This window comes from Carya illinoinensis, chromosome 15 (genome assembly GCF_018687715.1).
Source record: "Carya illinoinensis cultivar Pawnee chromosome 15, C.illinoinensisPawnee_v1, whole genome shotgun sequence".
Lineage (NCBI taxonomy): Eukaryota > Viridiplantae > Streptophyta > Magnoliopsida > Fagales > Juglandaceae > Carya > Carya illinoinensis.
Window position 1 is genome coordinate 5958223 of NC_056766.1, and position 108882 is coordinate 6067104.

General features: G+C 35.6%; 3 protein-coding genes, 3 long non-coding RNA genes and 2 pseudogenes across 11 annotated transcripts; 6 read left to right on the forward strand and 2 right to left on the reverse strand.

The window, feature by feature from the left end:
* Window positions 1-8951: 8951 nt before the first annotated feature.
* LOC122296591 (amino acid permease 3-like) lies at window positions 8952-11243 on the reverse strand. The gene is made up of 5 exons (XM_043106395.1): window positions 10955-11243; window positions 10732-10837; window positions 10421-10638; window positions 9722-9867; window positions 8952-9602 (listed from the first exon to the last, which is right to left on the reverse strand). The coding sequence occupies exons 1-5, from the start codon at window positions 11241-11243 to the stop codon at window positions 8952-8954; spliced, it is 1410 nt and encodes a 469-aa protein (XP_042962329.1).
* A 7193-nt stretch (window positions 11244-18436) lies between these two features.
* On the forward strand, window positions 18437-20193 carry LOC122296592 (annotated as a pseudogene).
* An 8194-nt stretch (window positions 20194-28387) lies between these two features.
* On the forward strand, window positions 28388-29725 carry LOC122295921. Its single transcript, XR_006238325.1, has 2 exons — window positions 28388-29293; window positions 29375-29725. It is a non-coding gene; the product is annotated as an uncharacterized LOC122295921 (long non-coding RNA).
* Window positions 29726-33702: 3977 nt separating this feature from the next.
* Window positions 33703-34242, forward strand: LOC122296593. The gene has a single exon (XM_043106396.1). It carries the CDS (start codon window positions 33703-33705, stop codon window positions 34240-34242), a length of 540 nt encoding a protein of 179 aa, XP_042962330.1.
* An 8542-nt stretch (window positions 34243-42784) lies between these two features.
* LOC122295918 (aminopeptidase M1-like) lies at window positions 42785-62994 on the forward strand. 5 transcript variants are annotated; one of them, XM_043105193.1, is made up of 20 exons: window positions 42785-42936; window positions 47470-47685; window positions 47902-48047; window positions 56183-56285; window positions 56599-56785; window positions 56868-56961; window positions 57103-57256; window positions 57356-57460; window positions 57547-57663; window positions 58759-58872; window positions 59080-59262; window positions 59414-59696; window positions 59777-59898; window positions 59977-60074; window positions 60777-60954; window positions 61033-61147; window positions 61231-61298; window positions 61412-61486; window positions 62419-62496; window positions 62669-62994. In XM_043105193.1, the coding sequence occupies exons 2-20, from the start codon at window positions 47476-47478 to the stop codon at window positions 62849-62851; spliced, it is 2613 nt and encodes an 870-aa protein (XP_042961127.1). In that variant the 5' UTR covers window positions 42785-42936; window positions 47470-47475; the 3' UTR covers window positions 62852-62994. The 5 variants fall into 5 exon arrangements, with proteins under 5 accessions (XP_042961127.1, XP_042961128.1, XP_042961126.1 ...); XM_043105194.1 differs by lacking the exon at window positions 42785-42936 and adding an exon at window positions 46159-46313 and having other exon boundaries at window positions 59516-59696; XM_043105192.1 differs by lacking the exon at window positions 42785-42936 and adding an exon at window positions 46164-46313.
* Window positions 62995-65446: 2452 nt separating this feature from the next.
* LOC122295920 lies at window positions 65447-71478 on the forward strand (annotated as a pseudogene).
* A 15323-nt stretch (window positions 71479-86801) lies between these two features.
* LOC122297434 lies at window positions 86802-88053 on the forward strand. The gene is made up of 2 exons (XR_006238779.1): window positions 86802-86935; window positions 87725-88053. It is a non-coding gene; the product is annotated as an uncharacterized LOC122297434 (long non-coding RNA).
* Window positions 88054-89631: 1578 nt separating this feature from the next.
* LOC122297433 lies at window positions 89632-91572 on the reverse strand. 2 transcript variants are annotated; one of them, XR_006238778.1, is made up of 4 exons: window positions 90898-91569; window positions 90567-90731; window positions 90409-90465; window positions 89632-90049 (listed from the first exon to the last, which is right to left on the reverse strand). It is a non-coding gene; the product is annotated as an uncharacterized LOC122297433 (long non-coding RNA). The 2 variants fall into 2 exon arrangements; XR_006238777.1 differs by having other exon boundaries at window positions 90567-91572.
* Window positions 91573-108882: the final 17310 nt, after the last annotated feature.

A 108882-nucleotide genomic window follows, 5' to 3' on the forward strand; every position in this document is an offset into this window, starting at 1 on the left:
CAAATATTGGAGCAACTTGGATAATATGAATATGTTGTTGTTTGTTGGAATTCTTCTTGATCCTCGGTACAAGATGCGATATCTTGACTTTGAGTTGGAAGTGATGTATGCCCATGATCCCACAAAAGCAGTTGATTTGAGTTGTTCAGTGAAGAATACTTTAACCCGCATGTATGAGGCATACCTTGCAAATGATGAGTATAGCAACTCTTTACAACAACAACAGCAGTCTAGAAGTTTATCACGTGAAGATGTAAATCTTATTGGTGAAGATGGCGCAAGTACAGACGTGGATGTTCGTGCACAGAGAATGACCATATTTAAGCAACGGTTGCAGTCGGAGGACTCTCTTGAAAGTAAGTCAGAGGTTGATAGATATCTAGATGAAAAGTGTGAGACAGACAGTGCAAGTTTTGACATTCTAGTTTGGTGGAAGGTTAACTCATTTAGATATCGTGTGCTTTCAAAAATTATACGCGATGTACTTGCAATACCAGTCTCTACAGTTGCCTCTGAATCTTACTTTAGCACAGCGGGTCGTGTTCTTAATCCTTTCCGAAGTAGTTTATCTCCAATGATGGCTGAGGGTCTCATTTGTACACAAAATTGGCTTCGTTCTTCATCTACTCCAATAAGCCTTAGGACTATAATGGATGATGTGGAAGATTTTGAGAGGCAGTTGGATATGTGTATGTTTATTATTTACTTCATTTTATAACTTTTATGATTTATATATGTAGTGAAAATTTATATAAATTGTTTTTTTTTCCTTTATTGTATAGCACTTGCTCAGGAGGGTGAAAATTCTATGGAGGCGTCAAATACAATGTCTACATCTAATGCAAATTCATGAGGTGAGAACTTAAATTGTTTTCTTTAAAATTTCAGATTATTTTCTTCAATTGTGACTTGTCCAATTTAGTTTTACTTTTGTATTGTCTCTAATTGAATTTTTGTGTCCTATTTGGTAGCATTTCGTTTGCTGGTAAAAGCTTTGACGGGATCAAGTGTTTGCCGTTTAGAGATCATATCTTAGTTATTTGTTATTTGTATTAGTTATTATTTAGTCACTTGTAATTCGTAATATCACTTTATTAGTTATTATGGCTAGAAGCCTAGATGCATGGATTGTAAATTGTAATATTTTTTATGTCCTTTGCTTAACTTTTTTTGGTTTCTTATTTTTTTTTCCGAAGTAGTTTATTTGGACTTTTGGATGTTTAGTTGGCATGTTTAGTTAGATGTTTAGTTAAGAATTAGATGTACTTTTCAATTTTTTTCCTTTTCTTTTGAAATATGGATGTTTAGTTGGCATAGAATTAGATGTATTAAATTTCATTTGATATAAGATATTGCTTGTATGTGAGGATTTGACATGAATTTTTGGATTTTTTATTTTTGGATGTAAAAGTGGTGCTCTTTAAGTTTTAATGAAATCATAGGTCCTTTGCAAATCATTAATTTAGACATTAAGTCATGGATTTTTTGTAATTTATGGGTCTTTTTCAATTTTCTTTATTTTTTTTTCCTTGTAAAATCATTTATTCAAATTTATTGTATATAGATAATTTTCTTTTTATGCTTAATTTTATTTTGCATTCAAATCTTTTATTTTTAGGTATTTTTTGACATAAAATTAGATAAAAAATTAATGTGATTTCACTGTTGGGCCGATTGGGCCCATGGGCCACATGGTCCATATTTGGACAGACGGACCGACCGGACCGGACCCCCCCGAAAGGGACCGACCGGACCGGTCCTTAGTGCATTTCGGTCTGGTTCAGGGTGGGAAAATCCTGGACCGAATTGGTCCGGTCCGGTCCGCAAATCCCCCTGCGGACCGACCGGACCGGACTGAATTCACCCCTAGTGAAGATGTCAGCAACTTGGAGATGAGAGGGCACATATTGCGTGTGGAGTTTGCCAGCGACAACAAGTTCTCGAAGGAAATGGTAGTCTAGTTCAACATGTTTGGCCCATTTGTGCGAAACAGGGTTGGAGCTCAAGAAGATAGCACTTTTATTGTCGCATAAGAGAAGGGGCCGCTGAGGAAGAGGAACCTGGAGGTCATGAAGAAGATGTGTAAGCCAAAGAAGTTCAGCAGCAGTGTGTGCAAGGGCACGATACTCAGATTCGCAGCTGGAGCGAGAGACAGTAGGTTGCTTCTTAGCACTCCAAGAGACCAGATTGTCACCAAGATAAATAGAGTAGCCAGAGGTAGAATAACGAGTGTCAGGAAAACCTGCCCAATCAGCATCAGAGTAAGCAACTAGAGTACCAGGAGTAGCAGAGGAGCGAAAAGTAAGTCCAAAATGAAGAGTGCCTTTAATATAGCGAAGGATACGCTTAACAGCAAGAAAATGATCTTCAGTGGGAGCATGCAGAAATTGGCTAACAGAGTTGACAGCATGAGCAATATCAGGGCGCGTGATGGTCAAATAATGGAGAGCACCAACAAGAGACCGATAAAGCGTGGGGTCCGAAAACAGGAGACCATTAGCAGACAGATGCTGAGAAACAACCATGGGAGTGTGGACGGGTTTGCTATCAAGTAACTGAGCTCGAGTAAGAATGTCTCGGGCATATTTCAGCTGACTGATAAAAAGACCATCTGCAGTTGATGAAGCTTCAAGACCAAGAAAGTAACTGAGAGAACTCAAATCTTTTGTGGCATACTCAGAATTGAGTTTACAAGTAAAGCTGGTAAGAAGAGATGAGTTGTTGCCAGTAACAATAATATCATCAACATAAAGAAGCAAACAGATAATGTCAGAGTGCTTATGAAAGACAAAAAGTGAAGGGTCAGCATGACTGCACGAGAAACCAATCTGTATGAGAAAAGTGCTGAAACGCTGGAACCAAGCACGAGGAGCTTGCTTGAGGCTATAGAGGGCTTTCTTCAACTGACAAACATGATTAGGAAAACGTGGATCAATGTACCCAGGAGGTTGTTCCATATAAATGTTTTCAGTGATAGTGCCGTTAAGAAAAGCATTCTTAACATCAAGTTGACGAAGAGGCCATTTGTTGGTCACAGCAATGGAAAGTACAACACGAACAGTGGTAGCCTTGATAACAGGACTAAAAGTATCAGTATAGTCAAGACCAGGTACCTATGTATAGCCCTTAGCAACAAGGCGAGCTTTGAGACGCTCAATGGAACCATCAGGTAGATATTTAATCCGAAACACCCATTTGGAGCCCACAATGTTGGTGTTGGCGGGACGAGGAACCAAAATCCAGGTATGATTAGTTTGCAAGGCTTGGACTTCTTCATCCATGGCAGCAAGCCAGGCAGGATTCTTGGCGGCAGATTTAAATCTTTTAGGCTCAGTAGAAACAAGAAGAGCAGAAAGAAGTCCAGAGGATGCCAAGACACCAAGGTTTGCCGGATGGCGGGTCTTAAAAATACCAGCTTTAGCTCGTGTGAGCATTGGATGAGAGCCCAACGGAAAAGCAGGAGCAGGAACATCTTGTGGAACAGGAGATGGCGAGCGAGAAACCGGGTGTGGCGAAGAAGGACCTGCAAAAGAATCAGTGACCTGCAAAGACTCATCCACAGGATCAGTACAAATAGCACACGGGGTGGATCCGGAAAAAATAATGTGTGGAGAATGGTGATCAAGGGAAGAGGGAGGGAGGTCTATCTGGAGAAGACTAGGTTCCAAGAAATTAGAAAATTGGAGAGAGGAAAGGGGTTGAGCCTGGGAGGTGGTAATGAAGGGGAAATAATTTTCATCAAATTGGGCATGTCGAGTGATATATAGCCTAGAAGTGATGGGGTCAAGGCAACGAAACCCTTTATGAGAGGGATGGTAACCCAAAAAAATACAAGGAATACTGCGAGGAGAAAGTTTGTTAGGCATATAATCACGTAGACAAGGATAAACACGACAGCCAAAGGGATGAAAATTTTCATAATTGGGAGAGGAGCCATATAAGAGTTCAAACGGGGACTTACCTCCAAGAAGTGGTGTGGGCAAACGGTTGATGCTGTAAGCTGCAGTGCTGAAGGCGTCAACCCAGAAACGAGGTGAAAGATGAGAGTGAAAAAGGAGGGCCAAGCCGGTCTCAATGACATGGCGGTGTTTGCGTTCTGCGCGGCCATTTTGGGCTGGTGTATATGGGCAAGAAATTTGATGATGAATGCCAGAATTACGTAGATAAGCTTTGAAGCAAGTGCTAGTAAATTCACCTCCACCATCACTTTGAAAAACTTTGATATGAGTAGAATATTGATTTTCAACAAATTTTTGAAATTGGGTGAAAATCTCGTAAAAATCAGATTTGAATTTCAAAGGATAAAGCCAAGTGAAACGCGAATAATCATCAATAAAGAGAACGTAATAGGTAAATCCCGAATTTGATTTTACGGGGGAAGGACCCCATATATCACAATGAATAAGACCGAGTACATGAGACGATCTATGTTCGTTACGGGAATAAGGCGAATGATGACTTTTTGCAAGTTGACAGGTACTACACAAAGTGGGAGAGGGCAATAAAGAAGTGAGATAAAGATGCCCTCGTTTATTCAAAAAAGAAATGATAGAGTGATTTACATGTCCTAGGCGAGCATGCCATAAATCATAGGAAGCATGTAAAGATTTATTTTTAAGGATAGAAATAAAAGCAGAGTTGCTACGTTCCAACACATATAAGCCGCCATCTTTCTTACCGGTTGCCACCACCCTTCCTGTTTGACGATTCTGAATAGTGAAAAAATTATTAGTAAATGTAACGGACAAAGGAAAATCAGACGTTAATTTACTAATGGAAAGAAGATTTTTAGTGAGATAAGGAACAGCCAAAACATCTAATAAATGAAGATTTTGGGCGGGAGAGAGAGTACCGGTATGGGTAATAGGTAATGAGGCACCATTTCCCACAATTACTGAGTCCTTACCCGTGTACTGAGTGGGCTGATTCAAAAGGGCTGGATCATTGGTCATGTGGGCCGAAGCCCCTGTGTCCAAGAACCAATCAGAGGCATCGGTTCCATTAACAGAGCAGGCGTTGAAAGCTTCGGCCAAATGAGCATGGGAATTGCTGGGTTCACTCCGGGTGTAGTGCTGATGACAACGATCAGCGTAGTGTCCATCTCGGCGGCAAATTTGACAGTGAGGAGGACGCCGGCCTGGGCCAGAGGTGGATCGGCCACGGTTTCCAGAGTTGCGTCCATGGCCACTGGTTCGGCCATGGGAATTTCGGGAAGAGGAATGCTGGGTGTTCCGATCGGGGCCACGATTTGCAGCAAGGAAAGCTGCAGTTGGAGGTGCAGGAGACTCCAGTGACTTCTGGAAGAGCTCAAAGCTCTCAGCTTTGGAAACTAAATCTGCAAAACAGGGGAGAGGAGTGAGAGCCATTTGTGCGGTGAAGAAACTCGAGAAGTCGGCTCCAAGACCACAAAGGAACCAGTGCACCTTATCGGTACTATCAACCGGCCGACCAATTGCATGAAGTTGGTCACAGATGGCCTTGAAGGCTCGGGCGTAGAGAGTAACAGATCGGGTGCCACGTTTCATCAGTTGGAGATCGTCTTTGAGGCGAATTTCACGTGCTTTCGATCGATGACTGAAAGTGTTTTCCAAGGCCAACCAGACCTCACGGGCAGTGGAGAGACCAACAACCTCAGACATGGCCTCCTCGGTGAGAGAAGAAAGAAGGAGACTAAGTAGACGTTGGTCAGCAGCTTTCCATGCCAAGTGTTTGTCATTTGGTGTATGAGAATCGGCAGGATCAAATTTGGGTAGGGAAAGAATGGTGCCATCAACGTAACCTATCAATTCTTGGCTTTCAAGAAGGGGAAGAAGTTGATTTTTCCATAGCAGATAGTTGGTGGAAGAGAGTTTGATGGTGACCATGTGAATTAAGGTGTTGAAAGGGAGGAGGGTGGGGAAGGTTTCGGAAGCCATGAAACAAGAATGCTGGATAGAGGATGTTAATCCGGTTTGGCTCGTGATACCATGAGAAGGTTTAGTAAAACCACCACACTTTGTGTTGGTGAGTCTATGGTATTATATAGTTGCATTTACATGAGTATATATGGAAATTACATATAGAGATTGATTACAAATAAATGAGAGAAAATCAAGTAAATAAAGAAAAGAATAAGGCTACATTAATCATAAGTCAATAAAGACTATAAAAGAAAAGTCTTGTATTAGAGCAGAGATCTTCATCCTCAACAAAAAGCAGAGTTTAATAAGCGACATAAATGAATGCAAATTGCAAAGACAGACCGACACATAAATTTCAGTTCAGAGATCTCTCGGATGCATGCACAAATAGGACACCTTTTGAGATTTTCTATTAGTTTTGAGGGGCTCTAGGTTGGCTGTGACACTTCGTATCCCCCACCATTATTCCCCTCAAAAGGATAGGTATCCACCACGCATAAAAAATGTGGGTATCAACCACAAATAAAGTCCCACCAGCCATTCCTCCTTAATTAAGTTTTTATATTTGTAAAAATTTTATGTACAAATATTTTTATGAATTTTTTTATATATTTTAATAATATAATTAATTTAATTGTATATTAAAAAAATTAATTCAGTCAATTATATTAATAAAATATATAAAAAATATATAAAGATGACTGTATATTATATTTTCATATGTTTGTTTTTCCAAATACATGCCATCTTGAAGAGTAAGTAAAACTTCTCTTATAATTCAGAGAAGATGTTTCTCACACTTCAAAAATTATGTAAAATAACAAAGAGTGTGTAGGTGTGAAAGAGAGTCTTCCCAACCTACCTGCATGCATGCGGGTGATCTTGGTCATTCCACAGACCTACAGGTTTGCGGCAGAGCTGATTTGTTAGCTTGTTAAACAATGAAATATTGATAATTAAAAGTCATAAAAATTTTCTTGAATGAGCCAAATTTTCTAACGTAAGATACATCAAAATTTAAAACTCATAAAACACACACACACATATATATATTTATATATATATATATATATATATATAATTAAATCTTGATAATTTACAATTTATACGTATAAATAAAATTCTAAAAATACAACATCTTCATATATGTTTCGGAATTTTGATGATAATGTTTCATGAAATAATATTAATCTATTATTATATTTATAATGAAATATTTATAATTTATTTGCTTCATATAACCTAACAAGTGATATTTGAAAATATCATCTTTTATTCTAGTATATAAGCTAGTTTATTAATTTTCATGTAAATTTTATATATTTTCGTATCAGATTAAGCATATAGTACAATAATACAGAATTTAAATAAGTTTTTTCTGACTTAATGAAGTCTAGAGGATAAAAATTTTCAACTATTTTTCATATAAATTATCAACCTTAAATAGTTTTTATTGTATTTTTACTTTAGATTCTATATTAAGAAGCTTAATATTATATAATAAAAAATTTTGGGATCAATATTAATAAGTTTATTATTTCTCATAAACTTATTTTTTATTTAATTTTATTGAAACCACTCTCTTGAAAATAAATAATATATGAAAATTATATAAAATTTTGAGATTATAGGAAAAAGATTAGAGATATATTTTTAAGTATATTGAAATTTTATAAAATTTTGTAGAACATCTAGAAATTATGAATTTTTTTGTGGGCCATTTTTAATAAGTATAAAATTAGAATTAAAAATTAAGATATATTTTAATTTTTCAAAAACTTTTGGCCCAGAGAGGGGAGTTGTCGCGGGGGGGAGAGAGAGAGAGAGAGAGAGAGAGAGAGAGAGAGAGAGAGAGAGAGAGAGAGAGAGAGGGCCCACGGATAAGTTTAGGAATTAGGGAGAATATAGAAACATGGGCCACCGGATAAAAAGATAAAAAGTAGAGAAAGAAAAGAAAAAAGGCCCAAAAAAAAAAGACGAAAGAAGTGACCGTTGTGGGACATTTTAAACCTCTTTCACCGTGTGGAGCCTGTTCGTGCTCTTTTACAAAAGTCATGATGAACTCAGTCAAAGCATTTGTGCGTGCTTAATCTCTGGACAGAAATCTCCAACCTTTTTCTCCTCCAAGACCTCGATATGAACAGCGACCATCATCTGCGCAATTTCTTCTATACATTTATTTATACCATTATGGAACGATGGATTTGTTGAAAATGACATGGTTCCAAGAGAGCAGGGAAAAGAGAGTTAGAGGGAAGAAGAAAAAGCTGGGGATCGTCGTTTCGTTCCATAGAAACGGGAGCGGAGACAAAGGGTCTGCACATACAGTTTTTAAGTAGTGAAGACTGCAAATAGAATTTTCTTAATTTATTTTTTTCAAATTTTTTTCTTAACTGACTATTATATATTATATTGATTTTTTTAATTTTTTAAAAACATTTAAAAATGCTAAAAAATATAGAAAAGAATGATTTGGACGTTACTTTTAAGTTTTCAACAACTAATTAGGGGGAAAGAAGAAAATGAATATTGATTTTATAAATAAACAATTAACTTCTTTGTATTAGAAAATCATCTTCTGCGTTCGTCAATGCCCATTTTTGTTTTCCTCTATACTGGTTTTAACGCGTAATTGCTTGAAGGGAAAAGGAATTAAATCATGCATTTTTTTATTCCAAAAAAAAAAAAAAAACATTTGTTGTGTTAGGTGACTAAAGAGAATGCATGATTCTTAATTAGCTTCTTAATTCTATATATGCATGTAGTAAGTATTCTATTACCACATGCGAGATGCATGCATTCCACAATAATGCTCATAAGATGGAGAAGAGAGAAAGACTTTAATAACTACCTATTTGTCTTGTTTAATTGTAACTTAATACAAAGCATTGATTCCTTGAATATATAGGAAAATTACAGTGAAGATAAACATCTTAATTGATTATATAAGGAAAATCATCAAAACTAAGTTGATTTAACCTGCGCTCATAGTGTTTGATTTATAGCTAGAATCGTACACCCATAGATGAAATGAAGTTGATGATCTGCGGCCTAGAAATACTTTGGCTTGAAGGGATCATAATAATTAGACCCAGTACTAAAAATATCAACACTAGAGGCAGCAGCTGTGGCTATGGAAACAATCAGCCACCCGACACTGAGAATTTGAAGGCAAATCCATCTTTTGCTCCACTTTGGTATCTTCTTTTGCACCATATACATCTCCACTGGGAAGTAAACTGCGATAGGCCAAAAGGCCAAAATCTGAAAGAGTTTAAGTAGGTCGACGTAGATTGTTAGAAACATTGATAACACAGTGGTTGTGATAACGAAAAGTGTCCTCCAAACCAGTCGAAAGAGGTTGAGTTTGCAGCCGGTCGGGATTTTAATGTCTTTGGTGATGAATTCATTATCTGGGAATCTCTCTGCTAGGGTTTCCTCAACCATGGCCAAAATGGGTAGCAAATAGATCTGGTATCCTCCAGAAAGTTGGATTACAATGGCAGCACTTGCTATCATGTCAAGCTGCCAATATGGTTTATAGAAGCCATGAAGGAGGAATACACGAGGAGGTACGTTATTTCCAAAAGCAGCAAAAAGCAAGAAGCCATGAAGCATGGAGACAAAGGTTGTGAGTATAAGGCTACGTCGAGTGGCCTTTTTCATTGTCTCGGCTTCTGATGGTGGGGATTTAACTGTGTCCTGTTTTACATGATTTGGTTAATTAGTTGATCAAGATATCAATCATGGATGTAAGAAAACAAAAAAAAAACAAAGCGATGAATTCAATATATACTTTGGACATGAGATATATATTATACCATGATTTCAATAAGGACGGCTGATAAATCGTATGCATGAGCTATATCCCCGACTGCTCGGATGATCTTCAATATTTTTTGGGCTGGAGTCGTAGTGTTATTACCATCCGTCAATGGAAGGTCAGTATAATATATCCCATGCACACCTGACAAGAAGATCTAGCCATTTTAGTAAAATATGGCAGGATCAGAATGATCAATTTAAATGTACATATTAATATGGGTACATAGCTAATTAAGAAATCATTTATGGATATTAAAACTTATAAATTCTAAGAAAATGATATTAGCACAAAGATTGTGGTTATAAAATGAAAACTTTGAGGTGAAATGTTGTGCTAGACAGGTTCTTTGGGAGATCTTTATGCAAGCTTTGGCCAGGTGTGAGACATGTACAAGTTGTCCAGTAAAATCTTCTGTTACTTCGATTTTTTATCCAATTTTAGATCAAACTCAACCCAAACCGGCCAATAACATATCAGTTCGACTAAATTTTATTATAATTTGAATGTGTGAATGCATTATTTTTACACTAACACCATGCAAAGTTCATTTTTCCAGTCAGATTCCGATCGAAGTTTCGGCCATTTCCTTGTAATATAATTGAGCAAAACGTACAAAACTTGCACGTACGTACCTGCAAATTCATCAGAAGTTTAGATTAAAAGTAGAAAAAATAATTTACTTGTACGTATGTACCTGCAACTTTAGCGATAGCAAGGCCAAGACCAATTCCTGAATAAAGTACGAACATTATAAGACACAGAATGGAGAAACTCATGCGCAGCTGAGGAAACTTGGGAATTTGAAAGAGAATTATTTGAGCAACGGCAAAAGCCATGAAATATGGCATGGGATTAACATAACATGCATGATCAGCTGCGTTGCGACATTTAGAGAGCCAGTACTTGATATCCCTGTTTGATAACAACCACCGAAATGTCCCATAATTAATTAGGCACTAAATTAAAGGATTAATTAAGATATCGCATGTACACATGATTTCAAACCTAGCTACGTGCATCATCATTAGGGCTGCAAATACAGTGTACTCGCTGGCTGCCGCAAGAAGGTTCAGGTACTGAATCACCAAGCATATCTTGACTTTTGCCCCATCTAGAAAGTAGTAAATTAAAACCATGAAAAGAAAAGAAAAAATACTTCAAGATCAAAGCTGCAACCAACAATGCATTGATCATTAACTTTGTTAATTTGTTTGGAAAAAAAACTTACCCAAGTTGGATCGAATGGCATCCATGTAAGTATGGTTTCTCTTGGTAGTGACAGGTGAACGATAGCAGGCGCAGAGCAAAGCGGAGGTGTGGAAAGTCACGAGGGAGAAGAAGATGATCACGGCTGGACCAGCAACCCATCCAAGTTGTGCAACGTTCCCAGGCAAGGACAGAAACAGAGGGCTAGCCACAATAGCCGTTGTTAAGAAAACACATGCACTCCAAACCGTCCCTGCACCGTCGAAAAGTGATATATTATATATATAAGGAAGAACAAACACATTCGGCATGGACCAGTTTGAACCACGTACAAACCAACCCATGACAGAAAATATCATTTCGAACACCGGCCTGTCTTAATTACCAGCTCGCTTTGGGAGGAGGCCATCGTCGTCCACGGACTCAGAGTCGCTGCAGCGTCGTGGGAGCAGACCTTGGTCGGAAAGCTGGTTTTTTGTGGCAGTGTTTTGGATCTGATGCATCTTTATGGACTAGTGGTGACAGTACTGGCCGGTGGAAGTTATACTTTGGCTTTGAGAATCCAAGGGATAACATATACATACATATATATATATATATATATAAAAGCTAGAAGCTGGGATTATAACAATCATAGGCGGATTTTGGGGCTCATGTATATATGGGAGAGAGCAAGATCAATTGGAGGGTTTTGTACACACTATCTATCACGTGGAAACTTAACCCACTGTTTGTCGGGGAATTTCCCTGTTTACACTATCTATCTGATGCGGATGGTGCTACAGCTACCGTTGGTGGCTCCCACCGCAAATTTTTTTTTTATTTTTTTGTTTTTTTTTTCAAATCAATTTTTAATAGTTTTAAACATTTAAAAAATATATAAAAAAATTATAATAATATTAAAAAAAATTTCTTAATCATTAAGAAAAAAAATTAAAAAATATTAAAAATTAAGCCAGCGGTGACCCTAACTAGTGGGCCCTAACTAGTGGGAGCCACCAGCAGTGACCTTAGTGTTTCCCATCTGATGAAAGGGACATCACCTTCTAAAGGTATGGCAATGGCCATTTAAATGATTATGTAAATTGCAGAACCAGCAATTTTTTGCGGGGTCAAATTTGTTAATGCCCGACACATTAAAATTTAAATTTTATAAAAATATATATATATATATATAATTAAATCTCGATAATTTTCAATTTATATGTAGAAATAAAATTCTAAAAATACATCTTAATATATGTTTCAGATTTTTGACGATAATATCTCATGAAATAATATTCATCTATTATGATTTATATAATGAAATATTTAGAATTTATGTACTTCATATAAACTATCAAGTGATGTTTGAGAATATCATCTTTCATTCTAGAATATAAGCCAATTTAGTAAGTTTTATGTAAATTTTAAATATTTTTGTGTCACATTAAACATATAGTACTATAATACAGACTTTAAATAAGTTTTTTCTTACTCAATGAAGTCTAGAAAATAAAATATCTTAACTATTTTTCATATAGATTACCAATCTTAAATGATTTTTGTTATATTCTTACTTTGGGTTCTATATTAAGAAGGCTTATATTATATAATAAAAAACTTTGTGATTTGTATTAATAAGTTAATTATTTCTCTTAAATTTAGTTTTGATTTAACTTTGTGGAGATCACGCTTTTGAAAATAAATAATATATAGAAATTATACCAAATTCTGAGATTATAGGAAAAAAATTTGAGAGACATTTTTTAGTATATTGAAAATTTGAAAAATTTTGTAAAACATATGAAGATTATAAATTTTTTTCGGGGACCATTTTTTATATTTATAAAATTAGGGTATATTTTGATGTTTTTTAAAATTTTGTTACACGTAGGTCCGCCACTTAACCAGCTTTACACATTACATGATGGTTACTAAATTCTTAACCAGCTTTACATGCACATTACATGATGGTTACTAAATTTTATTAATGTACCCTTTTACTTTTAGGTTGGAAACTAAAAGTGGTCAATCACGATTTCTAATTATCATGCTTTTACATCCTTTTGTCGTCTTCTGGGCTGGCATCTCATGCTTTGTCAACAAACTCAAATAATAAAATTTAGTAATCATGCTTGCATCCTTTTAAAATTAGCTATATATATGAGTTAAGAGCATTTAGCTGAATTATCATTGGATTAATTTATAAATTTACTTTGATCCAATGCCAACCCATTCTTCAAAAGAACCAATTAAGGTTTCATCTCTTGTCTATCTGTATTAATGTATTTCGAATTATTTATGCTGAATTCTTGAATTGTAATCGGAAAAGAATTGCTTAAGTATGGTATTAATGCTTCTAGAAATAAGCATATGGCAACAAGGTGTACGTCCATACTTCATTGATGACTTTTTAATGACAAATTAACTTTGCAAGGTGTTCATATTTAGGGGCAAGGCAATTCATCATGATCATGGCCCATTAATGAGTACTTTTTATGAACATGGTGGAAGGGATCAGACACTGACTTCAAGTTTATAAAAGACCTTGTGGTGGGAAAGACACCATTGTCAAGAATTAAAATCCTAAAGAAGCATTACTAGCAACTATTTATAACACAATTAACAGTAGCAATTTCCTGGACAAGACTACAATCTATATAGCTAACCTCCAAATTAACCTGTATAATGATTTACAAGTTCACTACACAAGAAGCAAGTACCGGTTCGATCAAAATTTATCCTGCAAAGTACAATATATATATATATATATATAGCAGGTGCCCATCCTTCTAGCAAATGGATTTTACGTATTAAAGTACTTTATCTCAAATAAATTAAAAAGTGCATTTGATTTTGTTGCTTTTCCTCAAATTTCATTTTCCAAATAATGCTGAGTGCAATTCTAATTTTAAAAAGATGTCAATGAGCAAAAATATTCATATATATAACTTCAAGATAATTACAACTTTTGAATTTTTAAAAATATAATCGTATTCTTTAAAAATCAAATAATTTTTTTATGTCATTTCTATATCAAAATTAATTATATTGTTAAAATTATTTCCAACCAAATATAACATGTAATCTAAGAGTATTTTAAACATATAGTTATCAAATAATAAATAAATTTTTAATAATAGAACTTATTTTATAAACTATAAACTATAAATATTAAAATTATAAGCTATATTTCCGGTCACTCTCAAATACTCACTTTATTTACGCGTAAATCAAGCCATACATAATCAGAACAATTGTGAGAAAAGTGGTTTTTTATTTGTGGCGTCAGCCGCCAAGTTTGATCACTAGGCAAACAGTTACTAGGAAAAATAAATTAACGGGAAGGGCTAATTAAGTAGCTTTGGCTTCTGGTTTTTTATTTCTTTTTGAATAAGAAAAGTGCAACCATCCATTCTCCACCATTATTAAACCACAAACTAAGCTGGTATAGATATTTGGAGCCTCGAACAAGAAGGCCCATGTACTAAAGGGTCCAAATCTAAGGTGGCAGGGGCTGAGCTAATAGACCTTTGAATTGGTCTTATTGATATACATTATAGATAATAAGAATAGATAATGCTTTCCACTGATTAGAAAGACGATTACTCCAATTTATAATATGAAGAGTCTTCAAGATAGACTTCAGAGGTTAGCCGTTATCACCATCATCACGCTCCTATAAATAACACCTAAATGTATCATATCTACACATTCATTCATATATGTATATTGAGATCACTTCTCCCTAACTTAGGTATCAAAGTTCTACTAGGCATTCCATGCCGCTCTCTCATTTCATTGCAGGTTATCCGTACTGTTGGTGATGTTAAACACATCCTTAACACAACCCATGACAGAAAATATTATTTTGAACACCTGCTTGCCTTAATTACCTGCTTGCTTTGGGATGCAAGGATCATCGTTGACAGACTCAAAGTCATTGCAGTCTCATTACAGCAAATCTTCATCGAAAAGATGGTGATTTGTGTCAGTGCTCTAAATCTGATGCATCTTTATGGACTGCATATATGGTATTAAAAATGCATCATGAACATAAACAAGAATGAGTTTATATAACATCTATGATGGATTTTTATGTATCATATATAAAAACTTATATGAAATCATGACCAAAGTGATTGGAAAGAGCTCAATACAGAACTCCAGCGATTTTGGGAATTCCAGAACATCCACTGTGTGAGTGTTCATGGGCATAGAGAGAGAGAGAGAGAGAGAGAGAGAGAGAGAGAGAGAGAGAGAGAGAGAGAGAGAGAGAGAGAAACTTTAGCACCATCACATGAGTTCTGATCATGACTGGGAGCTTGAGTTCCCATGGTTGTGTTTGCTACAGATAATTGCATAAACCTGACATGTATAAATGTTGAAGGAAATTGTGCGGATACAGTAATATAAAAAAATAAATGCGACTTTGATGTGTGTAGAATATTATCTTTAAGGTGATAATTGCCCTCACTCGAACGAGTTTGTAATCGGGTTATAAGCAATTCATATTTAGGATACAACAAATTCACCAATTGCACCCCTTGGACTATTCGGGTTTGGCCCATGCACCCCTTGGACTATTCTGTAGCCTTGTCAAAATTAAAGCAACAAAGTATAGCCATGGGTTCAAATAAATGCGACTTTGATGTGTGTAGAATATTATCTTTAAGGTGATAATTGCCCTCACTCGAACGAGTTTGTAATCGGGTTATAAGCAATTCATATTTAGGATACAACAAATTCACCAATTGCACCCCTTGGACTATTCGGGTTTGGCTCATGCACCCCTTGGCTATAGAATTCACCAATTGCACCCCTTGGACTATTCGGGTTTGGCCCATGCACCCCTTGGACTATTCTGTAGCCTTGTTAAAATTAAAGCAACAAAGTATAGCCATGTGGTTTGAACCCATACCCTCTCCTTTAAAAGGACACATACTAACCACTAAACCAATGTATCTCTTTAAGATAATTGTTTATGAAAATAAATAATAACCCATAATAAATTTACATATTTAATATTACAATCTATAATAAATATAACAAGCCTCCACTTAGATTGTGATATTAAATCTTCAGTCAAATACTAATGTCCTCATGCATATAAGAAGATATCTCTTGACTTAAACCTTCAATTAGTGTAAGCATTTCAAATTTTTAACAAAGTCAATGGTGGCCTATGCTTAAACTAAGACTCTATACATTAAGAGTGGAAATACCACATGCATGATTCCATCCAATTTTAGCGAGATAACTCACTAATTATTTGCAACGAGCTCCATCTTGGCATTCATGAACATTTACAAAAGTAAACTTTAAACTTTTACTGGAAGTTATACCCACATCTTATGTTCACATAGGTAAAATTCCTTTTATGTCTGTATTATTTCAGACACTAATTCAACTATTGAATTTTATTAAGAGTATAATACTCATTCTACATTTAGCGTAACAGCCAGCATTGACCATCCTAGATGGTTTTCTCATATTAAATTAAATTTCAGTGCTATCTCAGCCACTTAATTATAACTTGTTATTACCCATGAAACTTTAGACTATTTATTAATTGTATAAGGTTGTGTTCCTATTATAAGTGACTTTTAAAAGAATAAAAATGCTTCAAACCCATTCCACTATATGTACTATTCGCAAAATCTCTCGAGAGTCCCTTTGTGAAAGGATCCGTATTATTCCAAAATATGCTTTTTAGGGATAAAATTCAAATTTCGTTCCAAAAAATTGAAGTATGTTGTTAAAGGTTTGAACAAAATATATTGGGACGAAAATATTTGTCCATAATAAATTTTGGTTAGAGAGAGGTGCGTAAGACTATTAATGAGCTTATGTATAATGCATTGCAGAAATATAAGCCCATATGTCATAAGTATTACAATAAGTTCGAGAACAAGGACGACGCACGTCAAAATCTTTTTCAGGATGTCCGACCTTCAATTGAGAGAAACTTTGTGATATGTTTGAGAATTTTTTTTTTTAAATAATGCTTATCCCACAGCCAAAAAGTCACCAATAGTGACTACCATTTTTTTTTTTTTACTTAGTGATTAAGAAAGTATTTTTAAATATTAATATTGTGAATTTAAAAAAAAAACAATTTAACAATATAAAAAAGATGAAAAAAATCAATATATATATATATATATATATATATATGAACAACCTATTTGGTGGCCACCATTGGTAGCTTTTGTCTTTGGCTGTAATAGGATATTTTTTATTTTTTATTTTTAAGAATGTTGATGGTGGGCTGCCCAGCGTCTACCGCTGGGCGTATAACTAATACAAATCTATATTTTTTTGGACGGTGCTACTCTGCCGCCCAGAGTGCACCGCTCCATTTGACCGCACGGTCAAAATTTTTTTTTTTTTTTTTTTCATTTTTCGTTTCAGATTTTTTTAATATATTTAAACATTTTTAAAAAATATAAAAAAAATATCAATACACTTAAAATCACTTCCTTAATCACTAAGTAAAAAAAAAAAAATTAAAAAAAAAATTTTTTGTGACCAGCGGTCACTTTGAGGGGGCACGGGGAGGCGGCACACAAGCATTTTCCTATTTTTTTTTCCTTTCATTTTTTTTGAAGTATTTTTTAACATTCTTTGTTATTAAGAAAAAAATAAAAAAATATATAATTTCATTAATAATCACTTTATTTATCATTAAGTAAAAAAATAAAATTAAAAAAATTAAAATACTCGAACGACTTTAAGGGATTAAGTTTCATTTTCCTTTTTTTCAATTCTTACCCACCCATAAGTAATATATTTATACAAAATAATACAACACATATCATCACCTAATCATGAGTCCAATTTAGTTTTGGTCTAAATTTGGTCCAATCGAATTTCAATATTATATATAGATATTTATGAATTAGAATCATTTATTGCGGTACTTGTTAATTTTTTTTTTTTAAATATCTGCCCAAATCTCTTACTTATCTTGTTATTTTGTTTTTACTTAGGCATCTTGCAATCTTTTATTTCTAACAAATGGTAACCTATGATATTGCTAATTAAGGAACCTTATTTTGGCATGTTTATCATCCCAATGCTTTGAATAAGGTTATGTCATGCTTGTTTAGTTTTTTAATTATAAGATTAATAGGTAGAAGCCTTTTTTATTATGTCATACTTGATGTGATTCATCACATTATAAAGTTATTTTTATTATAAAATAAATTTAATAAATTTTATTAAACTATATCAGTTTATAAATTTATTTTATATAATATTTTTGTATCTGTATCAATTATTTATAAAAAATGAGTTATTTACAAAAAAAAAAACATCTAGCTGATAGTACCTATAATCAACAATCTAGTACTTCGTCCCTGGGCACCCTAGGAAAGCTTCCTCTGAACTGCTACAATCCACTACAGTCGGAAATAAATCATAGAAAGTAAAACAAAAAATGCAAAATGCAGAAAAGGCTGGCCAACAAAACAGGAGTGCATGTAGCACTCAAGAATTTTTATATCAATTTTGCATAAAAATGAAAATATTTGTGCATGTTTTTGTACCACACGACATAAAACCACATTTCCAGTTAATAACAACGCCTCATGAGACTCTTACATTCTCATCTATCAAGACTGACGAGCCAAAGGCTCAACATTATGAACTACCAAAATCCTTCGAGTTGGTCGTTGGAAAGTATATTAAATATAGGTAATTTTCTGGGCACCTCAGTTTTCAATCTTGTTTGGTTCATGTATGTAGCTGAATATCAAAGGTTATGGTTGTTGTTTTCAATACTGTTTTGTGCAGTTGTTGCTACTTTTCTGACAAGTCAAAGCCCGATGCTGAAGAAGCAATGCTGGAACTCTAATGTGAGAGGTCACAGTTAAAAGACGGTCATGCTGTTCTTGATGTTGGAGGTGGCTGGGGATCACTCTCATTATACATCGCAAATAAGTATAGAAACTGCAAGGTTACAGGGATTTGTAATTTAACAACCCAGAAAGCATTTATTGAGAAGCAGTGTGGGAATGCCACTCTAACCATCCATATGCCTTGTGACCACACACTCAGATGCATACCTTAGATTCTTTTGGATTTAAATCAGGTTGAATTCTATATTTTGCTTAAGCAATTACCTAAGGTCCTAAACCATTAAAACTGTTTTCTGTAGGGATCGTCAGCTGCAAAATTTGGAGATCATTGTTGCAGATATTAGCACATTTGAAATGGAAACATCCTATGACCGAGTATTTTCCATTGAGATGTTTGAGGTAACTTCTTTCTTAAACCATGTGCAAATGCCATTGTAACAATGTTTTTGTTCAGAAATGATTCGAGAACTAGTTTTTCCCATTGACACAGCATATGAAGAATTATAAGGATCTTCTGAAGAAGATATCCAAGTGGATGAAACAGGACAGCCTTCTGTTTGTTCACAATTTTTGCCACAAAGCATTTGCCTACCACTTTGAGGTACATTGATTTTACTCTGTTTAAAACTTTAGACAGCCATTGGTGTACATTGCCACTTCTGGTTTTGGCTTTGCTTAAGATGTAGAGGTAATGATACTGCTAGACCACTTTTTTGAGTAGACATAAATGAAGATGAGTGGATTACTAGATACTTCTTTACTGGAGGAAGAATGCCTCCAGTAAATCTGCTTCTTTATTGAGATTCGTTTACATTGCCCTCTCAAACTAGTGATAGTTGTTCCTCTGATATTATTGCAATGTCTTAAAAAATGGCCATAAACTGTACTCAGTCTGTGAGACAATGAATCCAGGCTTATTACATGTAAGAAGTCAAGAATTCTGTTATGTGATCATATTCAAACCAAGGAGGTAATTTAGAGTTGGTTTCACTCATCAATGGCTTCGTGGCAATGGTTTACATGCAGGACGATGTGTCCGTTGTTGATCATTGGCTTGTGAATGGGAAGCACTATGCACAGACAAGGTAAGGTTGTTTCAGTTTATGGTCTATATATTTTCTATCCCAGACCTTTAGTAGAAAAACAAATTAAGATCTCTCTTTTTTTAATCTTTGCAGTGAAGAGTGGCTTAAAAGAATGGACAAGAACTCGACTTCCATAAAGCCAATAATGGAATCTACATACGGCAAGGATACAGCTGTCAAGTGGACCGTCCACTGGAGAACATTCTTCATTGCTGTCGCAGAACTCTTTGGGTACAATAATGGAGAAGAATGGATGATTGCACTTTTCTTATTCAAAAAGAAATAAAAAACCAGAAGCCAAAGCTCCTCAGTCCTTCCAGTAAATTTACTTCTCCTAGTAACTGTTTGCCTAGTGCTCAAACTTGGCGGCTGATGCCCAAAAAAAAAAAAAGGCACTTTTCTCACAATTGAGTGTTTTTATTGCTTATAGCTTATAGTTTAAATAATAATTTCTATTATTAAAAATTTATTTATTGTTTTGTAACCATATAATTAAAACACTCTTAAACATGTTATATTTGGTTGGAAACAATAGTAAAAATGTACTTTTTACGGTAAAAATGACATAAAAAACTCATTTGATTTTTAAAGAATATGACCATATTCTTGAAAATTTTAAAGTTGTAATTATTTTCAAGTTGTATGAATATTTTCACTCATTGACGTTGTTTTTAAAATTGGAACTACATTCCACATTATTTGGAAAATAAAATTTGAGGAAAAGCATCAAAATTAAATGTACTTTTTAATTTATTTGAGATGAAATACTTCAATACGTAACATTCATATGCTAGAAGGCTGGGCACTGCTATATATTGTACTTTGCAGGATAAATTTTGATGGAACCACATGCATGCTTGTTGTGTCATGAATTTGTAAATCATTATACAGGTTTGGTTGGATTGTGGTTGCTAGTAATGCTCCTTTAGGATTTTAATTCTTCATGTGAGCTCAATGGTGTATTTCCCACCACAAGGTCTTTATAAACTTGAATTCTGGCCTGATTGGAGCTCTCTGTCTGGCATTCCATTGTGACAAGCCCTAAGGTTGTCTTGCAAAATTTGTGCATAAAAAGTCATTGGGCCATGATCATGAATCGAATTGCCTTCGCCCCTTTAAATGAAGTATGAACACCAGCTTGTTGTCATTCTTATTTCTAGAAGCCTTACCATACTTGAGCAATTTTTTCCATATTATAATTCAAGAATTCAGAATAAATAATTCACAATACATTAATGATAGTCAATTAGTAATCAACGTGATGCCTTTTTGGTCCAGGCAAATGAAAAAGCTTATGGTTATTGTAGAGATGAAAGATCAAGAGATGAAATCTTGGTTCTTTTGAAGGTAGGGTTGGTATTGGATCAAAGTAAATTTATAAATTAATCTGCGGATAAGATTTTCTCAAGTCGGATTTGGGTCATAATCAAAAGCCCAAAATCTTACAATAGTGATATCTAAGACAGATGAACTTTTGATTTGAAAAGTTTCACCAATCTAAGCAAATATAAGTGGGACTGGTTTTGGTTGAGGATACATAGTAATATTGTTTATGTAGGAGATCAAATAAAGTTTGATTTACTTATATAACTATAATGTATCATGGTTGGTTAATTATGTAAAAGATAAGCTTTAATTTTAATAAATCAATAAGGATAATTCTATTCGAAAGTTTTTATACCACATGTCAATCATACATCATCTACATTCTAAGTAATATAATTTGATTTGGAATATAAATTTTAAAATTATATTTTACAAATTAAATTATAAAATATAAATAGTGTGTGGTATAAAAACATTTAAATAATACCATTAATAAATAAATTGGGAATCAGAACTTTGAACAAATGCACTTGATTTTATTATTTTTTATTTTTTATTCTTGGAAAATAGTATAAATGCTCTTTTTGACTTTTCCTTGGATAGGACTATGAACAATTATTCAATAAATATTATTAATACCCTTCTTTAATTCCCTGTTGCCAAGAAAAAATCGTGGTGTGGCATTGGGATGATAATACACTTACTATCCATTCATATTTAAAGTTTTTATTTATTTTTATTATTATTTTTAAGTATTTTTTAACATTCTTAATTATTAAGAAAAATTAAAAATATATATATATAATTTTACTAATAGTTACTTTCTTAACAATTAAATGAACAAAAAAATTAAAAAAAATTAAAAGAGTAATAAAAGAGTGATAGGAGGATAGTAAATTTATCATTATTCGTAGCATTGACCGTTATGACCAAGGAAGAATGTCGAACCTTCTTTCTCTATACGAGCATACTCTAGTGGGGGCATCTGGACTTAAAGGACTATGATATTTCAGAGAGAAGAAGTGGACCACGGCAAATTGTTTTGAGTTTTTCCTCAACACCTCCAATCCATCTTCCCCCATTCCTTAGTGAAAAATATTCTATCCTCCTTAGTTGTCAGAGATTTTGGACGTAGGATAACAACATATTCCATCTTCCCCTTCCTTCGTCACCCCATTTTCGGCTCCCGTGTTGTGGATCGCTCATCTCTCTCATTTCTTCATGGAAGCTTAGTGGCACTAGACATTAGCACACCTAGGCCAAGTCATGGCCTCCCATTTTCAACAAACGACGTGAACTCTGTTAGCGGTGTCTCTGGTTGGTAAGCTTAATTGTGCACCCCATAATGCTTTCATTATTTAGAGTTTTTGGTTCCCTTTCTTTTGTTGATTATAACACAGGTGCAGCTGTCTCTTGATCTCTAGATCCACGACGAAGAGGAATGAAAGATAGGACTTATGCCTTTGCCTCTTGATCCCGCTGCTCCCTTCAACGAACTCTATCGGCATTGGTAAGCTTCTGCCTTTACCTCTCGATCCTGCTTGTTTCTATTCATGTTTTCCATGTTACATGAGTTGGTAACATGTTTGTTGGACCTTGAATGGCTAGCCATTAAGGGCATTCTTCTTCTTCTTCATTTTTTTTACGTTATTATTTGTAGGAGTTTATAAGAATGTTTGAAATTGGTCAATTCAGACGATCGAGATGAAATGTAATGGTCAAAATGTAATTGATATTGATTCAAATATTTGGAAATACTTAGGGTCCAAATTCAATATCTTCCTGACAAGATCTTTTGTGAAGTCAATGTGGCCCCGTAAAATTGCATTGAATACACCTTGTTCTGCCTCTGTTAAACCAAAATTATTTCTCCTAGTTATAAATTAATATGAAGAAATAAGACCCAAGAAAGAAAGAAAAGAAATAGAGAACCAAATATAGAAAGAGATTCACCAGCCCAAAAGGAAGGAACACCACATAGAAAGATTCACCAGCTCGATTGGTGTACACATTGCAAGCTCAAGCCATGTTGAAGAAGTTTAAGAGGCCACACTTGAGTCCAAGGAGGTAGGAACTTTATCTCCCTCTGATCGTAATACTGGTGAATTCGAATCCAATAATGTCGATGACTCCGGGACACAAAATAGAATGCATATTGATGGGGGTTGTAGCATTGAAGAGTCCAAGTTGGGGATGGTTTTTAAATCTGAAGAAGATTTTGTTTCATATTATAAGAGTTATGGGAAACAATGTGGTTTTGGGGTAATAACGGAGATGAGTAAGTGGGAAGTGGATGGGAGTCTCAATTATGTTATATTGGGTTGCTCTAGTGGTGAGAAGGCACGAAACCAGACATCAAATGTCGCGAGGCCAAGTCCAACATGAAGATAGATTGTAAAGCAAAGATAAATGTTACATTTATTGATGGGGTGCTTAAAGTGTTAACGGTTTACAATTCCCACAATCACGGCCTCAGTCCACAAAAATCAAGGTTCTGTCGTTGCAATAGAAAAGTGAGCAAGTATGTAAAGAGAGTGTTAGATACAAATGATTAGGCTGGCATTTGGATGAATAAGAGTTTCGCCGCTCTTGTGCAAGAAGTGGGTGGGTTTAAGAATTTTCCATTCTCAGAAAAAGAATGTTGTAATTACATTGACAAGACACGCCACCTATGACTTGGGAAATATGGTATTTACAAAAAGGATAGAGCCACATTATGGGATATTTACATGGTTATTTTAGACTTGGTTAACATGTATGGATGGTATGACTCCTAAAGCTATTATCATAAACTCAGATAGAGCCATGAAAAATACGATTGCACTTGTATTTCCTAATAACCAGCACCAAGATTTTCCCTGTATCTTTGTTAGAAGGTATTGCATTCTGCAAGTGGATAAAAATGTGGTAAAAAGAGACACATCCTTAAATATTTTCAGACCTACAAACCAATACACTTTAAATGCAATTTTACAAAAAATAGAAAAAGATAATATGCAAAAAACTAAAATTCCTAAAATACAACAAGCTGAGCAATCCCAAGGGGGGAAACCGTCATAATCAAACAGTAAAATATATAAGATGCAGCAAATTGCATATGCCACAATTTCCAACTCCATTGCAAACAAAAGCTATTATTTGGTTTTCGAAAAAATTTTGCCAGTATAAAGGGGTGTCTGATAATTCACTTCAATCAGTCATTCAAATATTTTATCAAGATCAATCAACAATCCCAAATTCGCTCAACAAAGACTTATGCCCTCCTTCTCAAGTAAGAGCTATTGTGTCCCCATCTTAGCTGTGGCAATGCTTTCTATAAATTACTTTTTAACGGTAATCCAGTTTCTTTTCAGTGTGGCCTTACTAGAGAAAATTCTTTTCAGAACATGCTCATTTTTACATGTTTCTCCATTCTCCTACTCGATGGCTAAATTAATGACATGCATTGCAATTTTATTAACAAAAATCTGTAATTAAAAGTACGAGATATATATATATATACACATTTCAAGACCGGTTTAATATGTGTTAGGGCCTAAGGCTATGAGGCTTTTTTACAATATATATATATTTTTTTACATTACATTTTTATTTAAAAATAACACTTATAGTTTTGCAAAGTAAAATTACTGATTAAGATTTTACATCACATTTGCAACTGATAACTAACTTTATTAGAAAATTTTTTATTTAGAGATGATTTTATCAAGTCTATAGTTTTACAATACGTGCTTTAGACCCTTAGGGCCCGTTAGGGAACACAACTCTTCTTAGGTATTCTCAATTATTTTCAAATTCAACTTTTTCTCTCTTATTTTATAAAATTCAATAAAATATTTTAACTCAAACTATTTTATTACTATTCACAGATATTTTGAGATATTCTTAGTATTCAAACAAGCCATAAAAATAATTATAATCAATATTGTCAATAAAGTTCTATAAACAACTTATACATTTATGAAAAAGTGGGGCCATTGCCTCTTCAAAGGATTATACAAAAAATTTTATGAACATTCAAAACTTAGATTTTACTATTTATAATTTTTACATTATATATTAAATAACTAATGATAAAAGAGAAATGTATTCTTAGAATGAGAATATCTGAAATAATTATTATATGAGATACTTTTAAAACTAATAATGATATAATATCTATTTAATATTTTTTATGTTTTCTCATTGAGTTAATTATTTTTTTTATTAGGTATTTTTTTAAAAAAATTATATTTAAATTATTTTTTTGGGGCTTTCTTCTACTAATGGCCTTAGGCAATTATCTAACTTTCCTAATGGAAGAGCCGCCCGGACACATTTAAATAATGGTAAAAGAAAGGAATAAAGGGAATTAAGCGGAAGAAATATTACTTCATTCTTCCAAGAGCAACCGAATTGATCGTGCAAAGCGCAATTGTAATCAACAGTACGATGATGTCCGGTCTATATTTATATGCTTCCAGCTTGCTCCATCCCACCCCCCTTTTTCTTCTGTTCATGCTCTCATCACTCTCCCATGCATTCTGCATTAAAACCAATTCCATCCAGTTTGAGCCAAAAGATAAGATATCTTTGCAACTCATGATGATGATCATACAAAACCCTTATTTTTTTAACCCTTTTCGATTAGCCGCTCTCTCTCAAATCTGTAGAGAATCAAGATGCTTTTCTACGTACGTCACTATGATTATTGCCTTCACCTTCGGCCTAGTGTTTATCATCGCCTTCAATCTTTACTGCTATTTCCGACGCAAGCCTCGTTTCAAAGTACGTATTACTATCAAACTCTCATTAATTTTTTTTGTTATCCATTTAGCCATAATTAATCTTGAAGAAAAATCTTTTTGCAAATTGTCATTATAAGTTGGTGTTCTAACGTCTGTCCTTATAGTGAGACTTTTAAAAAATTATTTTAGAAAATAAGATGAAAATTACTGACCTAAAACTTTTTCACTTTCCTTCCCAAGATATGAAAATTTCTTTATTTAAAATAAAAGCTTATTCTAATTTTTTCAGCGGAATAATGCATTAAATTAAAATAAAATTCATAAAATATGAATTTTACAAAACTTCACTCGTATACGTTTTAATGAAAACCCGTCTAGACTCATGTTGTCGCTCTTCCCTTAGAAACATGTTTGTCCTGATGCTTCTTTCTCACTTTATCCTTGGGTGAGGCATACATAAAAATTAAAATAAGTCAAATACTCGTAAACATTACTTCATACAGTAAAAATATAATCACATAAGTTTTCAGTCATACATTAACATTCATATACATACTTTACATAAGCATACATTTCATTTGAAAACTTTACAAAGTTGGGTTTTTTTCTTTTCAAAAGATTTTCCTTTCATAAAAGATTTCTCATACCTCATATATTCATTTTCAAAGAACCAAATGATTCCATAACATTCATTTAACTGTTATCACTTTTCTTTAGATGTACACACTGTTACACCCCTTGTGTTGAGGTTAGCCGTCTTTTAGACCCGACTCCTCCCGTAGCCGCAGCTTAGGAATCCATTCCGTCAAAATGGCACCATTGTGTGCACTGCCAATGGGAACGATCCAGTATTGCAATCTACCCATTTCCTTTGGTACCCTTTCATTCAGTCATTGATCATTACGTAGTTTCATACATTAAAACATTAATTTATTTTTAGTCATTTCATTTCTCTTTCATTCATCCTTCCATTCATTTCCTTTCATTTATCAATTCATTCATTTCATAAAAATCATTTAAAACATTAAGCATAAACCTCAACATTTCTTTTCATGAAAATAAAAACAATAGATATTTTCTTTTCATTCTTTTCATTTATAAATCCATTCATTTCATAAAATAGCATTTCATAGCATAAATCATAGACATCGTCGTTTTATTTAACATAACATAAATACAATAACTTCTACATATATCATCCATTTACATGCATACAACTTAATACTCTGGGTACATAGATAGGGGCTACCAAGGAATGTCATACATATATATACTTTTGAATATCAATACTTAGCATATTTTCATAAAACATTATTTTATTTCCTTTATCGCATAAGAGAATATTTTTCATAAAAAGGTTTTTATTTTCATTTTATACCGTTTAGAAAACTTCAGAAGAATATGAATATAATACTTATCTGGATTCTATACAATCCATTCAAGTGCATGTCAAATGACAACCTATATATATATATATGAAAAATTCTATTTGCAGTTCTCAAGTGTGCAGGCCTTTTATTAAAAGAGCAAAAATATCATTTTAAGATAGATATATATATGTTCACGTTATTCTTTTTCTAAGTGCATAACTTGAACCATCCTAGTTACACATCTCAGTGTTACGTCATCCTTGAGGCTTAACATCGCGAAATCATGCTTATAAAAATAATGGATGAAACATTCGATTCATGAAACAGACTTGATAATATCTAATATAAAATTCTTGTAACTATTATTATAGTTTAATCATGATTTAGTACTTAATAACATATTTTAAACCACTTAATTACTTTCTGTAATAAATCTTATTTATAATAACAGTGAAAAATCATTTCATACGATTAAACTTACTCAATTAAAAGCATTCAAAATAAAGTGCTGAAACCTACAGGCACTTGCCGAACTAGCAGCTACGTGAAACGGATTTCCCATTCAAACATATTCGCGGTTAACACTTTCAAAATAAAGGGCATCTATGTAATTATTGTGTAATTATTTCTTACAGTGGTTCTATATACAGTCGCCGGATGTAATCGGGATGCAGTCGGTTACGCCACGTCAGCCTCTATTTAAAAAAAAAAAAAAAAAAAAAACGAAAAATGAAATACGAAATATGAATGAAAACCAAAACTGGTGCAGATTGAAAGCATTTCCGAAAAGAGTGATTTCCCGCTTCTTCCATTCGCGAGCCCCCCAGAACTGAAAGGAGGAAGACTACCTCGTCCTGGGTGCAGAGAGCTGTTGCCGTTGGGTGGGTTGATTTCGGGCTAGTCCGGTCTGTGTTGGAGTGGGTCAAAGGCCGACCGTTGTTGTTGGTTTCAGTTGAGATTGGGTCAGATCCGCGGGCCACATTGTCTGGATCTTTGTGTTTCTTCTTCTTCCTGCTCGTTTGATCTGGTTCATTGATACCCACATTGTTCTGGTTCGTCGTGCAGGCACCATGGGTCGTCATTTTCGTGGGTTTTTCGTGTGGGTCTTCTTCGTCAACAGCTTCATTAGGTGTAAGATCCAGTTTTTTCTTTTCTCAATCTACATTCCTTCAACCGTTTCTTCCTGTATTGGAGTGTCCTTGCGTGATTGCTACGTTTATGGCTTTTCATATTCGGCTTGAAATTGCCCCTTGGAAGTTCAAAACCACTCTGAGAAAAAAGAGGTCGAGGTAAAGCACATTATTTTCCTTTGCAACTTGATCTTTTCTGTCATTCTCGCTCTTTCATTTTTCTCCATCACACGCCTACATTTTTTGTTTCAGGTATTGATGAACCCTTTAGGTGACTGGTTTTTTTTTTTGGGATTATTGTTATACTACATTATGAATTTGTTAGCTCTGTCTTGCTCGAAACAGTTTAAATTGCTTAAAATAGATAAGGTTTTGGTCTCTGAATTGGGCAATATGTAAAATACAATGCTTTCTTTCCCTGTTCTATTGTCTTTGTTCTCTCTTTTCGGTACCCTCACAGGTTTTGTTGCCATCGTTTTTTGCACATTTCCTTCAAAATTAAAAGGAATTTTGTTTCTTGATTAGAGGAAGGTGTTAGGGACCCTTCTCTATATACCTTGCTTGTCTTCACAAGCTTGTAGGTCACAAATTAATTGACTACAAATACTGAGGTTATATTGGAGTAAGGGTAAGCTTCTTTTTATCATTTTGGTCATTGATTTATGCTTGCAAAAAAATAAAAGATCAATTAAGATGATGGATACATTGTTATTGACTAATATTATGTGCTCTAAGAACAGAAGGATCTAATGCCTCATATTTTCAACCTCAAAATCTACTTGTTTTATTGTCAACTCTTACTTCTCCCATTAAAGCATTGAAGCTTTTAATAGTAGTGGAACCCTCCAATCGCATCCCATGATTGGTAGTCAAGACAGTGTAAGATTTTTAAACTTTACAAATAACGTTGGTTATACATCAAAAGGTTATGATTTATATTTTCCATTTTTCAATTATCAGATAAATTTTGACTGGATGGCGCACAACCGGAGCTCTTTGGGTGGAGATGGGTCACAACAGTGGCAAAATCATGGTTATTGATTATTGCACCATTTTTAAAGGCTTTTTGTGAAGTAATATTTTGACGATTTTGATGAAAAACGCATTGTAATTATTGGTTCATTGAAGAGATTTTATGTGTGTCAATCATGTAATTATGTATTTATGGGTGAAGGAGGAGGTATATTTCTTTAATTTTGTAAAATTGGTGGTATTTTGTGTATAATGTGTAATTATGAAAGTGGAGTGAAGGACTCGGTTATAGCAAAATTCCTTGGACAGAAAATCAATTTACTTGTTATTGAGGATAAACAGGTTATGGCATTTGGAGATTTAAGAAAATTGTTGAGGTTATATTTTATTCCCTTTATGATTTTTTGAAGAAATGCTAATATTTATGATGAATAATCCAGTTATGGAAAGGATAATGGAGTAATTGATGGTATGGGATGCATGGTTAGTTATTGATGATTGATATTTGTAATTTGTTATGGAGAAGGTGCCAATTCGTATTCACCAGGAAAGCAGAATTCAATGGACTTATGGTTTTGATGTACACAGATGCTGCTGCATGGAAAGTGAAACCTGTGCTCATGTACGTAATTGGATGGAATGTGCAAGCTGTACGGGTCTGCCAAGGGGTGCTACCCGCCCTCGCCCCCCGCCCCTCGCATGGACGGGGCGGGGGGCATGCGAGGGGCGGGGGGGCTTCTTTATGTACTTATTACACAAATTTATATGTAATTGCTACCAGAGGCTAAATACTTGATGAAAAGAGGAGATACGGATTTTATTACAGCTTGCATAAGCAACAGGGGCCAATTCCTAACTACAATAATTGGCATATATTTAAACAAAATCAGATAATGTTCATACATCAAACCAAACTACATCAAGCCTTAGCTTTGCCAAAAAAGTCTTGCTGTAAATACATCAAGTAATGAAATTGTTCTTGCAGTTACAATTCACAAGTTCCAGCCCTCAGCAACTAAACCAACATTCTGAAATCCATGACTACAAATCCTCCTTAGCTATGCCGAAATGCCCAACCTGTTAATACAATGATCCGGCCCTCAATCCTCAGGTCTCGCTGCTCAAAAAGCCAAATTTGAATGCGCGCTTTCTGAACCAATTCCAATCCCCCCCCCCCCCCCCCCCCGAAAAAAAAAAGAGCTAAAATTAGCCAACACTCGAACCATCCATTATGAAAAAACCCATAAGACAAAAATCACTCGAAAAAAGAACAAAAATTAGGGCTTACACTCTGAAGGAACCTGAAAATCAGGTTCTAGCGCCGCAAGAACGCCGGAAACCAACAGGAAAACCAATTAAAAAAAGATAACAGTCATTAAAAATAGAAAGCGTAAGCAAGCCCTAGAAAAATATTACGAAGGGAACGTGAGCGGATAAATATATGCATGCCGGTGTCGGAAACCGAGAGCGAGAGGCGTCGGTCTGGACGTTCCACGGTGAGCAAAGGTGCAGAGGAGAGAAAGAGAATCGCAGGGGGGAAAACAGAGGCTTTGTCTGGCAGAGCCTTGTGGCGCACACCGATGCAGCGGATCTTCACGGTTTCGACGGTCGGAGCTGTAGAGAGCAACACAGCACGAACCAAGACGAATGGAGTGGAGCCAGGGCAACAGATCTGATTTGGGTTAGGGTTTTGCAAATGGTTAGGTTTTGGGTTAGATCTAGAGCTGTTTAGGGTTAGGGAATGGCCTCTGAGGGACTGAATGAGACCATTTCTTCGGAGGGACTGGGTTTTGGGTTAGGGTACTGCATCGAGGCATGGAATGAGAGAAGAAGAGAGGGAGAGGGAGAGGGAGATGAGGTCTGAGGGACTAAGTCGAGGTGGGAGGACTGAATGGAGAGAGGAGGGAAATGACGTCTGGGCTTCTGAGGGACTCCACGACTGTGAAAATCAAAATTATCAAAACGGAGCGTTTTCGTTTTATCCACGTCAGCGAAGCCGTTTGCAAGCCGACTGCTCAAAACGACTGCATCTAGACTTTTTCTATTTCTTATACCCCACTAGACTTTTTTTTTTAAATAGAGGCTGACGTGGCGTAACCGACTGCATCCCGATTACATCCGGCGACTGTATATAGAACCACTGGAGTTACAGATGTTTAAGACATCTCTTCCTTTTAATAAGATAGAAACCGATACGAGAGAGAGAGAGAGAGAGAGAGAGAGAGAGAGAGAGAGAGAGAGAGAGAGAGAGAGGCTGGCGGCAGCTTACCCGACGCAGAGGCATACAGCCTTATCCCAGTAAAACCAGAGACAGCAACATCGTGGGAAAGAAGAGAGGCAATACGTTAAGCTGGGTTGGTTCATCGGTTACATTTTCAGTTCATGGTGGCGCACAGCGTTGAGAGGAGGACGGCGTAGAGCTCATGGTGGGGATAGTTTCTCTGTTTTGGTGAGCAGAAACAGAGGTGTTCTCTGTGCATGCGACCGATGGTTTGCATGGTCTTGAAGAGGCGTGGATGGTGGTTCACGGCTGGGCTAGCTCTGGCTCACGGCACCTTGGTCTGGACGGTGAAGAGCTGACGACGTGGAGGAAGGACCCGTGCGTACGAGCTGCTTCCATGGAGGTTTACGTTGGAGGGAGAAGCTGTGCATGGCAGCGGTCTTGGTGGATCTGGTGTGGATGGAAGAGGCACGGTGAAAACTGGTCTGAGTGGTGACTTCGGTGGCAGTTCAGGGGATTGCATGTTGATCCGTGGAGGAGGTAGAAGTTGAGCTTGGTGGCAGCGTGAGTTGGAGGAAGGAAATGGTGATGGTGGCCTTGGGTGAGCTGAGAGGGAAAGACAGCGTAGAGATGGAGGGAAAACTCACGGTGTGGAGGCTGGAAGACTGGGTTGCATCTCAATGGTGCTGCGTCTGGGAAGAAATCTGGGAGAGCCGTTGGATGACTGGAAATATTAGGTGAAAGGCTTGTCGGGCAAAAGAACAAAATATGAAGAAAAGCTCTGTGGAAAAAACTCGGCAAAGATGAGACAGAAAACACGGGTGAGAGAGACCTGAGGAATGATAAGATACTGTCGGGAAATTATTTACAAATCAGAGATTGGAGACAGAAAAGTGAGGGGCGTAGGAAAGGAAAATAAAGGAAGTAAAAATTTATATGTAAATATAATTGTTGATTAATTTATGTATTAATTTAATGTGATTAGTTAAAATATAGATTTTATTAAAATAGTGTTAATTTAAATTTTAAATATAAAAAAATTAAAATTAATATATAGATTAGTACACGATTTTATTTATAAGTAGTAAAACTCATAAAGGAAAGAGAGATATATTATCCATTTAGCTACGATAAGACGAGAAAATAAATAAAATAATAAAATGAAAGATCACGGGTGTTATATGTGTAGATAACACATTATCTATAGAGTTTTGCTACATACAAGCGCAGTTGCGCACTAATCTGTGTACCAACACTGATTTATTCATACTTAAAATTTAAATTAACACTGTTATTAATAAAATCTACTTTTTGATCAATCACATCATATTGGTGCACAGATTAGTACACAATTGTACTTGCAACTATATTTTTCCTTATCTATATCATTACAAAAATGCTGAATGCAACCGATAGTTGTTGTGTAATCGCCACGTCATTTTAATGAAACACATCGTTTCAGAGACAAAAATTGAAAGACCAAATGGGTTCCTCTGCCACTTCTCCCTAACCCTAATACCATCCACGTCCCTCTCCTTCCTGAAGCCAGTGACTTACTTTAATTCACCATGCCCCAATCTTAATCTCACAGACCAACAAACATGCAAATTCCTAGGTGGGTGGCTTTGAACATTCTATTATTAATTTATTATTTGTCTGCTTGAACCAGAAGAATGTGTGCTGTTTATAAATGCTGGAGGTGAGGCTGCAAACGAGGTAGATTCTAGTACAAAATTTGTCGGTGACACATTATGAAGGGGGAAATGTTTTCCGAACTAATGACTCAATAACTAGGGCGGGGATTTTCCATTCATCTATTACTGCACGATTGGGATATTTTTCTTATCATTTCAGTGATCTTCCTCCTGGAGAATATTTTGTTGACCTTCGTTTCGCAGAGATAATAAACACAAACGGACCTAAAGGAATGAGGGTATTCAATATATATGTCCAGGAAGAAAATGCAAGAGAAAACCAACGATAGAGTGGTAGAGGTTTCCTGCTTTGTCATTTTGACAAAGCTTCTGTCTCTTGAACGGAAGTTCATAGAGTTGTGATCTGTGTTTTTGCGAATTTTCTTTCTCGATTTTGTCTAATGGCCGATGAGCTAGCGTCGAAATGGAACTCTTTGAAACTAACAGAAGAGGAGCAACAAGAACTGGTCCTGCTAGAGGAGGCTATCCAGTCCACAAAACTGAGAGGAAGTCACTACATCTTTGCCCTCAACCTGAATGATAGAAGTGTTAACCAAGAGGCGTTCAAGTCCACAATGGCAAAGGTGTGGAACTTGGAAGGTTGGATCACTTTCAAGGAAATAGGCTTCAACAAATATCTCATAGAATACCAACTGCTTACAGATAAGAGGAAGGTGTTACAAGGTAGACCATGGTCCTTTGACCGGCACCTTATATGCATGAAGGACTTTGAAGGAGACCTGTCCCCAAACGAGATAATCTTCAAGACAGAACCATTCTGGGTGCAATTACACAATGTACCATTCGCAGTTATGAATGCAGAACAAGGAGAAAAACTTGGCTCAGTGATTGGAAAGGTTCACAAAGTGGAAACAGGGCTGTGGGTGGGGAAGGCACCTCAGAATAAGGGTGGATATCGCCATAAACAAACCTCTCCCTAGAGGAAATATGATCAAAGTGAGGGGTAAACAGTGCTGGATTTACTTCAAGTACGAACGCCTCCCAAATTTTTGTTTCAAATGTAGGCAACTTATGCACATGGAAGGGAAATGCTCAAGTCAAAACACATCCAAGCAATCCCAGGATCAGTATGGTCAATGGATGCGAGCCTCTCATGTTCCTTCCCAGATTTTCTCAACAAAGAGGTATGGTGGATCATCGGAACAGTCTTCACAAGACAACTCCTCTCCGGTGCAACCAGAGGTAGCAGAGGCCCAGAAGGACAACTCAGGTTGGTCCAACATAGGTGTAGAGGGGGAAGCTACCAGTCAAAACACTACAGTTGGAGTTCAGAAGCATGGAAGAGGCCTTACCCCGACATGTCAGGCTGACCAGACAGGGAACAGTTCAGAAGATAAAGCCAGCTATCCAGCCAATGTTCACGAGGAGGGTCCCTCCCAGCATGAAAACATAGAAACCAAAGGAAAAGAGATCCCCCATCTCTCCTCAAGACCTCTGACACAAGTAAGTAACACTGGCCAAGACTTACCTTTCCACTTACATGATAGTGATATGTGTGTAGAGCTTAGTCCACCACCAAACACCACTAGTACCTACAAACCAAAAAACTCTGACCTATTCCAGGAAAATGTAACACGGGAGAATGCAAGTGGTAATAGAGAGGGTACAAAGTGGAAAAGAAAAGCTAGGGAACAAGTTCCCATCCTAGCTGACATAACCAACCACCATCTCATTCCCACCCTTTCCCTTAATCTCAAAAGGTCAGCATCTGGTACTGAGACTAGATCCAGAAACAGATTATCAAAGAAACAAAAATTCGAAAAAGAAACTGCTTTGAGACCAAACAATGAACCAGAGGTGGTGGCTGTGCAACAGCCCCACCTATCCAAATGATTTGCTTAAGTTGGAATTGCCGGGGGCTTGGGAACCCCCGGACAATTCATGAGCTTCTCCAATTGGTGAAGACTAAGTCCCCACACTTGGTTTTTCTTATTGAAACCAAGTGCTCAAGTGAAAAGATGGAAACAATCCGAGTTAAAATGGGTTTTGACAACTGTTTTGCTGTTAAGAGTGTGGGAAGAAGTGGTGGTTTAGCCCTCTTGTGGAATTCAAGTATAGAGGTGAAGGTGGATACCTTTACTAACTGGCACATTTCAGTTGATGTAAAATTGCCAAATACGGATAAGTCATGGCTTCTAACGGGTTTCTATGGTCATCCTAATACTGCAAAGAGGTCTAAAACTTGGCAAATTCTTAAAGCTATAAAACCAGCACCTCAAGTCTCGTGGATGTGCTTTGATGATTTTAATGAAATAACTTGCTTAAGTGAAAAATATGGGGCAGCTATAAGACCATATAAGCAAGTTAGGGACTTCAAACAAACCCTAGCACAATGTGAGCTTAATGACTTGGGTTTTCAGGGGGATAAGTATACCTGGGCAAATAATAGAGAGGGAAGCAATTTCACCAAGGAGAGACTTGATAGAGTACTTGGGAACTCCTCCTGGATTGACATGTTCGAAGACCATTCAGTGCAGCACCTAGCTACTTACTCATCAGACCACAAGCCTCTATTGATAACCTTGCAAACAAAGAACAGCAGGCCAAGGAAAAAAAGGATTTTCAGATATGAAGACAAATGGAGAGCAAAGGAAGGTTGTGAAGCACTAATCAAAAGATCTTGGGAGTACATCCGAGGGTCCATGGACAACATTGGCAGTACATTGCAAAGCTTGAGGAACTGCAAAACCTGCTTGAAGTAGTGGAGCAAAGACCAGAACAAGAAAGACCAAGATGCCCTACAGTCAAAGGTTAAGCTACTCAACCACCTCAAAGACCAGAATGTAGGCCAGCATTATGATGAAATCAGAGCTATTCAGAAGGCAGTGGACCAGTTACTAGACGAGAAAAATACAATGTGGAAGCAAAGAGCAAAACAGAATTGGCTTAGGAAAGGTGATAGAAATACTTCTTTTTTTCACAAGTGTGCAAATCAGAGGAGAAAGTACAATTCCATCACCAAGATTCAAAATGGAGCAGGGCAGGAGGTAACTAGTAAGGAAGGTATTAGTGGTGAGATCCAAAATCATTTCAAAACCATCTTCACCTCTTCCAAACCAAATAGCATACAAGCTTGCCTGGAATCACTACCTTGCAAAATCTCTACTGGAATGGCAGAAGTGCTAGGACAGGATTTTACAGAAGTGGAGGTTAGGGAGGCTATATTCAGTATGAACTCTTTGGGTTCCCCTGGGCCAGATGGGTTTCCAGCAGTTTTTTTCCAAGATCATTGGTCGATAGTGGGTCCAAGAATTACACCAGCAGCTCTCTCTGCCCTGAATGAAAGCAAGTGGTCTAATGGGGTGAATGAAACTTGTATTGCCCTTATCCCCAAGAAAGCAAACCCCCTGCAGGTGGCAGATTTTAGGCCTATTAGTCTCTGCAATGTTTTCTACAAAATCATTGCAAAGACCATAGCCAATTGACTAAAGGCTGTGTTACCAGACCTTATTTCCCTTACACAGACAGCCTTTGTTCCAAACAGACAGATCATAGACAACATTATAGTGTTGTATGAGGCTCTACACACAATGAAATCCAGATTAAAGGGAAAAGATGGTTACATGGCACTTAAGCTTGACATGAGTAAGACATATGATACGATAGAGTGGCCTTTTCTAAGGGAAGTCCTGAAAAAGATGGGTTTTGATCAGCATTGGGTCAACCTACTAATGACTTGTGTAGAAACAGTCTCATATTCAATTCTCATTAATGGGGAAGCTCAAGAAATGTTTGTTCCATCAAGGGGATTAAGATAAGGGGACCCTTTATCCCCTTATTTATTCATAATGTGTGCTGAAGTTTTAAGTTGTATGCTGAACCAAGTTGAGAGAACCAGGATCATTATAGGCCTATCAATCAGAAAATCTAAGCTATCCATTAACCACCTGTTTTTTGCAGACGACAGCATCCTTTTTTGCAAAGCCAATTCCATTGAATGGAGCAACCTCTATCATTTGTTGGAAAAGTATGAAAATGCATCTGGCCAAAAGTTAAACAAAGAAAAAACTTCCATATTTTTTAGTTCAAACACCCGAGAGGAAACCAAGGAAATTATTATCAGCATAGCAGGGATAAGGGGCACCAATGTGTATGAAAAATATCTCGGGTTACCAGCTTTAGTTGGAAGGTCCAGGAGACAATCATTTAAGGGTTTGATAGACAAAGTGCAAGCCAAAATATCCAACTGGAAGAATAAATTTATGTCCCAAGATGGAAAAGAGGTACTTATTAAAGCAGTCATCCAAGCCATACCAGTATACAGCATAGGCATTTTCAGGCTCCCTAAGAATTTAGTGCAAGAACCCAGCAAGCTGGTCAGAAATTACTGGTGGGGGCAACAGAACCAAGAATCCAAAATAAATTGGGTGAGCTGGAACCAGATGAAGAAGGGAAAGAGCAAAAGGGGTCTCGGGTTCAGAAATTTCTCAAATTTCAACTTAGCTGTACTAGCCAAGCAAGGCTGGAAACTAGTCTCTAATCCATGTTCCTTAGCAGCACAAGTGCTGAAGGAGAAGTATTATCCAAGTGGCAAGTTCCTCACGGCAAAAAAGGGACACAATACTTCTTTTGTGTGACAAAGTTTCATGGCTGCTAGACCGTTACTGTGGGAAGGGATGATATGTAGAATTGAGAATGACAAATCAACTGAGATATGGAACGACAAGTGGCTTCCTATCCCTACTACTTATAAGCCTCAAGAGTCAGTTAGATTCATGCATGAGAGCACCAAAGTTTCTATGCTGATTGATGAATGTACTTCTTAGTGGAAGAGAGACCTGGTCACCACTATCTTTTCCAAAAAGGAGGCTGAGGCCATTCTGAAAATCCCCATCAGCCCATTGTCAAAGCCAGACAGTTTGTATTGGAGGTGTACATCTTCAGGCAATTTTACAGTAAAATCAGCATACCACTTAAAGAATGAACTGGAAGATCGAGCTAAGGGTCAGACATCAAAATCTAGTACACATCAAGCCCAGTGGTCTAGTCTATGGAGTTTAAACATTCCCAATGCCACTAAAGTTTTCCTGTGGAGAGCTTGTCTAAATGCACTTCCTACCCGTGCTAATCTATAGGTAAGAAAGGTGGTGGAAGACTCAGCTTGCCCCATCTGTTTCCAACCATCCGAGACCATTGAACATACATTGTGGGAATGCCCCTCAGCAAGGGATATATGGTCTTTGAGCAGTAGGAAATTCCAAAAGGCTAGCATAATTTCCTCTTCATTTGCAGAGAAACTAGAGAGTTTAATGGAATCTAAGGAGACAGAAGAACTACTACTTTTTGCTGTAACTGCTTGGAACATTTGGAAAAGAAGAAATGAAGTAGTCTTCCAGGGGCACCTCACTCATCCTTTTTCAGTAGTCAGCCATTCAAAACAACTGGTAGAAGACTTGCATAAGCTGTCGGTGAACAAGAAGGCAAAGGAACTGAAACAACAAACCAGCCAACCATGGGAGGCTCCCTCTCAAGGAAAAATTAAAGTAAACTGGGATGCTTCAGTTGATAAAGCTTCATGTAAGGTGGGAGTGGGGGTTGTACTGCGTGACTGGAATAGCAAAGTGCTAGCAACACTGCGTATGGAGCAGGAATTGTTCCCTGATCCCCACTTGGCAGAAGCCTTTGCAGCCCTCCAGGCTGTTATGTTATGCAAATCACTTGGTCATCAGGATGTAGTCCTGGAGGGGGACTCTTTGCTGGTGGTAGAAGGCCTAAAATCACAGTCAAATGCTCTCAACTATGTAGGCCAGATTGTAGCAGACACCAAAGAAGTTCTCAGCACGTTTAGTTCGTGGTCAGTAAGGCATGTTGTAAGGGCAACCAATGTAGTTGCTCATGCCTTGAGTAGGGATGCTCTTAGAGTCAGTGGTCGTACCACTTCTTTTGTACGCATCCCACCTTGTATTCAAACTATGGTTACATAGATATTAATACAAGTTTCTTTTCAAAAAAAAAAGGAAGAAAATGCAAGTAAATTTAAGCAAAGGTCTCAATGCGTAAATGTTTATATATCTATACTTATATATAAAGTGCGAATCTGTTATCTACACTATTTTCGTCTAATATTTTTTTTTCAATTTTACCCCTGATTGTATTCCTAAATTACGTTCGGTTGCTTTTTATTCTTCGTTTGCCGACTATCGTGAGGGGAAGGGGTAGATCGATAGCAACGAAGAGGTGAAGCTTCGGTGGAGGGCTGGGACCACTTGTGGTGGCAGTCACGACAAGAACCAAAAACAAGCAAACCACAAAATAAATCACGAAAATACTAAAGGAAAACAAGAGAGGAAACCGAGCTTGGAGGCTCACAGCTGGGGGAGGAAACAAGGCATGACAAAGGGCAAAAAAAAAACCAAGCAGACCCCCATGGATTTGGGGAAAGAAAAGTGGATATCCAAAGAGAGTTTCACAAGTTTAGATTCAAAACAATGAGAACACCAAGAGACGACAGAAGAGAGGAGATCCAAGCATGGAACTTCATGGCATGGACCTACAATGGAGAAAAAACAGAGGAAAGAAAATAAAAGCAAAAGAAAGAAGAAGAACCACGGTCCAATAGTAGAATAAGAGAAGAAAAGAACCACAAAAGAAAATGAAAACAATTATCATAAGAAGAGAAGCAACTGGCACAAGAGAATGAAGAGAAAAGAAAAACCAAAGAAGAACAAGAAGGAAGCAGCAGCGCAGCAAGGGGGAAGAAAAGAAAGAAGAAACTGAAAAAAATGGAGGAGAAGAAGTTGTCGTGTGGCAGGAGAGAAGAAAAGGAAACAAACGAAGAAGAAGAAGAAATAAGTTAGGAGGCGTGCAACTGGAGGAAGAAGAAAAGAAAGAATCAAAGCCCTAAGGGCTGATGGCCAATATGATATTGTTTAGGGGAAAATAGAGGGCTGGGCTAATGCAATGGGCTGGGCCCAAAAATGAAATAAAACACACTCAAAACAAACCCAGTTCGAAAATAAAGGTCCAACAACGAAAAAGACACAATAAAAATAAATAAAAGTTAAATAAAAACATTATAACTAAATATTAATAAAATAAAATTAGAGTCCAACAATAAAATAATTTAAACTAGAGTGTAATTTAAATGAAAAATAATGATTAATATCAAGAAAATACATTATTTAAATTACACAACTTAGAAATCATAAAACAATATAACGAGAAACACGTTGAATTTTAAAACAAGAGAGCTACTAATTATATTAAATAAAATCATCATTCAATAAAAATAAACGTAAATACAAGATATGAGCCCATCACGGAAAAAATATTGCACATTAGAAACCATATATTTGATTACATTAAAATAAAGTAATTTCCTATGTTTTAAATTATTACAACTTTAATACCAAAACCTTTATGTTGTATTGTAAGGAATTCATTTTTTTTTATTTATCATTTTGTGTTAATTTAGCAGTCAAGGTTGTACGTCAGGCTTTCGACCACAGTCCATGTTTTTAGGTGCCACAATCTATTATTGTTGTAGGAGACAACAATTTCTCAGATATATAATTATTTTAATACAATTATTGTGTTTATTTTTTATACTATTATTTACTTTCGTAAGAAAATTTTACATTAATATTTTGCCTCCACTAGACAAACGTCCATTGGACATTTTTTTTCTACTAGTTATTAGGAAAGCGCTAAAGGTACACTCACCATGCCCCACGGAGACACCCACACGAAGATGATGACAAAGAGCTCTTCAAGACCCGAAGAAGACAACGATGGCAGTAATCTCTTCTTTCTTTCAGACCCAAAATCACAGAGTTTTTCTTCCCCCCAAACGCAATCTAGCTTTTGAAATCTGAATTTTCCCTCTTCCCATTTTCTATCTTATGTTTTCGCATCTTCATTTTCTTCTTCTTTTTTTCTTTTTTCTCTTTTTTTAAAAATAAAAAATCAAAATTCTTGGCTGACATCAGCCAATTCCCCCACGATTTGAATTAATTTTCTCTTAATCAATTAATTGGCAATTTTAATTCTAGCTCTTAAATATATTTATTTATTTCCTCATTAAATCACAGCTCCCGGTTAATAATTTCATTCACACTAATAAAATAAAGAAAAATTAATAGAGAATAAATAAATAAATTTCCTACTTAATTTAATGCATGATAATGGTTATAAAAAAAAAAAAAAAAAACTGTCTACATAATGAACACATTTTTTTTTATTTTTTATTTTATCATAGAATAATATTATTGTAAAGACAAAAATTAACTAGAATTAGATGATTATATGATAAGGCTTATCTTATCATTATATTTGAAATTGTTGAATAAATATAAAATAATTATTGATTTATCTCTAGAACTCTTAGAGGTTATTTATATAAATCATTAAGGTAAAAATCGAATCTAGGAATATTTATATTTATCCAGAATGAAAGCTGAATAGAGATAAGTCAATGTTAAAGAAAATTATCACGAAATGTCAACAAATCGTTAGGACACGTCTTTGCGACTGTTGCTAACCGTTAGCAGAATCCTATTTTGATTATAACTCTTTCTAGACTTTATATTTAGAGGAATTCAGTTTTATAACTTATTAAGGAGTTTGAGCCACAAATTCTAGATAGTATATTCTGAGTGCTTGTGAGAGAAAATTCATTTAAAATTTTTCACTTTATTTTTCATCTCTTCTTAAGTGTGAAAGATTATTTATTGAATTTCAACCACTGGAATTCTAGGAAGGAAGTCAACATTTAAAAATGACCAAAGTTCTAACTGCTACTGCGGTAGAAAACAAATGAGTTGTTTGTCTAGACAAATATGAGAATCAAATTGAAAAAATTTTATAATTGATAAATATTTATAATTAATTTTTAAATAATAAAATTAACTTTCCTAATTTGGCTATCCGTTGAATTTTTACCTTTAAAAACTTCTTTAAAGGTTTTCATTTGTAAACAATCATTATGTTATACAAATTTACTTATTTTCTTTAAATATTTGATTTGTTTAAATAATCATAATATTAAAATCTAACCAATTTGTTCAATAAAATTAACAAATAATTTCGTAAAACCTAACCAATTTGTTTAATAAAATTAACAAATAATTATGTGGTTTTACAGAAATATGTTAGAAATTTCAATTATCTTTTACTTATTTGACACCGTATAATGGAATTTGTTATGGACCAACTGAAAAATAGCCAGATTAATGAATTATGATATTTATAAGTAGATAATTATAAACGCGAATCCGTAGAGTATATTAGTCTAATTTTTTTTTTTCCATTTTGTCCCTTAGTTTTATTTGGAAATTGCGATCCTTTTAGTTAACTTTTTTTTGCCGACTTTTAGATAAACAATTAGGTCTTTTGTCACTGTTTTATTTCCAATTTTGCCCCTTAGTTCTATCCTTTCCTTCGTTATGCTTGCTGTCTCTTTGCTTCTCCGCCTAAATATTATTGCCTTTTTACACTTAGATCTTATCACTTCGTCTGACTCACATTTAAAACTTAATATCTGCACTCCGTTCATTTGTGCGCTGTGTATTCTCACTTTCTTAAAAAAATAAAAAAATTGTCCGTGTCTTTCGAATTGGTGCTAATCGCGAATCTCGGCAGGAATTGGTGCTAATCGCGAATCTCGGCAGTTGTAGGTATGCTTTTCATTCTTTCTTCTGTCAGTATTGGATAATTGAATTTGTTACAGTATATAATTACATCGTATGCATGTGCATATGCATGCAGCATCACAGCCAAAAAAAAAAAAGGAAAAAAAAATCAAAACAAAATAAAAACCATATTTGCATATTCGGATGTGATCACGTGGATGAGTAGTTTATAGAGAATATCCAAAACAACACAATCGCAAGAAAATACAATTTTTTTCTACAGATATGAAAAATAAGAAAGTGAATATACATGAAACGAAAGGAAAAAACAATTCTGCAGATCTGAAAAGTAGATCAACTTAGACGCAAGAAAACAAAATAAACTAGATCAGCTCAAACGCAAGAAAAAAAATTTTCTGCAGATTAAACGTGTAGAAAGCGAATATACATGAAACGCAAGAAAAAAAAAAACTTTATACAGATCTGAAAAATATATCAAGTCATATACAAGAAAAAAAAAAAGATTTTTTCTATATGAGGTATACAAAGTGAATATACATGGAACACGAGGGAAAAATAAATTTCTGCAGATCTGAAATCTAGACAAACTCAGCCGCAAGAAAAAAAAATTGTAAAGATTTGAAAACTAGATCAAGTCAGACGCAAGGAAAAAAAATTCTACGAATGAAAAGCACAAAGCCAATATATATGAAACGCAAAAAAAAAAAAATAAATAAAAAAAAATTATGCAGATATGAAAACGGCAACCTCGGTGGTGTTGTTCATAGTAACTCGACAGGAGAACAACGGTGGTGGAGAACCTGTGAGGGAGAGGGCTCGTGGGCGGCAACGAGCGGATGTCGGTGGCGGATCTGAGGGAGGGAAGAATAAATATCAACCGCAAAATAGAAAAAAAAATTTACTACAAGAAGACTCATACGCCCTACAAAAAGAAAATTACTACAACTATTAGAAAACTGCAAAAAATTTACTACCAAAATTAGGAAAAGGAAAACAAAAAATAAACGTTAATCGAAAATAGAAAAACCGTAGGAACACAGACGTCTAAAAACAGATGAAAGAAATAAAAAATGGAAAATGCTAGATCCCCCGCTGGGGGATCCCGCTGGGAGCTACCGCTGCCAGTTTTTTTTTTTTTTACAAAGCCAATAAAAAATTTTCCTGCAGATCTGAAAAATAGAACCTCATATTTGTAAGGTTTCAAAAATATATATGCGAGGAACTAATAAGCACAGACAAAAGATCTGTTCGGATCTATAGGGAAATAGAAAACAATATAAATAAAAAATGCAGGTCAACTCAGATGTGTAGAAACAGATCAAACGAAGCAAAAATACAAAGCCAATATACATGAAACGGAAGGAAAAAAAAATTCTATAGATCTGAAAAAAGGAACCTCAGATTTGTAAGCTTTACGAAAGTGATTTTTTTCATTCAGCTACACCGGAAAAAAACAAGACTACTCACATCTACGAAAAATCAAGAACGTGGCAGGAAAATTACTGAAAGGAAGAGAAAATAAAAATTTACCGAAAAATTGAAAAAAAAAAAACTTCCAGAAAATATTAAGATTTACTGTTTGCTGTACATGAAAAAAAAAAAAAAAAAAAAAAAACAAGTATTAGAAAACTTATATGCCCAACAATAGAATTAGTAAAAGAAAAAACATAAAATAAACATGAATCGAAAAGATAAAAACGCCAAGAATGCATAGAAGCTCAGATTTGGTGAATGTTGTTTTTCTTTGTTGAGGACAAGATGGGAGAAGAGAGATAGTGCAGACAGGAAGGGAAAAGATCTCGAATGAGAAGAAGAAAGGTGAGAGAGAGAGAGAGAGAGAGAATCTGAAAAGTGGAAGAAGGCGTAATGAGGGGAGAGAGTCGTTTAAGGATGCATTTATATGGCCAGGCGTAAGTTAGCCTTTTGTTTGGTGAAAACAGCGCCGTAAGTAAGGGGAGTATCCGAGAGTAAAAAGCAGTCAAAGGAATAAATAAATTAATAGCAGTTTAGAGTAGACTGGTTCGATTTAAAGGAAGCTCATTGTGTGGTTCAGGTCATCTTATTGCTAATTGGACGGCCAAGGAGCACTCATGCATGCATATGTTTACATATAATTATGCATTAATTTTTTTTATTTGCGTTACAGCTTTGTATTGTTGAAAAAATTAATTTTTTATATAAATTTTATATTTATTCTTTTTATTTTAAAAAATATGTGATATTTATGCATTAACTAGGGGTGTACAAGAAACCGAGGAACCGCCCGTGACCGACTCAGACCGGCCGCCGGAGACCAGAACCGACCGAAACCGCCAAGGAACCGGTCGGCGGGCGGCAACGATTTAGCAAAACCGACGTTCGTCGGTTCGGTCGCGGTTTGAGGCCGGCTCAAACCGCTAAACTGGCCGACAACATAAACATATATATTTTTTAATTTATACCTAAATAAAACGACGTCATTCCACTAAGTAGAACGGCGTCGTTTGATGCTGTTATGATTAAACACATGTAAACGACGTCGTTTGTATTAAAGCAAACGGCGCCGTTTTATCTATAATAACGAAAAAAAAATAAGTAGAGCGACGCCGTTGGATTTAAAACCAAACGGCGTCGTTTTGATCTCCTTCTTCCCCCGATTCACCTGGGTTTCACAGCTTCTCTCTCTCTCCTCTGTAACTCTTTCTCTCTCTACTCTCTCCGAGCACCAGCGCCGCTAGAGGAATCGAGAACCGACCGAGAACCGCCGGAGTAGATACGGACGGTTTTCCTCTCTCTCATCGACCGGTTACGGTCGGTTGCTCCGGCGAATCTCACCTCATCGGTCGGCGTCGGTTTTATCCAAAAACCGTGCCGATGAGGTCGGTTTTCACCCCTAGCATTAACTACAAACAATAGTATTAAAATGGGTGAAAATAGCTCAACCACAGACATTGAAAACTAATCCAAAAGTAAGTAATTAAAATGAAGGGGGTTGGGGTAACTTTGCCGAAGTCTCTAATTGGTAAAATACCATGGGTCCGTTCCTCATCATTTTATAAGAAGCTTTTAAAGAGGGTGGGCATGTGGGTGTTTTCTGTAGCAAAATCATCTAATTTTTTCACTTAGTATATGAATTGTGCATGGAACCTAATAACACAAGGAAATATAGTTTATTGATAATTCAAATTGATTCATATATGTATTACAAAGTAAATAATATGTTCCAATTTATTGTATTTATTATTATCCCTAATATGTTCATATAGTTAAGCTTAATAAATATAATTATATTTTTTTATTACATTCTGTTTTTCATATTTTTTTAAACATATTTCTTGATTATATCTTTATTTCAGTTGTGTCCATTGCGGTCGTTGGAATCCTTCATTTTCACTTGTCTTTTATTGGTCCCTTACTTTTCGGTATTTCTTGATCTCTTTTAATTTAAAAAAATCTGGTGTTTATATTTTGTAATAATTATTTTACTTATTCACCTGGTTGTTGATAATATTCTCCGACATATTTATCTTAAATTTTAGCTGTGGTTTAGTATAAATGTTTTCGTATTATTTCTCTTGAATTAATATTTCTGATCATGTATTCAATTTTTTGGTTGCATGTAGTAGTTCGATGTAAAAAAAGTAATGCCATGAATTATTTTTAGATTATTTGATTGCATGCCGTTGTTGCTTCTTTCATTTTACATTCTGTATTTGCCTTAGGATAAATTAAGAAGAAAAATGAGCAAACTAACACACCTGCCTTTTTCATTTTTTATTTTATTTTTATAATATGTTTATTCATGTTTTTTTGGAAGGAAAACCTCTATGACTTTTTTTATATTATCAACAATTTAATATTGATGATCCTCAAGATTTATTGATAATAAATTTTGTGACAAAAATTTAATTATAAGACGTTTGTATATATATGTATATAATTTGGCTATATATATAGTACATATTGCCCTAAGCATCTATATTTATATAATATAATTACCATATAAATTATATATATATATATACATAATTACCATATAAATTATGCTCCCACTAGGCAAACGTGCAAAGGACGTTTCTTCTACTGGTTAAAGAATAAATCCGTGAGATCAATCTATTTATTTATCACAATCAAGCAATTTCATCTATCTCCTTACCCAAGAGATCGACGTGCCCATTACTTTTAGAGCAATGATATTTTAGTTATGAGTGTGTAATTGTTATGTAATTATTTTTTAAAAAATAAATAAATATATGATTTATATAAAAAAAATTAATTTTTTAATAATAAATTTTAATTTTTTTTAAAATAATTATATGACATTTACACATTTAATATACATAGCTACTTTTTTTAATGATACATCTTTCTTATTTTTTTAATCACTCTGTGTGCTAAAATTTATGCCAACTTTAAAAGACGCTTTTTATTTAAGTGATGAATAATTGTCCGAAAGTTGTACGTTGATAAATCCAGCTTTCTACAATTTTTTTCTTTATTTTATTTTTTAAAATTTTCTCGTGATTTAACAATTTGTCTATAAATATAACCTCTCCATGCTCTGTTTTGGCTCATCAGACAAAAATGCATCAGTTCAAAGGCCAACCTCGGCTCCCGAAATTCGCAGTCCCGAGACGCTACGACATACGCCTCAAACCGGACCTCGACGCCTGCAAGTTCGCCGGCTCCGTCGCTATTGACCTCGATATCGTCGACGACACAAAGTACATCGTCCTCAATGCCGTCGAACTCTCTGTCGACTCCGTAATGTTCACCAACCGAGACGTTTCTGAGGTATCTTGTTAACTCTAGTACTAGTACTGCTTGATTTCGATTCTGCACCTGCACATGAAGTTTCTTGGGAAAAAAAAAAAGAATGAACAAAGAAAATACAGTTACTATTTATCAATTCGCAACCATTGATTAGTAATTCGAGACTACAGAGGCAATTCAAAGCAAATGTTCTGTCGTCAATGCTAATCCTGAATGAATGAACGGACTTTCCTGCAGGTGTTCGAGCCTTTGAAAATTGATCCGGTTGAAGGCGATGAGATTTTGGTTTTGGAGTTCGCCGAGACACTTCCGATTGGGCCCGGAGTTCTGAGTATCGGGTTTGACGGAACCTTGAAGGACAAAATGAAAGGCTTCTATAGAAGGTAGTAATAATACTTAAAAAACTTTTCACCTTGTTTTACATGAATTTTAATTATTAATGTTTTTTTTGAAAGAAAGACACACTATATCATTGATTAACTTTGAGGTATACAAGATACATCATTTAAAATAGAAGTTATGACCACCTCGGGTCCATCTTCTAGCCAAACTGTTTCTTCAAACTCCTTGATAGCCACTTTAACTGCTGTGTGGGCTGTATTGTTTGTAGATCTATAGACAAAAGATAGCCTCCAAGTCGGGTGAAGTTCCATTAATTGCTGTATGTCTTCTATCTCCTGGCCGAGCCAAGAATTGTCTTCACATTTGGAGTTAATAGCATCTATAACCACTTTGACATCCCCCTCGAAGATCACTTGATTCATTCCCAACTCTACACATAACTCCAATGCTCTATGAAGAATTGCTCGTTCTGCTTGAAATACTGAGAAAATCTGCTCCCTTGGTGCTGGTAAGCAAGCTTGTAGTCCTCCCTCACTGTCTCTCACGATAATCCCCATTCCCATTCTGTTTGAATCTTTGTCATAAGCTGCATCAAAGTTTACCTTAATGAAAGGCCACGTAGGTGGTTGCCACTGTTGGTTTGAGCTTGCTGAATTAGGACCCCCATCTGGCCTGATGCTGTTCTTTTGTTTGATCTCCTTGAGTATAGAAAGGTCAGCCTGAGCCATAACTATAATTGTGGTAGGATTTATAAACTGGTCTTGAAAGACAAAAGCGTTTCTTCTACCCCAAATATGATAGCAGAATAATGCAGCCAATTTTAAAATCCCAACCATCTCCTCCCATAAATGTTGAAAGTCAGAAAAGGAAGAGTTCCACTTCCTGAACTTGCTGTTTTCACACCCCCCCCCTGGCGCCCCCCATACGTATGCTGCTGCTGGACAAGTCCAAAGGATATGCAATGTAGTTTCTGTCTCTCTTAAACAAATGGGACATAAGTTACTATCAACAATTTTCTTTCTAAAGAGGTTATCCTTTGTGGGAAGAATATTGGTGAGACTTTTTCAGATCAACATTTTAACCTTGTCTGAAACATCTAACTGCCATAGAGCCCTCCACATACCCTCATTCCCCCTCCCTGATGAAGAGTCACCTAGATTTCTGAGTAATAGCTTTGTTTCCATGAAATAGGCACTCTTGACAAAAAAATTGCCTTTTGAAGATCCAGCCCAGATCCTTTTATCATTTGCTCCTGTTTTGCTGAAAGAAATTGAGACTATGATCTTTGCTTCTTCTTCATTAAAAACTGCCTGCACCAAATCTACCCTCCATGCTCGACTTTCTTCATCAATCAAAGCTTCCACCAAGCATTCTGAATCCAGGGTATTAGTATAGGTCTGAACCTGAAAAGTTTTTGGCTTGGGCAGCCACTTATCCTTCCAAATTCTAATGTTTTTCCTATTTCCCACCCTCCAGACCATCCCTTCCTTCAATAAGCCTAAACTGGACCAGAGACTCCTCCACACAAAAGAAGGAGACCTTTTCAATTCTACCTCCATTACATGAATTTTAATTATTAAATTAAGAGTAGTAGATACATTTTTAGAATGTTCAAATTATGTGTACCCGTGACCCTATTTAAAAAAATGGGTTCATTATTATTATTATTTTTTTCACGTGGATAATTTTTTAATAGTAGACTCCACTTTTTTCAAATAGAATATGGGGGGCGTGCATATTCAAAATTGTAAATATTATTCCTCTTAAATTAATATAAAATTACGGATAAAATAATTTTAAAGATAAGAAATTAATCGCGATACTTTAGTGTGAAAATTAAACCCTATGATATTTGAGGCACAAAATGATGAAGGAAAATGTGATATTTGGGAATTGGATTGCATCACCTACAAAGTAATTACATAAAAGTAATTTTATAAACTGATGTAATTTCATGTAATCTATCAGATCTGTTTTAGAATAAAATTAACTTTATAATATGACAAATCACATCAAGTCATATCAGTTTATAAGATTATTATTATGTAATCACTTTGTGACTAGATTATTTCTCATTTAAAAAAAAAAAAATCTACTTTAATGTAATTTCTTTTGTTGGTGCGTAGACTAACTAAAGGGAATAATCTATTCTTTAACCTTTATTGTATATTTTATACCCTAAATCATCAAAATAGATATATTAATGCATTTTCAAATTATCAAAACATTATACTATGTGTCATCAATTAAGATTTGATGATCAAGATTGTTCAGATTGCTTATTTTTCATCAAATATCAATGGCCCTAATTAGACATGGACTTACTTCTTAGTTTTTGATAATTAGAATCAACCAAGTGTGTGAGAATTATAAGGAGCAGCAAATCTCTTTTTTAAAGCCATATTTATGTTGCAAGTAATTAACCCAAGTCATAATCCTGATAAAAAATGATGTTTCAAGCCTGAACAGACAAGACAATTACCTAGAGAACTCTGGGCACAAATGTTAGAATTTCACCTTGAGAGAACAGAGAATGAGAAAGGGAATGAGAGAGAATCGAGAGAGCAGCTGAGGCCAAAATGCTTGACACTTTTCATTCAATTACTGTCTGCATTACATACTGTTCCTTTTATATTATACAAGCCATATGGACACAAAGGATAAAGAAAGAGAAAAGACAATTAAGTTTCTATTTCTAGTATACAATTAGCTTCAGCAGCACGATCATCTTTGGCACCAAAGGCATGCTGCAGGTCCCTCATGCTCTCTCATGGTGGCTGCTGGTCCAGCTTTTGCAGTATAGTGGCTGCACATCCCTCTGTTGCAGTGTTGACAGAGTAGCTTTTTGTAGCAGCAGCAGGGTTGCATTCCTTCTTCATGGACCTTAGGACAGTCGAGCTTTGTGACTCCCCCTCAAGATGGACATAGATATTTAAGATGCCCATCTTGGACAACAGAAACTGGAAACTTGCAGTGTTAAGTGCCTTAGTGAAAATGTCTGCAAGTTGAAACCTTGAAGCAATATGTAATGGAGTGATCACCTTGGCCAACACTTTTTCTCTAACAAAATGACAATCTAACTCGATATGTTTAGTCATTTCATGGAAAACTGGGTTCTTGGTTATGTGCAAAGCAGATTGATTATCACAATATAGGGTGGCAGGTTTGGTATGCATAATGTTAAAATCTTTCAACAAGGAAATTAACCAAACTAGTTCATGGCTTGTATGGGCTAGAGCTTGATATTCTGCCTCTGCAGAAGAGCGTGAGACGGTGGCTTGTTTATTTGATTTCCAGCTAACCAAGGAATTACCAATGAAGACACAAAAACCTGTTATGGATCTCCTTGTTTCTGGGCAAGCTGCCCAGTCTGAATCACTAAAAGCTTTGAGGTGTAGATCAGATTGAGGAGAGAAGAGTATACCTTGCCCTATTGACCCTTTCACATACCTCAAAATTTGATGGGCAGCTTGCATGTGCACCTCACTTGGTCTGTCTATAAATTGACTGAGTATGCCTATTGCATAAGTGATGTCAGGCTTGTTATGGTGAGGTAAATCAGTCTTCCCACAAGTCTTCTGTAGCTTGTGGGATCATTCAGTGAGTCTGAGGCTCAGTGAGAGAGTTTGTGATTTGTTTCAATGGGTGTGCTTGCTGGTTTGCACCCAAGGAGCCATGCATCCTCTAAAATCTCTAGGCAATATTTCCTTTGGCACAAGTGTATCCCAGTAGCTGACCTTGCAATTTCTAATTCCAAGAAAAATTTAAGGATGCCAAGGTCTTTAATTTTGAGTTGAGAGTGTAGGTGAGCCTTAACTTTATCAATTTCCTTGATGTTGGAGCTGCCTATGACTATGTCATCAACATAGACAAGCAAGGCTATGAAACCATCCTCATTGTTTCTAGTGAAGAGAGAGTAATCTGATTTTGAGGATTGGAACCCAATGGAGGCAAGAGATTTAGAAAATCTGGAGTGCCATTGCCTAGAAGCTTGCTTGAATCCTTAGAGTGATTTGTGGAGTTTGCAAACCAGTTTTTCCTTGGTGGTGGACTCCCCCTTACTGTGATAACCAGGAGGCAATTCCATATATATTTCCTCATCCAATCTGCCATGAAGGAAGGCATTGTGTACATCTAATTGATAAATGTGTCAATTGAGAGTAGTAGCTAAGGCAAGAAACACATGGATAGTAGTGAGTTTTGCAACTGGACTGAAAGTTTCTTGGTAGTCGAATCCTTCCCTTTGAGTATAGCCTTTTGCTACTAATCTAGCCTTAGGCCTCTCTACTGTACCATTTGACTTGAGTTTAATCTTGTAGACATATTTGCATCCCACTGTCCTTTTTCCTTCAGGTAACATAGTGACTATCCAAGTGTCATTATCCTCTAATGCTTTGAGTTCAGCATTCATGGCATCTTGCCAATGCTTAGACTTAACAGCCTCTTGGTAGGTTTGAGGTTCTTTAAGGAGGGAGAGTGAGAGAGCAAAGGAATGGTGATGAGGGGAAAGGTTTTTATAGGAGAGGTAATGATGACAAGGATGAGCAGTAGAGATGTAGTGAAGGTGAAGATGGGTTGGTATGAGCTGTCGAGCAGTGATAATCATGGAGATAAGCAGATGGGTGTCGAGTTCTATCAAACCTCCTAAGGGTGATAGGTGTTGTGTTGATTTGTGGAGAAGAAGGTGATTGTGTGTAAGGTAAGGAGAATGGAGGCAAGTGGTGTTCATCATTTTTGTGAGATAAATTCAGTGGTGCTATTTTCAGTAGGGGTTGAGGGAGTGGAAGGTTGGGATGTGAATGGAGAGGAGGTGGATTCTTGTATTGGTATTGGAAGGACCAAGTTGTGAGCTGGTGGGGTGGTATCAAAAGTTTGGTGTTGGAAAGGGAGAAATGATTCATAAAAGATCACATCCCTGTAGACAAAACAAGAGTGATCTTCAAGATCATAGACTTTGTATCCTTTAATTCCAGTGGGGTAACCTATGAAAACACATTTTCTTGCTTGAGGATCCAGTTTACTTCTATGGTTCTTGATGGTGGATGCAAAGCATAGACATCTAAAGACCTTTAGGTGAGAATAAGAGGGAATAGATGAGAAGAGGGTTTCGTAAGGGGACTTATTGTTGAGGATAGGTGTAGGAATTCTGTTGATGAGGTGTGCTGCAGTCAACACAGCATCTCCCCAAAATTTGAGTGGAAGGGAAGCTTGAAAAAGAAGAGCTCTGGCAGTGGAGAGATGTTGATGCTTCCTCTCCACTACCCCATTTTGTTGAGGGGTGTAGATGCAAGTTTCTTGGTGTAAAATGCCTTGTAAATTATAGAAGTTTTTCATTTGAAATTCTAAACCATTATCAGACCTCACTTGCTTAATGTTGGCATCAAATTGATTCTTAATCAAGTGAATGAAATTCTGTAGGATATTTCTAGTTTCAGATTTGAACTTCATTAAGTAGAGCCAAGTGACTCGAGTTTTGTCATCCACAATGGTTAGAAAGTATTGATGGCCTTGAATGGAAGGATGGGAGTATGGCCCCCAAATGTCACAGTGAATTAGTTCAAAAGGAGTAGATGTGGAAATGGAACTCAAATGGAAAGGTTTTCTCTTCTGTTTAGCCAAATGACAGATTGTGCATTGCATATCACTATTACATTTTACATTAGGAACATGGGATTGAATAACATTCATCCTTTGGTGGGGTACATGACCTAATCTAAAATGCCATAGATCAAAGTTTTGTGGTTGATTGGAGCTTGAGTCTTCATGGTTGGTGTGCTGACTGGAAGTTTCTGTGTTTGATGGAAGGCCTTGAACAGCATGGCAGGAAGGGGGTTGAGGTCTGAGGTAATAGAGGCCATTGGAAAATTCAGCAAGACCAATCGTCATCCATGAAGATAGGTCCTGTATGAAGCAAAATTTTTCAAGAAAAATGATGCAAAGAGAAGAATCTTGGGTGAGTTTGCTGGCAGATATAAGATTGAATGTAAAACTGGGCACACATAAGACGTTTGTGAGGGTGAGTTTATCTGAAATTTTAACATTGCCTATATGTGTCACCTCAGCATATGTTTTGTTTGGAAGATGCACTTGAGTGTGTTTCTCACAAGTGATGGTGGTGAGAAGTGAAATGGAGTAGACCATGTGGTCCGTGGCTCCAGTGTCAAGGATCCATTGTGAGTGTGATTTTTGATTGGTTTTAGCAGGACAAAGATGGCATGCTGGTAAGACAGTTTCTGTGTGAGGGGTTATACCTGCCATGTTGGAGGAATGATAGCTAGAAGGCTTGGCATCTGTGGTTGTTTAGAGGTCAGTGCAAGGATGGTTGGTTGGCATGTTCCTCTCCTTCGAGTTGGGCTGAAAAGTCTGAGCATTGAGAAGTGCTGCTATCTGTTGAATCTGTGCCTCAGTCAAGGGAAGTTGTGAGGCACTCGAGCTTTTGTTTTCTTGGTTTTGAGCAGTAGCCTAGTTTGCTGAGTGAGTGCTTGGTCCATTAGTTGAGTACCCAGGTTTGGACTTGGTGAATTTGAAGTTGGGTGGAATCCAACTAGTTGATAGCACTTCTCTCTTGTATGGCCCATTTTGCCACAATGGTAACAAGTAATCTCTGTCTTGTCCTTCTTCTTGGCTTGACCATGGTAAGCAGCCAGAACTGATTGTTCACTAGGGGGCATCACAAGGGATCTAGCCCCCTTTTGTCTTTCTTCCTGCAAGACTAGAGAGAAGACTCTGTCTAATGAAGGTATGGGACTCACAAGAATAATCTGACCTCTAATGACATCACAGGGATCATTCAACCCCATTAAAAACTTGAAGATTGAATCTGTTTGTTGGACTTTTCCTATGGATTCTAAGGTTTTACAAGTGCACAAGCCACATGAGCAATGGGGCAGTGGCCTGTAATTATGCAGTTCTTCCCACACTGCATTGAGTTGGGTAAAGTAGTCATTCACGGATTGTGTTCCTTGAGTGATGGACCCTAGTTGCTGTTGTAGTTGATAGATATGCACATTATCAGGTTGTGCAAACCTAGCCTTAAGTTTATCCCAAACTTCTTTGGCTAACTTCACATATAGAACATTGGATGCAATATCCTTTGATATTGAGTTGAGGATCCAAGAAAGGATCAAGTTGTTGCAGAGGAGCCAAGGCACATAGAGAGTGTTGGTGAGTGAAGAGGTTTTAATGGTTCCATCCAGAAAACCAAGTTTGTTTTTGATGGAAATGGCTAAGGTGAAGGAGCGGTTCCAAGAGAGGTAGTTAGGCCCTATGAGGTGAGGTGTGACCACCAGAGTGTTGGCATTATCACTGTGGTGCAAGAAGAAAGGGCTGTTGAGGTCCTCAAATGGGGGAGTTACTTGCTGTGCTTCAGCCATGAGAGCAATAAGCTACAGATGAGATGATGAAGAGAAATGTGAAGGTGATGTTTGATGATAAGAATGGAGGGAGCAGGTTAGACCCGCTCTGATACCATGTTAGAATTTCACCTTGAGAGAATAGAGAATGAGAAAGGGAATGAGAGGGAATCGAGAGAGCAGCTGAGGCCCAAATGCTTGACACTTTTCATTCAATTACTGTCTGCATTACATACTGTTCCTTTTATATTATACAAGCCATATGGACACAAAGGATAAAGAAAGAGAAAAGACAACTAAGTTTCTATTTCTAGTATACAATTAGCATTGCGAAATGTATAAAATGTACATAAAAGGTAGGACAGTAGCACGATCATCTTTGGCACCAAAGGCATGCTGCAGGTCCCTCATGCTTTATCATGGTGGCTGCTGGTCCAGCTTTTGCAGTGTAGTGGCTGCACATCCCTCTGTTGCAGTGTTGATAGAGTAGCTTTTTGTAGCAGCAGCAGGGTTGCGTTCCTTCTTCATGGACCTTAGGACATTTGAGCTTTGTGAACAAAGACAAGATGGAAGAAAGACAGGCCAAAACGTAACTCTATTTTGTGATATTGATTGAGATTAACAAACAGGCCTAGAACTTCAAGTAATATTGGTCCTATTATCTTTGGCTAGCTTGATGTAATACGCAATTTTTGAAGTCTCTATTTGCATCTTCTTTTACATGGTTTTCTAAGCAATGGAGCTAAATTTCTTATGTTTTCTGATAAGAGACGATTTTACTAGTCACCTATGTATGCCTCATAAGTCTTCGTTTTGCTTTCCAGTACATACGAACATAATGGTGAGAAGAAGAATATGGCAGTAACGCAATTTCAACCTGTTGATGCTAGGCGATGCTTTCCCTGTTGGGATGAGCCAGCTTGCAAGGTCTCTCTCTCTCTCTCTCTCTCTCTCTCTCTCTCTCTCTCTCATGTTTAGCTGATTACGATCTCTTGCATCTTTTGCTGAAAGCATATCTTATGATGCATCACAAATATAGAAAAAATGAGAACTTCACAAACTTAATAATGCATGTTTGAGGAAATGCCGTTAAACAATGTGCCTCTCATGAAGCTAGTAATTTTTTTAATTGTCATGGCTAAATAATTTTGGGGTTGTGAAAACATGGGACTGATTATGTTTCAAATGAATGGAAACAAAAGCTTAGTTGGCCATTCTCTACTGCCACTGAGTGTTGCAGGCTACATTCAAGATCACATTGGATTTTCCATCTGAGCTGGTGGCTCTATCCAACATGCTAATTGTTGAAGAAAACGTGGATGGGCACCTGAAGACAGTTTCATATCAAGAATCACCAATAATGTCTACATATTTGGTGGCAGTTGTTGTTGGTTTGTTTGATTATGTGGAAGATCATACATCAGATGGTAAAATCATACGCTATGTCCATTGTTTCTTGTTAAAGTACAACCCTTGTTCTTGATGATGTAATTATACGTCTCTGTACAGGGGTCAGAGTTCGAGTATACTGTCAGGTTGGCAAGGCAAATCAAGGGAAATTTGCGTTGAGTGTTGCTGTCAGGACACTTGAATTATACAAAAGGTGAGTTTATTACTATTCTTAACTGAAACATACATTTAATTGGATTCTGGGTTGTGGTTGCTAGTGATCCCTTGAGTAGCCACTTTTTGTTGCTTATGCTGCATTATCTAGAATTTGGATTAACCTTGATTATTTTTACAGATACTTTGCCATGCCATACTCTCTACCCAAATTGGATATGGTTGCAATCCCTGATTTGGCTTTTGGGGCTATGGAGAATTATGGTTTGGTTACATACCGTGAAGTTGCTTTGCTCTATGATGATCAGCATTCTGCGGCTGCCAATAAGCAGAGGGTAATGTGCAGTTGCACTTATTGTTAGAATTTAGTTTGGCAAATGTAATGTGCAGTTGTTCTAATTACTCCCACGAAATCATTTTTGGTCATTATAAAGGTTGTGACTGCTGTAGCCCACGAACTGGCACACCAATGGTTTGGCAATCTTGTAACAATGGAATGGTGGACTCATTTGTGGCTTAACGAGGGGTTTGCAACGTGGGTATGTAGCCTTGTCACGTCTACATGTTATCATCTTAATCACACCACATGCTTTTGATTTCATTGTCAATTATTGCACTTTTGTAGGTTAGCTATTTAGCATCTGACAGCTTGTTCCCAGAATGGAAAGTATGGACTCAGTTTCTTGCTGAACCTACAGAGGGTCTCAAGCTAGATGGGCTTGCTGAGTCCCATCCCATTGAGGTAATTTTGCATGGGTATTTTTTTTCCTTCTTGGGTGTTATCTTCTTGGAGAAATTAGTGAAAAAATACAATCTAGCAAACTATTGGACCTAAAAGGAGGGGGAGTGGGAATGCATAGGTGCTATTGACTGAAGTAATGATTTTCCAAAACTTATTGCAAGCTGTTAATTTTATCTCATCTACTCAATCAATACATAATGAAATTACTAGATATTGATTACATATTTACGGCAAGTTTATTCCAACAACATAAAGCACATGATATATCCTCAATAAACACAATTAAAAGGCATAACAGAGCATATGATAAAAAAATTCTCACACAAAAAGGTAGACGAGAGTTTTATAAATTTTTATTGGAGAAGACCAAACAGAAAAAACCACAGTATCCAGTCGATGCAAAATGATATCACTATTCTAAAAAAATGAATATAAGGCTAATGAAACATAGACTTATGGATCAACTCAACGCATGTGAGACACATGCTATACCATTTCTGCTTTATCATCAATTGTTACCTTCATAGTCCTGCTTTCTTAACTTGTAGAGTCCACGATGCACTTTGAGCACCATTTTCAAAATTGCTTCCTGACATCTTCTGCATTGAAAAATCATAGTTCTTTCTAAACTACTCAATTGAACTATATGTCAAAGGGACCCTGAATTATCAATTTACCTTCTATTTGAACAAGGCAACCTTTTTATAGCTGGAGTTCACCATTTGAACATAAAAGGTACGCTTTGGAAATGGATGAATAGTTTATTAAAATTTTCATTTTAAAGCTAAAACTTAAACTATTGATGTGAAACTCATGACATCTTTTTACCTAGGCTGCATGTAGTTCAATCTAACAAACTCGAGGCAGATCTTTTAGGTTTTTAAATCATTTGCAGTGAAATAATTCAGATTGTAGCCTGTGACGACATCATCAAAGTACATGCAATAGGTCTTCACTAACAAGGAACACAACTTTCTAGACTGAGAGTTAGACCTTGTGTTTTTTGGGTCATGGAGTATGCCAACATAATGCGAACTCGACAGTTGTATTATTGCTTGTTCAAGTATCTCTCAATTTAAAGTTACATTTGTTCAGGTGGAGGTAAATCATGCTGGTGAAAGCACCGAAATTTTTGACGCAATAAGTTACAAGAAAGGTGCATCTGTCATCCGAATGCTGCAAAGCTATCTTGGTGCTGAATGCTTTCAGGTTGGTAATTAGGTTTGTTACTTGTATATGTTTCTTATAAAAGTTAAGATATTTCTTGTGATTGAAGAAACTCTTCTTTTTTTTCTCTTATTCTCTTTCCCAAATTCACATTAAGTTTGTTGTCTGTCAGTTAATTCTCTTCTTTTTTGTTTGTATATTTTTCCTGATTTTAATTGGCTGTTTTTTTTTTTTTCTTTATGCAATCAGAGGTCACTTGCTTCATATATAAAGAAATATGCTGGCTCAAATGCAAAGACACAAGATTTATGGGCTGCCCTTGAGGAGGGATCTGGTGAGCCTGTGAACAAGTTAATGAACTCATGGACAAAGCAAAAAGGATACCCAGTTGTCTCTGTGAAATTCAAAGATCAAAACCTGGTCTTCGAGCAGGTTTCTTGTGTCTGATCTCTTTCATCCATTTGGTCTCGAAATAATAGATCTTAACTCAGATGCATAGGCAACTCTTTCATTTTATCATGTTTCACTTGATAATATTCTGGTGGAATTATTGAGTTCTAACAGATAAATTTAATAATGGCAGTCTCAATTTTTGTCAAGTGGTTCCCATGGGGATGGGCAATGGATTGTCCCAATAACATTCTGTTGTGGCTCATATGATGTGCGAAAGAATTTTCTACTGCAGAAGAAGAGTGAAACTCTTGATATCAAGGAATTCCTAAGTGATAAAAGGGATGCAGCATCTGCCTGGATAAAAATAAATGTGGATCAGACTGGTTTCTATAGGGTGAAATATGATGAGGACCTTGCAGTCAAACTCAGATATGCTATAGAGAACAAATACTTATCTCCAACAGACAGATTTGGTACTTTGGATATTTGCACTCATACTTGCGTGTCACATTGACGGTTGAAAAGAGCACTTAACAACATCTTCATTTAACAGGCATTCTGGATGATTCATTTGCCCTTTGTATGGCTCGCCAGCAGTCTTTGAGCTCATTGCTTACCTTGATGGGTGCATACAGGGGGGAACCTGAATATATTGTGCTGTCAAATTTGATTAATGTAATGCTCACATCCTAACCTTATTTAAGCTTGGATTGGTTATTTTCGTAGTCCTAATTCTTGTTCCTGTATTGACAGATAAGTTATAAAGTTGCAACAATTGCTGCTGATGCGGCCCCTGAGTTACTGGACTATGTTAAACAATTTTTTATTAGCCTTTTCCAGCCTACTGCAGAGTAAGTAATCTTATATACAAATGATTGACTTTCCTATGTTCTCCTTGGTTTTAAGCCATTGGGTGTTCTCTTTGAAGTCAATTATATTCCAGTAGAGTGGGAAAGCCCCATTGGATGTTAACTAATGGGTTCGTTTAAGGTACTAGAACGTGTGAAAGTAAAATTATGTTGATTTATAGCATGAAATTTTCATTTCTCTTGTACAATGGATAATTATAATATGAAAAGGTGATTAAGATGCTAATATTGATAGACATATAATATGAAATTTTCAGAATTAAGTCATTTTTTTCTTTCTTCAGAGCTTCTAATAGCAAATAAATTGCAGATAGTGTCACTTTTTCTTTGCATCTTGCATATATTGGTATCAATAAAGAGACATTTATTTATTTAGTTACTAATGTGGAAGGACAGGTTTAAAGAAGAATAAAAAGACCAATAAACAAAATTACATTCACTAAAGGATTGTTTTGATTCCCCGTGGAAGTTGTATGGGTATAAGCTTACAGAGTTTTAACCCAAGATCTAGGAGTATATATTTCTTGTATGTATGCGATAGGAAACTTGTATATGTATGTTTCTATCTTTTATTTGAATATACTCCCAATAATGAGCCCTCAGAAATTTCCTTTGAGCAAGAATGGTCGTTCTGATTTCACTCTTCTATCTATTATTTTCTTTCCTGTCTGAACTCCTTCGCAGGATGCTTGGTTGGGAGCCTAAGAAAGGGGAGGGTCATCTAGATGCAATGCTGAGAGGAGAGATTTTGAATGCACTTGCTGTGTTTGAACATGACCTGACGCTAAATGAAGCAAATCGGCGTTTTCTTGCATTCTTGGGTGACAGAAATTCACCACTCCTCCCTCCTGATATAAGAAAGGTTAGTGAAAGAAGCATTGGTCAATTGCTAGTATTTAGCCATTTAACTAATGGAGTTTATTGATGATTGTGATTGCAGGCAGCTTATGTGGCTGTAATGCAGAAGGTCAGCACCTCAAATAGATTGAATTATGAATCTCTTCTGAGAGTTTACAGAGAGACAGACCTGAGCGAGGAGAAAACATGCATTCTAAGTAATAAAATTTTATTATTTAAAATGACAGAACATATGAGTCTCTATAGTGTATTGAAATTGTGTATCTTTTTGTACTTGCAGGTTCATTAGCATTTTGTCCAGATCCCGACATAATTCTTGAAGTTATGAACTTTTTGTTGTCTTCTGAGGTATCTGAGATTTAAGTAATTTTGGAGGTCAAAGTTTTTTTGTAACAACTTGATAAATTATGGTCTTATGGAGCTTGGGACGCTGACGCAGATCTTATTTCCCATTAATCTAGGTTCGTAGCCAAGATGCTGTTTTTGGGCTTGCTGTTAGTAAAGAAGGACGCGAAAATGCTTGGACATGGCTGAAGGTAATACTCAATTCACTAATGTAGCACATGCACTACATGTGTTGCATTGAGCAAAATTATCATTAAAAAATAAACAGACTGGTCTAAGAGCTTGCATGTTGATTTAAGGAAGACAACTGGTTAAGTAAACACTAGCCTTTCATGGTGCACCTCATGCATTTGTTGCTGATAAAAAGTGGAGAGACACAAGAACTATATAGTTTTGGTAGAGAAATGTGGGGAACTGGGCTTCTATGTTCTGCATGGTTTAAATCACCCCCCTCCCAACAAACACATCAGATAGGTAAAAAGGTAACATTAGAAATCATCCCCAAATCCAAAGAAGACAAGTTTGTTGGAGGAGTTGCTACGAATGCCTGTGGTGTTCTCCGGGTATGATTGATTGAAATCAGATAACTTTGGTCTGGAGAAGTTGAAGTTGTCTGTGAAAGTAACAAGTTAGTGAATCATGGGGCTTGCATGCTTAAGGTGAAATGAGTAATATATCTTGGAGATCGTTTATATTTTGGAATATATCTCGCATTTTGTGTCAGAAAAGTCAAGTGAAGGCACATCGATATTGGAATTGCTAGCTAAACATAAGTACTCTTTTGATTGATCTTGCTTTTTGGGGCCAGATTGAGCTGACAGGGAAACCGACCACGGTGCCCAACTATCTAGTTATTCCATGATGCTAGTCTATAACCATTCTTTTTTTTAGCTTCATGTTGGTGAAGTATTTATGTATAACATGAAGGTAGGGGAGACATGTTTTGATTTACTGGGTCAATGAGCCCCCTTTTAGTCTATTCTTGTGTCCTCACCACTAAAATAGCCACAGGGTTTTTGGTACAAGTTGATTTGGAGAAACCACCTAGGGATGGGCAACACAGCACTTTGGTCTTTGTTAATGCCTTGATTTGTCCCCTTTATATATGATTTGGAATTTACAGGTTAACTGGGAGCATATTTCAGAAGTCTGGGGTTCCTCACATCTACTGACTCGTTTTGTCAGTACAATTGTCTCACCGGTTGGTCTCTCCCTCCCTCCCTCCCCTGTTGTTAATTCGACAAGTATCAAATTGTTGTCAATTTTATCTCAATTACAAGCTATGCATAAGTTGAATTCAAATACAGTTAATTAGTCATTTGTTAATGCTCATTGTTTTTCCTTTTCCTGGTTTGGTTTGCCTTGTTTCCCAGTTTGCTTCATTTGAGAAGGCCAAAGAAATAGAGGAGTTTTTTGCAACCCGTACCAAGTCCTCCATTGCTAGAACCTTGAAGCAGAGCATTGAGCGAGTTCACATTAATGCAAATTGGGTTCAGAGTATTCAGAATGAGGAGCATCTTGTTCAGACCCTGAAGAAGTTGGCACAAAGGAAGTAAGTACTAGGAAAGACCCGTTCGGTCTTCATTGTGAAAAAGAAATAAAGTGGACCGGATGCCATGAACACAACCATTAGTCTTGTTAATAATGTATCTTCTAAACTTGGTCTTTCTAATTAAGGCTTTACATTTCTTTTTCTTCCTTTTATTTGTGTCACTGTGCTGTGTTCTTTTCCAACTATCCAAACAAAAACATATTGAAACGACTGGATTCCACTGATACTCAACAAGTAAGTTACTTTACCAAACTAGTAGTGAGAGGAAAGAAAAGATGGGGAAAGGAGGAGAGGAAGGGACCAAAAAAAAAAAAAAACTTCATGATATTTTTACAAAATCCTTAACAGAAGCCCTTCCTGATTGATAATTAGCAAATAATTACTACATTCCATAAATATGTATATATATTCTCATCCCTCCAATCCATCAAGATTAAAATTTCCTGTCTTACTTGCCAACACATAAAAAAAAAATAAAAAAAAAAACTAGGAAGACATAAAAAGCAAACAAAGCTAGTGAACAAGCATAACAATCACAAAAAGCCAAATGCGCACCTATGGCCATAAAAATACCAGCAAACAATAGACCCAAGCTTACGGCCTCTTGAAGATGACCCACACGAGGATCCTAGAGACCCACAAAAATACCAGAACAGATCCACTTCAAGACTTGAAGATCTCGGTGTTGAGGAACAGCTCGAGTAGAAGACGACATTGCGAAGCCGAACACGACCTTGAGAAAAAGACGATGCCACGAAACACCAGAGCACCATGACGCCGGAGTTTCTGTGAGATCGAAGATCAGTTCCAAGCTTCAGACCAGAGCACATGAAATTTAACCCGAGATCAAAGACGCCAGAGCACCACGAAGTCAAGAATTTCTGTAAGCGCAAATAGAAGGTTGCAACATGAACAAACGAACTGAGTAAGAAGCGAGAATTTAAGCTCGATTTTTTTTTTTTTTTGCCTCTTTTCTATTTCTATTTTGACAAATCAATTAAAATAAAATGCTGATGACGTGGTGACTGCAGGACGCCTGCATGTTAGTTGGTTGTTATTGCAATAAATCATTTGGATGTCATTTATTACTAAAGAGAACATGAACATTATGTGCCTGCATGTTAGTTTTTTTTGATAAAAACGCATATTGCATTCATTGAAATTGGGCATTACAATTAGGACTCGCAATTCACATTACAAGCCAACTTACAACTTTAAACAATCCCCAATACACACATGTGATTGATATGGCCTAGCCCTTGCTGCAGCCTCTCCAAACTATTGTTTGAGAGACGAACATCACTCTGTCCAAAACAGAGTGTAAGCAACCTTCTACCCGTTCAACTAATGAGGTAATATACACCTTACAAACTAAAAGTCTTAGGGAAACAACTCTTCAGACCTAATGTCTAAGAGACTTGTAATTTTATTATACTAAAAACATAAACCAAACAGAGATTAAGCTAAACAAAACCAAAATAGCGAAACAAAAACACTGGCAGGGGTTGTATAGGAGCATGGGATCCACGCGCCGCCCTCTGAGCATGAAACGACAGTCAACTCCTAAGAAAATGGATGCCCCAGTCCTAGATAAACCTCGCGTGGCGACAGAAACGTATCCTAGGCGGTGGCGTTTGAACTTCATTCACCCCTCAACGGACCGCGCGTGCTATCCACTAGCCACTGCGTTTGGCAACTTCTTCTCCCTTCCGACAGATCGGCACATTGGAAGGTCTGCTGTGGTGCACGTGGATGCCGTCAAACTCCGGAAGTCAACAGATCGAAACATCTCCATCAAAAACGCTGAAACCAAAACGGAAGAAAAAAACGCCGGAATCAAAGAGAAAAGGATGAAAAGATATAGAGGAGAAGAGAGAACAAGAATGGAAGGGAGGAGCCAAAGCTCCTCTCCCCTAGTTCGGCCACACTGGGGTTTGAGAACTCTTTTTAGAGAGAAGTTAGAGGGAAAGAGACGAGAGAGACTTAAATCTGTTTGCCTACATGTTAGTTGGTTGTTATTGCAAGTGGTCATGCACACATTTTTTTTTTTTTTTTTTTAAATAATGCTTATCCCAAAGACAAAAAGTCACCGCTGGTGATTATCAAATTTTTTTATTTAGTGATTAAGGAAATATTTTTAAATGATGTTTTGAATTGAAAAAAAATCAATTTAAGAATATAAAAAAAAAGTGAAAAAAAGCAAATATATATATATATATGAATAACTTATTTGGTGACCACCATTGGTAGTTTTTTCTTTTTGTCTATGGTTGTAACATGATACTTTTTTTTTTAAAGAATGGTGGTAGCGGCTGTCAGCGTTTGGCGTATAGCTAATACAAATTTATCTTTTTTTTTTTCTTATCATTTTCTTTAAAGTATTTTTTTAACATTCTTTGTTATTAAGAAAAAATTAAAAAAATATATAACTTCACTAATAATCATTTTATTTATCACTAAATAAAAAAATAAAATTAAAAATATAAAAATATTCAAACGATAACTTTGAAAGATTAAGTATCATTTTCCTATTTTTTCAATTCTTACCCACCCATAAGTAATATATTTATACAAAATAATACAACACGTCTTCAATACCTAATCATGAGTCCAATTTAGTTTTGGTCTAAATTTGGTCCAATCGAATTTCAATATTATATCGAGATATTTATGAATTAGAATCATTTATTGCAGTACTTGTTCCTTTTTTAAAAATATCTGCCCAAATCTCTTAGTTATCTATTTTTGTTTTCTTGGTAGAATGAAAAGACAGATCTTAAATTGGTTGTTGTGAAAAACAAAATGATCTATAATTCATGATTTTTTGTCTTTTACTTTCCTTGTTATTTTATTTTTCTTACACATCTTGCAATCTTGTATTTCTAACAAATGGTAACCTATAATATTGCTAATTAAGGAACCTTATTTTGGCATGTTTATCATCCCAATGCTTTGAATAAGTTTATGTCATGCTTGTTTAGTTTCTTTTTTATTATAAGATTAATAGGTAGAAGCCTTTTTTATTATGTCATACAATTAAGGTAATACGTCAGATTGTAAAACTAATTTTATTATAAAATAGATCTAATAGATTTTATGAAACTACATCAGTTTGTAAGTTTATTTTGTGTAATATTTTTGTATATGTAGTAATTCTTTATCAAAAATGAGTTATTTACAACAAAAAAACAAGGCATCTTGCTCATGGTACCTATAATCTACAATCTAGTACTTCGTCCCTGGGCACCCTAGGAAAGCTTCCTCTGGACTGCTACAATCCACTACAGTCGGAAATAAATCATAGAAAGTAAAACAAAAAATGCAAAATGCAGAAAAGGCTGGCCAACAAAACAGGAGTGCATGTAGCACTCAAGAATTTTTATATCAATTTTGCATAAAAATGAAAATATTTGTGCATGTTTTTGTACCACACATGACATAAAAACATATTTCCAGTTAATAACAACGCCTCATGAGACTCTTAACATTCTCATCTATCAAGACTGACGAGCCAAAGGCTCAACATTATGAACTACCTGAACAAAATCACAGAAAAATGGTTTTGGCTAACACACCAAACCAGTATATTGTATATTGATTATATAGTTTGTACAAGTCAATAAAAGAATCAAAGATACACTCTTGAGAGATGCACATTATTTTCTGTACAAGGAAGCAAATGATACAATTAACATAAATAAGATTGATTTGCTGAATCAATGGGATTACAGAGTTATATAGCAGATTTTGTAGGATCCCTGATTCTTGCAAAGACTTGCCTTAAGTGTGAGCTTCCATATTTGCAAGGCTTGCTGTCTGGAGGCTTGCTGTCATGATCTTGAAGAGGTGCTCTTGCCATATTGGTAATGGGTACTTCTTGGACACTCATTGTGTGCACAATCTGTAGAGCTGGAGCTCGAGGGATCTGATGTGGTTGCAGTAGATACTTTAACATCCTCCCGCAAGCGAATGGGAAGAGGTTGAACCAAGAGCTTGGACTTGAGAAGAGAGAATCTAGCAGAGGAGAGACCCTTAGTGAAAATATCAGCCAATTGATCATTAGTCGAAATAAACTTGAGAAGAATGTCACCATTCAATACTTTTTCACGGATAAAGTGATAGCTGACCTCTATGTGTTTAGTGCGTGCATGAAACACCGGATTAGAGGCAAGGGCAAGGGCACTAACATTGTCACACCAAAGTATAGGTGGCTGTATGAGAGGGATATGAAGATCCTTAAAAAGCATGCGAAGCCAAAACAATTCAGCAGTGGTGATGGTCATACCTTGGTACTCAGCTTCTGTGCTGGACCGAGACACCACCGCCTGCTTCTTGGCACTCCAAGAGACTAAAGAGTTGCCAAGAAAAATACCAAATCCAGAGGTAGAACGACGGTCATCCGGATTCCCTGCCCAATCGGAGTCACAAAAGGCTTGAAGATGAAGGCTGCCAGGAGAGTAAAAGAGACCATGATCACTAGAGCTTTTTAGGTACCTTAGAACACGTTTAACAGCTGACCAATGGATAGTTGAGGGGCAATGCATATGTTGACAGAGTTGGTTAACTGAAAAGGCAATGTCTGGTTGTGTCAATGTGCAATATTGCAAGGATCCAACAACTTGACGATATTCAGATGGGTCAGGAAGCACATCCCCACCATATTTGGACAGCTTGGAACTAGATGGGCAAGGAGAGCTGGTTGGTTTGGCTCCAATCATGCAAGTACGGTGCAAGAGATCTTGAATGTATTTAGATTGACAGAGGTGCAGGCCAGTAGCTGATCGTGTGGCCTGAATGCCAAGGAAGTAGCTAAGTGACCCCAAGTCCTTGAGAGGAAACCTTTGCTGCAACTGAGAAATCAGAGAGGAAATAACAGAGTTATGAGTACCAGTGACAATGATGTCATCCACATATATGAGCATGAAGACCTTGATTTCCCCTTGAATAAAGACAAACAAGGAGGTGTCAACCAAGGATGCTGTGAACCCGAGATCAAGTAATGAGGAAGATAAGCAGTGAAACCAGGCTCTTGGGGCATGTTTTAAACCATAGATTGCTTTATGAAGTTTGCAAACATAATCTGGGTGTTGAGCATCAACAAACCCTTGAGGTTGTTCCATGAACACTTCTTCCATTAAGGTTCCATGTAGGAAAGCATTAGACACATCAACTTGTCTAATGGGCCAATGAAAATGTACTGCTAGGGCCAACACAATGCGAATGGTAGATGCTTTAACAAATGGACTAAACGTATCTGTGTAGTCAATGCCAAGTTGTTGCTCAAAGCCCTTAGCAACTAAGCGTGCTTTGAACCTGTCTATGGACCCATCGGAGTGCTGTTTGATTTTGTAAACCCACTTATTTCGGATAACATTTTGATGGGGTGGTCTTGGACAAAGTGTCCATGTGTCATTGGAGAGAAGAGCAGCAAACTCTTGAGACATGGCATCTTTCCAGCATGGATCAGCAATGGCCTTGGAGAAACAAGTAGGTTCAACTGGTGAAGATTGAGCTTGTAAGGCAAGAAGAGGATATCAAGTGGAGTAACAAAGCTGGAAATCTAGGAATGATTTGGGTTGAAGAGAACCAGTACGTGACCTAGTTTGCATTCGATGGTAAGTTGGGACCTCAACTGCTGGTTCAGATAAGTAAGGAGCAGAATTGCTGAGGAGTTGGACTTTGGCATAAATAGAGCAAAGTTTGTTGGATCAGGAGAAGGAGTTTGTTGTTTAAGGAGCATTTCATGACTAAGTAACTCATCTTGAAAGTCAAGAAATGTTAGAGGATTGTCTCTTGTAGCAAGAGAGAAAGAAGTGATAAATCCATTGAAGGAAGGATTAAGGCCACTAATAATGAAGGAAATTAAGTCCTTATCCTCAGTGGGTTTACCAACTGCAGCAAGTTGGTCTGCTAGAACTTTGGCACTTTGCAGGTATTCAGAACATGATTTGGTACCTTGAGAAAGGCACTGCAATTGTCTCTTTAGGTGAGAGACACGAGACCTAGATTGTGATGCAAATCGACTGGCAAGGGCAGTCCAAACTTGGTGAGAAGTTTGCAATCCATAAATTGTGGAAAGCACCGATTCAGATAGAGTCATATTGATCCATCTGAGAAGGAATTGATCCTTTTTTATCCATAGAGCATAAGCTGGATTTGGAATCTCTTTGCCTTGAGCATCAGAGATCAAAGTGGTAGGGCATGGTTCAGAACCATCCACAATGCCCATCATATCATGACTTCTCATAACAGGAACCAGTTGAGATAGCCATTGCAAGTAGTTTTTTCCATCGAGTTTAACCCTAATTAATTGGGTAAAGGATGGAAAAACAAAAGGAGCAGCAGAAGTAGTATTTGGAGAAGCCATTGAACCGGGATGCATGAGTGTGAGCTGAATACAGCTCTGATACCATGAACAAAATCACAGAAAAATGGTTTTGGCTAACACACCAAACCAGTATATTGTATATTGATTATATAGTTTGTACAAGTCAATAAAAGAATCAAAGATACACTCTTGAGAGATGCACATTATTTTCTGTACAAGGAAGCAAATGATACAATTAACATAAATAAGATTGATTTGCTGAATTAATGAGTTATATAGCAGATTTTGTAGGATCCATGATTCTTGCAAAGACTTGCCTTAAGTGTGAGCTTCCATATTTGCAAGGCTTACTGTCTGGAGGCTTGCTGTCATGATCTTGAATTGGTGCTCTTGCCATATTGGTAATGGTACTTCTTGGACACTCATTGTGTGCACAATCTGTAGAGCTGGAGCTTGAGGGATCTGATGTGGTTGCAGTAGATACTTTAACACTACCAACCTCCTTCTTCGAGTTGGTCGTTGGAAAGAATATTAAATATAGGTAATTTTCTGGGCACCTCAGTTTTCAATCTTGTTGGGTTCATGTATGTAGCTGAATATATATCAAAGGTTATGGTTAGAATTAAAATTGTTTTCAATACTGTTTTGTGCAGTTGTTGCTACTTTTCTGACAAGTCAAAAACTCTAGCTGGAGGCCGATGCTGAAGAAGCAATGCTGGAACTCTACTGTGAGAGGTCACAGTTAAAAGATGGTCATGCTGTTCTTGATGTTGGATGTGGCTGGGGATCACTCTCTTTATACATCGCAAATAAGTATAGAAACTGCAAGGTTACAGGGATTTGTAATTCAACAATCCAGAAAGCATTTATTGAGAAGCAGTGTGGGTATGCCACTCTAACCACCCATATGCCTTGTGACCACACACTCAGATGCATACCTTAGATTCTTTAGGATTTAAATCAGGTTGAATTCTGTATTTTGCTTAAGCAATTACCTAAGGTCCTAAACCATTCCTACTGTTTTCTGTAGGGATCGTCAGCTGCAAAATTTGGAGATCATTCTTGCAGATATTAGCACATTTGAAATGGAAACATCCTATGACCGAGTATTTTCCACCGAGATGTTTGAGGTAACTTCTTTCTCAACCCGTGTGCAAATGCCATTGTAACAATGTTTTTTTTTCAGAAATTATTCAAGATCTAGTTTTTCCCATTGACATAACATATGAAGAATTATAAGGATCTTCTGAAGAAGATATCCAAGTGGATGAAACAGGACAGCCTTCTATTTGTTCACCATTTTTGCCACAAAGCATTTACCTACCACTTTGAGGTACATTGATTTTACTCTGTTTAAAACTTTAGACAGCCATTGGTGTACATTCCCACTTCTGGTTTTGGCTTTGCTTAAGATGTAGTGGTAATGATACTGCTTGGCCACTTTTTTGAGTAGGACATAAATGAAGATGAGTGGATTACTAGATACTTCTTTACTGGAGGAAAAATGCCTTCAGAAAATCTGCTTCTTTATTTTCAGGTGAGATTCGTTTACATTGCCCTCTCAAACTAGTGATAATTGTTCCTCTGATATTATTGCAATGTCTTAAAAAATGGCCATAAACCGTACTCAGTCTGTGAGACAATGAATCCAGGCTTATTACATGTAAGAAGTCAAGAATTCTGTTATGTGATCATATTCAAACCAAGGAGGTAATTTAGAGTTGGTTTCACTTATCAATGGCTTCGTGGCAATGGTTTACATGCAGGACGATGCGTCTGTTGTTGATCATTGGCTTATGATGGGAAGCACCATGAACAGACAAGGTAAGGGTGTTTCTGTTTATGGTCTGTATCTTTTCCTATCCCAGACCTTAAGTAGAAAAACAAATTAAGATCTCCTTTTTTTTTTAATTTCTTTGCAGTGAAGAGTGGCTTAAAAGAATGGACAACAACTCAACTTCCATAAAGCCAATAATGGAATCAACATACGGCAAGGATTCTGCTGTCAAGTGGACCGTCTACTGGAGAACATTCTTCATTGCTGTCGCAGAACTCTTTGGGTACAATAATGGAGAAGAATGGATGGTTGCACTTTTCTTATTCAAAAAGAAATAAAAAACCAGAAGCCAAAACTCCTTCCAGTTAATATACTTCTCCTAGTAACTGTTTGCCTAGTGCTCAATCTTGGCGGCTGACACCACATATAAAAATACTAAACACCACTTTTCTCACAATTGTCCTGATTATGTATGACTTGATTTACGCCAAAATAAAGTCCGAGGGTTCAGGATTGCCTTTGAAAATATAGTTTATAATTCTAGTGTCTATAGTTTAAATAGTAAGTTTTATTATTAAAAATTTATTTACTGTTTAGTAAACATATATTTAAAACACCTTTAAACATGTTATATTTGGTTGGAAACAATTTCAAAAATGTACTTTTTAAGATAGAAATGACATAAAAAAATCATTTGACTTTTAAAGAATATGACCATACTATTGAAAGTTATAATTATCTTTAAATTATATGGATATTTTTTCTCACTGACATTGTTTTTAAAATTGGAACTACATTCCGCATTGTTTGAAAAATGACATTTGAGGAAAAAATCAAAATCAAATATACTTGTTAATTTATTTGAGATAAAAGTACTTTAATACGTAATGTTTATATGCTAGAAGGCTGGGCACATGCTATATATATATATATATATTTTAAAGAGTTGGCAACCACATTTTCAAGAGTGGTCCCTCCCTAATTTTATTAAAAGCACCCTCACTTGTGACGGAGGAAAACATGGAAATAAGTTCAACCACAACAAAACTAACTTTTCCACTACAGCCAAGCACCCAAAAAATATACAAAAAACCAAAGAACAACTATAAAATAAAACCCAACAACCCAACATTCAAGAAACACGAACATCTGCCAACCCCCCACCCCCCCCCCCCCCCCAAATCCATTCTATATAAACAACGGAGAACACGAGGCAATAAAATTGTCTTCCTAATCATATTATTTTCTTCCAACGCATCTCTTTTAGCCAAAAAAACTAACCTTGCAGGATAAATTTTTGATCGAACCACTTGCTTGTTGTGTCTTGAATTTGTAAATCATTATACAGGTTTGGTTAGATTTTAGTCTTGTCCTGAAAATTGCAACTGCATGTTAATTGTGTTAGTAGTAGTTGCTAGTAATGCTCCTTTAGGATTTTAATTCTTCTTGTGAGCTCAATGGTGTCATTCCCACCACAAGGTCTTTATAAACTTGAATTCTATGGCCTGATTGGAGCCCTCTGTCTGCAGTCCATTGTGACAAGCCCTAAAGTTGTCTTGCAAAGTTTGTGCATAAAAAGTCATTGGGCCATGATCATGATGAATTGCCTTGGCCCCTTTAAAATGAAGTATGAACACCTTGTTGCCAAATGCTTATTTCTAGATCAAGCATTACCATACTTGAGCAACTTTTTTCATATTATAATTCAAGAATTCAGCATAAATAATTCACAATACAATACAGATAGTCAATTAGTAATCAAAGTGATGCCTTTTTTGTCCAGGCAAATGAAAAAGCTTATGGTTATTGTAGAGATGAAAGATCAAGAGATGAAATCTTGGTCCTTTTGAAGGATGGATTGGCATTGGATCAAAATAAATTTATAAATTAATCTGCAGATAAGATTCTCTCAAGTTAGATTTGGGTCATATAATCAAAAGTCCAAAATCTTACAATAGTGGTATCTAAGACAGACTAACTTTTGATTTGAAAAGTTTCACCAATCCAAGCAAATATAAGTGGGAATGGTTTTGGTTGAGGATACATAATAATATTGTTTATGTAGGAGATCAAATAAAGTTTGATTTGCTTATATAACTATAATTTATCATGGTTGGTTGATTATGTAAAAGATAAGCTTTAATTTTAATAAATCAATAAGAATAATTCTATTCGAAAGTTTTTGTAACTATAATTTATCATGATTTGGAATATACATTTTAAAATCATATTTTACAAATTAAATTATATAATATAAATAGTGTGTGGTATAAAAACATTTAAATAATACCATTCAATAAATAAATTGGGAATAGAACTTTGAACAAATGCATTTAATTTTATTTTTTATTTCTTGGAAAATAGTATAAATGCTCTTTTTGACTTTTCCTTGGATAGGACTATGAACAATTATTCAATAAATATTATTAATACCCTTCTTTAATTCCCTATTGCCAAGAAAAAATCGCGGTGTGGTATTGGGATGATAATACACTTACTATCGTCTTACTATCCATTCACTACTATAGTATATTTAAAGTTTTTATTTATTTTTATTATTATTTTTAAGTATTTTTTTAATATTCTTGATCATTAAGAAAAAAGTAAAAAAAAAAAATCCAATTTTACTAATAGTCACTTTTTTAATAATTAAGTGAACAAAAAATTAAAAGAATAATAAAAGAGTGATAGGAAGATAGTAAGTCTATCATTATTCATGGCATTGACCGTTACGGCCAAGGAAGAATGTCGAACCTTCTTTCTCTATACGATGTATGGGGGAGCATCCTCTAGTGGGGCTATCTGGAGTTAAACGACTTTGATATTTCCAAAACAGTTCTTCTAGGGTAGGCATTTTCGCGTACGCCTGCGGAGGCCGATGATATAGTGGAATGCCACGTCATCTTTTGTTTTATATTTTTTTTAAAAAAAAAACCATAAGTGAATAAAGAAGAAGTCGATAGTAGCAATTTGTTTGAGTTTGTCCTCAACACCTCTAATCCATCTTCCCCCCTTCCTTAGTGACCAATATTCTATCCCCTTTTATTGTTAGAGATTTTGGATGTAGGATAACAACAGTATTCCATCTTCCCCTCCCTCTGTCACCCCATTTTCGGCTCCCGTGTTATGGGTCGCTCATCTCTCTCATTTCTTCATGGAAGCTCAATGGAACTAGACATTAGCACACCTAGGCCAGGTCATGGCCTCCCATTTTCAGCAAATGACGTGAACTCTGTCAACGGTGACTCTGGTTGGTAAGCTCAACTGTGCACCCCACCAATGTTATTATTTAGAGTTTTTGGTTCCCTTTCTTCTGTTGATTTTAACACAGGTGTAGCTGTCTCTTGATCTCCAGATCCACGACGAAGAAGAAGGAAGGATAGGTCTTATGCCTTTGCCTCTTGATCCCGCTACTCCCTTCGGCGAACTCCGTTGGCATTGGTAAGCTTCTTCCTTTGCCTCTCGATCCCGCTTGTTTTTCTATTCATGTTTTTCCATGTTACGTGAGTTGGTGACATGTTAGTTGGACCTTGAATGGCCGACCATTAAGGGCATTCTTCTTCATCCTCATTTTTTTACGGTATTATTTGTAGGAGTTTATAACAATGTTTGAAATTGGTCATTTCAAACGATCGATACGAAATGTAATGGTTAAATTGTAACTGATATTGATTCAAATATTCAGAAATACTTAGGGTCCAAATTCAACATCTTCCTGACAAGATCTTTTGCTAAAGGTGAAATGGAGGACCATGGATCACCAGCCCAAAAGGGAGGAACACCACATAAAAAGATTCACCAGCTCGATTGGTGTACACACTGCAAGCTCAAGCCATGTCGAAGAAGTTCAAGAGGCCACACCTGAGTCCAAGGAAGTCCAAGGAGGACCGTAATACTGGTGAACCCGAATCCAATGATGTTGATGACTCCGGGATACAAAATAGAATGCATACTAATGGACGTTGTAGCATTAAAGAGCCCAAGTTGGGGATGGTTTTTAAATTTGAAGAAAATTTAGTTTCATATTATAAGAGTTATAGGAAACAATGTGGTTTTGGGGTAATAATGCAGAGAAGTAAGCAGGAAGCGGATGAGAGTCTCAAATATGTTACATTGGGTTGCTCTCGTGGTGGAAAGGCTCGGAACCAGATATCAAATGTCGCGAGGCCATGTCCAACATCAAGGACAGATTGTAAAGTAAAGATAAACGCTACATTCATTAATGAGGTTCTTAAAGTGTTAATGGTTTACAATTCCTACAATCACAGCCTCAATCTACAAAAATCAAGGTTCTTTAGTTGCAATAGAGAAGTGAGCAAGTCTGTAAAGAGAGTGTTAGATACAAATGATCAGGCTGGCATTTAAATGAATAAGAGTTTCGTTGCTTTTGTGCAATAAGTGGGTGGGTTTAAGAACTTGTCATTCTCAGAAAAATACTGTCATAATTGCATTGACAATACATGCCACCTGCGACTTGGGAAGGGTAGCGCTGAAGTCCTTTAAGAGTATTTTTCTAGGATGCAGTACAAAAATGATGGTTTTTTTCGCATTGAGGAATTTGGATGATAATTAGTATAGGTTGAGAAATATTTTTTTGTCGAATGCACAAAGTAGGGCAGCCTACAAATTCTTTAGTGATGTTGTCACATTCGACACCACATATTTGACAAACAGGTATTGGATGCCATTTGCACCGTTTATAGGTGTAAACCACCACGATCAGTCAATCCTTTTGGGCCCAGGACTGATTGGTAATGAGGATACAAAAACATTTACATGGTTGTTTCAAACTTGGTCAACATGTACGGATGGTATCACTCCGAGGGCTATTATCACAGACTAAGATATAGCCATGAAAAATGATATTACACTTGTATTCCCTAATAACCAGCACCAAGATTTTTCCTGTATCTTTGTTAGAAGGTACTGCATTCTGCAAGTGGATAAAAATGTGGTAAAAATAGACACATCGTTAAATATTTTCAGACCTACAAACCAATAAACTTTAAATGAGATTTTATAAAAAAAAAAATAGATAGATAATATGCAGAAAATTAAAATTCCTAAAATGCAACAAGCAAAGCATTCCCAAGTGGGGAAACCATCATAATCAAACAGTAAAATATATAAGATGCAGCAAACCGCATATGCCACAATTTCCAACTCCATTGCAAACAAAAGCTATTATTTGGTTTTTGAAAAAAATTTGCTAGTATAAGGAGGTGTCTGATAAGTCACTTTAATCAGTCATTCAAATACTTTATCAAAATCAATCAACAATCCCAAATTTGCTCAACAAAGCCTTATGCCCTCCTTCTCAAGTAAGAACTATTGTGTCCCCATCTTAGTTGCAGCTATGCTTTCTATAAATTACTTTTTAATGGTAGTTCAGTTTCCTTTCAGTGTGGCCTTACTAGAGAAAGTTCTTTTCAGAACATGCTCATTTTTTCATATTTATCCATTCTCCTGCTCGATGGCTAAATTAATGACATGCCATTGCAATTTTATCGACAAAAATAGCTATAGAAAACTCTTGAGAACTAGTGGTGATGGTGATAGGATACATAGACACTCATGGTGTGTAACTAACAACAAAAGGATAAAACAGATGATACTAAACTGACAAGCTAAAACTGCCAAGGAGATTTAACTGAAAATCAATGCTCTCATCAAACCTACTAGGATGTAAAGACTGTCCAATTAAATTTCATCCACACTGATATGCTGGTTTGTTAATGGTATCAGAGCATAAAGTTGATTCACATCCTTTGTATGGCCTTCAACAACTCATCCTATACTAATTCTCCAATCTCACAATCTAACATGTCTCAACCCACAACATATCCCGTGGAAAAAACTCAACATGTACCCTACGTTGTGGACCTTGAAGTTCCTCCCTCTTTAGAAGCTCCTCCTCTATTTTTTGAAGCTCCCCCTCATTCCTACGGTAGCATGGGAGTTAATTTTTCTTCATTCTCGCCTCTTTATTAGGGACTAATTAATAAAAGTCTTAATCAATTTCCTTTTTTATTTCCTATCTAGTTTCTCTCTCTAGAGAAGAGTAACAATATTAATTATCCATTCTATCTCCCAAATCAAAGGAAGCTGCACACCATAAGACAAGATCAACCTCCTTTTAACTACCCTTCAATCTGAAACGGTTTAAACCACAAAGATCTTGAAGAAATAAATGTGCCTTAAGAATTTTGGCACAAGATGCCCATCATGATGAAAAGCCTCAAGCCAAATAAAAAAAGTTAAAAATCAGAACTACTTTCATAGAATCCCAAAAAAGCTGCCTTAATTTAAAACTTTCTACTTAATAGATCATACCCCTTTCACAAACATTCTACATAGAACTTCAAAAAATTCTTCTTGAGATTTTTATCATGCGCAAGCATTTCATGTGCCTAATCTCTCCTTTATTTGAGTCCTTTAAATTCATAGAAGATTTTAAAAGAAACTCTTTCCAACTACGTAGAGTTAGAAGGCTTCCATACCGGCATTTTACAAATCATGGGTGACCAAGGGTAAATTTATCAAACATTACTGATGCAGGGGTGACCAAGGTTTTTGCAGCATATAGTGCAAGAACAGGCAACTTGTTTTGGATGAAATAAGAGAAAACTTCTACAAAGCGAATGCTTGCATCTTATAGCATGCAAATGTCAATTTCTATCATTTGTTCTAGCAATGTTAAAATGAAATGATAGATTGTAAGAAGAGTGGATTGGATCCAAGTTACAATATAATTACGACGGAATTAATCAAATACTTTATTCTTATAGCATAATACTTGAACTAATCAAGTACCTACCTACTTAGACTCAGTAAATTTTAGGTGTGTTGCGTCTATTTATTGTCCATTAAATTGACAAACTCAAGCATCATTTAAAAACATAAAAACTTAAAAGCTTCCAACAAGGCAAACATCAAGAGTCATGGAAGTTTGCATAATACTTCCAACTTCAAAGAAAGGTGAAATGTATTACGTATTATACCCAAAACATCGCTCTTTTAGCAAGTGTGCAGTGCAGTGGATGGGAACAACAAGCAAAAATAATAATGTTCCAACAAATACATGCATGCATGTGTGGATGCATGCTCGACTATAAGCTGCATGCTTATGGATTATGGGGCTTCATGGACCTAAAATATACTTCTGGAATACAATTTTGAAAGTATTTCATCAAAACATCAAACATATTGTCATAATGGATATATATATAATAAAAAAAAAACCCTAATTTTCACATAATCAACATTTACAGAACTTTGCATCTTTCTCAAGCAAAAAAAAAAAAAAAGGCAAAGATTGGTTAGGGAAACAACTAAAAGAAATCAAACCAAAAATCAAAAAGAGAGAGAGACCTACCGATGGTTACTGAACTTGCTTGCAGAGTGAAGACGATGAAAAACACAATGAAACAACGATGAAAATCCCAGGAAGAGGTTGAATTGGCTTGTAGAGTGAGGAGTGAACGCCGTGGACAACAATGAAACGAGGAGGGAGGGGGGAATGGGGAAGAAGGAGAAGGGTGTGGGAATGGGGAAGAAGGCTGAGGGGTACAATGAAATGCACCATTTCAATTAAATCTATCTTCCCACATTTTTGTTTCAATTTTGTCTCCCACCCCCTCAATGTGCACCGTTTCATTAAACTTAACCTCATTCCATGTCATCATTGTGCACAAGGAGTTTGCGAATTTGCCTTCAAATAGCAATTTTCTTTTGGATGATGGTATACGTACTATCCTCTTACCACTCCTTTACTACTTTAGTGTATTTGAAAATTTTGTTTTTTTATTATTATTTTGTTTTAAGTATTTTTTTTAACATCCTTAATCATTAAGAAAAAATTAAAAAAAATATACAACTTCACTAATAATCACTTTCTTAACCATTAGGTAAATAAAAAAATAAAAAAAATAAAAAGAATAGTAAAAGAGTTATAGGAGGATAGTAAGTCTATCATTATTCTTTATTTCTGAAAATGGTGGTATCGGTTGCACCACATGAACCAATTAGACAAAAAGAGAGAGCCAAAGGATGGTATGACAACCTACGCAAATTTTCAACTGCTACAGATGCCAAGTTTCCCAGCCATCACTCATCCAATATGGCAAGTAAAATCCTTCAAACCCCTAATAAACTTGACTTACAAACATCCTTTAATTTTTCTACAAATTATAATAAACAACTCACTCCCTCACAAACAACAAACCTGATACACCACATGCTACCCTGTGGATCCTCAACAGTGGAGCCACAAACCATATGGTTTGCTCCATCTCACTGCTCACCACCTTTACTTATGAAAAACAGACACAGGTACACCTCCCAAACAAAACTCATGATAAGGTAACAAACATAGGCATTGTTAAAATTTCAGACAAGCTCACTCTCACAAATGTCTTATGTGTCCCCACTTTCACCTTCAATGTTATATCTGCCAGTAAGCTCACTCAAGACTCTTCTCTTTACCTTATATTTTTTGAAACATTTTGCTTCATATAGGACCTGTCTTCATAGATGACGATTGGTTTTGCTGAAGCTTCCAATGACCTCTATTTCCTCATACCTCCATCTCCTTCCAGCTATGCTGTCAAAGGTCCTTCATCAACCAAAAATAGTCCCAATCAGATCACTCACTCTATCAACAGTCAAGACTCAAACTCTAGCCAGCCACAAAGATTTGATCTATGGCATTTTAGATTAGGCCATGTACCTCATCAGAGGATGAACATTATTTAGTCCCATGTTCCTAATATGAAATGTAATGGTGAAATGCAATGCACAATTTGTCACTTGGCTAAACAAAAGAGGAAGCCATTTCATTTGAGTTCTATTTCCACTTCTCTCCCTTTTGGGTTAATTCACTGTGACATTTGGAGGTCATACTCTCATCCTTCCATCCAAGGATAGTAATATTTTATAACCATTGTGGATGACAAAAGTCGAGTCACTTGGATTTGCTTGATGAAATTCAAATCTGAAACAAGAACCATCTTACAAAGCTTTGTTAACATGATTAAAAAACCAATTTGATACTAAAATTAAACAAATAAGGTCTGATAATGGCCTTGAGTTCCAAATGACATATTTCTATAACTCTCATGGCATCTTACACCTAAAAACTTACATCTACACCCATCAACAAAATGGGGTGGTGGAAACAAAACACCAACATCTCCTTTCCACTACTAGAGCCCTCCTTTTCCAAACCTCCCTTCCACTGAAATTTTGGAGAGATGTTGTGTTAACAGCAGCTCATCTCATCAATAGAGTTCCAATACCTGTTCTCAACAGTAAGTCCCCATATGAGGTCCTCTTCTCATCCATCCCCTCATATACTCACTTAAAAGTTTTTGGATGTCAATGTTTTGCTTCTACCCTCAAGAGTAATAGCAGCAAATTGAGTCCTAGAGACAGAAAATGCATTTTCATAGGTTACTCTCCTTGTATCAAGGGGTATAAAGTAGGGGTGGCAATATGTTACACGACCCGTTAACCCAACACGAACACGACACGATAATAGCGGGTTAGAGTTTAGTCTTAACGGGTTTGGGTCAAAACGGGTTGACCCGTTAAGACACGATTGCTTAACGGGTTGATAACGGGTCAACCCGTTTTGACACGTTATAATCCGTTATGACATGTTAAGAAAGTTAAAGTTACAATTATACCCTTCTACCTAAAAGTAAAATTGTTAGAATTTTAATTTCGATAGTTTTATTGTTTAGATTGTAATTTTGGACTTGTAGTTAGTTTTATAATTTTTATAGATATTGTGATTTTAACATTTATAGAAAATTATGTTAAATTTAATCAAGTCAAATAGGTTAATTTTAGGCATATTCAACTCATTTACATAAATAGTTTGAAACGTGTTGTATTGTTTCGTGTCAACCTATTTAGTAATATTTACTAATAGGTCAAAACGGGTTGACACGACACGACACGTTATGTTAATGGGTCGTGTTAGGGTTTGAGGTTTTGACACGATAAGCTTAACGGATCGGGTTAGGGTTTACCTATATAGTATAATATATATACTTTGACACGACACGAACACGAACACGACCCGTTAACACGATTTGACACCCCTAGTATAAAGTTTATGATCTTGAGGATCATTCTTGCTTTGTCTTAAGTGATGTAATCTTCTACAAGTCAGTTTTTCCATTTCAAAAACAAAATTCTGATATCATTCCCTCTATTGATCCTCACAACTAGGTACTTCCAATGCCTATACTAGAATCCATCTCCTCACTTCCCACATACCAACCTTTCACTCCCTCAACTTCACCTGAAAACAGTGATACTGAATTTGTCTCCCAAAAAAACCTTCTTGCCGCTGAATCTACCTCAGATAACATTGAATACAACTTGCCTCCCTTTTCTCCAACTGATAACAATGTCCCACTTTCACACACTTCTATAGAATCACCTTCCTCTCCAACCATAAACAAACCACCTGCCATCCTTAGGAGATCTAATAGAGCTCGACAGCCACCTCTTTACCTCCATGACTACCATTGCCAGATAGCTTATACCAGTCAAACCTCACACTCACCTCCTATCATCACTGCTCACCCTCTCCATCAATATCTTTCCTATGAAAATATGTCCTCTCATCAAAAATCCGTTGCCCTCCCACTCTTACTACTTTGAGAATCTCAAAACTATCAAGAAACTGTTAAGTCCAAGTATTGACAAGATGCCATGAATGCTAAATTAAAGCCTTTAGAAGATAGTGAAACTTGGACAATCATTATTTTGCCTCAAGGAAAAAGGGCAGTAGGATGCAAATATCTCTATAAAATTAAGCTCAAATTTGATAGAACAGTGGAAAGGCCTAAGGCCAGGTTAGTGGCCAAAGGCTACACTCAAAAAGAGGGATTTGACTACCAAGAAACTTTCAGTCCAATTGCAAAACTCACAACTGTCAGGGTTTTTCTTACATTGGCTACTATATTCAATTGGCACCTCTATCAACTGAATGTGCACAAGGCTTTCCTTCATGGAAAACTAGATGAAGAGAGAGAGACATATATATATATATATAGAGAGAGAGAGAGAGAGAGAGAGAGAGAGAGAGAGCTACCTCTAGGTTATCACAGTAAGGGGGAGTCCACTACCAAAGGAAAATTGGTTTGCAAACTTCATAAATCACTCTATGAACTCAAGCAGGCATCTTAGCAATGGCATTCAAAATTTTATGAATCCCTTGGTTCTATTGGTTTCCAGCACTAAAAAAGTGACTACTCTCTTTTCACCAGAGATGATGAGAATGGTTTCATAGCCTTGCTTGTCTATGTTGACGACATAGTCATAGGCATTGAAATGAATCACAAACTTTCCCATTCCTATCCAAATTTACTGAATGATCCCAAAAGCTACAGGAGACTTATAGGTAGACTAATCTACCTCATCATAACTCAACCAGACATCACCTATGCAGTGAGCATACTCAATCAATTCATGGACAGACCAAGTGAAGTAGACATGCAAGCTGTCCATCGAGTCTTGAGATATGTAAAGGATCAATAGGCCAAGGTATACTCTTCTCTTCCCAATCTGTTGTGCACATTAAGGCCTTCAGTGACTCACATTGGGCAGCTTGCCCAAAAACAAAGAGGTCTATGACAGGTTTTTGTGTGTTCATTGGTGATTCTTTGGTCAGTTGAAAATCCAAGAAACAAGTAACCATCTCACGTTCCTCTGCAGAGGCAGAGTATCAAGCCTTAGCTCACACAAGTTGTGAGATAGTTTGGTTAATCTCCTTGCTAAAGGACTTTAACATCATGCACTCTAAGCCTGCCCTTCTATACTGTGATAACCAATCTGCCCTACACATCACTAAGAATCATGTTTTCCATGAAAGGACTAAGCATATCGAATTAGATTGCCACTTTGTTAGGGAGAAAGTGATGGCCAAGGTTCTCACCCCTATTCATGTTGCATTAAGATTTCAACTTGCAAACATTTTCACTAAAGCATTAAGCACTACAAGCTTTCAGTTTCTGTTGCCCATCTAAGATGGGCATCTTGAACATTTATGCCCATCTTGAGGAGGAGTCACAAAGACTAAATCCATCAAGGCTCATGGCTCAAAGGCCAACTACACTAAGGTCTATGCCTCAAAGGCCAACTGCACTAAGGCCCATGGAGGGAAGACCCAACTATGTTGTTGTTACAACAGAGAAACATACAGCCACTACACTGCATGCACTAAGACCAGCAGACAGTACACTGAGACAATGAGTGGCCTGTAGTCTGCTCTAAGTGCCTAGGATGATCGTGCTAGTGTATTGCTCCTTGTATAAATGTATAAACATTTTTATGTGCTTATGTCAGAAGTTAATTATTTTCCTTTTTTATCCTTTATATTCATTCGAGCTGTACATAGAACAGATAAAGGTTTTTGTATATATAAGTTTAGTAAATGAAATGAGAAATATAGAGAATTTTCCTCACTTGTTGAGCCTCAATTTTCTCTCATTCTTCCCTTCATTCTTCTTCAAGCTACATTTCTAACAAACTCAACCTATTTCGACTGGTTTGGAGGACAGTTTTGGTGATTACAACCACTGTGCTATCATTGTTTCTAGCAATCTACCTCGACCTGCTTAAACTCTTTCAGATTTTGGCCTTCTAGCCTATCGCAGTTTACTTCCCAATGGAGATGTATACGGTGCAAAAGAAGATACCAAAGTGGAGCAAAAGATGGATTTGCCTTCAAATCCTCAGTGTCGGGTGCCTCATTGTTACCGTAGCCACAGTTGCTGCCTCTGGTGTTGATATTCTTAGTATTGGGTCTAATTATTATGATCCCTTCAAGTCAAAGTATTTCTAGGCAGATCATGAACTTCATTTCATCTATGGGTGTACGATTCTGGCCGGCCATAAATCAAACACTATGCAGGTTAATAAATCAAATTAGTTTTGATTTTTCTTGTATAATAAATTAAGGTGTTTATCTTCATGTAATTTTCCTATATATTCATGGCTAAATATCAATGCTTTGAATTAAGTTACAATTAAAAGTGAAAAATATGTAGTTATTAAAGTCTCTTTGATCTCCTTCTCTCTTCTCGATCTTCTTTTCTATTAGGCTTTATATTTTCTATCATTTACAATCAATTCATATGTACGTTTTATTATTATTATGAGCATTATTTTGGAATGCATCTCGCATGTGGTAATAGAATACTTACATACATATACATACATACATACATACATACATACATAGACTTAAGATTCTAATTAATAAAGGATGCATGCATGCTCTCTATTCACCTAAAGCTAGCTAACACAACAAATGTTTTTTTTTTCTTAGGAATTAAAAAACACGTGATTTACTTCCTTTTCCCTTCAAGCAACTGGCCGAATCTTCATTCGTAGGCTACGTACGTAGGTGACCTTTTTTCTCTTTAGGGGCCTTAATTGGTAATATATAAGTATAAATGTAAATATCTACCATATATATAAATGCGAATGTTGGAGAAACATTAATTTCATCTAATATTTCTATTTCCAATTTTGCCCGTACTTGCATTCTTAAATTACATTCTGATTCTTTTTATTCTTCCTTTACCAACTATTGATTTCGTCATTTTGCCAAGTACCGATTTGGTCTTTTTACATTTCTAAGCTGCACACACTGTCTCCTTCATCTTCTATCTCTTCATTTTCTACTCTCAACTTTCCACACAATCATTTTGTCAAAATTTGCAATTCTTTCTCCTCCTCAATCTCGGCATCTGCTGGGTACGGTTTCTTTCTCCTGTATGTCATTACAAGATGTGTTTGAATATGCATATGCACGAGAGAAAATGCATACCGACACATATTACCTTTGAAATTGTTCAACTTTAGCAATAAATTTACACCCACAGACAAAACCAATGCAAATCCAAACAAACCAATGCAGATCATACCCATTCAATAAATAAACCCCTTCAAATTTCTATAATTTCTAGCATGTCTATATTTAAAGAAGATAAAAAATCTCATCACACCATTACAAAAATTACCACTCGGATCTGTAAAAAAATAAACATAATGAGAAAGGAAATCATACCCATATACACAATCTCATGGCAACCAAACAAATCTGTTGAAATTTTTAACAATTGAGAAAGAAATTTTGAAAGAAAGAACAGACACACAGAGAGAGAGAGAGAGAGATGAAAGAGACAGAGAGCCAAAGGTGGGGGTTCTTCTTCGTGGATGACGGCCGGATTTCTGTACATCGAATGAGTCAGTTCTTGTGTGGCTGCAAGCCGTCGAGAGTGGTGGTTGTTCTTGGTAGACAGCGAACGGAACACAGACACGAGAGAAGAGACTGCATCTCAGTAACAGAGAGCGAGAGGGAGAGAGTATTTTCACAAATCTTCATGGCGTCGGCGTTGGAGGAAGAAGAGAGAGAGAGAGAGAGAGAGAGAGAGAGAGAGAGAGAGAGAGAGAGAGAGAGAGAGAGAGAGAGAGAGAGAGAAGAAAATGTGTTAGGGTTTCAAACCAAGATGCGAAAGAAGCGGCAGAGAGAAGAAGAAGACTTCTGGAAACCAAAGTGATAAGGATGCTTTTATATTTCAGTTCTTCTAGGGACAACCGTCCCTAGAACCCAGCCATGGCCTCAACATCCACGTCAGCTGATATTATTACAAATGAAAAAAAAAACAAAAAAACAAAATACACAGAAAGAGAAGGGAAAACACGATTTTAATTGAGAAAATTTGGTGATCTGACCATTTTGTGAGAAAGAAGCAGAGATCTGAAGCCAGAGAGGGAGTTCTGAGCATTTTGTGGTTTCGGTCGCCATTGTGCGTGTCTTTAGTCACCGTCGTTCATTCCTTGTATGGTCGCCTTCCCAGCTTCCAGATCTCTGAGTCGCGGCATCGTGGGTGAGTTATCAGGTGAAGTAAGAGTCTAATAAATTATTTAGCACACACGATTGAGTTGAAGATTTAGTTCAGTTAGTGGTAAATTATTTGGTCTTGAGAAACTGTCTTGAGTATTGAGTACGTGGGTCTATTTTTACAGACACTAGTTCCCTTATTTAGCAAGTAATTGTTAATGGCCCGATTGTTCTGTTAATCTTTATTGTATTTATTCTCTTGTACTGGGTAATGAAAAGGAAAAGTTCAGCTGCAGAAGACTTGTGTTGGAGGCCATTAACAAAAGAAAATCTATTTCTCAACCGGGGTTTTTATTATATTAATTATTAGCGGATAGGTTAAACTTTTTCCTTTAGCATAGATGAGATTCCTCAATGAAAAAGACGCTAGGATCATCTTCTGCTAATAAAAATCAAAATAGTAAGATAGATTGCTACTTGCCTTGGTTTAGGTTGAGGAATAGATTTTGTTTTTATATGCATTAACCCAAGTTTTCATATGCAAGCCAAAGGAGCCATGAAATTGACCAAAAATCATAGATTCATCCATTTTTGGGATTATGGGAACACCATTATACATAGGATTTTCTCTTGGTGAGCATTTGTTATGGCTTGATTTTCTCTTGGAAATTGGTTTGAGGAAGAACAAACCTTCCTCTTTAATCCTCTTACTTAAGGGGATCACAGGCCTCTTTGGGAAATTATCTTTGTGAGTGGATGAAAGTATCTTTATGAAATTCATACCCCAGGTATATATTTGGTGCAAGAATGGTCTGCTATTTTTTAAATTTTTGTTTCCACTCTCTTTTATTACTTCTAAGGTTTGTCAATTAAAAGCTATTAATCAGAACCTTAAACTATCACCCTGAGTGTCCTGGTTCAGTCTATCTTCAAATGTCCTGATGAATCTATATATTAATTTACTTTTTTATACAGATTTTAAATCCATTGTTGAAGATTTTAGCAAGCCAACCACCGTTGTTTGTACTAATACAATGGCACGTAGGGTGGTTCTTCCATTTAAATACTGATTTCTCAAGGGAACAATCTTAGTGATCTTAATTTCCAACTATTCAATGTAAGAATTCACTTGTGCTGTTATACATTTTGTCAATACATGTACTCCTGGTTCTAATATAAGAAGTACTTTTTTCAATAGAAACTTTCATATAGAGGGAGATATTTGTTTTTGCTAGCTGTCTTGGTTATGTGTTTCTTCTAATGCAATGACAGATTTAGGCAAGACTACTGAATTTGAGTTATCTTCTATAATTAATTTTTTTTTAACTTCAAGAGGAACATCTTATATATTTTAAGCACACATGCTTATTGTTTTAAATTGCTTTATGAGAAGTTGTCCTCAAGCTTTAATTCTTCACGAGTACATATATTTCATGTTTTAACTTAACAAGATCCAGATATTCGTTGTGTTGGTTTCTAAATGTCTTTTACTTCATAGAGGCGTGGTCTTGAGATGCGTAATACGTTAATAAAACATATAGAATAAACTTATTTCCCATGAACCTTTTCCAAATTGATTTTTTGTGAAGAAGCTTTGATTGTGCCGATAACTATAGATTCATTCTGACAACTGTCATATATGAGTTTTCAATAATTTATAGATTGATATTTTGGCTCCTTAACCATATCATCATCATCCATTACGACATTTAGGTGTAATCAATTGGTTTGTGTTATTTAGAAATAATAAATATAGTAATGGGTTAAGTAGATGGCTAATAAATATATATTATTTAGTAAATTAATATAAATAAAAAAATAAGTACATTATTTTAGAATACGAATAACATGATACTCTTATTATATCGTAAGAGATATATTGACAATGCATTTGTCTTCATCTCAGCATGGGAAACGGGAAAAAACAGCCATCTACGCTAACACCAGACAGCTCAAACACCCCATTCGAGGTATATATCAATAACATTGGAATTTGTTGGGTTGGATGAATCACAACCGTTGCACTATGGGATGGATGGATATGGGATGGATATGTGGACTTTAATGTATTTTTGTGGACTTTAAGGTATTCATTTGGCTTGAATGTATTTGTGGGATTTTTTGTGGATTTAATGTATTTATGTGGCTTGAATGTAATCCAATGAATTTTTGTGGATTTAATGGTATCTAGGTGAAAATTTGTGGATTTAATGTAATCTAACGTTTTTTTTTTTTTTTTTTTTTGTATTTAATGTATTTTTGTGGATGGCAGGAATGACAGATTTAGGCAAGACTATTGAATTTGTATTTCTTCTGATGTAATGATAGATTTAGGCAAGACTATTGAATTTGAGTTTCCTCTATAATTAATTAATTTTTTTACTTCATGAGGCACATCTTATATATTTTAAGCACACATGCTTATTGTTTTAAATTTCTTTATGAGAAGTTGTCCTCAAGCTTTAATTCTTCACAAGTACATATATTTCATGTTTTAACTTAACAAGATCCAGATATTCATTGTGTTGGTTTCTAAATGTCTTTTACTTCATAGAGGCGTGGTCTTGAGATGTGTAATGCGTTAATAGAACATATAGTATAAACTTATTTCCCATGAACCTTTTCCAAATTGATTTTTTGTGAAGAAGCTTTGATTGTGCCGATAACTATAGATTCATTCTGACAAGTGTCATATATGAGATTTCAATAATTTATTGATTGATATTTTGACTTCTCAACCATATCATCATCATCCATTACCACATTTAGGTGTAATCAATTGGTTTGTGTTATTTAGAAATAATAAATATAGTAATGGGTTAAGTAGATGGCTAATAAATATATATTATTTAGTAAATTAATAGAAATAAAAAAATAATTACATTATTTTAGCATACGAATAACATGATACTCTTATTATATCGTAAGAGATATATTGACAATGCATTTGTCTTCATCTCAGCATGGAAAACGGGAAAGAACAGTCATCTACGCTAACACCAGGCTGCTCAAACACCCCATTCGAGGTATATATCAATAACATTGGAATTTGTTGGGTTGGATGAATCACAACCGTTGCACTATGGGATGGATGGATATGGGATGGATATGTGGATTTTAATGTATGTTTGTGGACTTTAAGGTATTTATGTGGCTTGAATGTATTTGTGGGAGTTTTTGTGGATTTAATGTATTTATGTGGCTTGAATGTGTTTTTGTGGATTTAATGGTATCTAGGTGAAAATTTGTGGATTTAATGTAATCTAGGGATTTTTTTTTTTTTTTTTTTTTTGTATTTAATGTATTTTTGTGGATGGCAGGAATTTGTTTGTGGACTTTTGTAGCTTGAATGTAATCCATGAATATCTGGTTTTATGGACAACTTTGATATATGTAGTCGGTGTTGTAAGATCAAAAAGAGATTTTTTTGCCCATTCAAGTATCTGTTCTGGGATCAAAAGTAGCTTTGATAATGGTTTTCTGGAGAAGCATTTAAAGACAACTGAGATTTGATGTGCTTATTTTGAGGCATGTTGACAATACGTATGCATGGTTTCTGATATTTGTGGTCTATGTTATGTTTGGATTAAATTCAGCTGCCTCGTATGCAAGTGACTGATCCCGTTGCGAGATATTATGGGCTGAAGCGTGGACAAGTTGTGAAGCATTTAATGGTGTTCTACAACTTCTACTAAGTTAATGGTAGAAATTAAAATATGCAAACCGAGATTCTAATAGACAACCTACATTCAAGATTACTTCACTGCATCAACATATAAATGTCACAAAAACTATAGTAAACAACATAGAAAGTTTACTAACTCATGATTCATCCCAGATTACTCAAAATTTATAGCAACAACATAGAAAGTATACTAACTCAATTGCAGATTACTTCTGAATTTACAGTAACCTAGAAAGTGCTAACGTACATAATATTAATAATAACTTACATACTGTCAAATACCAAACATATACCAAGTTCCAAAATCACTTAATGCTACTGAGTAACATGACACAACAACTATAAAAGCCCAATAAAGCTTGAGTAGTGAGCGTGAACGCCTTATGGAAATCTCCCTCTTCTTGATATTGTCGAGTTTTTTCTCGAGCTCTTTTTCCTTCTTGAGCTCTTTCTCCTTCCTTAAAAGTTCATTGTATCTATATCGAAGTTGGCATTTGCAGTCTTCATTATTATCTGCCACTTGAAAATTTTTCAAAAGGGTAATACCTAATCATTTTGTACAAGTAAAAAATTTGTTAGATGTAACTAATATTAATCATAATATTAAGGGTGCATTTCCATTATCAAAGGACGTTAATTAATTTGAAATAAAGGGGCCTTAATTTAGAAAAAGTCTATCGACTATCACCTAAAGAGACTTTGATGATGACAAAAATATATATAAATTTTGCATAAAATTCACACAAGTGATAGCTTCTCTAACTATAAAGTGGGAATACATAAATTCACACAAACAATTTTTAATAAAAAATTATAAAATAGCATTTCACACAGCATACCCAAATTAAAACAAGAATAGTCTAGAAAAAGCATAACCATGTAACATAAACAAACAACAAACTTACTTTTAGAGACAAACATTACTGGCTGTCTGAAACACAATCAATGTCAGGAGCTACAACCTAAAAATACAATGAAAGTAACTATATCAATTTGAAAACACAAATACAAAAGTAAATAAATAATTAAAAAAAAAAAACTCTGGAAATCTCATTTTGGATACCTCTTGATTTGGCACGTGCACATGTTTGGATACCTCTTGATTTGAACACAATCATGAACGCTAATTTCATCCCCAACACATAAAGTTTCCCCTAAGCATTCCCTCACACGAAGCAATCAACACAAGCACGCAGTTGTGATCACTTGTACATATATGGATTAGTTACTGACAACGAAAGCACATCAACACAAATCACATTTGAAAAGCTTGTATTTTCATAATCTGGATGTATGTTTAATTCTCTAATCCATCAAAAACATCTAGTATAATTTATATATAAAATGTATGCTGAAAGTAAAACCAAAACAAAGACGAAAAAAAGCTAACTAACCTCCTTTGTACATGGTGGTTAGGGTTAGGGTTACACCAGTTAGGATTAAACCACAGGGTTGGGTACGGGTTAGGGTTAGGGTTTCGACGACATGGGTTTCAGGCGTTGATTTCGAGTGGGATGCTGGGGTTTTCGTGGGAATGGTGTAAAAACCATAGATCTGTCAAGTTTAAAGATGAAAATGGGGGAATCATGCTTGAGGAAGACCTTGGTTAGGGTATTGACGGCGTGGGTTTCATGCGTCGCTTTCGAGTGAGAAGATGGGGCTTTCGTGGTAATGGTGTAAAAATCATAGATCTGCCAAGTTTAAAGATGGAAAATGGGAGGAATCGTGCTTGAATGTAGATGAAGGTGAAAGACTGAGATTTCAGCTTCGAAGGGGGGAATTGTGCTTGAAATGGGGGGACTGCGTCATCCGATTCGTGGGTCCATTTCAGAGAGGAAGGTGGGGGGTCGATTTTGATGGTGAAAGATGGAGTCTGTTAATCGTACGAGGTTTGGAATGAGGGGAAAGAATCGAAGACGAAGGTTTGGGAAACAAAAGGAAATGAATCGGGAAAGGGGGAAAAGAAGGAAAGCTTGAAAGGGGAGAGAGAAATGAGAACGGGAGAAATGAAGAAAAGTGTGGAGGGAATTAAGTGATGTGAAAATGACGTCGTTTTGTTTTTCACGTGGACTCGAGGTTGCGGCGAGGATGCCAGCCGATTGTCCATAGCATTTTTCTTTATATTTAGGATGTGAGTCGTGGGCCAGTTGTTAGTTGCGTTAGTTATTAAGTTGTTAGTACGTGGGCTAATTGTTTTTTTTTTTTTTTTTTGAAATGACGTGGGCTAATTGTTGCCCTTATCTAAACATTCAGTACTTTTACATCAATGATCATTAGAATATTTCATCAAGTTACACTTGTGGAGGCAGTGGCTCCTCGAAGACCATAATTCATCTTCATTTTCCACCTTCATTTCTCTTGGAATCACCAAGTGTTTCAAAATGTTTAAGGTTTTTTTATTCTATAATTATTGAATTTATTTATTACGTTTTAGTATTTGACATTATATTGCTTTTGCTTCTAACTATTTTACATATGATTAGTTACAAATTTAGAAATTAAAAAAAAAATGCTCATTTATTTATTTATTAATGTTTCAAAAAAAGTTAGCCAAAAATTTTGACATCAATTAAATTTATACATTTGTTTTTCTAAAACTAAAAATTAAACTGTATTTCAAGTTTTGCAGTGATGAAAATATTATTTAGTAACATATATTTGAACAATTTTAATACCGACTGTTCATAAAATTGCAATAACAAAAGCAAATCTTAAAAAAAAAATTAAAAAAAATTGATGTATAACATAAACGCATTTAAATAGCACTAATTTTGATGAAAATGTGGAATGGAATGAACTTGGTCCTAAGCCCGATTGATGACCCACGTGTGCCTGTTCTCAATAGCCATCCATGAACAGCCCAAAAACTATGGATCATGGGACTCAAAAGGTTTTACCACGATTTCTCAGCATCAATTTTTTCCTGCTAGGTTATTCCCTTTATCAAATGGGCCGCCCCATGGGCTACATGGGCCTTTAAACATATGGCCTTGGTTGGTATTCTTTGTTTTTTAGTTTCGTTTTTCTTCTTCTTTTTGGGCCTATTTTCGGTATGGAATGGATTTGAGAATTAATGTGTCTAATCATATTAAGAATCAATTGGATAAAAATATTGAGATTTAAAATGACAAAATCATTGCTATCTTTGTGCTTAGCCTAACAAAAACTTTGGCAGAAAACACTGTTATTGAAGAGAGAACTCAAGCTTATTAATTATCAACAAATTACATTAGGGGCAATTTAAGCCAAAAAAAAAAAAAGATGACTCTACGTCCACCTACAGTGGCCACTTGGTTTTTTTTTCAAAATAAAAAATAAAAAATAAAAAAATCAACTCCCTTAAGCATTTTTTTTTAAAACACAAATCGGTACATTAACTTAGTTTTTATTTATTGTCTAAAACTTTTTATTAGTAAATATATGTTCAAAACTTTTTATTATATTTTGCTTTAAGTTCTGCAAATTTATGACCTCTTCTTTGAATTTTTTTGATTTTCTGTCTTATTTACCATTTAATAATTTTTTTTTTTTTATCTCAACTTGCCCTTCCTAGTATGTATATATATATATATATATATGGTATTTTGCTGGTAAAAATGATTAGTGAGCATGCTCAAACCAAGAATAAATAAGTCAAATACGGAGCCTGCTTGTGCAATAATTCCAAACTGAAATTTATAGCCAATATGAACCGGGAATTATGCTCAAACCAACCCACGAAACTCATGGGGAAACTCAATGTCCTTTTAGATCAACTATTAAGTCCGTACATGACCAGCAAAAATAAGAAAAACCTCCTTAATTATATTAAGTCCGTACGTGTGCGTGGAAGGACTGAAAGGCGCCAAAACACCCCCACTTTGCATCACGCAATTACTTCTAAAGTTTCTTTATTCGGTCAGGTTGGTCGGCCAATAGCATGAATTACCTCGCATCAAAACACCCACTTTGCATCACGCAATTACTTCTAAAGTGTCTTTATTTGGTCAGGTTGGTCGGCCAATAGCATGAATTACCTTCCGCCAAAACACCCCACAAGAGAGCATGCATGATTCTTTATTAAATTCTTAATTCCATACATGTAACATGTATGTATGTATATGTATGCAAGTATTCTATTACCACATGCGAGATGCATTCCTAAAATAATGCTCATATATAATAATCCAAAAATGTACATACGAATTGATTGTAAATGATAGAAAATATAAAACCTAATAGAAAAGAAGACGGAGAAGAGAGATGGAGATCAGAGAGACTTTAATAACTACAAAGCATTGATATCCGGCCATGAATATATAGGAAAATTACATGAAGAAAAACACCTTAATTTATTATATAAGGAAAGTAAACACCTTAATTTATTCTTCTAATACATCCCCTTCTATACTCACTTAAAAGTTTTTGGATGTCTATGTTTTGCTTCTACCCTCAAGAGTAATAGGAGCAAATTGAGTCCTAGAGCCAGAAAATGCATTTTCATAGATTACCCTCTTGGTATCAAAGGGTATATGATCTTGAGGATCATTCTTGCTTTGTCTCAAGTGATGTAATCTTCTACGAGTTATTTTTTCCTTTTCAAAAACAAAATTCTGATATCATTGCCTCTATTGATCCTCACAACCTGGAACTCCCAATGCCTATACCAGAATCCATCTCCTCACTTCCCACATACCAACCATTCACTCCCTCAACTCCACCTTAAAACGGTGAAATTGAATTTGTCTCCCAAGAAAACCTTCTTGCCACTGAATCTGACTCAGATAACATTGAATACAACCTGCCTCCCTCTTCTCCAACTGATAACAATGTCCCACTTTCACACACTTCCATAGAACCACCTTCCTCTCCAACCATAAACACACCACCTGCCACCTTTAGGAGATCTAATAGAGCTTGACAGCCACCTCTTTACCTCCATGACTACCATTGCCAGATAGCTCATACCAGTTAAACCTCACACTCATCTCCTGTCACCACTGCTCACCCTCTCCAACAATATATTTCCTATGAAAATATGTCCTCTCATAAAAAATCCTTTGCCCTCTCACTCTCACTACTTCGATAACCTTAAAACTATCAAGAAGCTGTTAAGTCTAAGTATTGACAAGATGCCAGATAGTGGAACTTGGACAGTCGCTATTTTGCCTCAAGGAAAGAGGGCAGTAGGATGCAAATATGTCTATAAAATTAAGCTCAAATCTTATGGAACAGTGGAAAGGCCTAAGGCCAGGTTAGTGGCCAAAGGCTATACTCAAAGATAGGGATTTGACTACCAAGAAACTTTCAGTCCAGTTGCAAAACTCACAACTGTCAGGGTTTTTCTTACTTTGGCTACTATATTCAATTGGCACCTCTATCAACTATATGTGCACAAGGTTTTTTTTCATGGAAAACTAGATGAAGAGATTTTTATATATATATATATAGAGAGAGAGAGAGAGAGAGAGAGAGAGAGTTACCTCCAGATTATCACAGTAAGGGGGAGTCCACAACTAAAGGAAAACTTATTTGCAAACTTCATAAATCACTCTATGGGCTCAAGCAGGCTTCTCGGCAATGGCATTTAAAATTTTCTAAATCCCTTGGTTTTATTAGTTTCCAGCACTCAAAAAGTGACTACTCTCTTTTCACCAGAGATGATGATAATGGTTTCATAGTGTGACGCCCCCAAATTCCGCTTGGGATCGGACGGACATTTGAAGCGTCGAAACATGCAACACAAGGTTACCGACCCCCGTTCATGACATATAAGATGCAATATTCCTAACATGCATCTAACATTATGCAATATTCGCAACGGATAATAATTTTTTTCTTTAGTAATACTATGCACCAAACTGAAAATATCTCAAATACTTAAAACATACTTCATATATAAAGATCTATTGAATAACTAAGATCACAGCACTAGTCCAAAATAGTTATGATCCAAAAGTACTAGAGATGCAACTCCATCGTACAAGTAGTAATTTAACTACTATATTAACATTAACGACGCACCATCGTTCAGTCGACTGTGTCTAGTTGGTCAGCTCCTGATCCTCCTTCAGGTCCTGTAACAAGATCTACCATTCGGGGGGATGGTAGTTGGGACTACCACAGTGAGATTTGATTACAAATCTCAGCAAGTTAACAAAAAACTTCCACACAGGCTAATGATGCATGGATAACAGTAAAAACATAAATGCATAATCAAATTCATAAGTAATTAAAGCATAACTTAGCGTACAACATAACATAATTGACATAACTTAAATTGAAACATGAACTGAACTTGACTTGACATGAACTTGATCTGAAACTTGACTTAGCATGAACTTGCTCTGAAACTTGAATTAACATGAAAAATACATACTCCACAGTTGTTGTGGCCCCATGTATTCTACGCAAACTTGACTTAACATGAAAAATACATACTCCACAGTTGTTGTGGCCCCATGTATTATACGTGTAAATACATACTCCACAGTTGTTGTGACCCCATGTATTCTACACAAACTTGACTTAACATGAAAAATACATACTCCACAGTTGTTGTGGCCCCATGTATTCTACGTGTAAATACATACTCCAAAGTTGTTGTGGCCCCATGTATTCTACACAAACTGAATGTACTCAATATGAAACGTGACTAGAATATGAAAGGACTGAAGCCCTGACGTAACATAACGTGATTTGAACATAACTTGAAATACATGACCAACTTGAGATAGAAACATTTCGTAACATGACATAACATATAATAGACAACATATTTAACATGACATACTTGTAATGTACAGTAATACATGACAGAATATATTATGTAATAGATAAAAATTGATGACAGAATAAATTTTGTATAATAGACAATTACGTGATAACTTGGCATGGCATGACATATATGATAACATACATACATACACTGTAGTTCTTTTACTTAGCACACATACACAGTAGACTGCTAGTAAGTTAAAAGCTAACTTACCTCGATCTCTGCGTTTCTTACAAAACCTTAAGCGCAATCACAAGGAACTGTAATTAGTGATTCTAAAAGTTAGCACTAAATCACTAATAAATTGAAATATGGAAAATACTAACTTAAAGAGTAAAATTTCTATTTTACTCTCTGCATGTAGGAAAATGACCGTTTTACCCATAACTTAAGGATTTTGCATACTAACTCCAAAAGTCACCAAAATTTACATGCCTCATGTAAATTTTATCCTCAATTCAAATATCAATTTAGAAAAATTTAAAATTAATCACAACTATTAAAACTCCATAGGGCCGAAATTCTCATATGCTATTTCTATTGATTTTTGTTTCCAACTTGTTTTGATCAACCTTTTGATCTATGACTTATAAATATGTGATTTTCAAACCAAACCATCACATGGTTTAAAAAGATGTCCTAAAATATATATAAGCTTCTAATTCAAGATCACATGGTTAAAAATTAACCAAAACATAAATTTAGCCAAGAACATCTACACTTTGGCTTATCTAAATATCTCTTTACATAAAATTTCATATCTTTGAAACTAACATAAAATATTTTCAAAATAATAATATAACATGTATATAAGATGCTTAGGATCCTCCAATAAAATTATCAAAGTCATTAGAATAGGTTTAGACCACCAAAGAGTTAAACTTTCTCAAAACAGAAACTGTTTTTCCTCTTCCAGTTTCTAAGTTTCTAAATCTAAGAAAATCTTTCATCAAAACCTTTAATCATGCAAAAATCCTCAACCAATAGTCATATATACATGTTAACAATACTCCATAAAAATTTCGGACCAATATCTATCCATTAGCTTGGTCAAAACTCCAAACTATAACATATTCTCCAGTTTATCTCCCAGAATGACCTTTCTATAGTTTACACAATATTTTACTGACCAAATGATTTTCAAATGGGCCAAATAAGATATCCATGTAAACTAGACTAAAAAAGAAACAACTTATATGAAGGAGACTTTATGATAAAACATTTACAAAAGCTTCGAAATGGGCGTGCAAAAGAACTCCTAAAAGCTACCCGAGAGAGAATGTTTGATAATCTTTTAATGGAAAGTGTAAATGAAGATAAGTTCGTGGGTGGTGGCTGGAGATACTTATGAAGGAGATAAGGGAGATGATAAGGCTGGAGTTGAGAGTTGAGTGTGGTTTTCTCCTACCCAAAATATCTATAAAAGATTATCTCAAAATATTCTATCCAATAATATCTATAAAAATCAGTTCAAGATATTTTCCAAATGTGGAGTAGACTTGGAAGAGTAAGGTGGCTAAAATATTTTCATGTGTCCAAATAAAATTTCGCTAACCTAATTTGGACATTACACACTGTGATTTTGAAAACACTGCGCTTAGTACGTTTACCGAGGTTACTATTCATTCCAAAAATAAACGTAATAAACTTAGTACTGAAAAATCCTAAATATTCAATTAAGCCTAGTGGTATAGACTATAATGTATTCTGACACTTCTAACTATCTCAAATAACTAAAATCGCATTTCTGGCACCATAGTGAGTGATAACATTAACTATGTTGACAGGCTAAAATCTATGCGATTAGTCGATTCGTGTAAACTTACGGAGTTTTTACGAGATTCCTAAAATCAATAGAAATTCCTTAATTGAATTTCTAGCGGGCTGTTACACATAGTCTTACTTGTCTATGTTGACGACGTAGTCATAGGTAGCTCTAACATCAAGGCAATTGAAATTGTAAAAGCCCACTTACATTCTCAGTTTAGAATTAAAGATCTTGGGATCCTCAAGTTTTTCTTGGGTTTAGAAATTGCAAGATCAACAGCTGGCATCCATTTGTGCCAAAGAAAATACAGCCTAGAAATTCTAGAAGATGCAGGACTCCTCCGGTGCAAGCAAGCAAGCACACCCGTTGAAATGAATCACAAACTTTCCCATTCCTATCCAGATTTATTGAATGATCCCACAAGCTACAAGAGACTTATAGGTAGACTAATCTACCTCACTATAACTCGACCAAACATCACTTATGCAGTGAGCATACTCAATCAATTCATGGACAAACCAAGTGAAGTCCACATGCAAGTTGCCGATCGAGTCTTGAGATGTGTAAAATGATCAATAGGCCAAGGTATACTCTTCTCCTCCCAATCTGATGTGCACATTAAGGCCTTTAGTGACTCAGATTGAGCAGCTTACCCAGAAACAAGGTATATAGTTCTTTTTAATTTGTTTCTAGATATAAATTAAAAATAAATGTGTTGCTTTAAAATAATATAATATATATAGGAAAAAACTAACTTCGAAATCTTTTTCCACATATATATAAATTAAGGAATTGAAGAGTTTCATGTTTTCCATCCTGTTTACAAACCAGAGATTTACCAACTAGATTTAAACGTTAGTTGGGGTTCCCCCTCTCTAATGATCATGTGTTATGGTGTTACACTTCAATTGATGAGTGGTAGAATGATTTCAAAATCCCTATTTGACACTATAAGAAATTCGGCCTTTTGTAGCGATTTTTATAGTGTTGCAAATAAATTCGCTGCCAAAGGGGATTAATTACAACGAGCTTCTACTTTGCTGCAGCTTTTAACGTCAACTTTTTTGAAAATCCTTTTGCAGCAATTGTAACTCCTAATGTGACAGAAAAATGCGCTGCAAAAAGTAAAAAACATGTTGCAACGTTTACAATCGCTGTAATTGCGTTTAAATCATAGATGATGGTGCGTCAAAACACCCGAAAATAAAAATTGCGCCTTCGATTTTACCCCGTACACTTCCAAATGCAAACTTCTTCCCCAACTTCTTCCCCATTTTCTCTCCACGTACCTGCACATTAAGCAAAACCCACCCAAAAATGTTGCTACACGGCTGTCCTCTTCCACTGAAAACCACCACTAACAGCAATGCCCCCATCGATTTGGCGCCCGCAGAAAGTATTGTGCTACATTTCCTCTTAGCGCGATAAATACCAATTTCCTGGGAGAAGTAGACGGTAGCAACCTTTTCCAGTTCAAAAATCAATCTTGAAGACATTTCCTAAGCCGCTAGTCGACATCGAGTAAGCCCATTTTCTTTTCTGATTGCAAACGGTTTTCCAACTGGCCTCATTGTTCTCCTCTCCTCCACTCGATTGTAGCCGATTAACATTGGTAAGATACTCTGTTTTTTTTTTCTTCTTAATGAAACCGTGCAGCATGCATCATTTCAATGCCCCATGTATGTTTAATTTTTTAATTGTTTATTTGGTGGGAGTTTGTTACGATCCTTGCTATGAGTCACCGTATTATAACTAAGGAAGGGAATGGAAATGGAATGATGGATATGGCTGTGAAAACAGATAATGAAATTGAAGTGTTTGTGAAAATGCAAATGAGAACCACAAGTTTCTATTGACCACGGGAATGCTTGATAAACTTCCAGTTTTTCCCTTTCTTCCTTGTGTTTTCCTTATATACATAAATACTACCCTGTAACTATGCTTTTGATAGGGTAAAATGACATCACCGATTGTAATTGTGATGACTCTTGGACTTTAGAAATGATTTGTTATGTGATTGTAATGAAGCTCTGTTTTGCTCATCTTTTTGGTCATTTTTTTTTCTTCCGGTTTTTGCCTCATGTTTTGCTCATCTTGTTAGAAATGATTATCCTCATGTTTTGCTCATCTTTTTTTGTATGTAAGCTCTGTTTTCAGTTGTAGGATTTAGTTAATTGTTAACAGTTGAAGGTATAAAGCTCTATGTTTTTTTTTTTTTTTTTTATATGGGCTGTGTTGGTATACTTTCTTGCTGAATATGTTTCATTGTACCATGCATAGAGGTTTTTTGTGCGTATATATATCTATATATTACTGATATTGTACTGCTTATATTAGATTAGGATGGACACAAGCAGTATGTTGCATTCCTAAGATGCTCATTGTATTTCTAGCTTTCCATCAACTTAGTTGCAATCTCATCAAAATTATAAGATGCTCATTATCCTTATCTTCAGAGAATTTAGTATAAGAAGTTGACATGAATAAATAGATCATATATATGAAGCTATATTATTAAAGATATTTTTTGGTCTTATATAAAACCTTTTTAATGGAAATTAGTTAAAATTTTTGAAACCCCAAGAATTAATTAGGCATTATTTTATAATTATTTAAGACATTTCATTCTGATTTTTTTTTTCTTTTCACTCATTATCACTTTAATTATTATATATGGGGCACGGAGTGATTTGCATGCATCTCTAATCTCTCAAACTACTTTAAAGATGATCACTTGAAAAGTGAGGGGTTAAAGTTATCCAACAAAGGCACATCTTTAGAAGGTTATTTTGACTACGTTTTTTTTCTTCCATGTGTTGTCTTATTTTATATCCTTTTTGTCACTTCTCATGGATGGAATAATAAGTCACTTTATGCTTTAAGCAGAATCCTTCAACAATTGAACGAGTATTCTCATCACTCAGTTTGTTTATCTATTCTTCTTTTTTTCTTATAAATTTCACTTTATGCTTTAATGAAATGCTCTTTTATATCAAAATTGGCTTTCCCTACTGTTAACACTTGATTTAAAGGATATGGAAATCTGTATCTACAAAGGTTATAACACTTAAAATGATTTGCTAGCATAAGCCTCCAGACGGAGGACATTAATTTCCACATGGTTTAATTATAGATTATAAATATATGAAACATAATAACGTTTGGGAAATTTTTTGATAAGATGTTCTGATAGATGTCAGAGGGCTGGGTGTTCCATTGACTATTTTGTGGTACCAGTTGTTTGCCACAAACTCTTCCTTAAACAATCATAAGTCATTACTATGTGACATTCTAGTCAATTAGAATAATCCAGCTTTTCAATATGGTGTTGCCAACATGTCAACCAAATCTATTGCTCTTTTACATACTTCTCTTAAGGAAAGCCTGTGTAGCATGCATCATTTCAATGCCCCATGATTGGGCTTTTTTATTAAATTAATAATCTACGTTTGTTTTTTTTGCATTAAATGATCAACAATTTTATTCATTTCCTTTGTTGGATCAATGGCAATGAGTAAGTAATCCATTTTATTTGCAATGTCTTGGTGATTATCTCATTAATCTCCCAAATATTTTTTTTTAAAAATTAAATTCTGAGTTATAATTGCTAAAAAAAGTTCTTTACTGGTTTGGGTTTATGAAGAAAGGAAGTAACTAGCCTTCCATGGTATGTCACCCCAAACTTCTTGCTGGATTTTCCAATTTTTCCAAAAAGCTTAAAATGTTAAGATATAGGCACCAGAGTTAAAATGTTAAGATAGAGAGTTAATGAACTCTCTATCGAGATACTGAAGGGGGGCCCAATTGATAGAAAAAACAGAGGAAATGTCGTTATCTGTTTTCAGCAATAATTTAATTCTTGCGAAAAAAAAATGCACTTTCAATTTGTTTATAAGTGCACTGGACTGCCTTGCTTTTTGTTTCTTTTTGGCAAAATCCTGATGGCAGTGTATGTGAATATAGGTTTAAGTTTGTAAGAATTTTTATTTTTTATTTATTTCATACTAAGAGAACTTAACAAAAAAGTACAAAGATCATGCATCCTAGTACTCGAGCACGACATGGACATCATATGGAGGTAAAAGAAATAAAAGAAGTTTTGTAACTGAAAACAGCTAACTGTTCCATGCCAACAGTTTCTACAAAAAAGTTCTGCTATAGTTTTAACAATAATTCTTCCTCTATTTGAATCACTTTTCAATTATGTTTAGGCCTCCATTTTTATGTGTTAAACTAGTAGAGATCAGTATATATTTTTTTACCTTCTACTCAAGGTAATAACTAAGATAACAACTAAAGATTTCATTAGAATTTTATGGTTTATCAAGAATTATCTCCTCCTATGTTTATGCTATGTCTACCCATAAATCATGCTCATTTCTAATTTTGCTTAATCTATATATATTTAGATTAGTGGCTGCAAATCCTATGGATAATTATCTCTACCTTTATCATAAAATTGTAGTTTGAAAGCAGTGGAGACCTAAATAAATATCTAAGTAAATTGTTTGTAAATTTGCATAGGAGTTTTGGTTTGGATAGTTATTGATAAGCTTCTAGTGTTAACAATACACATGTTTTCCAGAATTTTATGAAAAAGAAGTTTTATTAAAAAGTTGTACTTTACTTGAATAGAGTTCTACTTTGAGATCAGTAAATTAGATTGATGCTGATGTGTTACAACTACTATGGAAAGTAGGTTTTCATGCATTCTTCACCTACAATAAGGCTTTCCTGTCTATATAACTTCATGCTCTTCACTTTCCAGGTTTTTTGTTCTACTAATCTGTTGGTGTTGTGTCTTTCCAGAAAACTCATATACAGGTATGCCTTTGCTTCTATTTTTAGTCTCTCATAATCTGTTGAAATATATTTAGAGAGTTGCTGATATTGCAACTGTCTGCAGTGATCTTGAAGCTAAGTTTCCATAACTTACCCTTGCCAAGAGCATAGACCCTATTACTGCCTAGCATCTTTTATTGAATATGGGAGCAATTACTTTAGTTGAAAGTAATGAAGTGCACTTAGGCTCGACTTGATGTTTATGCTGCAGAAATATGTACTGAACATATTTTTGTTTGTTGTATACTGAATGTACTAAACATATGATTCATGTAAGAGCTCCATTTGACTTGTAAGGAATGGACAGTTGTTAGTTTAAATAGTGTGCAAGTGGATTTGGATGAATGTATGAATGTCTTGCACATTATATGTAAGTGTAAAAAAACTACTACAGTTTCAGTAGTATTTTTTTTTTAATTTTGTAATTGGGTATTTTCAGCGATTTTTAATTGCTGCAAATCGTTCAAAACTCGTCGCAATTTGTCTATTCCAACTATTTTAGTCCTTGGAAAAAAGATTAAATGCAACAAAATAAGCAAACGCTGCTTCTGATGTAGGGTATTTATAGCGCTTTGACTTTTTGCAGCGATTTTAGTTCTTGCAAAAAATATTAAATACAACAAAGGAAGCCAGTGTTGCTTCTGATATGGGATATTTACAACGCTTTTTGACCTTTTGCAGCGATTTTAGTTCTTGCAAAAAATACTAAATACAACGAAAGAAGCAAGCGTTGCTTTTGATATGGGGTATTTGCAACGCTTTTTAACCTTTTGCAACGATTTTAGTCCTTACAAAAAATATTAAATACAATGAAGGAGGCAAACGTTGCTTCTGATATGGGATATTTACAGCGCTATTTTGAGTTTTTGCAAAGATTAAAATCGTTAGAATTGTTCAAAAGCAACGTTTCTAATATAAATTTTATAATCCATTTCTAACGTGTTGCAATAGAATTTACAACGAAAAAAAAATATTATAATTGATATCAATTGTAACGTTTTTATAATATCGTTGCAATTGATTAAAAAAAAAAAAAGAAAAGGATTGTATCGTCGTTTTTTTGGCTGATCCATTTCAATTAATTTCAACCTTTCAACCACACGAAGAGGAGAGGTAACACATCAGCGCGGTAGAGAAGAAGTCAATTACGGTGGGCGCACTTTTGTTGGGCTACCAGAGTTGTTGGCAGAGTGAAAGAACCCTCGTATCTGAAGACGTTAAATGGGAAAAATATAGTTATAAGTATAGTTGTGTATTAATCTGTGCATCAATATGATGTGATTAGTTAAAAAATAGATTTGATTGAAAATAATATTAATTTAAATTTTAAGTATAAATAAATCAGTATTAATATACAGATTAATGCATAATTATATTTATACGTAGTAAAATTCCGTTAAATCGGTTTTGTCTGCACACCCGCACTACTAGTACTGCAACATACAGCAATCCATCTCAATCGGCGTGTCATCCCACATATTGTCGTTTTTATAGCTGACACAGGAAAATGAAAAGGAAAATGAAGTCTATGAACCATGGATGGTTTACCAATTTTAATTTTTTTAAAAATAAAAATTCTCAGTAATTAAGTAAATGAATATTGTTGAGTTTATGTATTTTTTAAATATATATTTAAAAGTGTTTAAAAAATGAATAAAAGAAATATAAAAATAAATAAATAAATCTGAAATGAAGGAATTGGTTGGATCATCGGTCCCTCTAGCATGATCTAAAAAAAAAAAAAAAAAAAAAAAAGGAAGAAAACGAAGAAAGAAAGAAGGCCAGGTGGTCATGACCGAGTAGTCGAAACTGAGTGGGGGCAGAAAAGTCCTTAAAAAATTGAAATGGAATCATTGTCTGATCGACGTAGACGCCTTAATTGGTAATACATATATGGTATTTTTCTGGTACTAAAAATGATCACTGAAAAATTGAAAATTGGAAAACATGAAACTCAATTCCTTTATATATATATATATATATAAAAATATATATATGTGTGTGTGTGTGGAAAAAGACTTCTAAATTAGTTTTTTTCCTATATATATATTATTTTAAAGCAACACATTATTATTTTTAATTTAAATCTAGAAACAAATTAAAAAGAACTATATATCTCGAGATAATTGCAGCAACTGGCCGAATCTTCATTCGTAGGGTACGTGCGTAGCTGATATTTTTTCTCTTTAGGGGTCTTAACTGGTAATATATAAATATAAATATATATATATATATATATATATGGTATTTATATATATATATATATTTATATGGTATTTTGCTGGTAAAAAATGATTAGCGTGCATGCTCAAACCAAGAATAAAAAAGTAAAGTACACAGCCTGCTTGCCACAGGCCCACAACCCACATGGACATTGACTATAAGATGTCCAGCACATAATACGAGGGTCAGAATGAGCGAGGGGCCTCACTCTGCATCCGGAACTACGAATGAAGATTCGGCCAGTTGCTGCAATATTAATTTGGAGATGAGACCAAAGAGATGCAAAAAGTTTTTATTTTTTATGCTAGTCTTTTTTACTTAATAGTTAAAAAAGTAATTATTAATATATTAATATTTTTTTTAATTTTTTAAAAATATTTAAAAATGTTAAAATATATATATATAATAAAAAAGAATGATTTGGAGTACGTTAATTTCAAGTTTTCGACAACTAAAGGAAAATGAATATCGATTTTTTAAATAAACAATTAATTTCTTTGTATTAGAAAATCATCCTTTGGGTTCGTCAATGTCCATGCATTTTCGCTTTCCTCTATATTGGTTTTAACGCGAAATTGCTTGAAGGGAAAAGGAATTAAATCACGTGTTTTTTAATTCCTAAGAAAAAATAAATAAATTGTTGTGTTAAGAGAGCATGCATGATTCTTAATTAGATTCTTCATTCTATATATGTATGTATGTATGTATGTATATGTGTGTAAGTATTCTATTACCACATGCGAGATGCATTCCAAAATAATGCATATAATAATCCAAAAACGTACATACGAATTGATTGTAAATGATAGAAAATATAAAACCTAATAGAAAAGAAGAGAGAAGGAGATCAAAGAGACTTTAATAACTACATATTTTTCATTTTTAATTGTAACTTAGTACAAAGCGTTGATTCCGGCCATGAATATATAGGAAAATTACGTGAAGATAAACACCTTAATGTATTATATAAGGAAAATCAAAACTAAGTAAGCTGCATAGTGTTTGATTTATGGCCGGCCAGAACCGTACGCCCACAGATGAAATGAAGTTGATGATCGGCCTAGAAATTAATACTTTGGCTTGAAGGGATTATAATAATTAGACCCAATACTAAAAATATCAACACCAGAGGCAGCAGCTGTAGCTATGGTAACAATGAGGCACCCGACACTGAGGATGTGAAGGCAAATCCATCTTTTGCTCCACTTTGGTATCTTCTTTTGCACCGTATACATCTCCACTGGGAAGTAAATTGCGATAGGCCAGAAGGCCAAAATCTGAAAGAGTTTAAGCAGGTCGAGGTAGATTGGTAGAAACATTGATAACACAGTGGTTGTGATCACGAAAAGTGTCCTCCAAACCAGTCGAAATAGGTTGAGTTTATAGGGACCAAAATGCCTGCAGCCGGTCGGGATTTTAATGTCTTTGGTGACGAATTCATTATCCGGGAATCTCTTTGCTAGGGTTTCCTCAACCATGGCCAAAATGGGTTGCAAATAGATCTGGTATCCTCCAGCAAATTGGATTACAATGGTAGCACTTGCTATCATGTCAAGCAGCCAATATGATTTATAGAAGCCATGAAGGAGGAAGACAGGAGAGACGTTATTTCCAAAAGCAGCAAAAAGCAAGCAGCCATGAAGCATGGAGACAAAGGTTGTGAGTATAAGGCTACGTCGAGTGGCCTTTTTCATTGTCTCGGCTTCTGATGGTGGGGATTTAATTGTGTCCTGTTTTACATGATTTGGTTAATCAGTTGATCAACATCATGATATTAATCATGGATGTAAGAAAACAAAAAAAAAAAAAAACAAAGCTATGAATTCAATATATGCTTTGGACATGAGATATATATTATACCATGATTTCAATAAGGACGGCTGATAAATCGTATGCATGAGCTATATTCCCGACTGCTTGGACGATCTTCAATATTTTTTGGGCTCGAGTCATAGTATTATTACTATCCGTCAATGGAAGGTGATCAGTATAATATATCCCATGCACACCTGACAAGAAGATATTGGTATTTATTGAATGGGTAAAAAGGACTAAAAAGAACTTGCACATAAAGTGCTTGACGGAACGTCTGAAAGGAAAAAGATTCTCAGAAAGATGTTATTATTGCTTGTTACTTTCTCATACAGTGAGTACAGAGTATTTATAGACTATTTTCATAACAGAAAGATATAGAGATCAAATCTACACTGTACACCTCAGCACAATCAGTTTGTCAATTTCTTCGAGAGTCTTCCTTTCTCAGTTGGTTATGTAAGAGTTGAGTCATGCAGGGCTTTTTGGTATTTCATCATGACTCTTTGCTTCAATAGCCCCCCTCGCTCCAACTGGTACTGGAGAGATGTAAAGGCAGGAGCGCAGAAAACTGAAACGGACCGATGAGAGTGGCTTGGTGAGAATGTCAGCCACTTGGTCTTTGCCAGAAATAAAAGAGACTTTAAGTGTTTTTGCAGCTACACGTTCTCTTACAAAATGAAAATCAAGTTCCACATGTTTAGTTCTAGAGTGGAGAACTGGGTTCACAGATAAGTATGTGGCTGCAAGGTTATCACACCATAAGGTAGGGGGATCAGGAAGAAAAATTGCCAGTTCTTTTAATAAGGATTGTATCCATAAAAGTTCACAAGCTGTGTTAGCCACAGCTTTGTACTCAGCCTCCGTAGAAGAACGGGCAATAGTTGGTTGCTTTTTAGAACCCCATGAAATCAGATTAGAGCCAAAATAAATGCAAAAGCCACCAGTTGACTTACGATCATCAGGGCAACCTGCCCAATCTGCATCCGAGAATGCAGTAAGTTTAGGAGAGGTAGATGGTGAAAAATGAAGGCCAAAGTTTGTGGTGAGTCGAAGATATCGTAAGATACGCTTGACGGCTTGCCAATGAGGAACCCGAGGACAGTGCATAAACTGACACACTTTGTTTACTGCAAATGACAAATCAGGACGGGTAAAAGCTAAGTACTGGAGACTCCCTACAACACTTCTGTATAGGTGAGGATCTTCAAAGGAAGCACCATCAAACGCAGAAAGTTTAACATTGGAACACATGGGAGTAGACACAGGTTTTGATTTCTGCATGTTGGTCCGAAGGAGAAGATCATTAATGTAACGAGTTTGAGACAAACACAAACCAGAGGAGGTACGGCAAATTTCGAGACCCAAGAAAAAATGCAGAGCACCAAGATCTTTAACAGGAAAATCAGAACGAAGGGAACAAATGAAATCAGTTATCAGTGATGGAGTAGAAGCAGTAACAATAATATCATCTACGTAAACAAGTATATAAATGGAATGAGAATTAGCAGAAAAAATAAAAAGAGAAGAATCGGAGACAGATGCATGAAATCCTAAGGACAACAATTTGGAACTTAATTTGGAGAACCAAGCCCGAGGAGCTTGTTTCAACCCGTAAATGGACTTACGTAATTTACAGATATAATGAGGGAAGTCAGGATTAACAAACCCGATAGGTTGATGCATGAACACATCCTCCTCCAAGTCCCCGTGCAAGAAAGCATTCTGTATATCAAGCTGATGAAGAGGCCAACTTCTGGTGACAGCGATGGAGAGGAGAAGTCTGATGGTTACAGATTTAACCACCGGAGAAAAAGTTTCAGAGTAATCAAGACCGGGTTGCTGGTGGAACCCTTTGGCGACCAATCGAGCTTTGCGTCGCTCAAGAGTGCCATCAGCACGCCTCTTGGTCTTGAGAACCCACTTACAGCCAAGAATATTGAGGTTGGAAGAGGGAGGAATGAGATCCCACGTACG

What these genes read in the sequence shown, in the direction of transcription:
- LOC122296591 (XM_043106395.1), bottom strand. Translation starts at nt 11,243, where the DNA reads ATGCCGAATGTGTTTGTTCTTCCTTATATATATAATATATCACTTTTC. An exon ending in ATGATGATGCACGTAGCTAG is followed by an intron (nt 10,639 to 10,731) that starts GTTTGAAATCAT and finishes GTTATCAAACAG; the next exon opens with GGATATCAAGTACTGGCTCT. An exon ending in CCGTCCTTATTGAAATCATG is followed by an intron (nt 9,603 to 9,721) that starts GTATAATATATA and finishes CATGTAAAACAG; the next exon opens with GACACAGTTAAATCCCCACC.
- LOC122296593 (XM_043106396.1), top strand. Translation starts at nt 33,703, where the DNA reads ATGGCCGATGAGCTAGCGTCGAAATGGAACTCTTTGAAACTAACAGAA.
- LOC122295918 (XM_043105193.1), top strand. Translation starts at nt 47,476, where the DNA reads ATGCATCAGTTCAAAGGCCAACCTCGGCTCCCGAAATTCGCAGTCCCG. An exon ending in AAAACCTGGTCTTCGAGCAG is followed by an intron (nt 59,263 to 59,413) that starts GTTTCTTGTGTC and finishes TAATAATGGCAG; the next exon opens with TCTCAATTTTTGTCAAGTGG. An exon ending in GGAGAAAACATGCATTCTAA is followed by an intron (nt 61,148 to 61,230) that starts GTAATAAAATTT and finishes TTGTACTTGCAG; the next exon opens with GTTCATTAGCATTTTGTCCA.